This window comes from Mustela putorius, unplaced genomic scaffold, assembly GCF_011764305.1.
Source record: "Mustela putorius furo isolate JIRA1106 unplaced genomic scaffold, ASM1176430v1.1 tig00000508_pilon_pilon_pilon, whole genome shotgun sequence".
Lineage (NCBI taxonomy): Eukaryota > Metazoa > Chordata > Mammalia > Carnivora > Mustelidae > Mustela > Mustela putorius.
This window is the reverse complement of record NW_025421402.1, coordinates 19927083-20071261: the sequence shown is the minus strand read 5'-3', so window position 1 is coordinate 20071261 and position 144179 is coordinate 19927083. Positions and strand designations below refer to the sequence as shown.

At 43.0% G+C, this 144179-nt stretch overlaps 1 protein-coding gene across 1 annotated transcript; it reads left to right on the top strand.

Annotated features, from left to right (window-relative positions):
• The first annotated feature begins 49290 nt into the window (after positions 1 to 49290).
• Positions 49291 to 87723, top strand: DUSP10 (dual specificity phosphatase 10). Its single transcript, XM_004751453.3, has 4 exons — positions 49291 to 49426; positions 51642 to 52495; positions 83332 to 83703; positions 86963 to 87723. The coding sequence occupies exons 2-4, from the start codon at positions 51685 to 51687 to the stop codon at positions 87226 to 87228; spliced, it is 1449 nt and encodes a 482-aa protein (XP_004751510.1). The 5' UTR covers positions 49291 to 49426; positions 51642 to 51684; the 3' UTR covers positions 87229 to 87723.
• The last annotated feature ends 56456 nt before the right edge of the window (positions 87724 to 144179 follow it).

Sequence of the window (144179 nt, the reverse complement as noted above, 5' to 3'; positions counted from 1 at the left end):
AAAGTTAGATGGGCAGGAGTATCAGGCTGGATTCAAAAAAAAAAGGTCACCGAGAATAATTCAACATGAAACATGTTGAAAGAACAGCTAATGATCCTCTGTGGCCAGAATATAGGCTTGTGGACCAGAGTGACAGTGTGACCAGTGTGGACAGGTCACACTGTGGACAGTGACAGAGTGACTAGTGTAGACAGAGGGACAGGAAATGTGGAAAGATGGGGTAGAGGTTGACTGTCGGGAGTCATGGACGCCGACAGGAATGGAATGAGCTCTGTTCTGCCAGTGAGTGCAGGGATTATATGATGATATGATTTTTCCTTACGACAATCAACCTGCCTTTAGCCCACAATGAGGATTGGAAAGGAGCGCTCCAGGTGGGGGAGAATCTATTTGGAACACAGCACTGGGGTTAGGGGTGCTGACAGTCTCATAAGATGAAAAGCCACATGTTGCTCTCGGACTCCCCCAAAACTTCACTCCTAATAGCTTACTGTTGACCAGAAACTTCTTGACGACAGAAACTGTTGATGAACACATATTCTGTAGGTTATATGCATTCCATACTGTTTTCATACAATAAAGTAAGCCAGAGAAAGGAAATGTTTTTAAGAAGCTCATAAGGAAGAGAAAATACACGTACACCATTGTATAGCATTTATTGAAAAAAATTGGGGCAAAAGTGGAGTTTTACCATTCAAACCCATGTTGTTCAAAGGTTGGCTGCACTATGGAGATAGTCTCTCATTTAGGCAGTGGGAGCAGGACCAAGGCACCAGCAATGACACGGAAAGGAAACGAAGGGATGGATGATTTCAGATGCCGCTGCAGATGGACCAGCGGAATTCAGCAACTGCCTTGTTTGGCAGAATGTGTGTTTGTGTCATCCGTCCAAGACATCCACGAGCTTCCAGCTCACGTCCCTTCTCTAGCCCGTCACTACTGGGGGAGCCTCAGTGTGAGTCATCCTCTCTGTCCCCACACATGTAAGTATATGCAACAAAAACTTGCCACTTGATGTGACATGGTTAGCCCACAGCTTGTGGGTTATTCCTCCGCCACTAGCATGACATCAGACTTCTCTGAACTTTATTGTGATAGTTTGGAACTCCCCACAGAGGACTCCTGTTAAATACCCTGAACCCTGGTATGGTTTCCTGGAGCCAGGAGCCTAAAGCCTAATGAGTGCTGTCAAAGGAGAGGGTTTGAACTGATGGGCATGCTTCCTGTCCTTTCTGCAGCTGTTGGGGTGTGTGTGTGTGTGTGTGTGTGCGTGCGCGCGTGCGTGTGAATGACCTTCCCCGAATAAATCCTGGTCACTTTTCCTAGGAGCAGGGGAGATCCCACACTCCAATCTAGCACATTTGGGGAACTGGTTGATGGTGCATAATAGAAAGTAGCCTCTTCTCACTGTCCTGGATTGGAGCTCTCCCAGCGGGAGGCACAGATTCTGTGTGGGTTAACACTGAAGGCACAGAAAATGGGGCAAAAAGGACAAAAAGAGAAGAAAAGAAGGATGGAGGCCTGAGGGGCCCAGGAGGAGGGATTGAGGAAGAGAGTGGGGAGGGGAGAAATGCAGAGGAAGAAAAGGCAGAAAATGCCGGCGTGACCAGTGGAGGGGCCGACCATGTTTGAAGGAGAGAGAAGCCGTTTAGGAAGGGAAGACCTGAGACCTTAGACCTGACCTTGGAGGTGACTGTTTCCTGTCACCCCTGCACCCTGGGTGATGTGCCTTTGACTTCCGCTGTGTTTCTCCTCCATGACTGCTCTGTCCCCTTCTTACCGTTCCCTGTTCTCTTTGCTCTCTTCCGTTCTTTCTTTTTACCCATGACTTCATCCTATGAAATCCAGGCCTTTTCTGCTTCATCTATGACTTGAGCTTTGAAATAAAATTATTTCTGGACAACGAACTGATCATGTGGCTAAAGAGCCTGCCCATTAGCCTGTGACACACACACACTCACACACACACACACGTGCGCGCGCCCACCCTGAACCACGTTTGGTACACTTGTCCTGGTCCCTGCCCTGGGAGGTAACACTTGTCAGCAGAGTTGCCTTGACCTCACTAAGCACACTGTCACCTGCCTCTGACCTTCCCCCTGATCACTTCCCCTGACACATCCTAATATGGTCTGTCACTTCTAGACCTCCTTCTGGTGTAGCAACCAGTCTCTCAGGAGAAACACAATTCTTCTGTTATCTTTATACGTCAGGCTTAAGAAGTTGCAGACTCATGTTGGTGAGCTGAGGGAGCAAACAGCGTGCTTCGGGTGCATAACTTTCACTCATTTCCACATTTATTGTGAAGACCATGTTTGCCCCACATAGAAAGGTTTCCTGTCAGGTAGTGTTAGCGGGAGTGAGGAGGTGGGGGGGCTTGATGTCAGGGAGGAAACTGCTTTACTTATGGAAACACCAACTGATACACGCCCTTATGGCTCTTTTACTTGTCAAACACCCAGTGAGTAGCTGCTCTGTACCAGCTTATATGCCAGGCCTGGTGAATATAAAAAGAAACTGAGCACCTGGGTGGTACAATTGGTCAAGCATCCAACTCTTGGTTTCTGCTCAGGTCGCGATCTCATGATGCTGAGTCAGTCTCCATGCTCAGCGCAGAGTCTGCTTGGGGTTCTCACTCTCCCCTCCCTCTGCCCCCCCGCTCATGCTCCCTCTGTGTCTCTCTAAGATAAATAAATAAATCTAAAAAAAAAAAAAAAGAGCGAGAACTCGATATAGACCCTGGCTGCCCTCAAGAAACGTACAGCCACGAGAAACAGAAGTGAACTAACTAAAACACGATGTAGGAAAAGGGACAGCTGGGAAGCCTAAAATATACAGGGATAAACAGGGGTTGGGTCTTGGAGGAAGAATGGCTCCTCACCTGGTGCGAAGAAGGGGATTCCAGGCAAAGAAAAGAACAGTACCATGCAGCGGTGCATGAAAGTGCCCAGTCTGTTTACAGATGAAGGATGAAGTCACCAGCGTTCTGTCACAGGGGTGTGTGTGTGTGTGTGTGTGTGTGTGTGTGTGTGTGTGTGTAGGATGGGTGGGAAAGAGTCAAGAGAGAGATCGAGTTAGGGGCCAAGTTATGAAAGTTGCTGCATGTCCTGGGATGTGGACAGAAGAAGAATGACTGGGAGTCACTGGAGAATTAAGAAATACTCGGTTGTAACATAAGCAAATCTCAAATCTGGAAATCACAACGGAAGGAAAACTGTTTCTTTACTCCAACTTTCCTGACACCTAAGGTTGGGGAGCTTTGTTCCCCACATTAACATTTTTCTGAGCCTCCAGACTCTGACAGGGTGTCTTATCAATTAGCCCAGTTCTGATAACTACCAGCATCAGCAACAGGCTTCACAAGTTTAAGGACTCAGTCCCCTAAGGCCACCCTCCATTCAGATGCCAGTCACAAGTAATGGGTCCCCAGGCTACCTGCACATCTGTTCAACTTGGCTACAAAGTAAAGAGCTTGTGTATCTCCCAACCCCTTTAGATAATTTGCTCAGGTGGCTCACAGACTTTGGGAAACATTTGCTTTTGTTTAATAGTTTATAGAGGCTATTATAAAGGATATAGATGAATCCCCAGATGAAAAGGTACATAAGGTGAGATCCAGAAGGGTCTCCCATGTGGAAACTTCTGTCCCCGTGAAGTCAGGTTATGCCAAAGTCCCAGAACATGGATGTGTTCACCAACCTAGAAGCTCTGAACCCAGTACTTGAGGGATTTTTATGGAGGCTTCACCACGTAGACATGATCAATTAACTTCATCACCAGCCCCTCTTCTCTTAATGAAGGATGGGAGGTGGAGACACATGTTCCAAGCTTCTAATCACAGCTTGGTCTTTCTGGTAATCTATGCCCATCCTGAAGCTCTCTAGAAGCCCACGAAGCATTTCTTCATTAGAACAAAAGATGTTCTTATTATTCAGAAAATTACAAGGGTTTTAGGGAGGCTCTGTGTCAGGAACTGGGGACAGAGACCAAATACACGTTTCTCATAATGTCACCAAAAAAATTCAAGCAACAGAAATGGAAAAGTAAGTTTACAGCTGGAATTGGCAAACTGTTTCTGTAAAAGCCCAGATCACAAAAATCCTAGGCTTTGTGGACCATTTAGTGTTTGTAATAATTACTCATCTCTGCTATCATAGTGTGAAGGCAACCAGAGACACACGCATCAACAAATGAACACGGTTCCAATAAAACTTTATTTACAAAAGCACATTATGGGCTGGATTTCACTCTGAGTTAGAGAAACATTTCAGAACAAGAATTATAAAGACTTACAGGTTTTCCCCTGTGTATGTAAAGATACACAGTGTTTAGAGCTCTTTCTCCAACCTGGAAAGGAGATTGTGCTATTGTCCCGGCCCTGCAGGACTTTCTGAGTTCCTGGCTTCCTCAGGGCTGCCTGAGTGAGGCCAGCCCCAGTGCTGATGGGAGCAGACTTTTGACACCTGTGGCTGTTGAAGGGTATCCTCCCAAAGTTGAAACCAGGGGGGCACAAGCTTGTAGTGGTGAATAGCACAGATCCTGTCTTGGATCTGATGCAAATTTAGGGGAGTTACTCAGCCTTTCTGACTTTCAGGTGTTTCATTTATAAGTTGAGGATTTTTGGGGACCTTCCTCATGTGGTGTAAAGATTAAATGAGGTAACTTGAAAAACCTCTAACACTGAATCCAGCTTAAATTAAGTGCTCCATAAACATGAGTAATTGGCATTACTTTTTACTAGCTTAGGAGATCCCAGGTTCATGGAGGTAAATGGGGTTCTGGTACTCTCAGAAACCATGAATAGGTCCGGAGAGATGCGACTTAGAACTCATACGGCCTGATATCAATCTCAGGAAACCATCTGATCCTGTCCCTCTGGGGGCTAGGTGCTTTATATGCTCTCCCTCACTTCATATTCAACAAGGTCCTAGGGAAAAAGGGTTTTTTCCCCCTCTATTTTTACTTACGGGAACCCAAAGCTGCACTGTACTGGGGAAACTGCTGGGGTTCCTGGCTTCTTCGTGGCTACCCTGTGGCCCCAGCCCATGTCTGCTGCACGGACTAAGTTCACTCTCTGTTTCTGTCTCATCATGTAGCTGTCATTATTTATGCACAGAACACAGCACCACTGTGTCCTGTTGGTACAAGTCACTCCTTACAGCCTATAAAGATACTAGAAGGCTGTGACCCTGTAAACATTTCTGTGTCCCTCATAAAACCAGTAGAGCACCTTGTGTGTGGTAGAGATTCTTGTAGTTTTTTGAATGAATGAATCTGTGCTCTGCCCATTCTTCCTTGGATTCTGCCTCCCTCCACACACAGTCACTCCACCACTGTGGGATCCTGAAGAGACCCAGGGTAAGCTGAGGCGCAAAAGCTGTAGCCTCAGTGAGTCTACAGGTAGCGAGGAGGAGATCCTGTATGATGGGGGATCTAGAACTGGAGCCCAGGTCTCAACCTCTACCTCTGTACCTGCCTTGCTGGGGAAGCATATGTGAGTACCCACTCTTTCCTCTTCCATTGCTCTACTTTTGGGGAGAAAGGCTTTCTGAAATCACCAGAAATCCTTTTGCTCTAATTCTCTGGCCTAACATGAAGTGGGTGAATGACTATCACTGAGGAAAAATTGTATTTGTAACCATGAGTGTCTGATGCTTTGTTCTCGTGAGATCCCCTAATTGGATTTCTTGATTAGGTCATCTGAGAAAATTTAGATGAACTCTCAACATTTTTGCGTGTTTATCCAGACCTCTGAACTATTAGATCTTCTTTCACTGTAACTTACCACGAAGGAAGAAATATATGACTGTATAAGGAAGGTATTTTGACTGAGAAAATGAAGTTCAGTGAAATGGCCATGATTTCCCTGAGCTCAGCTTCTATTTTAAAACAAACTGTCTTCGGTTGAATAACAAGAAAATCATGCTTAGATTTAACTCACCCCTCCTCCCCCGCCTCTTCCTTTGGTCACATTGGTTTAGCTACCACCCAAGTGGCCTGGGCAGAGCTTGAAAGCCCAAGGATGAATGCATCCAAATGATTCCCTCTGTAGTTTATCTGAGGCTGTGATGAGGCCCCTTCACAGCAAAGGAGGTGCACAGGTTATTTGCAGAGACTTTGAAGACAATGCCTTCAACTCTGAGTTTATAACTAGGGCCCATTATAGTTAGTGTTTGAAGGTGCTCTTGGGTTTCCTTTGCATACTCTGTGAGCAATCAGGGAGGCCAGAAAGCAGTACAGAGCTACACAGGAGTGAGGAAGCACTGAGCTTCTGGTGGGACCTCCTGCAAACAGGTTAAGAGTCATTGGTGAAGTATGGCACTCCAAGGTACTCTTCTGCACAAATGGACCAATGGGGAAAGTTTGCACAACAGTTAACATTTTAACATGGGTAAGTTTGGGGTTTTATTTGTGTTTTAGAGGTGCTGGGGGATGGGTTGGGTCAGAGGGACAGCAGATAGAAAGGGTAATGGACGGGTTTGAGGGCAAAGGTAAGCTATACATCCTGGTCTGGGGGATCTTCAATTTTCTCAACATGTAGACAATGCACAGAAAGCCATTTTACCATCATTCCTATTCTGCTGTTGTTTGCTGACTTGTCAACTTTTAGAGGCTCTTGTGTGGACTGGATCTTGATTTCCAGACCTCCATATACAGGAAAGAAAATGGCCACTCCTTCTGAGCTCTTTGTATGTGCATAGATCCTTATAAATAAGTCTCAATTAAGCACCATTCCTGTGACCTACAGGAAGCCCCTGATGATCCTGAGTCTGTTAATAGAGTGTGTGTCTGCGCTGGAAGTAATTAAATGGGCTGAGTGCAACTGTCAGAGCTCCAAGGGCCGAAATGCTATCTTTTTCCAGGGCAAGAGTAATAGCTCCTTTGTTGGGAACATAATGAAAGAGACAAGTGGGAAGAAAATCCATTGTCAGCAGCACAGATAACTTTGGTGTACCTGGGATTTGCCATAAATGTATTTTGATGACTTATTATGTCAGGAAGGATGTTGCCTTATCTTTAGGGCTATTCAGCAGAACAGAGGAAATAATCCCAGTGTGACAATTATTTATCTAGATATGAGTCCCTAATAGGAAGGATGGGAGTTCCATGCATACCACAGTTTTTCATTTACACAATTTTCTTCATTAGCTTTCTGGTCTTGCTGAACAGCCTATGTGAGTGGCTAGATGAGGCTGGTCCCTACTGGATATCTTGCAGAAAGGCATACCTGGGGACTGTCATCCAATACTGATCCCTTTCAATTCTGAAACTTTTCAAATGACATTTTATTACAAAAAACAGGGACACCTCCCTGAACACTTTCCACTTGAGATGCAGTGGTGGGTAATGGGAAAATAATCCCCATGAGGAAAGAAATTCTAGGGTTTTTTTTTTTTCATAATTAAAAAAAAAAGATTGTATTAATTTGAGAGAGAGAAAGAGAATGAGCAGAGGCAGGGGGGCAGAGCGGCGGGAGAGGAACAGGGAGAGAGAATCCTCAAGCAGACTCCCCACTCAATTCAGAGTCCCATGTGGGGCTTGATCCTAGGACCCTGAGATCATGACCTAACCTGAAATCAAGAGCAGCCTGCTAAATGGAGTGAGTCACTCAGGGACCCCAAAGAAACTCTAGGTTTAATGAAGCCGAGAAGGCTTCTTTACTCTGAACCAGCTCAGAGCTCTGATATCTGATGTGTGCTGTCACTCTGCAAGCACCCAGAGCATGGATGTGAGGGCCTTTCCTAAACTTATATGACTAGGAGCCCTTTTTAAGGATGGAGCTCTGGCAAGACTAGTGTCTCTTGGGATATACTTTGAGAAATGAGGCTTGATACTTATCTATTTTTTCCCCATTGGTCTTTGCAGATTTTTCTCAAAGCTGAACTTTTACTTTGGCCACTTTTCTCTAAAAGTGAATTTTTAGAACTATCCAGAGACAGCCATGTGGGTTACACACCGAGGTCTTGAAAGATTCTACCCTCACTTTTGGCTAAAGACTAATCATGGTTCCTATCATCACTGGTCTCATTTTCCTGTTCCTACTATCCTCTCGGGCTATCGGATGACAAACCTGGCTTCTTCAGATGTATGTCATCTTAGTGGGGCACTGGGGTCTTGATGGTTCTTGTCATCACCATCCTCAGAAGCTGAGAAGTGCTCTTTATCATGCTGCTGTGGTTCTAGTTAGGAAAATAAGACACTTGGGGGAACAAACCAGGAAACAACTAGTCCATTCATTTTATTCTATTCCAATTAATTTTTTCTCCTTCCCTCTCTTTACATCAGGCTAAGTGTCATACTTAATATACAAAACTGTTGCCTACATTCTAATTAATGCAGCTCCAGGAGAAATGTTCTCTTTAGCAATTCTGACTTCTTGAATTCTCTCCTGCTCACTGGATCCATGTGGCTTACATTTACATACAATGTAAAAGACGATGGTTTGCCCAATGAAATGAGTTTCTAGTGATGGTGTATTATAAACAGTGACATCTGGTTAAGAGAGTCTTGGAGAAAATTCCTGTCTTCTGAACATTCCTCAGTACAGATGCTGTGGGCACTTTCTTATCTATGGTGAAGGCTAACCCCTCATGTTAAATATCTCTGGGCATTGGAAGTACCTGCTCAACTATTTATGGCTCGTTAACAAACTACTCCAAAATTAGTGGCTTCAAATGATAGTTATTTATTGTTTCTTATGATTCTGGGGGTTGACTGTGCTCAGCTGGACAGCTCTTCTGCCCTGTGTGATGCTGGCTGGGACACTCATGTTACTGTATTTAGGCATGCAATTGGCTTGGTCTAGGACATCCAAGATGGCCTCATCTACATGTCTTCTGTTGATGCTGGCCATTAACTGAGGTGCTACAATTCACCCTTCGATAGCCTTTCTTCCTCTAGTAATCTAGATTGACTTCCTAAGAGCATGAATCCAAGAGAGCAAAAATTTATTGCTTCCACCATATTTAATTGGTGAAACAATTGATGAAGCCAGCCCAGATGCAAAGGGAGAAGAAATATTCCACCCCTCAATGAGAAGAGCAACATAGCCAGAGGAATTGTTGATGGCATCTTTGAAGACACCAGCACAATGCCTAGCTACAGATACTTGAGATAACTCAGTAACTGGTTCATCAGAACAGCTCTCGTCTACCTCCAACTTTGCTGTTGTCTGCTCCAACTTTGCTGAATTCCAGGGAAATGACTCCAGAGGTCAGACCCACAATTTTATTTTTCTATGAGGTCCTAGCCTGTAGATGTCTCTGAATGGGGTTGAAAATGCTCTTAGTTTCATTTCTCAAAGAATGAGGTAGAAGATCTCTGAATTAGGGGTAGATCCACAGTACAATATCCCCAAAGTTTTGTCTTGCCAGAGGAAGATGTGGCAACAAGTTTTGGTGCCCAACATCACAACATCTTGTAACATCAATGTTGACAGTTTTCCTCACTCTCCAGATGTTTGGAACACAGTAAGTCTCAACACAAAGCTCTTATTTGCACCTGTGGACAGACTTAGAAATCCCCTTAGTGCTTCCCTGGAGCACTGGAACCTGGAGCTCAGATGAGTCAAAGATGAAAGGTTATGGCTAAAGATGTTTGAAAACAGACTTTCTTCTGCCAGAGACTCCTCAGCTCGGGTGCCGCTGTTTTATAGACAGACCATTGGAGTTTAAAAGTGACACTTTGAGTAAAAAAAAATATATGCCCATATCAGTACCCCTCCCATTCCTTTTGTATATCAGATGTTCAGAAGTGAAGAATTGCTGTGAGCCACTAATGCTGTTGCATGAACTAAATAAGGAGCAAAATCTACCCCTATTATTGAAAAGGGGATTTCAAGTAAATAAACAGGAAGAAGATGCAGCTGTTAAACTTAGGGACTGATAACAAAGAACTACTTGGCATTTAGCAGTTTTAAGAATATAGGAAGTGATAGTTAACCTATGTTGACTTGGTTGACAGTCTGGTGGAAGTCAGAGGGAAGTATTTGCTGACCTTCTTAAATCGTGGTCAGTTTCTGCTTATACTTAGTACATGTTTTCCTCCTGCAACTTTCCTTAATCTATGAGATACGAAGATATTCATATTTATTTGCATTTAAATTGCTTTCCCTTTTGAGTCTCTGTGACACCTGGGGCTCTATTAGTGAGCTCATTAGGAGAGGCTTACATGTGGAGGGGAGGCTGGAATGAGAGGCAGGTCAGTCTGTACACACTCAAAGCCTGCCCAAACCTGAACTGGAAAGAGAGGACAGGCTGGAGAGTCTGGGTGGCTTTCTTCCCAAGAGTTTTCTCAGAGATAAACCTGTGTCTCAAGCAATACTTCTGGGCAGGACCATAAAGACAGACCCAGGGTTGAATGAATATATTCAAAAAAGAAGAACATTCTGAGTGCTGAGTTCACCAGATTAAGAAAGCTTGCTTGCAAATGAAAGCTGGGCTTCCACTTTTTTGGACCAATTTAATCAAAATCGTTCCACTCACTTCCGCTTAATGATTTGGCTTGCACGATGTCAGTTGTAAAGCGTGAATGGGTTTTCCAGTCCACCATTTTAGTCATGGTTGATGGCTGATAAAGTCTATGAGTGGTTTGATTTGGATGACTCACTTGTCATTGGGATTTTAGAATACCTACTATTACTACCTAGTGGAGGACACCTGGATTTATTAGTGTCTGGTCACTCTATTCTGGGTCCAGGCTCCTACAGGATCAGTGATGCCTCTGGGATTCTGAACAATGTTCACAGTCACTGCAGGGCCATGACATTCACAAAGGAATCTCTCTACTCAGCTTAGGTCACAGCAGCCCAAGGGAGAGCCACTCCAGGCTTGCCACTGTTGCTCAGCATAATAAAGTGTCTAGCACATTACTTCCCGGGTCTCGGTGAGCCAGACAGGGTTACCCACGTAGTTCTGAATTTTCCATGTAAAATAAATCCACTTCCCTCTCGGACTCTTCCATCTGCCTCTCCTTCTTCCAACCTGTGTGACCAATTTCTCAAATTCCCTTTGTTTTAAATATTTGGAGTGGGTTCTGTTTCCCTGGTTGGACCCCAGCTGAGACAGATACCCTGGAAAACACATGACCTGGACCCCATTCCTGCTCCATGCTGGGGATGGCTTTGTGCAGAATGCTCAGGTGGAGTCTGGATGGCTCCTCTCACCCAGCCCCAGAAGCAGCATGACCAATTAAGCCATCTGGAACTTAGAAAGCCTGGCATTTATCTATCTAAGTCCATTTTTCATCCTAGATTGGATAATTCTGTCATTCATTCGTTCAGCATATTTTAGAGACTCCTTCTGTCTGCAGAAAACATTTCCAGAGACCCAATTAGGGGGAAGCAGGATGTGGGCTATGAAAAGCACAGAAGCCTCCTCAGAGTCTCATGTCAAAATTTCCCACCCCAGCTGTGTGGAGAAGCGTGAGGTCTGAAGGCGATCTGAAGTAGTAGGGGCTCTTACTGCCCCTAGGTAGGTGACTACAAGTAGTCAATTGCTCTGCTAGGGGCTCTGGTAAATTGTTAAAAATGCACTCCAGCACAGGACTGGGAGGCAAAAAAATAGCATTCCACATTTGTCGGCTGCAAAGTGATTCTGCCCCATTATCAAGTCAGATGTGGCCTCTCCAGTCAATCAGCTATGACCTCTCCAGCCCTCAGCATATCATGGGCAGATGGCAAGTCAATTGTGGCGCACAAAAAAAAGATTTTACAAATTCCTATTTCTGAAAATTAAATGGTGGAGTAGGGGGCAGGAAATGCACACTTCCCCCAGAACAGAAATCCTCTTTATTTACAACCCAGTAGTTACTGCTAGCTATCAGGCATCTGTCATGAGGCCAGTGCCTGTGCTGGAGCTTCACACATGAGGTCTCATCATGTCCCTGCAACTCTACAAGATCAACTTTTGTTGATCCCCAATATACAGATGAGGAGTCTAAAGCAAGGTAATTTTCTGTAATTTGACCCAGGATGTGCAGCTTCTGCGTGGCAGAGCTCTGAGCCACACTGAAGCCCATCAGATTCTCTAGCTCGGGGCTGCCTTTCTGCAAATGTTGAATTTTCATGTCAGCATCCTGAGTGTCTGGGTCGCTCATCCGCATGGTAGGAGGATGTGCCAGAGCCCAAACACACAAGGAAAGAGAATACCACTGCTGGAGAAAATCCACCAGTAACAGGACAATGCCATGGGGTCCTCAGTGGCTTTGGGGCCCCCTGACTCTGCCCCTTCCTTTGTAGGGACAGTTATGAGTTCATGCTGTGCCCGAGGGGAGCAGCAGGAGATAGGAGTGGACTGTGTAGCACCTCAACGTTCTCCTTTGTGGAGCTCCACGTGCCTGGTGAGCCTGTGCTGCTAGGAACCCCCGTGATGGTGGGGAGTGTGGACTCAAGCTGAACACTGGCTCGGATGCTTGCCAGCTGTGTGACATCAGGCAAGCTACTGAACTCTCTGAGCCCCTGCATCCAGCCTGCAAATAAGGATCTCAGTAATTCTCCCATCATAGATCTATTGCGAGGCAGTGTTTGGGTGGTGTTGGCCCCAATAAGGCTAGTTAAGGGTTAGCAACTAGTCTTATTGGTTCTTCTTTTGCTCTCAGGGGCCAGGGAACAGAGACCATCCCCCTCATAGACAAGATGTGGGTCCTTCAAACATGATAATGAAGCCACAGTGACCGATGTGGCCGGGGCATGCTGGGCTCTCACCATGGTGCAGGATTTCAACTAACATCGGCCCTTCAGGAGGAAATGCTCCCAAAGCTGGGCAGTCTTTAGGCCCAGCACCACGATAGGGAACTGGATGCTCCCAGGGCAGCTTCTGACTTTGCACTCCACAGTGATGTCCATATATTCTTGAAATTTCCTGGTGTGGGTGCACTTCACACCCCCAACTTTCTCATTCAAACCGTGGGGAGAAAGGAAATCCAGTTCCTGGAAAAGAAACCAGGGGCAGGGGTGGGTACAGGTGGAGTGAGAATTTACTGATCTCCTCACCACTTTCCTCTTGTCCCCGCCCTGGGGACAGGCCCTGCCACACACACAGGCACCCCTAAGCTCACTCATTCCTCCCACCAACAATCATTTTCACTCCCTTGTGTGACTTGCCATCTTTTTGCCACATTAGGCTGTCTCCAGACATTTCACAGCTTCAATTTTCCTCCTGCCTTGCTATTATTTAACTATAGATTAGAGGCAGTTGAAGAGAGCATTTGGATGGGATAGGGGGCGGGGGCGGGGGGGGGGCGTCTGGGTGGAGAAGGCACCAGAATGAGAAAAATGTCTTGACACCAAATACATTTTTCCGTAACGTTTGGGGCTTTGGAGTTTCCAGTTCAGGTGGATTTTTTAAACTGTGCCTATGAGAACACCAGTGAGGAAATTAATGATGACATTGCATTTCTGAAGCCCTTTCACAAGACGACTGAGGACATAATTCATCATATTTATTTGTTCCAGTGTGGCCGCTGATGCCGGGGCCTGTGTCAGGGCACACACTCGGGTGCTTGGCTCTGGTTTTGAGGCCTCTGCCTCGATTGCCTTTACCCCTGGCTCCTCCCTCTGTCCCAGGGCCTCTGCATCAGGTGACAATCCCTCTGAGACCAAAAAACCATGAGGGACGGGTGGACTGTAGCTGGGCAGCGGCCAGATGACATCATGCAGTTTCACTTCACTGTTTCCCCAAAGTGAATTGGGTCAAGTGTATCGAGGCAAAAAGGCCACGTATGGCTCAATACCAGCTGTGGCCCTTGAAGCAGAAAGTATGACCCAAGAGCAGGTCAGTCAGCCAAAAGGCTGAGCCCTTCCATATACCAAGCCCAGGAGGTGCTCCCTGGTCCACTGTGAGAGAAAACTGCATAAGGGTATGAATGCCAGGAAGGGGACCAAGGACCACCGTGGAAGGTGGCTGCCACACCTGGGGGAAGTGTTATTTGGAAATTTCAAATGGCCCTGAGAATAGGAGAGGCAGGCAAAGGACAAAAAAGACGAGACAGATAGTAGAATAAAAACTTGGGGATGAGGAGCTCAAGTCACAGGTCAGCTTCTTCCAAATGGTGCATAGAGTATGAATCCATGCTGAGGAGACCTGTCACCATGGGATGCCTACAAGGGAGCTGGTATGACAGGTCGCAGCACTGGCTGGAGGCTGGTTAGGTTAGCTGTGGGGGCTTTTGTGAGCCCAGCAAGGCCTCCGTGTTTGTCTCTGGGCTTGGCTTCTACAGGAAGATGTGGAAGGATTGTGGCTCACTACAGAGCCCAAGGACAGGGCTGGAGCTCCCCCTCCTCAGGTCAGGAGTGGTCTTGAAGTAGAGTGGGCATCATCCAAGGAGGAGGAAGAGTACAGAGGCTCAGAAGGGGAGAAGCTGGCTGGGAAGTGGCATAGGAACTGAGTGGAGAGTTCTGCCTCAAGTCCTGAGGGAACACAGGACTACGAATGACCAGCTTTGGTTTTTACCTATGAACAGACACATCACTCCAGAGGGAGAACACTGAGGGTATGCAAAGCAAGCTCAGAACCAGTCACCCAATATACGCTTTTATGTGCCTCTCTCTCTCAGCACACGGAATTAGTCTTAAAAATCGCCCTCCTTCTTACATTTCTACCCAAATCTCAAGTTTTTCTAAAATTCTTCCAACATTACTTCCTTTGATCATCAGAGCACAAGCCAAGGGTAGAGATGGGCTGGCATACTTAACATGACTGAACAGATGAGAAAACAGAGGCAAGAAGAATAGCCCAGAATCACCCGGCCAACCTCAACACTCTGCCCTTTTTCCATGCATGCTTTGAACATTAGGAGTCCCCCGAAGTGCTGTGTGCCATGTGCCCCTGGAAAGAAGGGTCAACCTGGGACCTCAAACAATGGGAAAAGACCCCAACTCTTGCAAAGCAGCCATAAGGACTTCCCACCCTAGGTGTGCACACTTCTATGATTATTCAAAATGCACCTCACCATCCCTTTCTTAGCACACATCCTACACACAAGCTCACTCTGCTCCTGGCTCTGAACACTGAGGGTCTCTGAGGGGGTTCCCGTTTAGTCTCCTAAATGGATCATTCCTTCCTACCAGATTAATTGTCTGCCATCTGCACTTGACTTTTCTAGCAGTCACAAATGCAGACTGGGCCATTCATTGGATCTTAGGTGTCTTATTAGCCAAGGTCCTTTTTGGCCCAAGCTATTGAACAAACCAGATCACTACCCAGGCAGGCACCCTGGTTAGGGCTTAGTGTAGGCAAAACTGTTAGTAGAAATGCATGCATTTCTGGGGCCCCTGCAAAATAGCACCAGACTTCTCTCTGGGATGTGAAATTTGGGAGTAGACAGAGGAGGTGAGTGCTATCAAGTTGGACTGGTTTCTCCACCCTCGCAACGAGGACTGGAGAGCAATAACTCTCTGGTAATTACTTTCCATGCAAGCATCTTGGGTTTCCTGGGTACCTTCTGGCCTGGTTGCAGGGGAAATCATCTCATGGGTGAGGGAAGTATTAGCCTTCTTAGAATGCCTACTGGGTGGCAGGCATGAAAGCAGGTGCTCCTTTCAGACCACTTCTGTGCAGTGGACTCTTAGCACTGTGTACAGATGAGGGGACAAAATCTCCTGGAGGTAAAGTCATTCATTTGTTCAGGACCCCACCACTCACTAGCCACTGAAATGGGATTTGTACACAAGTCTCTGTGATAGCCCGGTTCACTTTCTCCTACCATGCTATGACTTTGGGAAAGAGATCCGAAGTCTCTAAATGAAAGGATGGCTTCCTCCATGTAGAAATCAATATAACAGTGTAGCAATGGAATGCTCTGGAAAGGATATTTTGTCTCACCACGTTGCCTAATGCCTAGAGTGGGAGAGGAGGGGTCTCCTGGAGGTCATGGCCTTATAGCAACAAGGGACAATGTTTGCTTAAGGCACCAGCCCCTCAAGGTGGTCTAGTACTTCTCAGAGAGTGGTCTGAGAGTTGGCCTTTGTGGTGTGTGTGGATGTTTTAAATTACGAAAATATGAGTATGTCTGGTTTCAGACTTAGTAATTTGCTTATATAACCTCTGAGTCTCTTCTCGGTGGCCCAAAGGGCCCAGATTAAGAGTTTTATGAACATCCTGCTGTGTTTAGTCTGTTATACGTGAGAGTATCTATTTCACCAACCCAGATGGTGCCGTTACCACACGTATATCCTGGAATGGCAGGGAATTGCATTAAGCATAACCAGTAAAACCACAGCATTCTGCTGTAGCAAAGGGGACTAGAACAGGAAGCAGGTAAATCCCCTCCTGCCCACACACCTACTCTCCTCTCCTCTGCTCTATGAAGTTAGTCTCAGACTTTATGGCCATTGCATCTCTCCCTGCCTCTGGGGGACAAGTTGGGTTTTGGGGGAAACCACAGGCCTCATATTTACCTCAAAACACCCCTGGGCTCTCTGTGGGCTCCATCACTTCCTTGATGGCAGAAGCAGCCATAATTGTTCACTTCTCTCCTCTCTCCATTCTTCTCTTCCGTTTCTTTGCTGCTTCCCTCTCTTCTTCAGAGGATCATAGTTTCCCTGGGCCACTCTTTCTAAGTGGGCTTCTAATGGCCATTTCTGGAATTGGTCATAACTAGAACTATGATATGTTTCTGATAGTCACTACAAGAGCTTATGTGGTCCATTGGCTTCCCTGAGGCCAGCATACTATTTTCAGTTTTTCCGTACTTCTGGCTCACATTCCACCACCTTCCATAAGCACGCAGTTCCCTCCTGAGTACATTACAATCACTGAAAACTAATTGAATAACACTTGTTTTTATTTTATTTTTATTTTATTTTTCTAGATGAAGCCATTGTGGGCAAGGTGTTTCTTTTCCCCCCAAAAGTTGTGTGTTGACAGAAAAATGTACATAAGCACAACTTCAGAAAGTCCCAGTGGGCTCACATCACTCCTTCATGGGGGATCCTTTTAGGCACCAGAGAGGGAGGCCTACCATATGGTTCTCCTCTCCATGCTCTGAGTGAAGATGTTGTTAGCTCACTAGCCACTGGTTGTCAAGGATGCCAGACGAATGGTGATAATAAAACAAGGGCAATCAGACTCTTGAGACTACTTTATGTTTATGTACTCTTTTACAGTTAAAGATGGTTTCATGTTTATTATCTTATTTGGCATTCACACACACACATCAAAAAACAAACAAACAAACAAACAAACCCAAAACCCTGTGGAATTGATGTGGTGAACATTTTTGCTCCTTTTTACAAATGTAATTCTGAGATCTTTGGTGATTTGCTAAAGGTTGAACAGGTAAGGCAGTGCTGGTAGATCTGGGTCTGGTTCCAGAGTTTCTTCTTCAGTAAGTGGATATTCATTCCAGGAGTCTTGCCTATCTTCCTTTCTTTTATTGGAAGCCACATCAGCCACTTGTTTGACGGTCAAAAATGGCTCTAGTGAAAATTCTGTCCATGACACAACACAACACAACACAACACAGCACAACAAAATAACAACCTGCAAATGAACATCCATAGCATCTTTATCCATAATAACTGAAAATAAGAAACAACCCAAATGCCCATCCACAGACAAATGGATAAACAAAATGTGATACATCATTATTTGGCCATGAAAAGGAAAGAAGTGGTGATACATGTTAAAAAGGGATGAATTCTGGACCTGAGCATGGATACGCCTACTTAGGATTCTCTTTCTCCATCTCCCTCTGCCCCTTCCCCCTGCACATGCTCTAGTTCTCTCTCTAAAAATAAATAAATCAGTAAATAAATAAATAAATAAATAGATAAATAAGGTATAAGCCCTGAAAACATTATGCTCAGTGAAAGAAACCAGTCACAAAAGGCCACATATTACATGATGCCCTTGACTTGAAAGATCAGAATGGACAAATTCATAGAGATGGAAAACAGATTAGTGTTTGCCTGGGACTGGAGGTTGGGAGGGGGCTATTGAAAGGCATCTGCTAATGGGTACAGCATTTTTTTTCAGGAAAGATGATAATGTCTTAGAATTAATTGGGTGGTCGTCACACATCTCTTGGAATATATAGAATCTATTGAATCATACACTTTAAAAGGGTGAATTGGAGGGTCTGTAAACGATGTTTCAGTAATTTGTTATTATAAAATAATAAAAAAATGGTTCTAGGCACTGACTAACCTAACCTTCTCTGACCATGTCTTCCTCTAGGACCCCAAAGCTGGAAACTGCCCAATATTGGCTACTCTGACTTTGTTGTTGGGTAAGAAATTCCTCTAACTGCCTGCTCCAAGTGGTGGGGGATATCCGGTACCTCCATATTCCCAAAAACAAACAGCTAGAAGTGAAGCGCTATGCTTCTCAAACATGAACATATATTTGGATTACCTGTCAGTCTTACTAAAATGCAGGATTTGATCAGGAGATCCAGGACCCAGCCTGAGAATCTGCATTTCTAACCAGGTCCCATGGGGTGTCCATGCTATTCCTTTGACTACACTTCGGGAAACAAGGGTGTAGACCACATAACCAGTCAGTGGAACTGTCTACTTTCAGCTCATGGTTTTTACACATGAGGAAGCAGCCTTTGACTCCAAAATGCCAGCCTGTGTATTTGAATCAAATGCCAGGATTTTTTAAGCATATACCCTCAAATGTATTTTCCCTAATGTCCATCAAATTGTTAGGGGTTAATAATGGAAGATTAAGAACACTGCTATCATCCAACTTGATGTAATCCTTCGGTGCATATTAATTTTTGTGGAAAGTGCTTAACAGCTTGTTTGAATATCTTTTCTTTGAACTAACTGGATTGGCCATCTGTTTTTACAACATAGGGAAGACCTGGAGTTGTCCCAAGTCTGTACCTTTTTAATCATGACTCTGTATTTTTAAAATGCAAGATTAATTTCTTCAGAACACCAAAGGAAGTTCAGAAACCCTCCTCAGATGGAAATAAAAAGCCAGAGTATTGTGAACCTTTCAGTGCGTTGGGATCGATTTATGCACAGAGCTTAATTTTTGACTACTAAGACTCCATGATGTGGCTGTAACGTAAAACGCACAATACCTGTCCCTCTGTAAGGAAGTATATAAAGATGAAGAGGATAGGGTGCCCTCAGAGGGGACAGCATCCTACGGGGAAATGGAGAAGCTCAAGAAAAGCAAGAAATGAAAGGGATGGAAAGTGGCATTTGGGGCAGAGAGAACATTTTCCACCTGCTCTTACTGCTTGATTGGTTTCCAGTCAATCTTCTCTCCAGATTTTGCTGATGTTGCTAGAACACTCAAGAATCCTGGACACTCTCCTTCGCCCAAATAAAACTTTCATTTAGAGAGGATTTGCTAAAGGAATACAAGGGAAGTGGTAGCCTTAGCATTGAGCTCACACAGCAGTTCTTAAAAGTAGCCCTTCATGGCTGCTGGGCAGGCTCAGCTCTTCAGCTACATGGCCAGTAGGTAGGTTTGGTGACTGCGTTCTCAGAAGAACATTGCACAAGTACAAGAAATTTAGGCTCCTCTTCCATTTCTGCCAAGGTCTGGATGTCTAGGCAGTCTTGATTTTCACATGCGCTGGGCCTCATTTTTTTCACCTCTAATATCAGGAAGATTATTCTACTTTCTTCCCCAGGATGAAGCCAGGAGGGAAGAAGCTGTAGTACAGAGAGGGCCTTTGTGAACCGTGCTGCACTCCAGGCTGTAAGAGATAAGGACTATTTTTCTTACCCACGTACTCCAGGTCTCCCTTCTGGTCTCTTCACTCTCATCCAGCCATCGCTTCAGTGCCTGCTCAGGAGGCTGTTGGACACACTAATGTGGGGTCTTCCTGAAGGCATTGCATCGTGATCCTGATCAGAAGGAGACCGGATTCCAAGCCCTTCGGGAATTCTCTGGGAATCCATTTCTGTAGCTCCAAAGTCAAGTTTTGGAGTTCTCTCTGTCGTAGAAATTCCCGTGCCACAGCAGGCAATATTTGGGCACTCTATCTATCTTCCATTTGGAGAAGACTCTGCGGTTCAGACTTTTCTTCCCTGTGCTTTAAGTGTCCGTCCGCATTTCCCACTAGTGGGGAAATCAAAAGCATTCAAACAGGATGGTAACTCCTCTTGGTTAAATGTCATCCTCTTTACCTCATCTCCACTGAGCACTTGAGTCTGAACCTACTGCCGAGGCTACTCCAACCTTCGCTTCCTAAGACAAGGAGGGTCATCAGCCCCAGCTTTGGGGCTTTTCAAGCAATGTCTTTTTTTTTTTTTTTTAAACTTAACTTAACTTTATTTATTTAGAGAGAGAAAGAGGGAGAGCATGTTCACATGTGGGGGGATGGGCAAAGGGAGGGCAAAGGGCAAAGGGAGGGGGAGAGAGAGAATCTCAAGCAGATTCCATACTGAGTTCAGAGCCCAACCCGGGGCTCAATCAATCGAGGTGTGTGTGTGTGTGTGTGTGTGTGTGTGTCTGTGTCTGTGTGCATGTGTGCATGTGTTTAAACTCCACCGTAATTAATTCCCAAACTTGATATATAAATTCTCACCTCCAGAAGGTTGGACACGTATACATTAAAAGATATGCATGCATATATATGTGCGAGATCAAGTCTTTCCAGCTCTCATTTGAAGAATGTAGGTTATAAATCCATACTCAGGATGACCAAGGTATTAATAATTACTTCTGTAATGTTTGATATTTGCAGAGTGACTTGCTGTTATTTATTACATGATTGCTTTATATAGAACAGTATTTTTTCCTTGCTCAAAAGAGCAGGAAATGAAGAATGGGCTTTTATAAAGGTTTAGAATGATGTCTTTGCCATCTTCTGTCGTGCGGCCGTTGTGGAGCTCTCTCTGAAAGAGACAGGGTGTAAAGCCACATTCCTTTGTGTGTCACTGACCAAGAACTCATAAAGTAAGTAGGACAAACTACTGCTCAGTTTTCACTGCATAACTATGAGCAAGGTTTTCTTTCTTGACATAAGGCTGTAATCATTCCACAGACTCCTTTTCTATAAGGATATCCTTAATTTATTGGAAGGTACAAATTTGGATTTGAAGATATCTACTCTATACACATCTTGTGGCTCTACTGTCTTACTAACTTGATCTTAGTCAAACCATTTTGCTATTCTTGGTCTCTGAGTTCTTCATTTGTCACATTGGAATGACAACATCTAATGCATAGGGTAGAACAAGGTTTGCTGGGAGAATAAAATAATGGGTACAAAGCACTTTGAAAATATCAGAAGTCCATTAGGAGGTGTTATTATTACTATTCTTCAAACCAAGGTTTCTTTCTATCCCACCCTATCTGGAAACTGAAATTCCTGGCTCAGCCTCCCTGATCTAAATTTTAATTATGTATTTTGTCTTACTACACTGTTTACAGATTTCAACTTCTTTTGCCTTATACTGGTAGGCAAAATAGCATAGGGTTGAGACGACTAATTCTGGATTCAGATAGACAAAGATTTAAGTCCAAGGATTTGATTTAATCAAGACATCTAACTCTGGCCAGTAACCATTACTAGACCAGTCTTCTCCCCATAAATAAATATTAAGCAGGACAAAATATGTGAGACTTTTTTTTTTCAGCCATCAAGCAGTAGACAACATCAGTCTATGATCCCCGAGAAAGGGAAAACTCACGAGATCCCATTTGTGGAAAATGTCTCCAATGCAGCACAGAGACCTGGAGTAAAAGCTGACTGCACAGGAGTCCTTCAGCGAAGGAGCAACATCTGAAGCCATTAAAGGGGTTAGAATCTGTGAGACAGGGCACAAGAAAGAAAACTGTGAAAAGAGGGTCATACTCTATTAGGGGGGTTTCCCATGAGTTCTTGAGTGGAGAATGGGCTGCACTTCCACAGAAAGAGACCAAAGGAGACTTACCAGATAGTAACTGATGTAGGACTGTAAGCAGAACAGGCATTCTTGCGGTCTAGTAGTGCTGGTAGGTAGCAGAGTACCAGCTTAGGTCTTGAGAACTTCCCTAGACACCTAGCTGAAATACTAAGAAAAAGATATTGGAGGTAAGGAACATACCCTAGACTAAGTCCTACCCTATATCACTCACACATATCTTAAAACCAAGCTTTGACAAGATTTTCACGAGAAACAGAGTGAGCGTTTTGAAATGCACCAAACCAAAAAAGCTTGGGAAACATCTTGATCTCTCCACAGACCTTCCATAACAAAGCCTAAAATAAAGCCTAAACAAGTTCAAAGTGATTACCTCATGACTAAATGCTTGCCAGAAAAAAGTTCAACATTTTGGAGAATAAAAGAATCCAGCATCTCTCAATAGATAATTAACAATGTCTGGTAGACAATAAAAAGCCCTAAACATGAAAGGAAACAGGAAAATCTAATCTATGGTCAAGAAAAGAAGTCAGTAGAAAACTGACATCAGGATGGCCCAGATGTTGGATTTGCCCAAATATTTTAATGTTTTTACTTAAAACATATCAAGGATGAAAGGAAAGTATGTCTTAATGAGTAAATAAAAAATATTAGCAAAGGAAAGCACTATGAAATAAAAAAAAAAAACAGATTCATTTAGAGCTGAAAATAAATTAATTGTAATAAAAAATTATCTAACGTTCTTAACAGGAGATTACAGATAACAGAAAAAAGGGACTGACTTGAAGAAATATAGATAGAAATTATTCAGTCAGCATAACAAAAGGGGAGAAACAGTGAAAGAATGAACAGAGTCTAGACCCCATAAGACAGCATCAAATACTATAAAAGACACATAATTGCAGTTTCAGAAGGAGAAAGGAGTGATAAAGAAGTAGAAAAAGCATATTTTAAGAAACAGTGGCTGGAAAATGGGTAAATTTGAAGAAAGATATAACTTAGAAATCTTAGAAGTTTGAGAAAACTTGGGTGCCTGGGTTAAGTCTCTGCTTTTGACTCAGGTCATGATCTCAGGGTCTTGGGATCCAGGCCTGCATCAGGCTCTCTGCTCAGCAGGGAGTCTGCTCCCCGCCCTGCTTCCCCACCCCCCGCCTGCCTCTCTGCCTACTTGTGACCTCTCTCTCTCTGTCAAATAAATAAATAAAATCTTAAAAAGAAAGAAAAAAAAGCTTGAGAAAACTTAAGCCCAATTAATACAAAGAAAGTCACATCCAGGTACATCATAGTCATCCTGCTGCAAAGCCAAAACTAAAGAGAAAAACTTCAAAGTAGACAGAAAAAAGAAAATAGAGCTATCAAGCTCTGAAAAGATATGGTAGAAACTTAAATGCATATTGCTTTAAGAAATCAGTCTGAAAAGGCTGCATACTATAGGATTGTCCTGAAAAAGGTAAAACTATAGAGACAATAAAACAGATGAGGGATTGTCAAGGGTTTGAGGGGTGACAAGAAAGGACAGATGGGTGGAACACGGGATTTTTAAGGCAGTGAACCTATTCTCTATGATGCTGTAACAGAGGATGTAAGACATCCTGCATTTGTCAAAACACATGGAATATACAACACAAAGAGTGAACTCTAATGTCAACTATGGACTTAAGTTAATAATAATGTGTCAGCATTGATTCATCAACTGTAGTAAATGTGTCATACCAACCTAAGATATCAGTAAGGGGGAAACTGTGAGCAGGGGAGGGAAGGAGTTAGGGAAACTCTCTGTACTATCTGCTCGTTTTTCTGTGAACCAAAAACCACTCTAAAAATTAAAGTCCATTAGATAAAAAAAAAAAAGAAGGCATGTTTTATACAAGGGCATGTTCTTATATAAGAACATACCAGAAGGCATGTTCTTATACAAAATAAGAAATTGAGACTACTTCTCATTAGAAACAATGGGAGCCAGAAGCCACTGGAATAGTGCCTTTAAATTGCTACAACGACGATAAAAAGCCTGTCAACTAAGGTTTCTATATCCCGAAGAAAAATATCATTCAAAAAGGAGGGTGAAAAAATGAGGATATTTTATTCAAATAAACAAAAGCTGACACATATGCTAAGAAGTTAATGTAAGAAATGAAATAGAGTACTGAAATTACTCAATTAATCCAAAACAAGTTTAAAAATTAGAGAAACAGAGGAATAAAAAACAGCAGGAAAAATGGAAATCAAATAGCAAAATGGTAGATTAAACTCAACCATATCAATAATTTCATTCAATGTAAATGAGTCGAACACTCCTATTAAAAGAGAGTTATTTCCAGACTGAATAAAAAAAGCAATACCCACTTATATGCTATTTAAATGCAAAGAAGTATACAATACAAACAGAATGCATAAAAAATTGTGTGTCTGTATGAATAACCGGGCAGAGTAGATTTCAGACCAACTACTAATGTTAAAGGGAAAGATTGCACAATAATGAAAGGGAAATTCATCAGGAAGTGGTAACAATTTAAATATGAATGTAACTAAGAGCTGTGAAAGGTATATGAAGCACAATGATAGAATTAAAGGAAAAAATAGAAAAATCCATCACACTAGAGATTTTAACACGCACTACATCAGCCAGGAATCTTTAAAGAAACAGATGTGTGTATGCAAGCATGTGTATAAAGAGATTTATTTCAAGAAATTGGCTGGTGCAGCTGTGGGGGCTGGAAAATCTGAAATCTATAGGGCAGGCCTGTAGATTCGAAACTCAAGCAGGACTTGATGTTGGAATCTTGCTCTTGAAGCTTTTCAACTGGCTGACTGGGCTCCACCCTATTATCGAGGATAATCTCTTTTTTACTTAAAGTCAAATAAGCATAGGGGTTAACCCCATCTACAAAACATCTTCACAGCAACATCTAGATTACTGTGTGATTAAATAGTGGGGATCCTGGAGTCTAACCAAGTTTGACACATAAAGCAGGTAGTTACAGTAATTGATAGACTATGCACATAGAAATTCAGTAATGATATGGAAGATATGAAAAGTAACATCAACTAACTTGACCTAATTGACAGGATAGAACACGACAGCCAACATCTTCAGAATACACATACTCTTCAGGTACCGTTGGAACACTTACCAAGACAGACCCTATGCTGGGCCATAAAATAAGTCTCCATACATTTCGAGACTAAATGCTTGATCCCATAATGGTTTAACCACTTCCTGTGTCTGTAATTCCATTTTCCTCCTCTGTAACATGCTCACGGCATAGACGCTGCCATTATGGTTGGGCTATTATGAAGTTTATGAGGATTCATTGAGCTAATTTATGAAAAGCCTTTTGCAACAGCTCTAGAAAATGCTTAATAAATAATAGTATTAAAATGGCAATGATGGGACACCTGGGTGGCTCAGTTGGTGGGACGACTGCTTTCAGCTCAGGTCCTGATCCCGGAGTCCCGGGATCGAGTCCCGCATCGGGCTCCCAGCTCCATGGGGAGTCTGCTTCTCTCTCTGACCTTCTCCTTGTTAATGCTCTCTCTCTCAAGTAAATAAATAAAATCTTTAAAAAAAAATAAAATAAAATGGCAATGATGATGAACTGACTGAAATTAAACAAAAAATCTAACAAAAGCCAGCGCACAATCTGTTACTAGTTATAGTAACAATTCATTTAATCAGAAAATACTCTTGAAGTTTTAGGATATGCCAAGATCTCTGCAAGAGAAAAACAATGATGGTAAAAAGAAGTCCCTGTCCCTGCTTTCTTGAAATGTATTGTCTGGTGAGAGAAATAAATACTAATCAAGTAGTCACTTTGAGATGAGTGATGTGAATAAAAGGTTAAAATCTAATGCAAAACAAAGGAACTTAACATCACTGGGGAGAAGACAGTTGCAGAAAGAGAACTGAATGTGTGAAGGCTCATCTTAATGGTGAGAGAAGCCCCGCGTGGCTGGAGTGAGCAGAGTCAAGGACACCTATGTGTGATGAGGTCACCACGCATGGCAAGGCCACCATGCATGGACCCCAGACTCCCTGCTGGGGAGCTTGCATCCTCCCATCCACTCTGAGTAAACAATTGAGTGAAACGACTGGTTTGACCATTTTCAGGAATAGTTAATAATTTCCCTATAGCTCGGTTTAATTAATCAGGACATTTTTGTTCCTGTTGCCCAGTAACACATCAGGAATCACAGAGGGAGAGTGATTTGGCCAAAAACCAAAACTAAACAAGACAAAACTTTAACAGAATATTTGATAGTTGAACATCCCTGCTGATGTTCCCCCGTGAAAACATCGGTTTCATTTGTTCGCATCTGCTGGAACTTCAGGGTCTGCAAACAATGCTTCCACCCGAGGAGCAGCACCCCAAAATGCAACACAACCCCCCTTTCACCTTAGGAAAATCTTCCACTGTCCTCCCAGGACAACTGTATTCGCTTCTATCCTCATGAGCCACGCAGAAAAAGGAAATGGACGTTTCTTTTGGGGATGATGTGGAAAGCACTGTGAGTTTGCACAGAAACACACACACACACATACACACACATTTCTACCAAGTGAAATGAAAGGTTAAGAACCATGACATGGATTAAAAAAACAAGCAGTAAAACATGTGCAAATCTGTAAATGTGAGTGTTGTAAAGTGGAGGCAGTGATATGGCTACGAATTAGAAGTCAGAGGTTATAGTATCAAATATCAGATTTCCATGATACTATCTGCTCCATGCTGTCTCCCTCAGTGAGGACATGTGACGACTAGGGGATCAACAGGAAGAGCTGCCAAAGGGACATCAACCAGAGGGGCAGAGAGTGGCTGATGCCATATGCTTTGAGAAGGCATATCTATTTTCATTTCTTCAAATCTTTTAGGAGGATGAGAAAATGACATTTAAAACTACTTTGGAGAACCTAATTTATTCCCAAAGGAAGAATATGATAACAGATGAAATGATGGAACTTGTGTAGAAAGTAGTCCTGGCAAATCACCTGGGTGGCTCAGTTGGTTAAACATCTGCCTTTGGCTCAGGTCATAATCTCAGGGTCCTGGGATGGAGTTCCATATCTGGTTCCCTGCTCAGCCAGGAGACAGCTTTTCCCTCCGCTCCTCCCCCCTCCTCATGCTTTCTTTCAAATAAATAAATAAATAAATAAATAATCTTTAAAAATAAAAAAAGAGACCCCTGATTGTTGACAATACAGTAGAGTCCTGGTGAAAAGAAACAGGTGCTAGGTAGTTGGAGAAGCAAACCGCACTCCGAGGGTAGGACAGAGCAGGAGCTGTTACAGTGGTAATGTCAGGGGTGGGAGGTGCAGGATCAGGGTGTCTGGATGGAGAGGATCCCATAGAAGCTACACAGGAGCAGGGGAGGTGACATTGCTGCAGGTTTTCCAAGATCAGTTCTGGAGGTCTTCTCTGCAGCATAGTGTCTATAGCTAGTTATACTTGATTGCATACTGGGAAATTTCTAAGAGGGTAGATCTTATGTTGTGCTCTTTTCACACACACACACACACACACACACACAAACACACACACACATGAAAAATAATAATAAAGTGGGTAAGGAAACTTTGGGAGGTAATGGATATTTCTACAGCTGTGATGGGGTTGATGGTTTCATGAATGGATATGTATCCTTAAATTCATTGAGTTTTATGCATTAAGTAAGTCCAACCTTTTGTCCCTCAAATTTATCTGAATACAATGGTTAAGAAAAGAAGAAGGAGGAGGAGGAGGAGGAGAAGAAGAAGGAGAAGGAGAAGAAGAAGAAGGAGAAAGCATGGTGATTTAAAAAAAAAGAACAATGCAGTCTGGTATAAAAGAAGAATGCCTGTGTGGTATGGGAAATACTATGTAGTAGCAGTAAACAATTACCAAAAGATGGTTAAATGAAGAGTTGCCAACAGGTGGAGATGGGAAATTCTAGAAGGCAAAGAGGTGGTTGGCAAGTGAGAGGTTTGGTCAGTCCTCAAACACCTGGGCTAAGACTATAGGCAGGCCAACTGTCCCAAAATAAGGGTCTGCAGCAACAGCTTGGAGTCAGGCAGGGCACTTCCAGGGGAAGCTTGTGGGACTTGAAGCTTATACAATTTGGGGATCCAATTTAAGAAAAACAGTACAAAATTGAACACGCAAAGTTAAATACACAAGTGACTTCATTTAGAATGAGAAAACCACAATGCATTACGTAACTGGAAAAGTTGGTAGTTCACCAGTTTTACAAAATACAGAAAAATAATGCAATTTCACAATGGAACTTAACTCAACTCTATGACTGCAAAAGCAAACTGCCTGATACATCTCTAAAATGCTTGCTTTTTATGTTTAGACTACATATTCCTTGATCACCTTTCATGTTACAATGATTTTGTTATATTATTATTATTATTATATTATTTTTATAGAGTGGAGAGATAATTCAGTCTTTCCTCTAATATGTCTGAATTTTTAAGTAAACTTTCTTTATTAAAACAGCTTTAGATTTGCAAAAAAATTGTAAAGACAGTCTAGCTCCCATACACATCATACCCAGTTGCCCCTCTTACTAGCCTTTGACTTTAATATGGTACATTTGCTACAATTAATGAAGGGATATTGATATATTATTGTTAACTGAAGTCAGTATGATACTCAGATGTCTTTAGTTTTTGCCAAGTATTTTTTTTCTGTTCCAGGATCTCATCCAGGACACCACATTGCCCTTGGTGGTCAGGTCTCCTTAGGTTCCTCTTGGCTGTGAGTGTCTCAGACTTTCTTTGTGTTTGAAGACCAGTTTTGAAGGGGACTGGTAAGGGGTTTTGTAGAATGTCCTCTCATTGGGTTTTACCTAATGTTTGTCTCGTGATTAGACTGAGGTTATAGATTTCGGGGAAGAAAGCCACAGAGAAAAAGTGTCATTTCATCATGTATTGTCAAATGTATGTATCATTCCTCTCCTCATTCTGTTCTCTTTGAAAGAAAATCACTATTTGTGGCCCCCACTTAAGAAGATTTAGGGAGTTATGGGGCACCTGCGTGGCTCAGTCGATTAACCATCTGACTCTTAATTTCGGCTCAAGTCTTGATTTCAGGGTCATGAGTTAAAGCCCCAAACTGGGCTCCATGCTTGGTGTGGAACTTATTTAAAAAAAAAAAGACCGGGGGCACCTGGGTGGCTCAGTGTGTTAAAGCTTCTGCCTTTGGCTCAGGTCATGATCTCAGGGCTCTGGGATAGAGCCCTGAATCTTTGCTCAGCAGGGAGCCTGCTTCCCATCTCTCTATCTGCCTACCTCTCTGCTTACTTGTGATCTCTGTCTGTCAAATAAATAAATAAAATCTTTAAAAAAATAAATAAAATAAAATAAATAAAAATAAATAAATAAACAGAGAGAGAGAGAGATAGAGAAGAAGAAGCAGGGAGTTTCCTTCCTCCTTGAGGGCAGAACATCTACATAAATTATTTTGAAATCTTTAGCATGAAAAATGTATCTCTTCTCCCTCACTGATGTATTTATTCAATCATCTATTCATATCATTATAAATATGTGGTATTTATTTCAGACTTTGGATTATAATCCAATACTATTTTATTTATATTGTTGCTGCAATTGTTTCTACTTGAACCATCAGAAGCTCTTTCAGTCAGCTCCTGTGCCTCTTTGAAATACTCCTGTCATTATGATTATAATTATAATTAAATACTTTGTTATTTTCTGGCACTACAGGATGCTCCAGGATCCTCTTGTATATTTCATTCCCCAGTCCTAGACGGAGTTCTGGCTCCTTTGTTTGGAGAATGGTATTAGAAACCAAGATGGTAAGCATCACGCATGTTCATTGCTACTATCCTGCAGGTGCTCCAGGCTCTCAGCTGACAAAACAAGGAAACAGATGTACACACTAGCCTATATATATGGATATTTTTGCATGTAACCATCTGTGTCTGTATTAAGTCAAACATCGGTTTATACTGAAGACATGCACTCTAGCATATATATACACATATGTATGAATATTTCTGTATTTAACCATCTATCTCTATATTAAGCAGACCATAGGCTTGTACTGATGTCTCCAACACTAGACTGTTGTCTCACAGATCATCATTCTAGTCTCTTCTCCATGTCCATCTGTGACCTCCCACATCGACAATGAGGAAGATGACACCCACTGTCCACCATCTTTTCCTTACCTAACCAATTCCAGGTAGACATGTACAGCAGTGTAAGAATTGTTAACACTTTGCCCCGTGGGATACAACTTTGTCAACTAGAATCTAGTGCCGATGCAGGGCTTGATTTGGTCATGATTCCCGCAGACTCCAGTAATTTCCAAAGTTACTTAGGTCAGCACCTTTTTGCCCCGTCCCTTTCAGAACATTTGTTTCACATATTTTTTTTAATGCAGTTGGATTATTTCGTCATGTCCTGCATTCCATCCTAAGATCTCCTGACCTCCTAAATGGTTTTTTAAAAGTGTGTGTGCATTAAAGTTCACTCTGTGCTGTAAAATGCATAGTGTCAAGGGTCCCTGATTCTGGGAAGTTTGTTTTCTCCTCATGGTGGTTCAGAGATGTTTCTTTAGGATGTGTCACTCATTCTCAGCAACATCAAATACGTTTTTAGGATCATTATCAAAATTGGGAAAACTCTACTGAAGTTTCATAAATGAGCTGTAAGATTTGGAAGAACTTTCCACAGACTTCCATCTGGTGCCATGCATTTCAAGCCTGGCTTCTTCACACCCACATATTTGTGATGCCATAGCCCTGCCTATTTGTGTCACAACAGCAAGAGCGCTCACATACCGGGCAGTGGAAGTATTCCTGGAAATCAGTCTTGCTTTGGAACAGCTAGTAGTGTCTAGTAGTGTCTTAACTACGTGGAAGTATTTGTAACCACAGAAAACACCTTACTGGTTTTAAATAATTGTAGCTTCAATATATCACTTTTGCAAATTTTTTAAAAAATACGAGACCATATGGACATAATCCTATGACCCCATAGGAAATGAGGGACCCCAAAGATTTATTGGCTTCATGGCAAATCTACTTCTGAGTCAGACAGACCAGTCAGTCATTCAACAAATATTGACCGGGCACCTGATATGTAAAGAGCTGTGTGTTCAATAATAAATGAGACACAGTTCTGCCCTCAGGCCCTCACCAAAACCCCATGCCGGTAGCAAGATACAGTGCTACCGTTGGGAGCAAAGCACAGCATAGTGCGAGGAGAGAACTGGGAGTTGACAGAACAAGGACTGAGAGATAAGGGGCCAGAGCTGTTGAAGGAATGCAGCCTCCGTGGGGCAAGGGCTGAGGGGGAGGGCTGGACCCACGTTCTGAGCAGCGCTGGTGATCCTGCGCTTGAGGTACTGGAGATAGTACCTCTAGCTCACGGTCAGAATGATGCAGGGAACCAGGCTCACAGCAGCATGGCAGACGGCCCAGTGGTTGAGTGGGGAGGGTGCTGCAGCAAGAAACTGCCTGCCCTCCGTCTGCCCAGGGAGTCCCCTGCTAAGATGCACTCCATGTGGGACACCAAAGAGTGACCGGAACTTAGAGACTTGAGAGGGCCCGTCTCAGCCTTCACTCTTGTCCCATTTTCTCTTGCTAAGCCAGGCACACCATCAAGATGACAAATGAACTGGAGGCTAACACCCAAAATGAACTGAAGTTGAGGAAAATAAACATTTAACTTTTATTTATTTCTATTGCTGTTGTGTTCACAGCAAGGGTAGCAAGGGAAGGAAGGAACCACTTGAACCTCTTCAATAATCATCCCAAGTCAGGGATTTGCAGCCCCATCTTAGGCAGAAGATGTTAAGAGAGCCTGGCCAGCTTTACCTGCTGTCAGGTGTCCCTTCTGGGAGGGGCTGTGCCAGACACTGAGATACATCAAGGAGCAAGGCGGTAGAATAGTTAGCATCACAGAGTTTCCAACCCAGTGGTGATAAATTCTAAAATTACAAAATACGAGAGAGGCTGTATGTTCTCATAGTCTGAGGCACATACCCTTGTCTGGGGGATGAGGAGGGCTGGTCATGAAAGTTGCTTAAGACATACAGACTTCCCCAAAGTTCACTTTCCTGAGAAGCTTAGAGGACACTCTCCTTTTCCGCTCTAATTGGTCACCCTCTACCCTCTACCTCCTCCTCTACCCCTCCAAACCTGGCCAAACTCTCTGTCCTCCCTTGGCCTCCCTCTTGTCCATTTCAGCTCCATCCCGAACCTATCCCTAGAGCTGGTTTCCTTCTCACATGGAGTATCTGACCCTCCTTCAACTTTTCCAATTTGCATCACCATCTTCTGGAAATAACACAATTTGTTTTGTCCCCTCTCGAACAATTAAAAAATGTATTGAGCATTTATAATACATACCAGGCATTGAACAATGTTTCACATTTACTTTTCACTTCTACCTTATGAGATATGTTCTGGTATTTTCCTGCTTTGACCAATAAGAAAACTTGTCAGGAAATCGTAACTTGCCCCAGTTTACACAGGAAGTAGAAGTTGCCAGACTTGACATGGAATCGGTTGATTCCCAAGGCCACGTTCTTAACTATTATGCCAAACTATCTCCACAAGGGATTGTGATACGCCCTGAAACTCTGGATGACCTTCCCATGGGGAGAAGGTTTTTCTGACTTTACAGGGGCCACAAGACACTGAGTTGCACCTTCCCATAGTGGGCAGTTCTGTTCCTCCCCCACCGAAGGGGTGCCTCGACTCCTTAGTGGTGGGTGTGGACATTCGCTTCAAGATGAGAGATGGGCCTTTGCAGGGTGCCTTACAAGCAGAAAGAAGAACACACTCAAAGAAGACCTAGAAGATGGTCCGAGGAGCTGGGACCCATGCCTCAGACCCGCTGAGCTGTGGGCTGCTTGCTCAAGACAGGAGATGAGAAGCAAAGCCAGCTTGTCTGAGGAGCCGGGAGAGCAGGGCTGTGGTGGTATACTTGCCTCCTCCCAGTAGGAGGAGCATCTGTGGAGGGGGATATCGTGGGGAGGTGAGCCAGGACTAGAAATCCCCTTTCTGAAAATTAATTTTTTTATTCAGTCATCAGACCCATGTGGTGACCCTCCTGTGTAAGTCCTGGGCATCGGGGACCAGACAAAACAGACAAATGTCCCTGCCCTGGAGAGGTTTCATTTGGGGGCCTCTGGCAGCAAAGTGAATGAATCAGTGACCAAAATGCACCTGATCATGCTGGTGATAATGGAACCCCACCCCTGAAGAACAGCACGGTCAGCGTTGTCGAACTAATGGCTTGGGCGGCAAATATTCACTGTAAGAAGCTGCTTTGCTTCAGAGCCAAAGTTCACTCTGGAGACCCCTCAAAGAGGCACCAGAGAGAGATCCCTGAGTATGGGCAAAATAGGGTCTAAATAATCAAAAGTGTACTTATGCCCAACTTCTCCGAGATTCACCTCATAGAGAGAGCAGGATGTTCCAGGGAGCGGGTGTGAATAAGGTGGCCTAATTTCCGTGACTCGCGCTCTAATACCTAGTGGAGTTGCTGGCTCCATGAGTTGTTTGATAGTAAGGCTATTACAAACACTGCAATTAATGAACGTCTAGTCAAGACAACCAGAAATGATGTTCCTTAATATTAATTTGCACTTCACTTCTTTGGCGACCTTGAATAAGTCATCTCACTTTTGTAAATTTCATGTTCCTTTTCGGAAAAAAAAAAAAAAAAAAAGGAGGGGTGCGCTAAATAATTCCTAAGTTTCCTTCGCACCCTTACAGAGTATTTCTGTAACGTTTCATGAAAGAAGTCATTCCAGGGGATGAGTATGAGTGGAATGCTGCTCAAATGCGTGCCAGATGCAGAAGGCAAGCAGCACATCGGCCAGAGGGTCCGCTTTGAGAGCCCGGATCTGCAGGTCCTCCTGTATTGGGAGCCCTGGACAAGCCATCGTGTAGACTGTAGGCATCACTCACTCAGGAGCTGTTTTGTTTTCCCTCCCCTTGGTTGACTGCCATGCTGTTCTGACCATTTCTATCAATGCCTGAGGGGCTCTCAAAGCAGCTGCACACATCTGGGGCCCTTGGAGAAGGAGGTACTCTGCGTGAGAGAGGTCCCAGAAAACCAAAGCTTATTTCTGCAGGTGTCAATGCTCTCCTTCAACATCTAACCTCTTTCCCTCTGGGTTGGGAAGAGGAACACCTGCTACAGTTCTGTGTGGAGCTGCTGAATCTCCTGCGCAGGGCTGGGGCTGGTCCCCAGATAAATGGGCACTTTTTTTTTTTTTTTTTTTAATGTTTAAGATTCTTGTGTTTTTGTTTCTTGCCTGCTTATTTGGTTTTGTTCTTTCCTCCGCAATCCACTCTCTCATCCCCCTCGCTTTTTGATTCTGTTTTGCATCTGTTTGTTTATTTAACATGTAACTACTTAGTTGAGGTCCCTGAAAGCCGTCTGTGCTTCCCGAATGTGTGTGACCTGAGGTTTGTGGCAGCGTGTTTCTCAGAATAAGGACATTTTATTTATTTATTTTGTAAGACTTTATTGGTTTGAGAGAGAAAGACTGCACACAGAGGGAGAGGGAGAAGCAGACTCCCCGCTGAGCAGGAAGCCCGGCACGGGACTCGATCCCAGGACCCCAAGACCATGACCAGAACTGAAGGCAGATGTTTAACTCACTGAGCCACTCACGTGCCTCAGAATGAGGCTTTTTAAGCTTTCTATCAGGATGCTTTCAAAGCTGATTTTCTTGTGATTATTGAGTATAAAAATCTGTATTTAGAAATCAAGAGATAATTTATGAAATAAATAATTGCCTGCTTTCATGAATCTGTTTTAAGTAGGGAGGCCATGGGCGCTGGGGGTAAGAATAGGAGGAAAACTAAGATGTTGTCGAGCCAGAAGGAGCTGTTGCTCTGTGAAATGTGAAAGGCTGCCTCCTTCCTCGGACTTTACGCTTTCTTATCTGCAAAAGGAGAATAGGAACATATACCTCTGAGCTGTTGTGAAGTTCAAAATGTGATACAGTGTCTGAAATCACGTTGTAAAGGACAACACGTAATAAAATCATAACCGCTATTAGGAGACAGCCTCTCGCTGTAAGTTACCCGTGGGCGTATCTCATCCTGTAAACTATAAGCTATTTTAGGATGGAAAGTTTGCCTTATATCCAAGGGTGACATTCAAAATATTTAACAACTGGTAGGGCATCAGCCAACTAGATTCTGGCCAAAAAGAGCCAGGATGCCTAGGCTAATGTTTGGACCAGTCCTTGTCACATGCAGGGCAATCCCAGGAAGGGTCTGGTATGACGCCTTGACATAAGGTACGCTCAGTGAATGGATTTAACGTATTATTTGCTTTGTGAAACCTCTGTCTCCGCATCCACATGACTTCTTAGGCGCGTGTGATCTATCCCTGCCCTACTTGACTCACCAACAGAATTTTTTTTTTTCCCAAGTTCAGTCCCAGTATTAATCCCTGAACACCTGAAGCCTCTTTTCTTTTACCTGAGTTACAGATTCATTAACCCAGACTTTTTAGAAATGTTATTATTAGAACTTTAATCACCCATGTCCTCCTTTTAAGGTCTTTCTAAAATTACTTTCTGGCAATAATAATTATGTCAATCAGGGGCCATCCAAATATAGCTGTGGCCCTTGAGCCAAATCAAGACGGGAGTTTCCAGCTATCATCTATTATTTGGCTCCAAATGGTTGTGCTAGTTTCCCCCACGCCTTTTCTGTCCTACCTATCTTTCTTTTTGCATCAAGTGACAACACCACACATAGTAAGGGGAGTCCTACAGGCCAGGATAGACTGTCAGACCTGGGTCTTTCTTTCCATCTATTGCTGTGTTGGAATCTGGGGCCAGACTGTCCAAGTCTTATGTTACAGGAATGTGAAGGGAAGTACGAGATTTTAAGTAACAGGGCCTAAGCCAAGGGAAGAAGTCAAAATGGTAGTGGGGGGGAGGGGTTGGGAGGATAGTGGCATTTGTGTTGGAGGATTGTGGAAACCAGGAAGCCTAGAAATGAAAAGTAGCTGACAACATGCGCAGGGGTAGGAGTTTCAATGTGACAGATGGTCTTGACTGAAGCTGCTTTTGATAGGATGCAGGAGACCTTCTGTTGATGTAACCAGATTTAGTGAGAGAAGCCACAGTCAGTGGAAGCTTTTCAGGAATGGCCTGACTGGTTCCAGCCCCCACCTCTATTGCTGGAGTTCTGTGACTGCATCTACAGGCTTCGTTAGTTCAGTCTGGGCTCTGAGACCACCTTGAACGTAGTCGGGCGGCAGTTCATGACCCCATGTCCATCACCTCTGCTCAGGACGTGGTCAGCTAAGTTGTCCCTTTCTGCCTTGACAGTCCTCAAGCGAGAATGAGGATAGAAAGAGGGTGGACTTGAGAGTTACGTGTGTGTTTGGGGGGGGGGGGTAGCCACAGGGCTGATGAATGACTGGTTAAGGTTGGAGAGGGGAGTGTGAGATAAAATAACCCCTGATGTTTCAGGCTTGGAGACCTGGTTGGAGGGAGACACCAACTCACTGAGGAAGACAGCAGAGGAGCTGGAGCAAGTTGGGGAGCTAAGGCGCTGAATTCAGTCTTGTAAGAGATGTCTGTGGGGTTATTTGGGCTGAATTGTCAGTAGGAGACTGTACAGACCAGTGTGACCCAGAAGTGCCTTCTCTGTGCACTGTGATGAGAAAAGGAGCCCGACCGGAAGGTAAATTAATGCTCTGCTCCTTTCAGACAGAGGAAAACATTCAGTTGAACCAAACAGTGTATTTAGCAATGTTGTTTATTTACATTCGGGCACCAAACTCTTTCTCTGAATTTAGACCAGCAACAAACAGTGTGTGGTCCGGCACTAGTCACAGACTAGACTTCGAGAAGCCTGGGTCTGGACTGTCAATTCGGGAGAGTCTGAGCTGGAAGTCTGGGCAGAACCTCAGCGTGTGCTGCTCTTCCCTCTCCCAGCGCGCCCTCCCCTCCTCTCTCCGTACTGAATGTTTATCACATTCCCTGCTCATCTCAGAAACCAAGGCGACCCCTTACTTTCTAAGGCTGCTGATAGCCCCCGTTCTGCCGACGCATTCACATCCTCCTGCCTGGGCTTCGTGGTCACAGCAGCTCTTTCTCTCTTGTATCCTCTATACCTCATTCCAACCAGCAGCTCAGGTCAGCTTCTACTATGCTCACCTCTTCTGTTCTAAAACAAAACAGAAAGCCCCCCCCCACGACCCCCCATGCTGGTGCTTTGTCTATGGAGCTCCTGGCTCCCTCCTTTTCTTAATCACCAAACCTCCTGAAACTGGAATCTTTGACATAGTGTCCACTTCCCCCCTTCCCTCCCTGCCTCTCTGCAACATGCTCCCCTCTGTCTTCTTTCTTCCAAGTGCCCCTTCTCTTCTCCAGCTGCCCTTCCGCAAACTGTTCTCCGTCCACAGGTGCCTAGCAGATAAGACCAGTGTCTTCTTTTCCAGAGGGATTACCAAAAGTGTGTTCCTGGGTAAGCTGCATCAACTGGCTTCTAGCATCTGCTGCAAATGAGGAGGTTTGTGCTAGGGCTCTCGCAAGGAGTCTCGCAAGTAGTTTGATTCCAGAAATGTTTATTGAATGTTTCCTATGTGCCAAGAATTGATTGAGGACATGTCAAGAAGTTTGAGTTGAGTTCCCCTACCAGCTGCCATGTGAGAGCAGCCTAACCGGTTACCGCAAATGCTTTGTGCGACAAGGCAGTGTGCCAGCCGGGGCTCTCCAGAGACACAGAACCGATGGGACATATTTAGATATATTGAAGAGGAGATTTATTATAGGAATTGGATCACAACATTAAGGAGGCTGAGCAGCTGGGGAACCAGGAAAGCTCATGATATAATACAATTCAGTCCAAGTTCAAAAGCCTGAGAACCCACCTCGTGGTGGGGTGGGGTTGTGGGGGGTGGTCATTGGTGTAAGTCCTGGAGACTGAGGCCAGACAACCAGAAGCGCTGACATCCATGAGGTGGGGAAGAGAGAAATTAGCTCTTTTTGACTTTTTAATTCCATTTGGACCCTCAATGGATTGGATGATGGGTATTATCCTGAGGTCATGGACTATCTTCTTTTCTATCTGCTGGTTCCAATGTTAATTTCTTCTGGAAACATCAGTACAAACCACACCCAGAAATGATGTTTATCAGCTATCGGGGCGCACCACATCCCAGTCAAGTTGATACATAAACTTACCCACTACAGGGCAGCATATAAATAAGCCAACAAATAAATATGATCCGGGCTGCTCATTTTTATTTAGCCAGAGCGGGCAGCTGGTCACTGAGCACCCACTCTGTGTCGGGCACGTTGCTAGCTGCACAGATGTCATCGCTGTTTCTAATCCTCACAAACCCCTGGGAGCGGGTGCTTTTATCCCCATTCCAAAAACCAAACCAAGGCTCAGAAGGAATAATGAAGGTTCACATATGAAAACAAGAGACTCTGGCATTGTATTTTGTGGTCTATTTATTCATATACTTTCTGGCTTAATGCCTGTTTTCTCTTCTAAACTTTAAGCTCTGCAGGGCAGAGAAGGTGTTACTTTTGTTCACCATGAATCCCTAGCACCTAAAAGGCCCAGAGTCGCTTATTGGCTTAACTAATTAATAAGGTGATCAGATTAAATTCCAGCGTCTCTTGGTTTTAAAGTCTGTGCTCTTTTTGCCGAGAGACTTGGTTCCTTATAAAGTGCCTGTGTATGTCACAGACTTTGGGGAGGAATATGAGAGCCCCATTAGTGATTTTTCGAGGGTGTTTCTGTGTCATTTGGGGCTAGGTCTTGCCAGAGAGTACACACCCTGATTGATAGGACCTAAGATAGCCATGCAGTCAGATGAGCCATCTTCAGAAGGGGTGGGGAGAGGGATGCCAGGACACGTACCACAACATCAGATCTGAGAGCCACGAGATGGATCAAGAGACGGATTTGGGGGAGCCTCGGTGCCTCAGTCGGTTGAATGTCTAACTCTTGATTTTGGCTCAATTTGTGAACTTGGGGTCCTGCAATCAAGGCCCCTGTTGGACTCCACACTGAGGTTGGATACTGCTTGGGATTCTCTCTTTCTCTCTGCAACCCGCACCCCCACCCCCGACAAACACTCTCTCAAAAAATTAAAAGAGATGAATTCAGTGCCTGTTGAAAAGGAACCAAAAGAGTAGGGAATTCACTGCCTTACAAAAATGTCTAGGGCCAGCTCTGTTGATCTGGAACACAACTCTCCAACAGACATTTAATACAAGCCACAAATGAAAACAATCTATGTAACTGAAAAATTTCTAGTAATTCCATTTTTAAAAAGTCACTGCAAGTGAAGAAAGTGAAAGTAATTATATTTTATTGAACCTCATTTTTTTTAAAGATTTTTATTTATTTATTTGAGAGAGAGAGCACGCGCTAGAGCAAGAGAGAGCATGACCTGGGGGAGAGGCAGAGGGAGGGGGAGAAGCAGACTCCCCGCTAAGCAGAGATCGCTATGTGGGGCTCTATCCCAGGATCCTGAGATCATGACCCGAGTCCAAGACACACGCTTAACCAGCTGAGCCACCCAGGTGTCCCTAAACCCGTATTTCTAGAATATTATTTCCACATGTAATCAAGATGAAATTATTAATGAGATATTTTGTTCTTCTGACTGACTCTTTAAAACCTGGTATGTATTTTACACTTACAGTGTTAATGTAGATTAACCCCAAACCAAATGCTCAAAGAGCCACATGTGGCTGGTGGCTACTGAATTGGATGGTCTGAGTCCAGGCGTGTAATCTGTAGACCAGCTCCTTCAAAACCATGGGGAAGTGCATTAGGAAATGTAGAATCTTGGATCCCACCACTGACTTACTGAATCAGAGCCAGCATTTTTATAAGACACCCTGGTGATCTGTGTGAACCTAGAGGTGGAGAAGCTCTGGTCTAGAGAACAGGCTTCCGGTCTGCCAGAAACTGGGGAGGATGAAGCAGAGCTGTAGATTTGCAGTCAAGCTCCTCACACATTCCTGAGAAAGAGCCAGGGAATCTGTGCAGCTGCAGAAACAGAGGACACTTTCGTCTCCTATGTGGTTTCGTGAACTGTGGCCTCCTCATTTTGAGAAGTCCACACAAGGCTCCTATGCTGAGATCTTTTAATGATCCAACTGCATGTTGATTACCTTGGAAAAGCAAAAGTAAACAAGAATTAAGTAACTGCAACATTAGTTCTGTGTTTCAAAATGTCTCTCAATAGGTGATATAAAATTGGGAAAGCAATCTATACTTACTATGGAAACTCCCCACAAGCTCCAGTTTCAAGATGTTTAGGTAAAGATTAAATATGCATTTGGGGGAAAACAAACATATTCATATCTTTCTTCCTTCAGGCTAAATGGACACAAATAAGGGTCTCAGGAACATAACTTATTTTTATCTTTCCAATCTCTCGATTGCTTTAGAATCCAAAGCCAGAAGCCTCACTGGGATTTTCTGAGTTTTTCTAATAAATTGTAGGGGGTGGGGCAGGGTAGGGTTGGACGTTTGTTTTCCTTCTGTATCAGAGATCCTACCTTAGATTAAAATTTTTTAAAAGATTTCCTATCTTAGATTTATTGAGTGTATCCTTATCACCCTTTCACTAGCTTTAAACTCTTGGACATGAAGACACTCAGATGAAGAGTCACTCAGTTGAGTGTGTCTTTAGTAATTCAGGACAGGAAAGGAGATGTGTCAACATGTGACACAATGTGCATCTCCCAGGCTTTCCTCTGCTTTGTCCATAAAAGGAAAGAAAGGTATATATTGGTCAGGGTTGTCCAGGGAAACAGAATCAAAGGGTGTATGTATACATACATAGGGAGATTTATTTTAAGGAATTGACCCATTTGATTGAGAAGGCTAGTAAGTCCAAAATCTGCAAGATGGGCTGGCAGACTAGAGACCTAGGAAGAGACCATGTTTCAGTTTAAGCGCAAAGGCCAGCTGCTGGCAGGATTCTCTCTTCCCTGGGGGAGATTGATCTTTGTTCTCTTGATGCTTTCAACTGATTAGATGAGGTCCACCCACCCACATTATGGAGAATAATCTGCTTCACTCAAAGTCCATCAGTTGAAGTGTCAGTCTTATCCAAAAGACAACCCTCACAGAAATATCCAGAATAATGTTTGACCAGCTATCTTGGCACTGTAGTGCAGTTGAGTTGACACATGAAATTAATCACCAGAGGCGAAGATCACAGTAGCTTAAACACACAGAGAGAAAAGCTCTGCACCTTCAGAGGAGAGAGGCACAATCTGCTCCTCATACTGTGGGATCAGAGAAACTTGCCCTGGGTTCCAATACAGTGGCTCTGGGCATGCAGTTAAACATACCACAATGTCCCCTGGTTCAGCTTTCCCAGAAGGTGAGGACTAGATGCTTTCATCCTCGAGGCCCCATAGCTAGGCACAGGAGCAGACCATTGCTGCCGGAGTCAGAGCTGCCTCCCAGAGTCTACATGCATCAAGACCAACATTCCTATGGCTTCCTTCCCATCCCAGGTGCAGGGGCCCAGTATCTGCTGGGGACCGCTAGGCTCAGCGTCAGGGCCACCATGAGTTTCAGCAGCCAAGCATTCAAAACAGCTTGCTGTGGCCAGATTCTGTTCCCATCTGCCTTGCTCATGAAAACAAAAATGTCTGGAATCAGCAACATTTCCTCTACTTGTCCACTCTTTGCTCACTCTCTGCCCAAGTATACACTTTGCAACTCTGCAGTCAAAAGTACAAGCAAAAAAAATTATAAACAGAACAAAAATTCCCAGCTATTTCTGTCTTCCTTTTGCCTTCTCTCCTTCCTTCTTTTGGTCCTTTCTTCTTCCTTCCACAACTAATTTTGATGATTGAAAGGCAGAAAGTGGGGAAGCAAAAGTTTGAGCTTCTGGAAAGTAGTCCCAAGTACTAGATGGGCTGGAAGGAGCCATTGGTGGGATATGCTGGCTGATCTTGATGAGCAAAATGTCTAAGTGTCCAACTTCTTATCCACATTCTGGAAAATTCATGTACTACACAAGGATTGGGATGATGCATGGAAAAGGGACTCAAAATCCGCTATGAAGAATATAAAGAAAACACTTCAGTGGATTGGTTGTTGTTATGAATCCAATTTAAAGTTTAGTGTAGCAATTTATCCAATAGTATCTCTTTTGCTAGTTCCTAGGAATTGGAGTTGCAAAAGGCAGCATTGGAGATGGCTAAGAATTCCCTGTGAATCATACATCTTAATGTGTCCCCCACACACCCCTGTCCCCGGCTCCATGCTTTGGCAGATAAACGATGCACAGCGCCAGCTCTGTGTGGCCACCTTCTGATCTGATCTATTTATTTTCTTTGAATTCTGAATTTCTTGTGAACTGGAAGTGTATGGCATCAATAACATTTTCTTCTTCTCTCAGATTCCTACTTGAACTACAAGTCTAGTCAACTTCAACAGGAATTTTACTCTTGTGAATAACTTGCATTGACAGGACCTGACCTGACCTGCATTCATTTGAGCATCTATGATGTGCCTGGGTGTTCCTGTGGGCTCAGTACTCAGAAATTCACCCAGAAATGGACTCCTCTGCCACATTTGCACATTCTTAGTGCTTGCAGGCCGAGAATGTCATTCTGAAGTGGTTGCTTTATCCACTGCATAAATCGGGGGCAACAATGAACACCGTATGCTGCGTGCCTAAGGGGATGTGGGCCATCTTCACCGAACACTAGAAACAGGACTTCTCAGGTCATAGCTCCCTGTCTAGTCCAGAACTGGAACAGCATGTTTTTAAGAGCCCATTACCCACTCCCAGGAGGACGAAGAACTTACGGGCTTCCAGGCACCGGTCTGGGTGAAATGCCTCTTTCTGAAAAAAGCTATTCATCGGCATCAGTCACATGCTGGAAAACAAACACTGGCCGAGCTGCCTGGCTGGGAGAGGAGCACATGGAAACAGATGTCTTTGAACGCTCCATAAGGGAAGATGTTGAAAGAGAAAAGGAGCATGCCTGCCTTCTGCTGAAACTCAGTGAACAAGAAGGGCGAAATTTTCCTGAGCACGGAAGACGATCACAGTGCAGAGTGCTGACAGATGCAAACTTGAGTAGGATACGGATCATGAGGAGATGGATGGTAATGAGAAAGCTGTTGATATTTGTGTAGAAGCCAGGAGAAACAGAAATTGAAGTTAAGATATACAGGGGGAGAATCTGGTGGGCAAACAGAAGAAGCAATGGGGCTCCATGGGGACGGATCTTTGATTGATATCTGCATAAGTAATTTATAAGAAGGCTGGACTTAGGGACTTCGGAGGTGCCTTAACTTCTTGCTATGGCAGAAGGTCCAGATCAGTAGCTTCAAAGGCATCAGATGAGCCAGGTGTGCATCTAGGGAAAAACGGTGCAAGGGTATGGTAAGAAAAATGCTCCGTTCATTCATCCGCTCGTTTCTTCATTTCCTGGGAACTTCCTGAGCTCACACTCCACTCTGTGCCAGCTCTGGTGCCTGGCTCGGGGATGGGACGGTGAACTAGTCCAGGTCTGGGTAATAGATCTGTCCTAGGCTTTCCCCTGCTGCCTGCAGCAGCGACCAAAAGCGCTGACCAAGTTTAGAGCGCTATTCAGGAGGATTCTGGAACCAAAGCGGAGTTTTTGATGCCATCCAGAACATGGAGGATCCAGCAGTGAGAAAGACCATGCGAGGACAGAAGGGACTCCAAGCGGTTCAGGAGAAAGCAGAGGGAAAAACAGTGCATTCTCACAAAGAGGCAATTAAAAAAATACGCTGGAAGTTGGGAGGTGGAGGGGGATACGAAAGAAGTTTATAAAATCACAGAGAGAGTGAATTAAATCACACGTAATGGTTAAAAGCAGATGTTCTGGCGCCAGATCGTCTGGGTTCCAGTGCTGCCTCTGCTGCTTTGTAGCTGTGTGACCCAGGGCAGATTCTTCACCCGTCTGTATTTCTGTGTCCTCATCTTTTAATTAGGGCTAATAAAAGTAGTACCTACTTATAGCCCTGATGTGAATGTGAAGCTTTAAGAGAGTTAATGCTTGCCAGTCACATGCAGCAGTGCTGGGCACATAGCGGAATGAGACTCCATACCGATTACTATTATTTTTCCAAATGCCAGATCTTTAAAGCCGGTTCAGTCCCTGTTTAATTTGTAAAGATCAGTAAGGCACAGTATGACACACTGGGCCATGTGAAGGAACTCGTTCTGTCTGGAAGCCATACAGCCGTAAGCCACTAAAAGATGCTCACAGAATGTTAGAGTAATTCCTTTGCATTAGACCTGACCCAGGTGGCAGGGGCTTTGGAAATGCTTAGAGGGTGTGTTTACCTCTGCTTGTCTAGGCATCCCAGGAGGTCCCTTCACAGTACTCAGTCACAACCTCCTGGGGTTGAGCGGCTGTGGGTCTGACGGCATTTTCTAATGAGAAAATGATTGCTCAGCCTGGCAGAGGGGAGAATGTGAAGTCTTTGATGTAGCAACACATAATAATAATAGGCCATCCATCCCAGAGCAACGCATTGCTGGAAACCAACCGCCAGTGAGTTCTTTGTTTGGCATTTTCATAAAGAAAAGAAGTTTGTGTCAATGATCCACACATGCGGGCCTGGCCAGAATTCTTTTTTGACAAACAGCAGGAGGCATTTCTGAGGTCACAAATGGAAGGATGAGTGGGGAGGAACAGCTAAGTGCTTGGAGAGGGACCAGTTTGCCTTAGTTGAAACAGGGAGTTTATTAATTCCCCAGGAGGTCAGTCACTTCCTCTACTGTAGAGGCCATGCTGGACCTTGAGATGAAGTTGAGGTCAAGTCCTAAGGTCAAGGATGGCTTCGGTCAAGTCATCTCCATTCCCTGGGCCTCCAGTTGCCTTACAAGTAAAATGATGGGCCAGGATTAAAACAAAGCACCACACCACACCACACCACACCAAAATACCAAGCAGAGTCCTTTCTTCAGTGAACTCTCACTTCGGAGTCTCAGGAATAGAAGAATACATCTCAAGGCTGGGTTGGGGGTTGGTAGCATGGTCTCAGAGCTCCTCCAGCTCACCCCCCAAGCTCTGACTTTACCCTACCCCTGGCTTTGGTGTCTCCGCTCCCTGTGGCTCATCCTAGCACAGCTTGAAAACGACAGGCCTAGATAAGCTCTAAGTCCATTTCGACTCTAACATTCTGTGGTTCTGGTGCCTTTGGCACCAAAATGACCTCAAATCAAAGGCAGGATTATAGGCTCTAGAACAGCACTGCACACAAAAAGATGTAGTGTGTAAGTCTTTTCCAATTTCCTAGTAGTCATATTCTAAGAAGTAAAAAGAAACAGGTTAAATTAATTTCATTAACATATTTTATTGAGGGGCACCTGAGTGGCTCAGTCAGTTAAATGTCTGTCTTCCGCTTAGGTCATGATTTTAGGGTCCTCAGCAGGGAGTCTGCTCTTCCTTCTGTCCCTTTCCACACCTTGCCCCTGGTCATGTTCTCTCTCTTGCTCTCAAATAAAAAAATAAAATCTTTAAAATTGTTTTATATTAACCTCATATATCCAAAGAGTTCAACATGTAGTTGACATAAAAATAATTGAGATATTTTAGATTTTTTAACATGGAGTTTTCAAAATCCCACATGTATGTTAAACTTACAACACAGTTAAGTTCATATTTGCCACATTGCAAGTGTTCAGTAGTCACTTGTGGCAAATGGCTACCGTACTGAAAAATGCAGATCTAGAACCTTCCATGGCTCAGAGCCTTTTCCAGAGTCACAGGTGCAACCTACTCATGACTTTAGTGAGAAAGATCTGCAGGCATCCTTGTGTCCAAACTCATGGAGAATGAGACCAGCAGAGGGCCCGGCTTCTGTTTCCATCACCCCACAAACACAGTAGCGGCCACCTCTTCCAGTAGATCCTTCTCACCAGCCTTTCTGTGGCCCTGGAACGTGTTTCAGGATGTTTTCCAAGGCTGGCCTCAATGACCTCAGCTCCTTGGACACCTCATCTTTCTATCCCTCAGCTCTTTCCCCACTTCTTGGTAATTTACTAACACCTTTGCCCTGTGATGAATTATTTCTAAGTTTTCTTTAAGTTTTTCTCTGCCTTAATTTTAGTACCTCTAGGAATCCACCTTGACCTTGAGGATTATTTTGAAAACCCAGCTCTCACATCCACCCCTACCTTCTGCCATCATCCCACACACTTACCCATTTGAGAGCACATCAAGGAAGTCATTTAATTAATACATTCTTTTTTCAAATGATCCATATTATATCTATATGTTGACTTGAGTTATTTTCATCTTTTGGCTTTAACATATAGTGCTTTCCACCAAAACAGTATTTTCCTCATGTTGTTTGTTGGAACAAAGATGTGGTTCAGCATAATCATATTAGAACACTCAAATGCAGTGAAGATGCTTTGCTGTTTCTTTGGGACTAAAATTGAACATTAAGGCTTTGCTGGCAATTTGTATACAGATCAGGTTCATAGCCATTGGCTGGCTGGTATTACAAATTTAAATCTAAGGGCAGTACTTCAGATAGTGTTTTCACATTTATGACTGAAAACAAAATGAAAAACAAAATCACCTCTTTTTGTGCAAAAGAAGTTCAAAAGTATAATGACTGTGAAAATAGCCATCTGTGATCTATTCTCTACCACTCTATAATTTGAACATAAGCTATACCTTTAGAAATGCTTAATTAAAAAAATAATTACATGTTTGCATATGTTAATGATCTGGTAATTCTTCCATGTTTCAAGTTTGATAAATGGTGAGGAATTTTGCCATTTTTCCTAATTTTTCAGCTTGGATGGCTTCGACTCTTAGTCAACTAAATTATAATAATCCACTAGTTTGAAACTATAATAAAATAATTATCTCATTAAATGAGTTAAATTTGTTTTTGAAGTGACATTCCCCTTCTGGGTCTCTGGGAAAAGCTGTTATAAACTATTCTGCAATTGTATAAATCCCTACTTTGTTGGGCTTAGATAGTGAGGTATTAGCAATGAATTCATAATCTACAGATCACAAGTGCTTTTAAACAGAGGCACCCAGTTTCTGCAAGCAAAGACAATGCTTTTTTTTTTTTTTTTTTTTTTTTTTACTGAATGCCTTTTATCAGCAGAGTCATCAGAGTGTCCCCTCTTGTGCAAACCCCCGCCCCCAGCACTCCCACCAGGACTTTTCCCTTTTCCTTCTGGGCTGCGATGTTACCGTCTTGCAGATAAATGAGCTCAGTGAGTCTGGATGAACACACACTACAGATGAGAGTCAGAATCAGGACTTACACCCAGAACTTTCTGACCCTAAATTAATGAACATTTTTTCAATAACTGTCTATGGTTAGGGAAAGGCAAGCTATTACAGCTCCAAATAGATCCATGTAGACCCTCTGGGAACTTCCATTCTGATTTCTATGAAATTAACCAGAACCAATTCCTTGGCCAGGACCTGCTGATCCCCAAGGTGTAAGGACCAAAAGGTGTGCTCTAAGTACTCATTAGTTATCATTAAGGGGGTGAACGTGTATGTGTTTTGGTGTATGAATGCAAAAAGGGCTACACAGAACCCTTTTCTTTTAAAGATGATTGTATGCATTTATTGCACGTGGAAACATGGGTGTGAAAGCTGGACTGCATATGTGTATACACATACATTAAAAACTATACAGATATCCCCCTCCCCCATCCCCAAGGAATCCAAGAGGATTGATTTCTCTTTAGCAGCTCGCGGAGTGTGTTGCGGGCCATCCTTTGGCAACTTCTGATTTCAAATCTGCACTTAAATGAATTATATGAATACGTCGCTGCCACTGAGTTTACTTAATAGGCCTGGAGCCTTAAGTATGTCTCCAAACACCTTCAATCTAGTAAGAGAGAAAACTCATAGCCAAATATTCTAGTGTTCCTAATGTAATGTATTCCATTGTCATTATTAAACTCCTTCGCTTGTCTCTCTGAGACAGGAGACGGAAAAGGAAAAGCTCTATTTCTTTACGGTTCTGTGATGCCGGCTTTCCGCAGTTCATCTTGTCATCTCCACTCCTTTGCGTACCCCATCACAACTTTCCTGGCAGTTTCCCTGCTATTTTCGTGCCCAGACGCAAGCCAGCCTGCCTCGCCCCCCACTCTTTTCCTCTGGATGGGTACCTCGGCTGGCCACCCCACGGGCGACAAAAAAAAAAAAAAAAAAAAAAAGAGTTTGGAAAACCCAGGGGTCGGCATCGCCTCCTCGACGCTCCGCTGGCTACACTGGATCTGGCTATTTACACCCAGCTCCAGCTCCTTGCCGCCCGCGGAGGTGTTCCAGAAACGTCGGGCTGGCTGTCCTCGCCTCGCCTGGGGCCTTTCGGGGTGGCGGGGCGGCTGGCGACGGCGCGGGGAAGGCGGGCGGAAGGCCGGGCCCGGGGACCCTGCGCGGTAGGCGGGAGACAGGGCCCCGGGGGTGTGGCAAGCGCATGGCAAGCACCACGACGCCCGGCCTAGTGGGCTCGCTCCCCGCCGATTCTGGAACCGCCTCTGAGCAGCCCTCCACAGCGCCGCCTCGGTGCTCCCGGCCGAGCCCAGGGAAGCGGGGGGCGGACAGCGGGGGACAGAGGGGGCGTGACCGGGGCGCAGATGCAAGCGAGCCTGAGGGCGCCGCGCCACGGCCGCGTCGGGTAGCAGTAGGGCAGCCGGAGGGGCAGCGACATCTGCGGGCTGGCGGCCGACGCTTCCAGGCGGCGCGGAGCCGAGCGGGGCGGCCCGAAGACACCCGGCGCAGCTTGGCTGGGCGGGCCTCGCATTCCGGGTCCCGCCGGCCGACTCCCCAGCTGCGCCCGGGTCCCGGGCCCCAGCGCGTGGCGGGTGCTCGAGGGCCGGTGCAGAAGCGACTCCTCTGGCTGCGCGCTCACGTCTGTGCCACCGCAGGAGGCTCGGCGACGTTTGTGAATCTCGGGTTAGGGTTTGTCAAAATACCTCTAGCGACTCGGAGAACCCGGTTTCCCCACTGGGGACGGCGATCGTTCTTGTTTCTTGCCTTTAGAAAGTTACTTCGACACTTTTGATCTTCCGTCCCGAGTAAGAAGGAAAAAGAAAGCGCGATCTGCCCCCGGGCTAGGGGGACTCAGGAGGCTCCGGGAAAGGGACAGAGCCAGTTTTAAGCCAGAGCGGCGAGCTTGGCCCATTGACACTTCAGCCCCAGAAAGGGTTAACTGCATCCAGCCCGTTCGGTTTACATGTAAATAGAGAGCAGCTGCTTCGCGCGGGCCCCGGCTGGCCCTTTTAAGTTTTTGATTGGTTGCCAATGACATCACCGCCCGTGTTATAACACTGTGGACCCGGAGCGGCGTCGGATAAACCCTCCTTAAAGAGACGAGGCCACGCCCCCGGCTCCTCCCCCCAGGCTGTCCATTGGCCGCGGGCCGCTGTGAGGTAGCGGTCGGCTTTGTCCGGATTTCTATTGGCCCAACGTGCCGTCGGTCGGCAGCCGGCCCGCCCCCTCAGAATCTTACATTTACAGTGTAGCAAAAGAGAAAGTAACTATGTTGCTGCTGGAGATCAATGAAGCCAAGTGAATGGGGGCTGAATGGGCGAATCCTTAGCTGAAGCGGAGCGCCAGATGGTGGAGGGCTACACTTATTTATGAAGTAAGTGGAAGTCACCGCGGCTACTCCTGAGAGCCCCGGAGTGTAAGGCAGTGAGAGTGTGAGTGTGAGTGAGTGTGTGTGTGTGTGTGTGTGTGTGATGCGATGCTCACGGGGGAGCCACAGCAGGTGAGGTTATAGGGTTCCGGCTGATGGCTCACGCTATCCAGTGCGTTTACTCTCCTTGCAGTCTACTTGGATTTGGGGAGAAGAAAAAAAATGAGGGTTGTTGGGATGCTTTGCGGCAGTTTTAAATGCCAGGGGCTTGTTAGTGCGTTGTGTTGCGAAGGGGAATAAGCGCCCAGAAGTGGGGAAGTAGCATTCTCTAACGACTTAATTTTCTCCCCAGCCCTTGCCTAGAGGTGGAAGGACGACTAGAAAGGGAGAGGGGGTAGCATAGTGTTTCTCTGTTTCTCTGGGAGGTTTCCTGGGCCAGTCTGGATGCTTTCACGGGCAACATATACGCCCGACCCTCTGCTGCAGGGATGCAGATCTCTTTATACACTCGGGGCGTGTGTGTGTGTGTGTGTGTGTGTGTTGTGTGTGTGTGTGTGTGTGAGAGAGAGAGAGAGAGAGAGAGAGAGAAAGCCAGCCGCGCACTCCGTGTGGAGGTGGGGGTCCCAGCCTGTGTCTCCGCGAGCACGCTTATGCGTCCCTCGCAAAGGAAATGGGCTGTTGATCCTGGGACGTACCCTACCTGATAACACAATAGCAAAGACTTTCACCGCTTGCTCCAGCTGGGAAACAGTTATAGCTTCTGGAATAGTACTTGCTCTTCAAAAAAATACTACGCAAGGGAGGGAGGGAGGAGGGGCGGGGAGGGGAGAGGTGAGAGGACAGGAGGGAGGAACGGGGCTGAATCCTTCTCTCCCATCCAAAGGTGGGTGAGAGAAACGTGAGTCGGTGGGGATCTGTGGACCTGTCGGGTGCGTGTCTCTGAGTGTATGAGTGTGCGCGCGTGTGTGGATTCTGCCTGTGACACTTTGGCTCTGTGTCAGAGAGTGGTGCGGTCGTGTGTAGACGGATGATAGATGACATTTTCCCAGACATCTCTTAAAGTTCGTTTAGGTGAGGACTCTTGCATGGGGTTTGGTTTCTTTTCTCTGAGTATGTCTAATAGCAGAAGAGCCCGTAGGGTCGGGTTGTCGAGTGCCCCTGTGCCTATGGGAAGGAAGGAACTGTATTCCTTTGCAGGCGTCCTCTCAGGTGACAGGAGGTGGACCCAGTGGGCAACACCTCACGGCCCCCATTAACAGGGCAAGCCCTTTCTATGGAATTCATCCTCTTCAAGGGGCAGGAGTCTTTCTGTGGGGGATTGAAATATTATACACAGTGGCTCCCTCCCTCACGTTGAGAGAAGCTCTGGGTTGCATAGTCTGTGCCACTAGGGAACTGAAGGAGTGTGGGCGGGGAAAAGGGGGATTGAGGTGGGCAGCAGAGGAGCAAAGGGTGATGGGTCTGCCAGGCTTGGGGGGTTACCAGACCTGGCTTCTTGACCTGAGTCTTTGTTTCAGGACAGTTCCTTTGTAACAAAAGGGGAAATGCAGATTAATTTATAAGAGACTAACAGGAAACACAGGAGGTTTTAATATGACTGTGTTGTGCTTTTCAAAGGGATGCAAAGCAAGAATAGCTCCTAGTTAAAGAGATTCACTTGGGGGATACTTTCATTCTGATTCGCAGAAAGTTGCCATCCACCCCTGATGTATATTTAGCTGCTGTATATTTCGGTGAGCCGTGCCAGAGCTCGTGGTCATTCCCTCGCCTTTGCAGTGGGTGAAGGAATTAAATGGAAAATATGCAAGGGAGGACAAATGGGTCTTTCTCATATGGTTGCGCTATGCTTCTGCCCAGGAGATGGGGCCCGGAATAGATGCCTCTTAAGAGCCTTCCCTTCTGTCTTTGGCTTTTCTGACTCTCTGTACTTGTACTTTCTCCGAGGCTGAACTTCGATGTAGGTCCATGAGAGGTTGTTCATCAACATTTGTGTAGACCGTCCGTGGAACCTAAGACTTAGTCACCAAATAGGTGGGGGCCCTCAGGTTGACATCGTCTTCGAATCTCTAAAAATGAGTTTCGGGCTTGGAGAGTGGCATGATAAAGGGCCCATAGGACAACTTCACTCAGAGGGATGCACAGGCCTTTCCTAGGGTTTGGATCAGACTGCCTTTTGTGTCACGTGACTTTATTCTTTCTTTCCCCCTCCCCTTCTTTACAGACTGTCTTGAGTTCTTCTTCAATTGCCAGTTTTCAGCCTCCTCATGCCTCCGTCTCCTTTAGACGACAGGGTAGTAGTGGCACTGTCTAGGCCCGTCCGACCTCAGGATCTCAACCTTTGTTTAGACTCTAGCTACCTTGGCTCTGCCGCCCCAGGCAGTAACAGCCACCCTCCAGTCATTGCCGCCACCGTCGTATCCCTCAAGGCTGCGAATCTGACGTATATGCCCTCATCCAGCGGCTCTGCCCGCTCCCTGAATTGTGGATGCAGCAGTGCCAGCTGCTGCACTGTGGCAACCTACGACAAGGACAATCAGGCCCAAACCCAAGCCATCGCTGCCGGCACCGCCACCACCACCATCGGAACCTCTACCACCTACCCTGCCAACCAGATGGTCAACAACAATGAGAATGCAGGCTCTCTAAGTCCGTCAGGTGGGGTGGGCAGCCCCGTGTCAGGGACCCCCAAGCAGTTGGCCAGCATCAAAATAATCTACCCCAATGACTTGGCGAAGAAGATGACCAAATGCAGCAAGAGTCACCTGCCAAGCCAGGGCCCTGTCATCATTGACTGCAGGCCCTTCATGGAGTACAACAAAAGTCACATCCAAGGAGCTGTCCACATTAACTGTGCCGATAAGATCAGCCGGCGGAGACTGCAGCAGGGCAAGATCACGGTCTTAGACTTGATTTCCTGTAGGGAAGGCAAGGACTCTTTCAAGAGGATCTTTTCCAAAGAAATTATAGTTTATGATGAGAATACCAATGAGCCGAGCCGAGTGATGCCCTCCCAGCCACTTCACATAGTCCTCGAGTCCCTGAAGAGAGAAGGCAAAGAACCTCTCGTGTTGAAAGGTAATGCCCCTGTCCCCCTCCCAAGCACAGTCCTGGTTAGCCTGGGTTCACTTTGGGTTTGTCTTAGAAGTGCCAGGATTCTCCTTACCATGGCTACGTGAGACCAAAATAGCCTTCCTTCTTCTTGTCTTCCCTTCTTTGCCCTTAACTATTTTGCTGTAGTGAGAAAAACCAGTCACATGGAACCAGAAGCCAGAAGACCCAGGTGCTAGCCTCCGCACAGCTTCTCATTTGTACTGTGCGAGCATTTCACCTCTCTGAGACTGTTCTCTCACCTTTTAGTGGGGCTGTGGACCACCAGATGGTATCTCAAGTCATAGCTAGTCCAGTAGCTCTATTCCAGTCAAAAACCAGTTGGAAAGTTACAGTCTCTCAGATTTAACCAAAGTTGATGGACCAGAGGAAGCAGAAGCTATGGTGAACTATCAGTAAACCTTCAGGTACCAGTGTTTTTTATAGGAAATCTTCTTTCTCACCTCTGACTAGCTTGGCTTTTCTATGGATTATAAAGTGACCTTCAAGAAGGGCAGAGGTCTTTCCTGTAAGCACCCGCCAGCCCCCCAGCACCAAAGCGTAAGTGTCCCAACGACATCCATTCTTCTGCCAAAGCTCCAAGGGGACAGAGACATTTTTATGAAATATTCCTCAACCCTTTGTTCTTTCTGGCCTCATCTGACAAACATTGGCATCATGGCTCCTTCCAGGATGGGGTGGTCGGTCACTTGGCCCCTTACACTGAATGCAGAATAACTCTGACATCAGTGTTGCTGAGCCTGGGCAGGAAGAAATAATTACCCACTGTTTTCTGAGCTTCTTCCACACAGTGTTGCCTAACATAGCAGGGGAACCTTCATCTCGTGTCTGTCTGACTCGCTGCTCTTTGCCCTCAGATGTTGTCATTTGGGGCACTACACACCACTCTTTTTCTTTGGTGTCTTCTGTCCTTTGAGGGCGCTGAGAGATGGTCATCTTCTCTCTTTTCTTCTCTTGTGTTTTGAGCTAAGGTACACAGTTTCTGGGCCACATCACTACCAAGTCTCCTGAAGTGTGTTGACCAGAGGTACTGCTCTGTTCTTTTGAACACCTTGCATATTAAATGCAATAGGCCATTGGGATGAGTAAGTCACTTATTTATTTTATCTTTGTGTGACAGCTCTGCCATTCTCCTTCTTGTCTTCTCGATCATGCACTCTGCCTTTTGTTAAGTAGCATTATTGGAAATATGGTTCTGAATTATGTTGACAAATCCCCTACCCCCCACGACTTCCATCCCATCCCCTCCAAGCTCTTCTTGAGCTTGCTGTCATTGGGCTCAACTGCTACAAAGGCATAACTTTTCTTAGGGTTGAAAGGCTCTGGTGGGAAGGAGAACATGATGGAGGTCATATCCAGAGAATTTCAGCAGGGCCCAGGCATTTTTGTTGTGGTTGATGAATTTTCTTAGGATTACAGACACATTCAGATTTCCTTTGTGTAGCTCTGTATTTTATTGTTTTCATTCTTGTTTGGTTGACTTTGAGTGATTCCCAGTTGGCATACCCAGCTAGTGTTCTCTCACCATGATCTTGGCTTGTTTTGTCTTTTTTGGATGAGAAAATACAGTCCACAAATTTCTCATTTGTAATAGTTTATCTTGGGGAACAAAGAGAGGGGTAGCCAGTGGTCTTGTAGGTCATCTCTTTGCTCATGTAGTGTCGATGTTAGGAAAAAGCAGACCTTTTGTGTCTATGTGATTTGAGGACAGACATCGAACAATACAAATTAAGGTGACTCTGGACTTGAACATGTGGATGACTAGGCGGAATTGGAGATCTTACCCTCTTGTTTGCAGTGGACATTATTGTGTTTAGGGGTGGCCTGTCAAATGCTTGGAAATGAACCTCCCCGGTGTTACCGAAGAAAGTGGGGTTCCTTCCCCGTGGATGTAGCTGAGAGTCCGGGCAGCCTGGGCTTGCTCCTCAGTGTCAGTGAAGTTAAGATTGCCTCAGTGGGGCGGGGCCGGACATGCTGCTGACCTCACCACTGGGCACCCCAGGCGGCCGCGGTGAGGGCTCATCATTTTCGGGTTGGTGAGACACAGCGGCGGTCGACCTGGAAGACGCACTGGTGGTAGAGGTTGGATTATTTGTAGTTTTGGGTGCTTTTCCTTCAAATATCTGGGAATTTGATTGAAAATAGTTTAGGAGCAAAAGGGTTGGTAATTTAATTTATTTATTATTGTCATCATTATTATGTTGGTCTCTTTGGGGGGAATGGCTTAAAATTGGGACCAAGATGGGAAAGAAAGGAGAGTGATCATAATTATGATACCTGTAGCTACCCTTTCATCTGGGTATACCAAAGCTTAATACCATAGCACCGTGGAGGTAAAGAATGGGGTGGGCATCTCTCAGAAGACATGGTCAGCGACTTCTCCCAAGTTCTTGAGTGGGTCAAGCAGACCATTCTGGTCTGGCTTCTCTGCTGAGGTTTATTTTACTAATCCCCTCCCTAGGTGATGCAAGATTTTATTTTAGTGAAATGGTAACGGTACCATTTTGGAATGAGTGATTTTTTTTTTTTTTTTTTTTGCAGGGAAACTATGGTGGTGAAGGTAGTTAGAATGAAAGGTAGAAACTTTGAAGTCCTCATTAATTTATTTTGAGAGATTTCAGTACAATCTTGGGTAATTTATGGCTGGCCCAACTGATTCTCTGGTTTATGTTTGTAAACTTGTAAACACTGGTTGCTACCCTCCCCTGTCCAAGTTTTCTGTCCCCCTGTTTCAATGCCATGTTCTCCATTTTTGGTACTGCTTTGTCAAGTAGAGCGGCTGCTCAGTTACCATTTTAGTAATGCTGTGTCAGGTTGGGAAGAAACTGATCAGAGCCGCAGAAGCCCCGGGATTAAGTTACTGTTCTAATTTACAGTCCCCTCCCTGTTGTGACCTGTGTCTGAATCCATGTTTTATTCTCATCTTCTGAAGAATAAATGGCATCAGACCAGTGCTTCTATTCCTTGTGGTGAAAATGATCCAAATGCATAAATATTTAGGGATTTGCAAAATTTTTGAAATCAACCCCAAGTTGATTTTCAGTATGATTTTTAACCAAACTGAATAAGAAGGCTAGATGGTTCTGGACCTCCCAGAAGGAGAGCCACCATCTTTGTTTTGATGTTTATAAGGTACCCTTCCTTTTCAGGAAAGCTGGATTCAGGAAAATCATCGTTTACCTGTGTTGAAAAGGATAATCTACTACCACCTGCCTCCTCCTTAAAGACCTCTGTGCCTTTAAAACTTTTATTATAAGAATTTTCAGATATGCAGAAAAATAAGAAAGGGGATCGAGAGCACCGTATATCTACCCCGCAGATTAAACCATTGTTCTTAATTGCCTTATTGGCTTTCTCTTCCTTTTTCGGTTGTTGAAATATTTTATAGTACAGGTAACATTTTAATATAGCCAGATATGTTTCAGGTTTAAAGTTACTGCTCTAGAATTAATAAGGCTGCAGCTATTGTATAGTACCGTGCAGACAACATTTTCACTCCTGAATACTTCAGTGTCTTACGCCCACTTTTTCAAACTTAAATTTCCACCGTGACTAGCTAGCTCTCGGGTCTGTGGAGAAGCCTTTCTCCCTCGGAGTGGGAGGGCTCTGGGCGCCTCCTTGGGGGGCTGTAGCTCTCCCTTCCACGTGGATGTGTCAGGCCCGTGCCTGTTCTTGCTCTGGGCTGTCAGGAAACAAAGACTGACCGACAGACACCCCCCCCCCCCCGCGGACCTGCTGCTGCACCAGCAGTGTTCAGTGGGGAGCAGTGGAGGGAGGGACAATCTCTTCAGGAGGCTGATCCATAGGGAGTTCAATTTGTAGACTATAAAACCTTCCATCATAATTCCTGAGGGATAAAGCACGCAGAGTACACGTTCTTCCATAATCACAAACGCTTCTGAAGTAACACTTACAGGCGGTACTGAGTTGGACGACCAAGTGTGAAAGGCTATGCTCAGTAATCAGAGACCCCAGGAAAATAGTCTTTTTTTTGTGTTGTTTGTCGTGGGGGAACAACAGTCTTCCTCTTGTCTCTCTGGATGTCGGGAGGAACTTTTTAAAAGATACGTGAAATAAAGACGTACCTCCTGTAGGCACAAACTTCGTGTTGTTATTCTGAGCCCCCGCTTAACATCCAAACATGCCCGACATTCGCCTTGTTGCAAATGGTGGGGAAATTCAGGCAGGATTTTGGATCCAGTCTGTCTGATTCTAGCCTTGGTCCCTTTGTACTAGCCATGAACCCCTGGGCAAATTGCTTCATCCCTTACTTCCTTAATTTACTCCTTTATAAAAGAGGATGTAAAAGCAGCTATGTTACAATGTTAGTCTAGGAGTCGAAAGAAGTCATGTGTACAGAGGGCCCAGACCAGTTTTCATACATGGTGAGTGCTCCCTAACTGAAGCTTCATACTGTTATTACCATTGGTTGAAAAGAAATGATGGCATCAGTATAAAGACAATCTGGGCTCCCCTTCCAAAGGAGTGTAAGTGACAAGCGAGGTATAACGGAGAGTGTGTGTGTGTGTGTGTGTGTGTGTTGCTATGGCCTAAAAATAACTTGTTGACTGTTCCCTGATTTAAGTAGCATACAGTTGGAGTGCCAAGTAATTATAAAAACATGTTGAGCCAAGACGCCAGAGTTATTTGGGCATATCCTAGAATTATTTATTTGTAGGGGAAATTTGTAAAAATATGATGATAAGTCTGTCCAACTAGTGTCCCATAATGAAAGTGGAAAACTATTAAGCTTCGTTTTTTCTGGCCTCTCATCAGGCTGATTTATTTTTGGAATAAGGATTGTAGTCTGACTATAAAAGGGTAGGTGGAAGGAGGGGGGAGTGTGCTTCATTTTCAAAAGTTCTCGAAGCTTTGAGTTGTGTCGATACGGCGTGTGAAGGAAAAAGGAGGGAACCGTGGGAAAGCCTGCTCGTTTCTGTAAGTGAGACGCGATCCTTTTCTCTGAACTGGTTCACAGTGGCCTGTACTCTGAGCTTTTGGATATACTACCCTGCCTCCTAATTAGAATGTAAGTGGAAAGATGTAAGTGAGCTGTCTCCCTCCTCCCTGTCCTTGCTCGATCTGTTCCTCGTTCACTGTGTGCTCAGCAAAGTGGGGTTTAGCCCATTTGCTCTTGAGTTCAAATCTAGGCTTTTCTATTGACCAACTGTAGGTGCCCTTAGGGAGCTCAGGTCACCTCCCAAAGCCCCACTTCTTTCTCCACTGTCAAAGAGGCATACTTCCCCCATCATAGGACGGCTTGAGACAACGGAAATCAGGTACCTGGGCACATAAATAGCTCTCGGTCTGGGCCCGGTTCCACCACCCTCGTGCCCTTTCAGATCCTCTTACGTTAGACGCTGGTCAGAGGAGAAGATGGCAGGTTGTTCCAAGCATAGTACTACGGGAGCCTGTTAATATCAACCCCTTGTCCTTGCTAACTCAGATCAGTTAAGTTAACCATCTGGCTTGTCAAGGACAAGTTCAATAAACTCCTTTCCTGGCAGTGGCAGATAATGATGTTAGATTAGTAAAAGGAGAGTGAGGGCAGAGAGGGTTGACAAAATCCTGGGAGCAGAGAAACTCTCTGTATAGCCTGCGGTGCACGTACCCTCAGAAGCTAAGGGTGGGCCTTTGACCAGAAACCAAGCCAGCCCTGCTTCCTAAGACTCGGTGTTGGCCGCAGCCAGGCTCCCGGACCCAGCCTGGGGGAGCAGTTTGGGCATAAAAATGGGTCAGTTTGCAGTGCCTAGGCAATTGACTTCAAGTAGATAGACAAGGATACACTGGGCAGTAGGAATGGAAATTCTGATCCCAGAGGAGGTCTTCTCACATTCTTTGAACTCAAGCATCCCACTTTTTAGAATAAGAAGGAACTTTAGAGGCCCCCTAGTCCCAAAGTTGTCCCTGCAGGCTGCCTACTGGAGTCCCTTGGGGTGATTTAAAACCTACAATGCTCAGTTTCCACCTCTGGACAGTTTGATTAAATTGGTCTGGGGGTACAGCTTGTGCATCAAGAATTTGAAGAGCTTCCCCGGTGGTTCTGACATGCCGCAAAGTTTGAATACCATTGATCTAGTCCTGTTTTTTCATTATGCAGTTACTGAAATGGACCTAGAGAGATTTAACTTGCCCAAGGTCACATGCATGATTAATTTTAGAGCCTGGGTCCTTAGTGCTAAAATAGGTCTTGCCAGGTTGGTAGGTGTGTGTGTGTGTGTGTGTGTGTGTGTGTGATTATCTAATGATAACAGTATCTAATGTGAGCATACAAATATGAAATAATATACTTAATTAATAATTTTTAGTATTAATACCCTTTTTTGTTGAATTTTGAGATTTCAGTCCAGAACTATAGGGACCTAAGTCTAAGCTCTTTTGGAAGCAGCAGCTCATGGTCCTGATACTTGCCTGGGTCCTGGAAATACAGGACAAATATTAACATAGATTTAAACTTGTCTTCTGGGAAACTCAGTGGTTTAATAACGAGCTGGAACACACGTATCAAAGTGCACCCTTGTACCAGAGAATCTCAGGGTTCTAGAGACTTTTTGATATGTTGGTCTCCACGGAGGTACAGCCTGTGCATGGAGTAAGCTCATTCATTTGTTCAGCAAATACTACTGAATGCCTTCTGCATGCTGGGCTTTTGTTTTCAGGCTGGGGACTCTGCCCCCAAAACCCTTACAATCTTAATGCTTTGGTGAGAGAATACCCAGACCGGGCCGGTATTCCAGATCTTTCTACCTTGAAGATCATGTACCTGTTTGTATTCTTTGTCCTACACAACCTTATTTAGGGAGGAGTTCATCTTCAGGGCTGTCATTCTCCTGGGAAGTACAGGTTTGTGAGACATTTGGCATTCCTTTCTTTGTCCCTTGCAGGATAAAGTCTGGCTTTTTCTAAGCACATCTTCATGGGCCAATAGAATTTATTCCCAAAGACTTGATCCAAAGAGAAATGATTTTTTTTTTTTTTTTGGTTAAATTGTAGGTTTTTAATGGAAAAGAGTATACACGTTCTCTCTCTGCTTTAGAAGCTCGGGGCTGACAGGCCTTCTTCGTGCATTAGAGTGGAACTTTGTAATTTGGACCTCACTAATTTTGGACATGTTGCTAATAGGAACATAGCTGGTGTTTATTTTTTCCTGAATGCTATCTATGAAAAGAGGGCATGCTAAGCAAATAAGCATTGTAAATGATATTTCAAAGACAAGGTTTTAGCCTGCTCAGGAAAAAGAGAAATAAAAAGTTTGCAAGTACGATTAAAAACCATGCTAGGAGACCGGGCTGGGATAAAAACACAAAGTCTGTCATCTCAAAGCCTGCGTTATTTCCCCTGAACCGTGTGGGTCCCTCTTGGGCCAAGTTTCACTGGCTGCATTTCCATATACTCTAGACTCTACTACACTCATATTATATAACCCTTACTAATTCAGAAAAATTGGAGGGAAGAGAAAATGATGAGTGTGAATCAAAACATGAATTTTACCATACATTTAGAAATACACACTTTATGTTGACATTGACGTGTATTTTCTAATTATGAAGTCTGGCTCTGAGATGTGTTCATCCATCAGCCCAAGAGGAAGATAGTAGCATCCTGTTTCTTCCTAGCTTGTGTCTGTTTCATCTGTTATTGCTTAAAGGTGTGGGGATATATATATGTGTGTGTGTGTAATTACACACACATATACATATCTCTACTCCACTACCCCAGCAAGACCCGTTTTTCATGTGTAATGGGAAGGGAAGGGAACCTGGAGCTTCTGCTCTTGGGTCAGGAAATGAGCCCTGCAGCCCAGTACTTTCATAGAAGATAAAGGACGTTACCCCAGGCCCTGCTTCTGGCCAAGTGGAAGATCACTAACAGGGACCAAAGGATCCCTCAAATTATCTGTATTGCCTTTAAGGTTTTACTTTCAGTGAAGACCTCATCATCTTTTTTCCACCTTCTAAGGCTGGAGTTTCATGGCAAAACAAGGCCAAACTTTCTCAGGGCTCCACCAGAGGGTTTCAGTTTCTTTGTCTCGCCTTCCAGATGGGACCCCTGTTGGGCATCTGTTGCCCAGTTTCTCAACGAGAGACATAAATAAAAAGGCCTGACCCAGGGGTTGTCCCTGGCCGGTGTCCCTTTTGCGGTGCATAAACCCTTGCCGATCTTAGCTGGTGTCTACAGGTGACGAGGCAGTCACCGCTTTTGGCAGGGCGTCACTCTCCAGTTTCCTTTATAGTTCTTCTATGGAAGGACTCATCCCACCAGTTTGAATCACGGCCCCAAGGTCCACAACCCCCGGGCTAAACGTTGCCAGCTGTTGCTGCTGGCAAGTGGCAAGAACACCAGGTTGGGGGGGTAAGGGGAGGGGCAGTGGAGTAGCGGGAACAGAACAGGGTGACAATGGCGGAGCCCCTCGGGGTGGCAGGGCCTTCTGGGTCCTGGCCCTGGTCCTGGGTTCTAAAGTTCAAGACAGTGAGTTACTGTCATTAGCTATCGGAGCGTCTGCTTCCCTCTTAAAATAGTTAAGTCTAGACACAGATTTCTAAGGGGGGCTTCCATGAAGGGCTAGGGGGCATTTTCTCGGGTCTTATATTTCTAGTCTTACGAAAATAGCACATTTTTATGATAAGACTTTATAAGAAGGGTTTTATGGTTCTCATGAAGTGATATTTTCATCTGACAGCAGAACACCATTTAATCACACATAACTACTCTGGGTCTGGCCAACCTGTCATCCCTGAAATTAAAAAAAATTATTTCCCAGATAGTTTGGGAAGTTGGGCATCAGACTGTCATAATCTGTGTCTTATTTTGTTCTCAGTGCAGCTTTGTGAGAGAGGCTGTAGATCTCGGGTTTCACGGATGCAGAATTTGAGGAACAGATTCAATATTTTCTTCCATGTTATTAACCAGTGAGTTGGTGAATGAGAATGGAACCCCAGTGCTTAGGATGTTGAGGCCCAAGTTCCTTCCAAGCTGGCTGCATGCTTATTCATAAATAAGTGAGCTCTAGATCTCGTTTCTTATGGTTGCTTTAAGTGTGCTTTATCTCTGAGGTGCCCTAAGTTATATCATTTCCCCCAGCCCCTCCGTTTTCTTGTTTCCCCCTCCACTGGGAATGCCACTGCTTCGAAAATTGGCCCACTCTGTGTCCTCAGAGAAGAGCAGTCTTCCCGTGACCTCGCTCTGAATTATATCTCAGCTTTTGGCAACTTCAAACTTTGGTGATGGCAGAGGCTTTTAAGGAGTAACAGATTGAATAAAGAAACTTTGAAGACTGCAGTAATTATCTCTAACATTTACGAAATGTTTATTATATATACCAGACTCGATGCTCGGAGCTTTCTATCTCATGATAACACTCTAGCTTATACGGGAGTGACTGAGACTCCAAGAGGTTCAGGCCCTTGTCCAAGGTCATTCAGCCATTGGAGCCTGGGCCCAGCACTGTTACGCTTCTGCTGGGTGCGTTTTCAATATAAGAGAAACTTTGGATGCATTCTCCTAGTAGCCTGTGGATATGGGGATGATGTTCCTTCTGCACATATTAATATATTTACTTTCTAGAGGGGGAATTAGACGAGCCAGAAAAAAAAGATAAGTACAAAGTTAGACGAAGAAAGTATGATGGAATATGTGATATGATGTATGGTGAGATGATACATGATGACCTTCCGCAGACTCCAATACTCAAAGACGTTTGATTGCTTCGTAGTCATCATCCATTCTGTTAGTGTGGATAATAACGTTCACTATAGATCCCCACCAACCCAAATTGTGTGAGGAAGGAATTTCTAATAGGGTATCATTATCCTTTGAGAGAGTCAATTCTCTGGGATAGGTGAACAGAGATCTTAAACCATTTACTCTTTATTATTTTTCTCTTCTTTCTTTTCCTTTCTTATCTTTCTTCTTCCCTTCTATAGCCTAAGCCTGCATGTACAGCTCAGATCATCAGGGCGCATGGCAGGGATGGACCCTAGAAAACACCTAACTGACACCCTCGAAGGCTAGCAGAACAGACCCCTGGGAACCTGGGCCAGAAGCAGCAGAATTATTGAGTATGTGTTCCGAGAGTCCCATTTTACGGATGTGCACACTGACGCCTTACTCAAAAGCATCGAAGTAGCGGGGAGCAGAACTAGCACAGGATTCACGTTTCCTTACTCTTGGTTCAAGAATTTGTTTTAACCCCAGTGGGAGTGTGATCCTTCAGTGTGTATCTGAATTGTTATCAAATAAGAGACTCTTAGGGGTCCACATGTTTGGCCGGATCGCTCCACATTTTTATTCCCTTTTTCTTTGTAGCGAGCTTCGTATGTGATTTCTCAATGAAGCGGTCTGCGGATTTGTGTTTGTCATCACTCTTCTTCAGAATTTAAATCTCTCCCAGCACACCAAGTATAGCAGGGAGGTTAACCACACATTCTAGAGCCAGACTGCTGAGTTTGAATTCTGAGTTTGCTGCTTATTAGAAGCATGAACTTGAGCGCACTAAATTGGGTGTACCTCGTTTTTCTTATCCATGAAATGGGGAAGATAAGGATACTTTCCTCATGGAATTAATTGAGGATTAAATGAGATAACACCTGCACAAATGCTTTGAACAACGCCAGACACACAACGAGTAGCATTTATTAAAAATGTCCCATAATTATAATCTGAAAGAGCCACAAGAATAATTCATCGTTGTCTATTTATGTCCAGGGGATACATGAGTGATCTAATTCAGAAAAATGAATTGACATTGCCCCTGGTACAATCTAAATAGAAACAACTCCTTGACGCTTGGTAGATTTGGGTTTAAAGGTTTGGAAAAACCCAGTGGGGTGGATAGCTAAGTACATCCGTACTTTTTTCTGAATCAGTGCCATACTGGAAAATTATAGACTATTTCTCTGTGTGGAAATCTTATAAAATTAAGTCTCAGCAAAGACTCAATTCCATACCCATTGTTGGAATATCAAGAAAATTTTAGAAAGGAGAAAACAGATGATATACTCATCCCCCTGCCTGGCCTGGTTTCAGTTTTACATATTCTCTTCATTCTTTACCCATATATGTGCATAATTTGCAGAGTTTCTCATATGGAAACTGAAATTCATTTTCACTTTACATTGCATATAGTTTTGCTTCCCTCATCACCAGCAGATTTTATTTAAATGTTATGACATGTCTTATTTTGTGGGTTCCTCACATTTTACTTGACGAATCTTCCTATCAATGACATCAAGATTATTTCCAAGTTTTTGATTGTATAAGAGAAGCCTCTTCAGGGAGTACCTTCCCGAATCTTCCTCACCACCCTCCCCATCCCCACCCCTACCTCCACCTTAAGGAATAGAGGGTAGGGCCAGCTACCTTGGTTTTATATTGTGCATTCCTACCTTTCTCTCCAGAATACAAGAACCAACTACCCAGGAAAGTTACTAATTTTTAGGGAAGTCTTTGTCCTCAAGCGTAGGTCTCCACAGGCATCTCAGCTGTGTGTGCAGCACACATCCCTGAATAAAGCATGCGTTGGTAAGTCTTGGGCTTCTGCTTTGGTGGGCAGAGTGAGGAAGTGTGGAGATACCACTCAGCACTATTAAGAAACAGAAGCCATTGTGGAAGTGGACAGTCTAGCAGGGTCAATACCCCCTCGTTTTGTAAATATGAGTCACCCCCAGTTTCATGCTGCTGATAAGATACTCCAGAAGGGACGTCATTACAATAACAGCAGAAAGAACTGGACTTTGTGAGATGCTGACTAATATGTGTTTCTGGGTCCCCCCTGCCCCGTCCCTCCTTAAACCCTGGGGTTTTAGGGCAGTGTTGAAGTCTTCTGAGTGTTTAAGCAAGTGCAGTCAAAAGAATACATCAGATCGGAGACAATTCCCATTAGTTCTTTTTGCCAAATTGAGGTAAAATGCCCTTTAAATAGGAGCTAATTCTCTGACAGATAATTAGCTTGTCTTCCTTGATAAGGTATGTGAATTGGATTGCATTTATTATAATTAATCTTGCATATTATGTAAAAATGCATTCGTCTGCCCTTATTAGGTGGATCTCTTTATTCTTACCTTGAGGGTGGCTGGCACTCGCCCCATCCCAACTCCAATGAGAATTGAATGAATTAGATGAATGTCAGGGTGTTGGGCAGCTCTCCCTTGCAAAAGTTGGGACCCACAGCCGAATGTGGGGCGCCACCATTAAAAGAGACAGCACTTCCATATTAATATCTGCAAAGTTTAAAAAAAAAGAACCTTTGAGAATGTTCTGGGACCTGAGAATCAGAACCTACAAAGCTGCCTAAACAATTACCTTGAAATCTGTCCCCTACTAGTGATATTTTTTGAATTTATAGTGCAGAACTTTTTCCAGGGAGTGCAGGGTAGGTGACTGGTTTGGTATACTAGCTGGTGGCTGGGCAGTGACTCTGGGGGGTGGGGGGGCTCCTCAGTGAGTCAAGGAGCTAAACTCCTCCCTCTGGTTTCCTCCCACCCTCTCCCCTCCCCCTCTCCCCCAGCCATTCACAGCTACTTACTTGCAGCTCTGTGCTTTGGGGCATCTTTTCCCATTGAAAGCTATTGCCTGTTGTCCCTTGATTTTGCCAGTTTGAAATCTATGTCAGGGAGATGTGGGAGCATGGGAATAAAAAAGCATGCTGTGGATTAACTATCCAAGAGCCTCTCTACACCAAGTTGAAGTGGTTCTTTTCCTGAGAAGAGGGGGGCTATTTTACATTCTGTGGAGCTGACAGGCATAGCGCGGCGTGGGTTTTAGTCATTTGCCACTGCCTCTGTGCACATACATATTTCAGTTCACATTTTTAAACAGGGTTGGTACAGCACTGAGCTCCAACCCATTTAGTGGAAATAACAGCCCTCGATCTAAGCTCTCCAGTGATCTCTATCTGAACACTATCCAGTGTGGTAGGTAGCCAGGACTCACAGGGGGCCCCTGAGCCTTTGAAATGGGACTAGTCTGAACAGAAACATGTCACATTTGTAAAATACATGCTAGATTTTAAAGACTTTGTGTAAAAGAAGAATGTAATATATTTCATTGGTAATTGTTTTAACATGGGTGTGCCTGGGTGGCTCACTTGGTAAGTGTCTGACTCTTAATTTTGGCTCAGGGTCATGATCTCAGAGTTGTGAGATTGAGTCCTATGTGGGGCTCTGTGCCCATGGAGCTTGCTTAAAGTTCTCTCTCTCCTTCTCCCTCTACCCCTCCCCCCTACCTCTCTCTCTCCATCGCTCTAAATAAATAAATAAATAAATAAATAAATAAAAGAAATGTTTTAACATTGATTGCATGTTGAAATGATACTATTTGGGGCATGTTGAGGTAAGTAAAATATATTATTAATGTTAATTTTATCAGTTGCTTTTTACTTTTATAAATGCAGCTACTAGAAAAATAATTTTGTTACATGGTGCTGATCTATGTATAGTAATAACAGTATTATTATCCGGATCTACTTTTTAGATGAGGACACGGAAGCTGAGACAGGTTTGGTAAATTGCCCAAAGTCACACAGCAGAAAGCCAAATTCGGAGCCACCTGACTCTGGAGCTCATACCCTTCCCCACTGCTGAACTGTATGATAGAGAATTTGTCTAGCTTTTGTCCTTGGTTCCTGGGTCATAACCTGTAATCACACCCAAGCTTATGCTAATGAGATAGCTTAGGCTAATAAGATAGTTTAGGCTAATGAGATGTTTCAGAATAAGGGTGGGCCATCAGGAGGACAAACAATGTGATTAGAGGATGGGGGACTCGCTATTATCCAGACCTCCTCCTGGTAAGAAAGAAGGGCTGGATATTGAGTTCAGTCACATGACCAAATGGTTCACTGGACCATGCCTCTGTGATGAAACCCCAGGAAAAACTCTGAACATGAGAGCTCAGCTCAGCTTCCTGATTAATGAATGCATTGATGTGCTAGGAGGGTGATAGGGGTCTTCGAGGCAAGGAAACTCTGTGTTTAGGACCTTCCCAGACCTCCCTCTCTTGGTCTCCTCATTTGCCTGGTTCTGATTTGTATCCTTTGTAATAAAACTAAGAGTAAGTATGACATTTTCCTGAATTTAAGAGTCATTGTAGTGAATTATCCAAACTGAGGGGGTGTGGGAATCCCAGAATTTTAGTCTACTGGTCAGAAGCGTGGATGGCCTGGGACTCCTGAACTTGGCGTTGGTATCTGAAGTGAGGGGACTGTGGCCTTCGCTTGTGGAGTCTGTGCTGACTCCACATTGTTAGGGTCAGGATTGTACTGCAGCCTTACAGGAGAACATACCTTTCATCTGGATATATATTTTAGGGGCACGGTAATTGGGAAAATGAAGGACTTGCTTGTTTCCCTAACCCCATATCATGGGCGACAATGGCTAGTTCCATTCTAGACGTGTAAAATGACTCAGCCTTTGAGTCATTAACCACCAGTCAATGCTTTTGACCACTAGGCTCAGCCTGGAGATGGGGAAGTCTCTGATGCCACCACAGCCAGTAGCTCCTGGCCCGCAACACTTAGGGTCTGCTCTGTGTCTTCATTCCGCAGACAGCCCTACGTGATGGTGATGGCATACAGAGATGACGTGCCGGCACCTCATTCGTGCCAGAGATTCTTAAATATTGATTTGGGATGGAGTTCCTTATAGGAAACTGATCAAGGGTGATGCTGTGGGTAAGGAGCATTTTTGTAGGTTATTTTTTAATAGTTTTCATTGCGATAACCATACTTTTTTTTGTGGTTAAGATTTTATTCATTTATTTGAGATTGAGAGAAAGAGAGAGAGAGAGCAAAAGCAGGGTGAGGGGCAGAGGGAGAAGCAGACTCCCTGCAGAGCAGGGAGTGACCTGAGCTGAAGGCAGACACTTAACTGACTGAGCCACCCAGGTGCCTCTAGAACCATACTTTTGTGGTTCCATTACATCTCATAAACACTGTGTTCAAATCAATTGTTGTCTTTTCTTTGGAGGCTTTCGTTTGCATTTTTAAACCATGATCCTGTGTCCTTTATTGATTTATTTTTGTTTGGTTTCTCCTTCCTTGCTTAAAATAGACACTGTCTCTTGCCTGTGGTTCTAACTATCGTCCTTCTGTTCCTACTCAGGCCTGGCCCTTGTCCTGCAAGGCCTCTTAGGTCACCAACTCCTAGAAAGTGGAGTCCTGAAAGGGCGTCTTGGGGCGGCCCTTGAAGGCACGTTTCTAAGAAAAGACAAACTTAAACTCTGTGGTGATTACGAGGGAAAATTCCTTTACCAGTGAAAGCTAGGAGTAAAACCAAAAGGGTTCTAGAGGTATAAAAGAGGTCTTTTGAAATACTGAAGATGACTTGATTTCTCTCCGACTTGGGCCATCCCTGGGTGCTCGTCATTCTGTCCCTATGGGAGGCTCGCTCTTCAGAGCTGGTCACTTTCAAGGTGTAGGGGACTGTAACCCCTTGAGCATCTCTCCCTGCTACTGTCAGTGACTGTGGAACGTCAGTCAGTCCCAGTTTCTAAGAGGGAAGTTGGATCATCGGAAACAACTAAAGGGGTACAGAGGCATTCCGTTCTCACCCCGACCCTTGAGCCTCTCCCCTTCCGGAGGACCAGAGTTCCCGAGGCCCCTTGTCTGCCTATGAGCGGACTGTAGTGTTACAGAAACGTTGCTACGGAGACATGTACAATGGAACAGAGTAACGTGTAACGATGTTACAGAGACATGAGCAGACATAATGTTACTCCCGTGAGAGAGCGAGGGTTGAGGGTTGTCCCGGCCCCTCGCTCATACTGAGTGCTTCATAAATGTGTGAGAAGAGGAAGCTCATGTTTGAAGAAAAAGTTCTGAAGATGTGATCATGCTTTAAAGTGACCTTAAGATTAAGTAACTTGCCCAAAGAAGCAGGACCAATGAGAGGGGTGAGAGGAACCCAGAATGCCTGATTTTTAGATCCCGCATTGTGTTTCTTCAACGGGAGGCAGAAGAAACAGCCGCTGATGTGGTGCAGACCTTGTCCCCAAATCGTCTATCTGTTCCTGCTCACCGTGCCCAGGGCGGGGGTCAGTGAGCTCAAAGAGGCTGAGCCAGAGCTCGTTGGGATTTGTACACACAGTCCCGGGCCCCCCAGCTCATACTGAGTGCTTCATAAATGTGTGTAGAACTGAACTGCCACCCCCTCAAAAGTCCCTGAGATCTCTCAGGCCAGGCGTGCCCTCCAGGGCCTTTTTTTTTCTTCCCTCATGGCTGCTTTCCATCCATCTCCCCGTCTCACCACTCATCTAGAATGTCCAAGGGGGAGGTCTGGGGAAGGAAGAAAGCACTGGAAGCCACCGGGTGCACATTGTCTCCGGCTGCAGCCATGACAAGCTATGACCCAAGTCATAGCTACTTGTCACATGCAGGTCTGGGTCCTTGCGCAGGCTGCCACTTTCCCGGGAGCCTTGTCGTTCCTCCTTCCCAGCCGCAGAGGGCCAGGATCTCTGTGTCCTTGTACTGACCTCACCTGTCCGGTCCGGCACCTGCCTTCTGTGAGTCACAGTTGGACAGTTCTTTTTTTTTTTAATTAAAAAATATTATTAAAAAAATTTTTTTTAAGATTTTATTTATTTGACAGACAGAGATCACAAGCAGTCAGAGAGGCAGGCAGAGAGAGAGGGGGAAGCAGGCTTCCTGCTAAGCAGAGAGCCCGATGCAGAGCTTGATCCCAGGACCCTGAGATCATGACCTGAGCCGAAGGCAGCGGCTTAACCCACTGAGCAACCCAGGAGCCCCTATTTAAAAATTTTTTTTAAAGATTTTATTTATTTATTTGAGAGAGAGAGGGAGCACGAGCAGGGGGAAGGGCAGAGGGAGAGGAAGAAGCAGACCCCCCACCCCCACCCCCCCGGAGCAGGGAGCCCAAGGTGGAGCTCGATCCCAGGACCCTGGGATCATGACTTGAGCTGAAGGCAGATGCTTAACTGACTGTGCCACCCAGGTGCCCCCTTGGTAGGTTCTTTAAAGATTTATGCCAGTCCTTTTGTTAAGCTTCCTCCAATGTACCTTAATCCTTCCTTCTGTCTCATTAGATTTATCCTCAGAGAATATATGAATATATACATATATGTATATATATATTTTTTTTAATCTCTCAAATCCCTAACATTATGCTGAACCACGCATAATAGGTGTTTGTCAACTAACTGGCGTTTCCCCATCTCATTGCAAAGGTCACATAATCTAGAAATATTTCATGAGCCCCTGTACAAATTGGGTATTACTCTGGGTGCCGGACAGTAAATACCTTTATAATTTCTGTTAATAACTACCAGCATTAGCTCACTCAGTTCTTGCAGTAACTCTTGTTGCCTATGGTACTTTGTCCCATTTTACAAATGAGGAAACTACAGTACAGGAGGGTTAAGCAGCCTGGCCAAGATCCCACTGCTAGAACGTCCTGGAGAGAGCTCAGGCCTCAGCATGGTGAACTGCTGGGCTCCATTTCCCCAAAGACGAACAGCATATGGACATTCTTGGGTGGGGTTGGGAGGGCGGTGGGGGGGTGGGGTGGGGCTCAGCAGTTGAATAATCACAATACACAAGTAAAGAAATGACAAGTAATTTCCGATTGTGGTAACCGCCCTAAAGACAATAAACTCTGAGGACTTGATGATACAAAACGAAGGAGTGACCAGAGCGGGTTCACTGTAGACTGGGTGTCGGGCAGACCTTTGGGAGGAGACTGCGTCTAATCCTAGGTCTGAACCACCCACGTGATGAACGAGAGGGAGATGGTTCCAGGAAGAGAGAGCAGCAAGTGCTTGGGCCCCTCTAGTGGGAGGCTGACCACCCAGGCCTCAGCACCAAAAGACAGCTTCTCCCTGGTTTTTGCACCCGGAGCCGGTTTAGCGAAGCTGTGTTAAGTTACTGAGTGCTGGCATTGGGAGCGCAGAATCCCCATTTGGAGAAACTCCTGATTTCATAGAAGTGGCAGCAGAGGTCCCAGGCTAGAACCCAGGATCCCTCGATCTTGTGTTTCAGGTGCTGGCCCATTGGGACTTCTGTCACCCCAAGCAATGTGGGGCATTGGCATGGCCTTCAAGGGGATGTGTCTGGGTGGTGTGACAGTGCCAGATGTGGGGAGCATCTCAAGCCTGCTCTTCACTGCACATGTCCCAGGTTGAACTGACCATGACTTGGTTGGCCCTCCGCTTAGCCTCAACTCGAGTCCATGAGCATGGTATATCGTCCCAGCCCCCTCCTCAAAGATGCACTGGTCTCTTAGTGAGTTTCCCCTTAATTTCAGGAGGTGGTCTACAAAGTGGACCTCGACCTGCTAGCTTTTGATCTGGTGTGACCTCCTGTCTCTCGCTGTGCCCTGAGGCCTCCCCTGGCTTTGGGCCCACCCTTCTGAGCTCAGTCCTCCCTCCGGGGTCCGACTGTGTGCCACAGGCAGGCTGGGTGCCATCTGCTGTGGGGGGAGCTCACGCCTGCTCACTCTGGCCGTTGATCGTTAAGTGCTCAGTCTTGCTTCGTTTTTCTTGCCAAATATAGAATTCAGCTTGGTGACTTGAGGAACTTGTTGCTATGCTTTTCGTGAACTGAAAACATAGGTTCTGTAAAACAATTCAGATTTTGATGTTGACACTTGATCTTTTCCCCTTCCACTTCCTGAATTCCCTAAGCTACAGCTTTTGACCTCCAGGGCATATTTAAAAAACAGGGTCATAAAAGCTGTTTGTTTGGACATGGGGCTTTCATTCGAGCAGGTGAAGATGCACCCAGGATTGTTGTCCCTGTCTTCCCTTGGTGTGTGTCCCTTTGCCTTGCTTCCTGCCTCTCCTCCCCTTCTCTTGCCATGGATGTTTCTAGATGACCTTTTGTGAATGTAATTTCCAATGAGAATGTTTCACAGTAGAAATATGCTCTCCCTTGAGGCTTTGCTCCTGATATTTCTAGAGATTTATTTAATTGGACTCTACTTAAATCCCATTGGAAAACATACTTTTGCTGTGAAGTTGTGATGTGTTTAATTTGGGGTCTAAGACAAATGTCGGTCCTCGGGGGAGCTGGACTGTTAGCAGCCGTGCTCCTTTTTGTACACTGGGGTTGTTTAATGAATAGCTTCACTGGGCTTTCCTCTGTTTGTTTGTTTAGCAATGCTTCATTATTTAAACTTCTGCCCTGAAAAGCAAAGAATGTTTTCCCTCTCTTCAGAGAATTGAATAATAATGGAGAGTATCTAGTTGAGCTCTTGGGAAAAATATGGCTTTGTGTTTTATAACACTCTCCTCCTGTTAACATTCTTCCCTCTGCAGCCTTCCAGTATGATCTCATGGATTTTTTTCCCCCTCCCTTAATCCGCCTTGATGGATTAACCGGTATTGAGGTTTTTAGCGAACAGAGAAGGTGGAGCCCTACCGTGGTAGAGAGTAGCTTCCTAAATACACAGAAATTGTCCAACAAAAATGTTCTTCAGCCCAGAGAGGTGTTGCGGGGACAGCATGGGTCAAGGCTGAGCCACAAGGAGTGTATAACGAATGAATTAGGTGTCTTTGGGAATGGAGTAGGCTTCTCCGCTTGCAACGGGCTCATGGAGCTAAGATTCTGGAGGGTTCCATGGACTTGCTTCTGATGGCCATGCTGGTCCATAGGCAGCATCCTCATCCTGACTTGGAACGTCTCTGGCTTGATTTTAAGATATGGTACTGACATGGTTCGGTTCCCAGGGGCCAGATTCTCAGGTATTCCATAAGTTTGGGTGTGGTTCTTGGAAAGTAGGAATTATAATTTGTAGTTTTAACAAGTCAGCTATGGTGCTGAGAAAAGTGGTACGGTATTAATCTGCAAAATACCGTAGACTGGGTCACTTAAACAACAGAAGTTTATTTTCTCCCAATTCTGGAGGCTGGGAGTCTGAGATTTGGGGGCTGGAATGGTCAGGTTCTGGCGAATGTCCTCTTCCCAGTTTGTAGGTGGTCACCTTCTTGCTGTGTCCCTGATGGTGGACTGACAGTCACCAAGCTCTGTCTCTTCTTATGAGGACCCCACCCCATGTCCTCATCTAAACCTAATGATCTCTCAAAGACCCCCATCTCCCAATACCACAACATTTTGGAGTTGGGGGGTGTCAGGCTTCAACATGCAAATTTGGCATGGAGTGGGGGACACAGTCCCTATAGGAAAAAAAGATGTTATTTGGGGAGAGAAAGGGTGTGATTTATGCCCAGGTCTTGGAGTAGAGTTAAATCACACCATCTGGTAAATTATTTTTCCCCCCTTCTCTCTTGATCCCCTTTTCTTTTCAAACACATAATAATCCCTATTATGGACTTCTGAACATTCAAGAGCTTCCTGCTTACTGACCTTAGAATAAAATCCTCCTCACTGCTTAATGTCCCTAAGAGGCCCTCTGCAGAGTTTTTTTTTTTTTTTTTTTTTTTTTTTTTTTTTTTTTAACTCTGTTGGTCACTCCCTCCCCCTGCCTGCTCAAGGGAGTCAGCCCCATGTTTGAAGGCTTCAAACATGGGGCTGACTCGCTTGAGTCACTACAGGCATACGAGTGTCCTGCCCTTGCGAAGAGTGTGGTTCTCTCTACCTTCTACCCCTTTCCCAAACCAGCCAGTCCCTTCTCATCCCCAGGGAGGCTCTCCCTGAAACCCATCTAATTAGTGCCCTCTTCCAGACCCCAGGAACTGGAGGGCACCTCCTGTCCCTTACCATAATTAATCATTACCTTTCTCTTTGTGTGTGTATCTGTTTATCATCCATCTCCTCCCATTGGACCCTGACCTGTGGGGACGGAGCAGGGTGGAGAGACGGAGGGGACATCTTCAGCATGTCATTCAAATCCCCCCAAATTTGGGAGGGCTCATTCTTAGATGGGAGAGATTATCAAGGGGAAACATCTACAGATATCCCTGGTGTGTCTAAGAGAACCCAGAGACTCGAGCAGAGTGTTTCTGGTGCACCTTTGTCCCTGGGAGCTGCTTGGTCTGTGCTGAGACTTTGGGACAGTTTAGACGTGGAAAGCTGGAGGAATGAAAGGGAAATCCAAACTTGCAGTTTTCCAGGGACCTGGGGCTGGAACTTCCTCCGGTCCCTTCTTTTCTCTCCACACAACATTCACTCGAAAGCCATTCACTGGATTGAGTCCCAAAGCCCCATCGTGAAGAGAAAACAGTTACATCTTCTTTCTTTCACTGGCATTTTTGGTAGAGGGGCAGGGGAGCTTGTTCTAGAGGCAGGTAGACTCCCTGCGAGAAGGAGATTCCACAAGTGGGTCTGTGGATGGAGTGGGAGGCTGCAGGGGGCAACTGGACCCACCAGGGGTGGCTGCTCTGCCCATTCCAGGCCAGGCTATAGGGCGAGGGGAGCTTGTCCCAGCCTCTCAGACAGAGGGGCAGACTCCCCGGAGTCAATGATGCTCACCCCTGCCTTCCAGGTGGTTCTTGTTGAAATCTTTCTGACAGAATAGAGAGAGTGGGTATCAAGATGGGGTTTTCTGCATGAACAGGGCCTCACTATGGGCCCTGGGGAGGAGAAGGGGCCTGATCTCTTTTCCCATCCCTACCCTGCACTCTTTAAAAATGGGTTTCAGACATCATCTGCGGATTCATTGGCAGGCCAAGCATCATACCTGTTCCAGGTAGAATCTCCCCTCTCATTTTCTTCCCTGATTCTCCGTAGGGTTTCTGAGATAGACTGGGGGGGGGGGGGCAGGGAGAGGGAGGAGGACAGATGGAGCAAACCGAGGGGGGGCCAAGTGCGTCCTGCGAGAACCTGAGGGGGTTCCTGGGCCTGTGGGAACCCTGAAATCTTACGGTTCAAATCCCACTCACAGAAAAGTCATCTGCTCATTAAAATAACACGAAGCTGCTTGATTGTTGTCTTTGTGGAAAATTACATGACTGTCATCGGCTGTTGCTTCTGGCAGTGCTTTCTGTTCTAATGTAAATACATGAGGTCACAGATTTAAAGAAACAGGCTGTGTTTACCTCCTGGTGAAGAATCCTCTCCAGCCTTCCAACTCGTGCTCCCTCGACAGGCAGGAGTTACACTTGGGGAATCCTGAACCCTCCTTACCCATGAAAGCCTCAAAGTTGGGATGGTGTTGGGTGGGGGGGGGGGTCATTAGAAGTCCACCTCCCTTCGTGGGAGAAAGTGCTTTTTTTTTTTTTTTAAAGATTTTTTATTTTATTTATTTGACAGAGATCACAAGTAGGCAGAGAGGCAGGCAGAGAGAGGGGGAAGCAGGCTCCCTGATGAGCAGAGACCCCATGTGGGGCTCGATCCCAGGGTCCTGGGATCATGACCTGAGCTGAAGGCAGAGGCTTTAACCCACTGAGCCACCCAGTCCTTTTTTAGTGCACTGGAGCTCCTGCCCAAGGCTGAAGAGGGAGTCTGGGCACTGTTCTGACCTGTTCAGCAGTGAAGGTGATTGGAAGCCCAGGGAGGCAACTTCTGAGCTGGGAGGTATGTGAGGTGGTGGGGACAGAGACAGCATCTCTGGTATTTGGACAGAAACGTGCCAGCATCAGCGTTCCTTGGAAAGGCTACGATCAGAGCTTCATTTTCAACTTTTTAAAATCAGGGTTCCTGAGTTGTTGGATCCTTCTGATTCCATTTACTTTTTTGAAATAACTATTTATGCATGTATTTATATATAAAAAAATTCCCACTGAGGATACTACAAAGATTTGATCGATCAAAGAAGGAAGCAGTGTCTTTTAAAACATAAGAAAGAAGGGCCCCCAAACAAGTTAATGATTGAAAATAGTTATAAAAGCACATAGAGACAAAATTGAAGCTGAGAGCTCATTGTAAATTGTACAAAGACTGGGAACGAGCAAAGGCTGATTTTAGTTCTTGATATAGATTAAGGTCGTGTATTAGCTTCTTTTCCAGAATGCTGGATTTTATTAGTCTACCAGATTGTGGTCTGAAGAATATAAAAATGAGTAAGTTACTTGAGTTACAATGACTAGACAATAAACAAGCAATGTTTATTTGGGGTGAGCGTTAGTGGTCTAATTTATGATTTTTGTCCAGTAGAAAATCCTTTGAAAGGACTTTATTATTTAAACTCAGAATTTGAGAAAATTCTAGTGTAAACTTTTCAGGAAATTTCTTTAAAACATAACTAAATACCTCTTGGCTAGATTAAGTAATATCAAGGATAAGAACAAGAGTGACCTATATAGTCTGTTATAGGAGACAATTTTGTGAAGGGCATGATGCTATGTATATTTTTTTAAAGAATTTATTTATTTGAGAGAGAAAGTGTGCAAGACAGCACAATACTGGGGGAGAGTCAGAGGAAGAAACAGACTCTCTGCTGAGCAAGGACCTCCCCCCTAATGTGGGGCTCGAACCCAGGACTCTGGGATCATGACATGAGCCGAAGGCAGATGCTTAACAGACAGAGCCCCCTAAGGGGCATTCTTGAAATACTTCCTACCTATGATTTGTCACTAGGTAAAGTTGACACCAGAGAGAACTTTTACCTTTATCTTTTAATGTTTGTAAATTATTTCCAAAAAGGGATTGATATCTATCTCAATATCTCTTCCCTACAGTTATTGGGATCAAATATATCAAGAAACCACCTGTCTTCCTGTGACATTTGGCAAAACCCCGTGTACTGAGGGATTTAAATAAGACTATTCCTGCTCTCCAAGAACCAAAGTTCTATTAAAACGATTAATTTATATATACATAGGAAGAAAAATACCCCCCCAAAAAAGAATAAACATTAAAAGTACAGTTTTAGTTGTGAAGTGATGTTGCATGTGAGCCTATTTCGGACGCTTGAACTAAGATTTTATACGGTGACCCCAAGCAAAATTTTGAACATCTCAACTAATTGAGGAATTATAGGAATGGAAAAGTTATACATGCACACACTTTTTCTATATCTCTATTTCTAAAATTTCTAGAAATATATGTGTATTTATGTATATATATATGTGTGTGTGTGTATGTGTGTGTGTGTGTGTGTGTGTGTGTGTGTGTGTATCTCCATAAAATTTGCCAGGCATGCATTTATATGTATTGATGACCCTATATATCCTGCCTCTATTGACATCTTAGAACACAAATAACTAAATATAAGGAAGTTTCCAGGGGAGACCACCAACCAGCAGACTGAGCCCCCCTTCTGCATGCCATTTCCTCTTGCATTAGTGGAATATAAGCTGTGACCGAATTGACCGTTCCAAGAGCAGGGCTGTAGGCAGGGTGCCCTGTAGGCTCTGCTTTGATAGCCTGTCCCTTGCTTGGGACTGGTGCTAGCAGATGTTCTTTTCTTCATGTCTCTGTGTCTCTGAAACATCTGTGTCTTCTTTTGTGGCCCCACCTCTATCTAGCTCAGCCCCCAACTCTGACCCTCCAGAGTACAGCCATCCTCCAGCACCGACCACCCAGAGTGCTCCTTATCTTGGTGGCCCCAAGGACAATTCTTATGCAAATAGCTACGGGTTTGAAAAATCTTCTTAAGGATAGGAGGATGGATGTTTCACCAGTGGTTTCCATGAATGAATCATTACCTGAGACTGAGTAGTAAGTAGTATTCCCGTTTTATACTTAAGGAAAAGTAAGAAACACCCAATAATGTTCAGAAAGCCACACAGCTAGCATGGGGTCGAGCTACTATTCTGAATCAAGGCAAGGATTTCCCCCTGCTGCCTTATATATCAGAGACTGCCTTATAGAGTTGGCTTTTGAAATATATCTGTAGATAACTTGTATCTCCTATCAAAGAGACCAAAGAATTAAAAAACAAAAAACAAAACAAAACCCACGAGGTGACACAGATATATCTTCCTGGAACACTTAATATTTGTCCAAATCATCCATATGTGTTCCGTTGGATTGAAGATCCTGGCGTTGTTAAGAAGGTTAAGCTTAATGATACCTCTTTGTTTATATCTTTTCACACGTTGCACATTTCACAGGGAAGCGATGAAACAGTGTGATTGGGAGACTCCTCCCTGACTCATGGCCTCACTAACCGAACTGTGGGACCCAGCTTCCCAAGTCTCCCTCTTCCTTAGGTAACAGAAGTGTTTCTTGATCCCTTTGTTTCTTCCTATACCTACTGACACCGCGCTCTCACTGGACACAGTCTCTCTCTTTAATATAGACGCCCCACACATTGCCTGGGGACAGGGTCATAGGACAGTGTAGGGGACATCAGCAGCCATTGAACTTGAAATCATCCCTACTATAAAATACAGTCTGTGGACTCTGAAGACAATTCCATGTAAAGCAGGAACAGTATCCTGTACAGCTTTAGCTGCTATCCCAAATACTTCTCCTGTGAAGGTGGGTGGTTTTCTGCCTTGAAAAGCATGACATCACCATGGCCCTGTCTTTGAGCGTTTCAGCGCAGGAAGCCTGGCGTCCCCTCCAGTTGATCCAGGCTTTGTTTCTTCCACAAGGGTCCTTGTGTATAAGAATCTCGGGAGTCTGCTTTGATGCATTGCAATTGCCTGAAGGACCCACAAAATAGGATCCTTTAGGGCCCGTTTTACACCAGTAGCTCTCCCCTTGGTAGTAATAATATTTAACTCAGGTATCGTTTTATCCACGTTAAGAGACCTAGGAGATGGATACCAGGGTTAACTACATATTGTGGATGTGAAAACAGAGGCATAGGAACATTAAATAACTTGTGCGAGGTAACACAGCTAGTTAGTGCTGGCAGCTAGTTAGTGTAGGATTTTGAAACCAAGCCGTGTGCCTCCACAGTCTGTGTTCTTAACCACTGTCATCAAAGTACCATTTTACTTGAAAAGACTGCTCACCCAGGCTTTAGTCGGTAGAGCATCCAACTCTTGATTTGGATCGGGTCATGATCTCAGGGTTGTGAGATCAAGTCAGGTGTCAGGCTCTGCACTCAGCAGAGAGGGTCTCTCTCTTGCTCTCTCTCTGCCCCTCCCCACTGCTTGCATTCTCTCTCTCTCTGAAATAAAGAAATAAAACTTAAAAAAAAAAAACTAATAAATAAATAAACAAATAGAAGTCTAGTCTCCCCCTAAGAGAAAACAGACAACAAAAAGGGGTGGTTGGTATGCTCGCTGCAAGCTGGTAGAAGTTGCATTTTCATCCCCTTCCTTCTCTCTTTGGGTGTTAATTCCACTTGCTGGCCTTCAGCGAGAGTTGTCCTGACATTTCTGGAGAGTACTCACTTTCCGGCATCACAGGAAACCTAAAAGCGTGTGTGTGAAAGTGCTGTCCATCTTCCGAATATGGAAATCCCTTGCTTATAGCTCCTGCATTTGGACGTGGTTCTTTCTGTTGCCACCCAGAGCACCGCTTCTGAATCATATCGCAGAAGGCTCTGCTGCTTCTAGAACTGCACCATGGCCAAAACAGCAGCAGGAGCCGCAACCAAGCTACAAAGAGCTTTGCCACTAAAACCAGAGTCCGTTGCTGCTGTGGGTCTGTGGCCATGCTGTTGGAAGAAACCAGGACTTGTATTTCTACATATTTTTCTTTAGGGGTAGAATCTTCTTTGTTGTTCCCATTCAGAATCAAAGTGCTGACCATGCTCATTTTGGCAGAGAACCTAGTTTTGAGATAAGGTTGGAAATGTTTGCCCCCAGCAGTGTTGCTTGTGCCTTGAAAATATTTGCACTGTGACTGCAAGCAATTGTGTGTGTGAGAAGATGGCTCAGCCCGGTGGGGCCTAGGGCGTGGAGTAAAAGATGGGCCAAGAACACTTTTATTTAAAACATACTCCGTCACTGGAAAAAACAAATAAACAAAACCCCCAAAACCAAACTAAGCCAAAACAAAAAACAACCACACAGAAATTTAAAAAATATGCAGTTTTTATTGGGAAAGCAAGGACAAAGGAAATCAAACCTATTTGTTTAGGAAGAATAGGGAGCTGTGGCTTCTTTATGATAAAAGTATATTATTTAAATGTTAAAACCACGCAGGTCCATTAGGCCTTAGCTCTTATTTTTTTTTTTTTTTAGATTTTATTTATTTATTTGATAAAGAGAGAGAGATCACAAGTAGGCAGAGAGGCAGGCAGAGAAAGAGGGGAAAGCGGGCTCCCCACTGAGCAGAGAGCCCGATGCGGGGATTGATCCCAGGACCCCGAGATTATGATCTGAGCCGAAGGCAGAGGCTTAACCCACTGAGCCACCCAGGCGCCCCGGACTTAGCTCTTTTTAAATAAAATGTTAAAAGTAAAAACTCTGGAACATTTGCTTACTGGTCATTTAGAGTCTTTATATTAAGGAAAAGAAAAAAAAAATTTTTTTAGATCTTTAAAATAGTGGTTTCCCAAAGTAATGAAAACAAAAAAGTGCTTACCATGGATAGATGTTGTTTCAAAATACTTTATTTTTACTAACCAGTCTAATCCTCAAAACAGGAATGTGAGATAGGTATGATTATTATCCCTGTTTTATATCTGGGAAAACTGAGGAACCAGGAGGTAAGGAATTTGCTCAGGATCTGGTAGCTTGTGTCGCCAGAGCTGGGACTGAGATCCACACCATCTGGCCTGAGAACCACTGCCCAGCACTTAGGGTTCTCACGGACTGCAGTGTGGACAGATCAAAGAGAGATGAGGACACGGACAGTGATGATAGCAGAGTAAGAAGACATTATTTATCAAATGCCTGGTTATAGATCACCATGTTTTCATAGGCTGCCCCTACCACAGCTCCATGGGTAGGTGACATTATGCCCACTTTACAGATCAGTAAACCAAAGCTTAGTGAGGGACAGTGATTTGCACCATGACTCACAGCTCTCATGGGGCAGAATCAACATTGTAGCCTGGATCTGTCCGCCTCTAACATGTGCTCTTAATCACCAGCTACTTTGTCTCTACCTCACTTGTTAGTTATCCTGTTAGAATGTTCTTATGTAGTAATAAGGAACAGGACATAATCAGTCTCCTCATTAAGTGATCAGGCTGTTCAGCCGCTAGTGGGATAGGGTGGGGGAAGGTGGTTGGAGGAGAAAACCATATTAGCCTTAGTCTTTCCTGCTCTCCTTCCCCAGCTTCCAAGTCCAATCTCCTAAGAGAATAAAACCATCCTCTCTGCAGACATTTCTCTAAAAAAACACCATTGTGAGATCTGACTGGTTGGTTTGGCTTGGAGCACCCCCCTTGTCCCAGGAGAGTTGCGTGACTGCTGTGTGTGGATATGCACGGCCCTTAGTGAGAACTGATGCCTGCGCTGGTCAGCAGACTGACAAGTGAATGGGAGACTGTTTCTTCATGCCCCTCAAGGAGAATTTTCTTGTGCAACTCATGTATTTGAGTCATAACATTTCCTTTAATATCCTCTCCATCTTCAAATAGTGATGAACAGAGTTCCCACATGGCTTAAACATACCATATACATGTAGTTTTGCACATGAGCACCCCCTGGGATTCAATGCATTCTGTGTCTGTCTGTCTCAAATTCCCTTCTCCCCTCCCCCATGGGTTTTTTCCCCCCATTAGGCAAATGGAAGGCCCATGCCACCTGTTAGCATTACATCATTGGCTCCCCAGAACACAGTTGCACCAAAGGCCTTAAACAAAGTAGTTCTTCTTGTATTGTTTGTACTCAAAGAGCTGATATCATGCCAACTGATGTCATTGTATGTCTTTGTGTAACTGCTATGGCAACTGGGCAGGTGGGGAGCCTCCAGCTGATGTCATGGGGAAAGGAGGTGTAGAGACAGAATTTTAAAAAGCTGTATGCTGCTTTTTTCTGTGTGTGGGTTTTTTTGGCATGCATTTTTTTTAAAACTAGCTGCTTTTAAGACAAATTACAGCTTGAGTACCCTAAATAAGAATAGACAAAAGCCCCCCGCACCCCTTAGAGACTTCTTTTGAATTTATCTTGTTGGTCTTTCCTCTCATATGAAAAAGTGTAACCACTGCCCTTTTCTTAAGGGGAAAAAAAAAGTGAATTAGGTTCCCATCACAGCATCAGTGTGAATTGTTTACTTGGATTTTATGGAGGCAAAGCTGAGCGGATTTTTAAATAACTCTTCATAGTCTTTTTCATGGGGTTTGTAATGGTGATGGTGGGTAATTTCATTTTTTTTTCTAGAAAGTAGTCACTACTGAAGTAGTCTTTCTGGTTTTCCATTTTTTCTCTTTACTTTAAAAATAATCTCTTAGGGCACAGACAAACTTTTTACTCATGATATCATAGCAGAGTGAACTAGTAATATGTAAAGGCAGAGTTTAATTCTAGATATCCATTAAAATGAATTTGTAGCTCCTGTTTTTCTTTTCAAAAAGCAAAGATAGGTTTTGGCACTTACCGATGAATGAACTGAGTGACCATAATATTACCCTCTTTGAATGATCATTGTGCCACCACTGGACCTTAATGATAATTAATAGGACTTACTGGGTTGTCACGTCTAGCTGGCTATGTACTGGGCAAGCACAGCCTTGAGACTTGGTCTAGGTTATAGTCTGGAGCTCCTGCTATAGATACCAAAGATGAGACTTGAAATGGGAAAGGCATAAGTTACGTTCGGAAACCCCTGGACAGATAAACTTCCTGTCTATTTCAACACAACCGTGTCCTGTACCAGCTCTGTGTTTCTGGCCTAATCTCCTAAAACTCTCAGAGGGCATAAATGTTGTATTCTGGAGGCTTTCAGGTTTTAGGAGGTCTCTAACTTCCCCCTCCTTTCAAAGGGAAGACCAGGGTATGTAGTTGTTTGATAAGAATTAGAGCCCATTTGGTGAGAATAATATCAACTCAGATTTCCTGGACCTTATATGTACATTGTGTCATTTGACCCTCCTGATAATCCTTTGGGCTTCTGCATGTGTATGATACATCTAACAAATGTTAAAGGAAAAAGTTAAAGAAACTGTGATCCATAAACTTCCTACCTTAAACAAGTGCTCTTTTTTGCATGGTCTTTTAGTTCTTGATCACAAGTATGGTGAATGTTTTTGAATTGGCTTTGTTTCATTTAACATTACATGTAGAAACATTTTCTTTGTTTCCATATTCCTTTCACAACTTTTAATGGCTACATAACATTCCATTGGATGAAAATGATAACTTTTCATTTTTTAAGATTTGTTTTTGTCTTTGGCCTTTTCTGTGAAATAGATAATGCTATATAAACCTCTTTGTACATCTAGCTGGATATTTTAGTTAGATCACTTTCTTAAGCTCTATTCCTCAAAGCGCTGCTGGACTTACTCATGGGGTGGTGGTTTGCACACTGTGCCTGTATTCATTAAGTCCAGACTCCCAGTCGCACTAAAAGGTAGATGCTATTTCCCTCATTTTATAGATGGGGAACCACAAGCACAGAGAGAGAAATTAACTTGCCTAAGTCACAGAGCCAAGAAGTTGTGTTCCTGGGACTATAGCCAAGGTAATCTGGGTCTTCCAAGGTCCCTGTCCATAGCCACTCTTCCGTATTGGAAGCTGACTTGTCTTTCTGGGTGAGGTCAGCTTATGGAAGAGTGCAGGGAGTGCCTACACTGCCCACGGAGGTTGGCCATGCTTTCCCTGGCTCCCAAAGTACAAGGTTCTATGTAGGCCGCTGAGCATATGGCACCTTGAGGCAGGTCAAATCTGCTCCTGATAAAATTGCCTGGTGCTGCGAATGAACTCTTTCCAGGGGAACATGCCACGGTTTGTGTAAAGAGCCACATTGCGACAGTACCACATGCAGTGAGATCCTCTGAAGCTTGTCCTGGATCTCCAAATGGCCTTGCATTTTTATTCTGATCTCATTTTTTTAAAAGTGTGCCTCTGCAAGAATGCACTTAACGTCTCTGGGGACAGTGGCATTTTCTGCAACTCTGAAGTTCCAGGGATGGTCATTGTCACTTTCTGTGTGTTTGCTCCAGGTGGACTTAGCAGTTTCAAGCAGAACCATGAAAACCTCTGTGACAACTCCCTCCAGCTCCAAGAGTGCCGGGAGGTGGGGGGCGGCGCATCTGCAGCCCCCAGCAAGCTACCTCAGTCCATCCCCACCACCCCTGACATCGAGAATGCGGAGCTGACGCCCATCTTGCCCTTCTTGTTCCTCGGCAATGAGCAGGACGCTCAGGACCTGGACACCATGCAGCGGCTGAACATCGGCTACATCATCAATGTCACCACTCACCTGCCCCTCTACCACTACGAGAAAGGCCTGTTCAACTACAAGAGGCTGCCGGCTACTGACAGCAACAAGCAGAACCTGAGGCAGTACTTTGAAGAGGCTTTTGAGTTCATCGGTAACTATCTCCCAAGGGGACTTCTCGTCTTCCACCTTCCTTGCCCCAAAGCTTTTGCTTTGATATCAAGCCCAAGGTTTATGCCTGCGTTGCCAAAAAGCTGCTCTGGGGTGTTTTCAGGCTTTGCCACCTGGTGTGGCCAGTGTTCTTCTCAGTCACGGCCCGTTGAACGAATGCATGGGAGCCCCTGGGATGGGTATAAAGAAACAGTGATTCCGTTTGGTGGGGAAATCCACATCCCTCTCCTTCTCAATGAAAAGATGGTAGGGATGCACACGGATATGTTCTGTCCCAGAATTTCAAAAGAAGTAATGGAGAGGAAAGCCCTGGGAGGCCAGAGCTGGCACTGTGGCTGTGGCTATCTGGTCTACCATGTCTGCCAGCGCTTTGCAAGAGGTAAAATACAGTGAAGACGATACTACTTCCAAACTTGCCCATTTTTCCCTTACCTGGGGCTGAATTCATCTGCACTTGGGATAGCTTCTTTATGCGGGGTTGAGGCAAAGGTGACATTTGCTGAAAGGCTGCTTCTGAAGAATGTTTTGCAGTAGAACAGTGCTGTCCTGAACATCTTCTACATGTCACATCAGCACAGGGGAGACAGGAGTGGAGGGCTAAGTTGTTTTTCCTTTCTACTTGCTTTGTCTCCCTTCTGAAACACTGGGTAGCAGAAGGGTGTGAATGTGAGCATTAGCGAGATGGTACTAGATTTCATAAGACTTGCCCCAAAGTCGGAAAGACCAGGTTGTGTAGCCTGAGTAGTTCCCGAGGAGTGGAATTCTAACAACAGTTGACTTTAATCTCCAGAAGGAAGTAACCACCAAGCTAACCCTAATCCTAACTTTAATTTTTGCGGCTTCTATAGCCTTGAACTGTTTTAAGGCTCAAATTATCATGTTGGGGGGACAACTGGGCACCTAGCAGAGGCTCCAGTTTTTTTTTTTTCAAGTGACTCCAACTTTCATTACCACAAAAAGGTGATCCACTACTTTTCTCAAATGTTGTAGCAGGTTGTTACTGGCCTCTGTCCCAGGAAGAATGCACTCATGTTTGGTGCTCCTTTATCAGGAAAAAAAAAAACCAAAAACAAAACCTTGGGTCTGGTGGATTTGCTATAGAGTCGGCAGTTCTGGTCTCGTCACCCAGCTGTTTTCCTGGCTAATTCTGCCTTCCATGCAGGACCATGGACTCTTCCGTCTGGAAGCATAGTCTGGGTGGTCACTGAACTCAGAAAAATAAAGTGACTTCTCCAAGATTGTAAGAATTGTAGTGTCGGAGAAGGGAGCAGAATGCAAAGCTCTTGACTCCAAGACAGGGGCCTTTCTACAATACGCTGGGGCAGTGTTCCCAATGCTGTTAGTTCCTGAATGGCAACTAACTAATTTGTGGCTGCAAAGACACCTTAGATTCTTTATTAATTATATTTGAATCAAACTTTGAGCCCTGAGGAAGAACTATTTGTCACCGAGTAGATGAGGAGCTTTCTGGTTGATATATGATGTTATGACTGCAATTTTATCTGACTTAATTCCAGCTGGGGGAAGTTAAGAGATTGTTTTCCATTTAATGAGTAGCATCAGACATGCTTGTCCCAACAGGATTTCAAGCAAGGCCTCTGCATTCCTCATACGCTATTCAGGCTTATCTGATCTTTTAAAAAAGGAAAACAAAACAAGTAACAAAGAGCATTTAACCTGAAGAACAATTTGGCATCACAGCCTGTATAGGCACAATGTTATTTTTGTTGTTATATCTTTAGATAACTGAAAGCAGCAGTTTTTGCAACCATGATGACATTTACTGAGAGTCTAATACAAACTAAGCAGAGTGTATGTTTAGGATTTAACTATGCCTATTTATTTATTCCTGAATTGGATGATATTATTCCCACATTCCCTGAGCCTTGTTACTGAGTATTCCTCCCAGTATGCAGGTGACTCACACTAGCCTGTAGTGGAACCAATGGTCAAACCTAGCACTTTGCAGCGCATAGTGGAGGTCAATGAATAGTGTGTGCTCAAGGGAAGAAATTGCAAAAGGGAAATACTTTCTTCAGATACTTTTATCTATGAGAAGTAAGCTTAATTCACAGATTTTTAAGATGGAACTTTGCATAATGTTAGTTTTCTCAGTCCGCTGCTGGGTAGTCAATAGAACTAGTTTAACTTAGGGGCAGCTGGCTGGCTCAGTTGGAAGAGCATGCAGCTCTTGATCTCTGGGTCATGAGTTCAAGCCCTGCATTGGGTGTAGAGATTACTTAAGTAAATAAATAAGCCAAAAAAAAAAAAAAAAGTGGTTTAAGTTAGATCACTCCTTCTCACTCCCCTCCCGTACTTATCATCTACTTGATATTCCTTCAGGGATGCTTTCTTTGGGACGCCTTCTGGTCTAGAAGTGTCATTAAGAATCTGTTTAGGCAGTGCCCATAAGCTATTCCTCTGAGCTTCTAATGTATCTGAAAACTTACAAAGTATTGCTACTTTCAGTTGCTCTGATTTCTGGGCCACCATTAGAATTCCTCCATCTTTGTCATCACCGCCATGTTGGAAGAGCATTCGGGGATGCAGGGGGGTTGGACAGTTCAGTGCAGGTGATGCCTTGTGCCTAAGTGCTGGAAGTCTTGAGCTACATTTGCAACAACAGGCTTTTCTGGTAAGAAGCTGAACATAGTTGCTTTCTAGTTGGGTTTCATTTCTCAAATCTCAGAGTTTAGTAAGGCTGGAATCCTTATCTATTTAATACCAGTTCCTGTACAGAACAATTCTATAATATAAAGAAAGAAATGTTTTGTTTTGTTTTCTTCCTCTATCACAGCTGGGAGAGACATTGTTAACAACACGAGTTTTGATAAACCATACAACCTAGTGATTGAAATTAACATCCTTTATCAAAAGGGTCTACTTAATCCGTGGCTTGCTTCACAAGCTAGTTAACTGTGCTGTAACTCTGGCTGCCCTAAGTGGCCACCCCCTGTGCAGCGAACTGTTTCTAGGAATGATTCCTTCCCCTCGTCTTCTCTTTAAATGGAGAAATGTAAATTCTTATTCATGCTAATATTACTTTTAGCCACTTCCGGAGGTTGCAGCATAAGTCCATACGATTAACTAGTAAATTATACTTTGTTTTAAAGCCATTTGAATTTATTTATTCTTTACTCTTTACGAAAGAGAACGTTGTCAAGTCTGGATGAAAGCTAATCTCTCTTTTTCCATATCTTTCTTCCTTCCTGCACCTCTTGGCTTTCTCTCTCCTTTCCCAGAGGAAGCTCACCAGTGCGGGAAAGGGCTTCTCATCCATTGCCAAGCCGGCGTGTCCCGTTCGGCCACCATCGTCATCGCATACTTGATGAAGCACACTCGGATGACCATGACTGATGCCTATAAATTTGTCAAAGGCAAACGACCAATTATTTCCCCAAACCTTAACTTCATGGGGCAGTTACTGGAGTTTGAGGAAGACCTAAACAATGGCGTGACACCTCGGATCCTTACACCAAAGCTGATGGGCGTGGAAACGGTCGTCTGACACAAGTCTGGACGAAAGGATGACTGGTCTCGGTTAAGAGACAGAGAGAAAGAAGGATGGATTCTTTTTTTCCCTTTTTCTTTCTTTTTCTTCTTTTTTCTTTCTTTCTTTTTTTTTTTTTTTAGATGGGGGTCAAGTTTGTGAATGGAAACAAAACTTGTTTAAAAACTTTTTATTTTTCACAAGTGTGAGAAGAAATTATCTTTTGATGCCGTTGAGATTTCCTTCCCTCGAACTGATAAAGCAGGGAGGCTAGAGCTAGAGTAATTTTTTAAAGCCAACAATAAAAATATGATAAAACTCATTTCTTCCCCCCTTTTCCTTTTAAGCTATTTGTAGAGTTGATGATTAAATAGTCTGTGCAGGTTCATAGACCGAAGATACTACAACTTAAACAAATTAAAAAGAACCAAAAGTAAGAGACAGAAAAGACATTGAATCACAAAGGCCCAAGAGCTGCCTGGGCCACCAACACAGGAAAAAAAAAAACAACCCAACCAAACCAAGCCCTGTAGTACTCACTGGTGCAAAGAGAAAATCAGGGCAGCTTAAGTGGTCTAAGAACCCTTCACATTCTTAAAGAGACAAAAGATACTGTTGATTTTGTGTGTTTCATACTCTGGATTATCCCCCCCCTTCTTTGGGTTTAAGAGATTTTTTTTTTTTTTTTTTGAAATAGCGAGGAGCTGACCATTATACCATATGCCTTCACTGGCTTCTTGTGCAATAATACGGTGTTTTGAGTGTGCAAACAAGTTAGAGCTGGCAGTCGACAATAGACAAATAGTGCAAATTTGCCAGCTTGGAGATAGAAAGGAATTCAATAAAAATCAATTACTTTCCTTCCCACCTTTTCCCTAAATTTTTTTTTTTTAATTTGATTCTGGTTACAGTGCCATAAACCTTGTTACATATGTATATCAGAATGTAAAAAAAAAAAAAAAAAAAAAAAAAAAAAAGACAAAAATTTATTTAAAAATATTTTTCGCAAAAAAAAACTTGATGTGTTTCTGTTGATTGTGTAAAAATTTATTTTCATTATATAAATGAAACTCATTTTGGGATGTGTCTTTTTTCCTCCTCTTTCACTCAACTCAGGTTCAAGCATCTCTTACCTCTGGTAACTTGTACATGTAACATACTTGGAAATACACACGTTTTTATAAGGGGAAAGTGAGATGAGGGAGGGAAAATATTTTCGGATCCCAGTGTGACACAGAGAGAATTAGCAAGGAAACCAAAGGGCTCAGGTAATCAATCTGCCTGGTTATCATCCCCCCTGTTCTCTTAGATCTCTACCCTCATCAGCAAATGCAATTTTCCGCATAGGGAAAAACCTCAGGTGAAGTCACTTAGAGGGATGAGGGGGATTCTACTCCAGCCTTTGAGTTCTGGTGACAGGTCACTGCCTGATTGATTGGTTAGAATTCTGTGACCTTTCCAGTGGCTGGCTGAGAAATATTTGTGACCATCCGCCATTTAGGGTTTAGATAGTCCCTCCCCTGCCCTCTTGCCACTCCCCTTGTCACTTGTTCACTTGACATCTTTTGGGTGACACTAACCACAGAGAGTGCAAGGCAGCAAATGGAGCTCAGCATCATGAATACAACTTTCTTATCACACTTGGTTAATACATAGATGGTGTTTCATGGGTTCCCAATGCAGAGAAAAGAGGGCATGGGGCTAGGGGAAGAGTATGATCTTAATGTTTTCTACATTTTATTAAAATACATGTCTAGAGGGACTTGGCCAAGGAGAAGATTCACAGCAAACTGAAATTTGCCTGGGGTGAGTAACAGAATTAAAGAGTCTGGGCATGTCCAGTGCTAGATGACTACGTTTGACCTATTTTTGCGAACATTGCTTAGAACTGCCATAACATAGTATTTTTTGACATTTATTTTTTAAATAGCTTTTCTACTGGAAGTGAAAAAGAAAAGTGAAGACTGAACTTAACAGGAATTAACTGAGAGCTGTTTGAATTATTTTTACGACAAAGAGTTAATCAGGTGAAAAGTAAATTTCTCTTACGGTGTTTTCTGTTCTTCAGACTAATAATTCCCTTGGTGCTACAGCATATTTAAGAAGTCAAGTTGTTATGTGATTAGTGATTTAAAATACATGGTGATTTACTAGGCATTTCTTTTCGTTTATTCTAAATCCAAATGTTAAATTTCTGATAGAGTGTAAGGTTTTTGTTTTTGTTTTTGTTTTTTCCTTTCCTTTCCTTTCTTTTCTTTTTTCTTTCTTTTTTTTTTTTTTTTTTTTTAGCAAAACAAGAAGAGAAATCAGTACAATTTCTGTTCTTTAGCTGCATGGAAATGATTTATGCTTTTTGAACTTGATGATTTTGAGAGTAAGACTGTCCCGGGGCAGACAGGAACCCTGCCAGCCTGCATACCGAGAATTCTGAGAGAGACTCCAGTCTTTTTTGCTAATCTGTTTTGAGTCACTTAGCCTCCATTTCTTCATGAGGAATTTGAACCACTTCATGAAAATAAAATGGATTAACCAAGCTATTGCTGTCAAAACCAGACTCCCCAGGTTTCTGGGCTTCACTAGGTGCCTCGGCTAACTGGGGAATAATTGAGTGTTGTCTTCGAAACAGTGTCTCTGACTGACTGAAGCATACATCATTCTCAGCATCTGGCAATGATGGTTTTGTGCTGAGTGAATTTAGTGATTCAATAGAGTAAATCTGTTACATACAGATTCAGCAGATAGAGCTGGCACTGTTACCTTAAGTTGAACAGAAAAGTAATTTCTATGTACATTTATTTCAACAGTTAACACTTTTCTAATCAGTGCATATTAACCAGGATATGATGCTCGCCTTTATGCCAGCTGCTTTTGGATCAGGACAAGTGGGCAAAAGGTGGGGCAGAAAAGCTGACAAGTAGAGAAATGTACACGGGAAAATAGCAGCAATCACACAAGGACAATACAAGAGGAAAGATGAGCTTCTGTAAAGGAAATAAAGTGTGGCAAAGAGAGAATTGGAGATTACCGTAAAACAAAAATAAAAAGCTATATTAGAATGAAGAACTGGGACCTGAGTCACACTTCAGAAGTTGATTAAGATAAAATACTGATAAATTGCTCTAACTAGATCTTCTGGATGATGAACTATCTGGTGAGCCACACAGAATAGAGATAAGCAATATGGCTTTTACCTTGCTTGTGAACAGGCTTTTGTAGATAAACCACAACATTTTGTCTTTATGTTTTAGTCCCCAAACATAAAATAGCTGATCTCAGGGAATATGGGTTGATGTTTGGTTTCAAGCTCTAATCGGACACAGTCATTATATATGGATGTGAACAGAAAATGAGTATTGAGAAGTGGGCCCCAGAAGAATGGGCAGGAATAAAGCATTTGGAAAAAAAGACATCCTGCCCCTATGGAGGTGGTAGACTGCATGACAGTTGCTTTCCATGGTTCCTGACTTCCTTTTCCGTGAGAACCTTTGTCAATGTTCAAAGGTTCTGTGAGAACCTTTGTACAATGTCAAGACACATGTATCAAGGTGTGTGTTGCATGGGAAGTGGAATCTGGAGAAAGATCTAGAACCCACATTGGCCTTTCAGCAATCTCAATGATGTGGGTTACTTTGGAGAAGGGTCTGGTGCCCTTAGCAAGGGAGCTGAATGCACACCTGGTACAGGACTTGTGAAACTGAAGGAGGAATAATGGAGTAATAACAGGTGCTGCCCCAAGCCTAGGTGAGCCAGCAGATCAGTGAAATTGTGCTGTCGACCATATTGCCTGGTGCCCTCTTCAGAGCATAGTGGCTGCTGCTTCACTTCCTCCTTCCAAATCTCATGTAGATTTCTCTGAAAGCTCACCTTAACCCAGTGTAAAACACGAAAGGGAAATGCAGTTTCTCATTTAGCTAAATTGATACTGTATGAAACCACCACATGCCATCCCTGCCAAGTTGGCATCCACCTACACTTCTTTTAACCATATACAACTTCCAGGCAAAGACACAGAAAAAATGATGTTTCTCTCTAATAAGATGCAGCTGTCACTTCTACACTTACAACCCTGTCTCCAGAAAGGATACATAGCTCCACGTATTGTGACTTAACCCATCTTTGAGTGAAGTTCACTCCTCCTCTGGTTGAGATCCACTCTGCCTTTGATAACCTGTAATTTAAATGCTGAGATAAAAGGGTATGATAAATAGAATTATGTTTGCCCAAAAGATGTGTTTTTGAAATTTTAAAAAACCCCAGACCTCTCGTAAATGATCTTATTGGAAATAAGTGATCTTATTTGGAAATAAGGTCTTTGCAGATATAATCAAATTCTTAAAGCGGTCATATTGGATTAGGCTAAATCAAGTACTGCTGTCCTCATAAAAAGAGGGAAATTTGGACATACGCAAAGGATCAAATGCCATATGATGAGGGTGGTGGAGATTGGAGAGATACATCTCAAATGCAGGAACACCAAAGGCTGCTGAATTGTCCCTCAGAGCTTCCAAATGGAGCTAACTCTACTGATACCTTGATTTGGGACATCTAGGTTCCAGACTCTAAGAGAACAGATTTCTGTTGTTTTAAGCCACTCAGTTTGTGGGACTTTGTTACAGCAGCCCAATGAAACTAAAAGAAAAGATAGCTACCTTTACCAAATTTTATTTTAGATGAGCTGGAGGAGAAAAAATTAATATATAATCAAATTTATTTTTATAAAAGTAAGAAATATTTGTAACTCTTACCACCCTACTTTCTACAGCTGATCATATGGCTATAGCTGATGTTTCTAACTGCCTTCTTTCATTAATCATTCCATAAACCCTTTGTCTTCAAGTACATCACCTGGTCATGGTTCCTTGCCTGTTGGGGTGACCTATCTCTTCACCTTTGAAGGATTGGAGCTTTTGGCAGTCCTGCCTGCATTGGGTTGTTTTCCATTTACTTTTGTGGCAGGACGTAAGAGTGTAAAATGTGCCTTTCATCCAGATATACTTCTCACTCTTATTGTCTAGTAGTGATCCAATTTCTCCCTGATGGTCATAATTACCCCCACCAGCTCAGTATCCCCATGTCTGTTTGTTGGTTCTTTAGCATGAGAAGCCTGGGGTGGCCAGCATTCCATTATCAACTTTCAGTTTAATGGAACTATTGCTGGATCTTCTAGAAGAAACACCTGTCCCTTGGGAATTCAGCCTTCTAGACCAGCAGAACCCAGAGTTGCAGGGTAGGCAGAACAAATTTTGCAAGTGGATCATGAGAGGTAATGGTGATTGAAGCTTTTTCTATTTCTATTCCTTGATTTTGGAACCCCCAATCCTGGATAAGGGAGAAACAGCAACATACATTGGTTGACAATTTCCTGCACCTTGCAGGGACATTGCCCCTATTCCAAAGAGTGTCTTTACTCACATAACACAGTAACTGAATTGTCAAAAGGACCATTCCACCTCTCCAGAGTGATGGATAACTTGGTAAGACTAGTGAATTCCATCAGTATGAACTTGTTGCTACACTTCATTTGCTGCAAAATAAGTTCCTTGGCCATAAGCAGAGAGTTATGAAATACCATGATGGGGAATAAGACATAACAATTCTATAAGTCCACAGACACTGATTTCAGCAAAATCATCTCAGGCCATCCTTCATATGGAAGGCAAATCCATATGAAGAATAAGTTTCTATGGAGTGAGAGCAAAAGATTTCCTCTTCCATGACAGAAATGGTTCAATGTAAGTAACTCACCACCAGAGGCTGGCTGATTCCCTAGAAATGATGCTATTTCAGGGGCTCAGTGTGGGGCTCTGCTTTGAGTGGGTTGGATACTCAGCAGTGGCTAGAGCTGAATCAGTCATGGTGAGTAGAAATTTGTGTTGCTGAGCACACACATGTTCTCCATCTCTGCCACCATGACTACCTTGCTCATGATCCCATTGGTCAAAGATAGTGACTACAGAAATGGACCTGACAGGTCCACAGAATGTGTCTTCTTGACCATTATTGAAATCCTTCTGTGTTGAGCCTGAGATTTGCTGAGTATTCGCATGGGACATCCTATGTCCATTGAGAGAGTCCCATCCATTTACTTCTTCCCCAGACTTTCTTATCAGCAATGTTCCAGTCATGTTTCTTCCAACTCCCTGATCATCCATCTAAACCATTAGCCACTGCCCATGAAGCAATGTAGATTCTTACCTCTGGCTATCTTTCGTTTTAGATGCAATGATCAGTCAGGGGTACTGCTAGAAGTTCTGTTCACTGAGGAAATTCTCCTTCATCCCTGTCCTGGGCCACCCCAGAGTGCGATTGTAGTGATATAATGATTCACTTTGGATGATACCAGGATTTTACACAAAACTTACCATAAACAAAGTCAAATCTTTTCCTTTGGGTCACTGGTCAGAGAACATCCCATGAGGCCACAAGTGTGAGTTCCAGCATTAAAGACCATGGGTATCTGGATCACTGGCTCATTCAACTTCTTCTACCCAATCTCATAGATCCCACATCTACTTGATAGTGAAATATTGTTATTCATGTCCAACATAGAGGTTTGGTGGGTTGACAATAGTTTTTCATGGTTAGTTCAGGTTGCATTATAACTTGATAGTCCATGACTAAGCTTCCAGTTTCAAACTGCTATTCAAAAGAAGAACAGTTTTTCTGAAGAAACTGTCACAGTTTGTCTTCAAGATCCTAAATATGTGCTCTGATTTACCTAGCAGGTGAATAGCACTATACAGGATCCCTGTCTAACACGCATAGTTCCAGCACTGTGGGATATACTGGATCTAGACAGAAGAGCAGCTTGCATGACAGCCTTGAACTACTGCAGAGACTTTTCTTGTTCAGCACCCCCCTCACAATTAGTGATCTTTTATGGCACTTGTAAGTGGATTGGACTAGCATGCTCAAGGAGGTATATGTTTCCTTCAAAATCCAAAACATCCCATTAGACATCACGCTTTTTTCTTAATGCTAGAAAGAGTCAGGTGCAGCAACTTCTTCACATTGAAGTAATACCTTGGCACACTCCAAAACACTAGACCTCTAGAAATTTCACTTGGTGAATGCCTCTGAATTTTGTGGATTTCTTGTCCTCTGATATGTAAGCATCAGGATGCCTGGGTGGCTCAGTTGATTGAGCATCTGCCTTCAGCTTGGGTCATGATCCCAGCGTCCTGGGATCAGCCTGGAGCCTGCTTCTCCCTCTGCCTTCTGCTCCCCTGCTTGTGCTCTAGCTCTCTCTCTCTCTCATTCTTTCTCTGGAAAAAAAATAAGTAAACAAAGCTTAAAAAAAAAATAGAATAGTTACCTCATCCTCATCAGCAGGTATAGTCAGCATGATATTAACATACTGTACCTACATGATGTCTTATGGAAAGGATAGTCATGTATGGCCCTTGTGGACTAAATTATGACATATTATAGTTATGGTTACTGTAGAATTACACTAAGTTTGAGCTTGGACAGTGAGAGCATATTACTGATCATGCCTGCTGAAAGCAAATTGCTTCTGATGGTCTTTACCAGGGGTTAGCAAATACTTTCATTTCATTTAAAATAAATATTTTAGGCTTTGCGGGGCATATCATTTCTGCCATGACTATTAATAACTATTCTGTTGTAGCACAAAAGGGCCAGAGACAATAAATACATGAATGAACATATAACTGTGTTCTAACAAAATCTTATTTACAAAAAAACACTGTAGCCTGGATTTTACACATGGGCTGTAATTTGCCAACTCCTGGTCTTTATTAACAAGTATAGGGAAATAAGTATCTCTCAGATCAATAATACTTTTGTGGTGTCAGGAGCTGTGTTGATTTCTCCCATCAATAAAAGCACATGTGGAATAACAGCTTTAATTAGAGCCAACCCCTGATTGAAATCTTAAAAACCTGTTACCATTCTTCAAAATTCATCTGTTTCTGCATAGGGCAACTATGAGAGATAAATGGGAAAAAAACAAGAATCACCATCCCTGCATCTTTTTTTTTTTTTTTTAAGTCCTTGTTGGCAGTCCTAATCTCCACAATCTCTTTGGAGTGCAATATTGCTTTTTGTTTACTATTTGGCATGTAAACTATTTTGCTGTAAACAAAGTGCTGAAAAACTTGGTGACTTAAAATAATAACAGTAATTTGCTTTATTCATGAAGGGGAAATTCAGCTGGGTTCAACAGAGACAGTTCATCTCTGATAAACTCACCAGGATAAGAAATGTCATCTGGGATAAAGAATCTACTCCCAAGATGTCTTGTTCAAGTACTTCTTATATTTGCCTTGGATCTCAGGCATGGTTTTCCAGGGGATATCCTGGCCCCTCATCACAATGGCCTCTCCATGGGGATGTTTGGGCTTCCTGAAAACATGGCAGCTTTTTTTCAAAAAGCCTGGTGAAAAGCTGCAAAACTTCAAAATCACCTAGATACAGAAGTCCCATTATCAAGTGAATCACTAATACGAGCCCAGATTCAAGGAGAGGGACATTATACTCCACGTCTCTATGACAAGAATGGCAAAGAATTTGTAGCCATCTGCAATCCATCACTGTTCCTTGCACAACAAAACCAATATGTAGAAAAGTAAGGAAACAGTAATGTGGGAATGATGGTAAAGAAAGGAATAATGTTAGTTTTCTGCATAAACTACCTTAAATAATGTCGTAGCTCAAGGATAACATGTGAACTCCACTCTTGACCCAAAGATTATCTTTTTCTATCCTCGAAACCCAAGTCCTAAGGAATGGAGATAAAGACACCAGAGGAGAGTTATATTGATATTATGGTTTTATGTGCATCTTGTTCCCATAGGCGTGTTGGTTTCTTAAGAACTAAATAACCCATTTTCTTATTTTATCCAGATAAGACTTCTATGACATAACAGATTTTTGGAGTGACTGCTTTGAGAGGTATTTTATATTCCATAACTCACAGCTAATTCTTTGAACTGCCTTTTCCTCCCTTTGGCTTGATATACTATAAAGACAAATCTGAATGTTCCTCAAGGGGGAAGAAAAGTCAACATAGATGTTGTATCTATGTGTGCTATTAGACAATGTCTAAAGTCTTAGTGACCAAACTACTGGCCTGTTATCAGAACCTGGAATAATCCCTTACCACTGGGAGAATGGATGCCCCACTTGGGTACACAGAGCATGAGTTTTTGGCCTTTGTGTCTTAGTTCTTGGATTCTTATTAGTCAACTGTGGGATCTGGGAAATAGTCTTTGCTTTATCTTTGTTTACTCAGAAGTAGACCATGAGGATGAATTCCAGAACAAGTAGTTGAGTAGGTGATCTCTAATAAAGCCAGTAGGGGAGAGGGGAACTGACATTGGGTAGGGAAAGAAGCCAGTGAAGAATAAGTTATCAACGGTTACCATTGTGAACTGGAGCTTACTTCCAGTGTAGAACATGAAACTCAGAATTATCCTCTCAAGAGGTGAAGGAGCCGGGGAATTTAGATGAAGGTTAATTGGGTAGGGGAGGAAGCATCAGTTCCTGGCACTTCTAGTCTTAGAGGGCAGGCAGAGTGACCAGAGAAAGTCCTTAGGAAAAAAGTCACAGTTCCTGGCACTTAAAAGTCAGGCTGACCTGTCTTCCTGGAAATGGTTGCAACAGGGAATAGGAAGAGTGCTTGACTCTATATACTCTTATTGGCCCCACAGCTGTTGGAGTAGACCAGTGGTTCCTTGGAGGTCCTCGACCTTTCAACCAGACACTGAGTCCCAATGAGAATAGATATTTAAAGAAGAATAGGACATCTCCCTGTATTCATTCAAAAACCCAGAATGTCTACTTGTCTTCTCTCTCATTCCATTCATCAATTTTATATATATATAAATGTAGTATATATAGTATATATACTACATATATATGTATAGAGATTTACCTCTATACATATGTATATATCAGATTAGGCCCTATGTCCTGCATTCTTCTAATTCTTATCTCATTTCTCTCTCATCCTTTTTACAAAGAGTTAAACTTGCTAAATCACCGTCGACTTCCAAAGGATATTTATTGGATCTATATTATTCTATTGATCATTGGCTCTGTACATATTCAGACTCAAGGCCTGGACACTTGATTTTTCTCTTTCCTTCGCCTTGCATTCAGTCAGCCCATGAACCATTCAGCACCTGTTTCCAATGTTTATTTATTCATTAATATCTGTGCCCCTTTGTCATGGAGTGCATTGTTTGGGGGAGAGGGCAATTGAGGAGATGTGGTTGAAAAGAATTCTCTAAAAGCCAGCTGTCTTTGGTGACAGGATACAGAGGAGGTGTTTATCATGAGGCTGGCTGAGCATCCCACAAACATATCTGACATATAGTTCCTTTAAGAAATGTTTAAGTGACAATTATTTCCTTCTGAATCATTTTATGAGTGGATAAATCTTGAGTTCAAAGGAGAAGAGAACACTTAAGCCATTTGCTCCTTTATCACCACTGTTTTCATTAGAAGGTAAGTGTTTTCTCTCCAGGACAAATGTCAACTGACATGTCCTAGAACATCAAACAACACATTTTTGTTCTTAAGGTTTCCTTTCGTATAATAAAAAATACGTAGGCTTAGGAGTCATAAATCCTGTGTGACATTGACCAACTCACTCAACCCCTCTGAGTCTTAGTTTCCTACTTCACATAGTTGTGAGGATTAAATGACTAAGGGTGGGCAAAGCACCCAGCATAGTGATGAATACAAAGCTAAGAGACTGATAAATGTTACTTCTTGAAGATAAGAGGTTTTGTTAGAAAATGATTCCATTTTCCCAGATCTACTAAATCACTAGGGGATCCACTCAATCATATATTTTCAAAAATTTATTTTATTGAAGTATAATTGACATACAATGTTATATTAGTTTCAGGTATATAACATAGTGATTGGATAATTTTTAAGATTGGTTGATTAATTGATTGATTTGAGGTGGGGAGGGGCAGAGGCAGAGGAGAGAGAGAGAATCCACAACCAGATCCCCCACTGAGCAAGGATCTTGTTCCGGGGCTTGATCTTATGACCCAGAAATCATGACCTGAGCCTAAATCAAGAGTCAGGAGCTTAATGGACTGAGCCACCCTGACACTGCACCATTAGATAATTCTGTACATTACTCAACACTCACCACCATAAGTGTAGTCACCTTACAATGTTATAATACTATTGACTATATTCCCTATGCTATACTTTTCATCTCTATGACTTATTTATTTTAGAACTGAAAGTTTGTACCCCTCAATCTCCTTTATTTCTTTCCTTCATCTCCTCACACCCCCCTCCCCTCTGGCAACCACCAGTTTGTTCTTTGTATTGAAGAGTCTATTTGTTTTTGTGTGTGTGTGTGTGTGTGTGTGTGTGTGTGTGTGTTTATTTGTTTTTGTTTTGTTTTGTTTTTAGATTCCATATATAGTGAACTCATATGGTATAGAGAGTCCAGAAATAAACCCACACTATTTGACCAATGAAACTATCATGAAGGGGGCAAGATATACACAGAACAATATTTTACATGTTGTAACAAATTAAGGGAATCTAGAGAGGCAGAGGCAAAGACCAAAAGAAGAGAAGAGTACCCTACTATTGGTGTGTTACCTCTTGTTCCTTCTGTCTCAGTTCCCAAGGGGTCCTCCCAGAGACATTTCCTTTTTCCTAATCTGGACATGAGCGCCTGGAATTCTCACGGCAGTGATTTTCCCCAGCTAGAAAACACTGTGCCTTAACATATATCCATGCATTTGTTCACTCAACAAACACTCACCTCATGTATAGCTTGCAGTGGCCCAAGGTATGACAAGGGCTCATCAAGGTTATACCCTTGGGAGGCCCGAAGCCCCTCCAGTAGTCTGTTCAAACTATACAGATGTCTGTTTACATGGGGCAAAGAGGCATTTGGGTTGCCCAAGACATCTAGTTCTATGTCTTCCTTATAGTAGGAGCTCAGTAAGAAATCAGAACATTTTTATCCCATTGGTTGTTTTCATCTGAAACAGTTGTCAGCTCACAAAATTTCAGAATATTCAAAAATCGGCTTTCATGAGCTGGTGTGAGCCAGAGTATTTATGTGAGATAATATTCAAAAAGCTATCCTCTACCTCATAAAGCTGTCATGGCAGGCAGCACCCCAAAGATCTATTTTTCTATCTTTAGCTAACTTATAGCTGTCTTCCCTTCTTCAGGATGGCAGGGAGAAAATTGTTGGGTAGAAGTGATAGACGGGACAATGTCAGAATCAGTGACAGACTAACATAATTATTATTATAATTGTAATGTGCTGCATATAAATGGCACTTTCTTTCCAAAGGTCTCACAACGCTTTTGTAAATATCTCTTTTAAATTCAAAAGTACTTACTGAAGAAGGCAGAGCAAAATATAATTATGTTAGAATTTTACTCTGACATACAATTCAGTTCATATAAAGTGGACTTCCTGGTAGCTGAATTATTGACATACACATATGGATATTTTTATGGCATATTTTTGACAAAGGGTGTCCCATGGTATGGATCTTTGAGGAGAGCATTAAACAGAGGTGCTAACACATTTCCACGTAATGGGGGGGACAATTGCCAGGAAGCAGATGGAGATGAAAAACAAGAACCAGCATCTCTCTACCCCCAGCCCCACATTCTTGCTAGAGGTATTTTAAACGACATGGCTCCAGAACTCTAATAAAAAACAAAATATTTTGTTTCTGGAATAGCAAGGGAGGCCAGAAGTATTTTTGTCAGATGGCAGGTATATAAGAAATATTCAATCCAAAACAAATACCTAAGACAGAAAGCAGGCAACAGGTGAGCCAGGGAGTGGCAGGTGGGGTGAAGGCATAGCCTATGGGGTCCCTTCTCCTTCCCTCTTTTGGACCACTACACAGATTATAAATAGACTTCAGGTGACTGTGAACCCTCAGAACCACATATAAACTGTGTATGCATAGAAACACATTCATTACGGTGATGGTGTCTATACTCTACATCAGAGCTTTCGGCGGTCTTTTAACCATATGAGTGAAGAACTCCCTAGAGCCTAGAGAGATGTCTTGAGGATATGGATTTGACACTGCTCCTAGACGTGACCCTCCACATGTCACCAACTTCCATATAATTTGGACATTGCCTTTCCCTCCCGGTTCTTCTCAGCCATAGGACTTGAGTAACTACATAGAGTGAAAAGATGGCACACATCTATCCCCCGGGTTTGGAGAAATGCAGCCCTTGCCCGTGTCTTAACAGTCCTTGGCAATCTGGAGAGTTCTAGACTCTCAGAGATGTCTCTATGTGTGAGTCTCTTTGCTGCTCACATGGGTGGCTTCAGATGGGTCTATGTGGTTGCAAAATTGGTGTGACAAAGTGCTCCAGGGGTTGTGGAGTCTGTCACCTTTGGGAACTCTGCAGCTAAGAGAGGGTATCACATGGGTGGTTTTGATTGCCTGGAGTTCATCAAGTAAATAAAGTCTACAAAAAAGACACCCCATAATGTTTATCAAGATGGAGAAGCTGGGCCAGACTCACTGCTGAGCTGCAGTGGCCTCAAAGCCTGTTGTCTGGCTTTGTAGTGTCTTTAAGTCCTAAGAATGACTGTTGTTGGCCCTCAAGCCCCCGAAACACCTTGATAGACAGCAATTTCTTTGCTTACCTGAGGCAGCTGACCTCTGCTGAGGCCAGCTTCCACTGAAAATGGAGTCCTGTGGGTCTGCCCAGGATAGAGCGATATCTGATACCAGGCGGGGGCTTCAGGAGGCCCGGCCAACTTGGCAGGAAGGGAAAAGGGGTTCAGTGGAGACAAGGTATGCAGCTGCGGGAACACACCAAGCTGCTTCTCTCTCTTGAAGATGCCTGTCCCTGAGCTGTAGATTAGTGGAGAATGAGTCCCTATAATATCCAGGAACTGCAAACACTATTGAATATCCTAAATCAATTAAGAGAGCGCCCCCTGCCCTCCGCATCCAGAACGAATGACTTAACCCTCTTTAGGCTTGATGGATGAACAGGACTTGGCCCAGAAACTCACACAGGACCCTCAAATGTACACATCTCAGGGCTATGCCCAGAGGTCAAGTTGCAGAAAATCAAGAACTTCCAGACTGGATATTAGATGAGCTGAGACTACAAGGACACCGTCCTGGGAGGCTGAAAAGTTGTAAAATTTCCTGATTGTCAGGCATTAGGAAATCCAAAACAAACAAACAAGCAAAGAAAAAAGGAACAAATAAACAGAAGGTTAGGGAGACAGGCATTGCAGCAAATGACCTCACAACTTCCCCAGACTGGCTGAACTTATCTGGGAAGCCTCATTCATCCACCTCCTCCTCCCCCCTGCTCCCAGATACAAGGTGGTGAGCTTTCTGGAGAATTGCTCAAGCTCTGATGTTCCTACAGATGTGCTGAGTACCTTGTGCAGAAGCAGGTACTGATTCACTGAGAGATGAAGACTGAAATCCTACATTTTTACCCCACTTCCCAGGGTTCCAGATCTGGCTTTGGGCAGCAGGCCTCTGAGGACACATTATACAAAGAGGTCATTGCCACGGAGATAAGCGGCCACAGGAGCTCAGGAAAGCTCTCTCTCTTTGGGACCTACCTTGGGGGCTCTGCGGACAGGTGTGATTTCACTCTCCACACTCCAATTCCGAGAAAATAGAAATGGTAAGAAAATCTCTGAAATGGAGCTCATGATACTTGGTCCTTCTCAGCCCTTCATCATTATCATGGGAGCAGATCTTGATGGATGCTAAAGAGTTTCAAACCCAGAGTACTCTCAGCTCCTACTTTAGAGTGCCTTTTCGCAAGGATGCGAAACTGCCTTATAATGAATGACCCCCGTACCCGCAGAGCTATTTGGAGTTGGAGGGTGTCACTATAACTGTGTGCCATGGTCTCCCTCCTCACCCTCTGTTAGTTCTTTGTTTGTTTGTTTTGTAAGTGGTTCTTGTGCAAATACAAGATTGACAGACACGCCTCCGCACTCCCTCCATGCCTTGGGTCCTCAGCTGGGCTGTCCTTTTTAATGGGCTGGTGGCAGACCTGTGGCTTGGCTAATCAGGGCTCATAAATGTCAGGATGCTTTCCTGGGGCTGATGTGGTTTTTCCCTCCTGCATTGCATCTGACAGCCCTTGTTTGGCCACAAGTCCAGGGCACTTTCAACTTGAGTTAGGCAAGGCCCAAATCTTCCAGGTCAAGTTAAATCCCCTTTCACTGCTCTCCGAGTGCGAGTGCTAGCTGAGGGCACAGCGTATTCTCAGCACCAGAGGGACCGGCACAGATGGGGATGGCTCTGGGCTGATTCTCCTATATTTAACACGGCCCTAATTACCCACAGGTCTCTGAGTGAGGAGGGCTGATGAGCAGTTCAAGTTCGCTGCATAGAAATAGCCCCAGAATAGTTCCAGTGTTGTTTCTAATTGCAATGGATGAGCAGACTGGCTCATTAATCCTCCCCTATCAGCATGCAAACTGGCTGTCCCAGAATAGCCCTGATCTCAGCCAGCCCACAGCCAGCTTGGGGGCTGGTGGTTTGGTATCTATTTGGAGCGGGAAGGATCTCCTCCCCAGGGACGGGTGTGTATTGGGGAGTGAGGAGCAGCCTATGGATTCCAGACTCGTAGGTTAATGTAGGAACAGTATATGGAAAAGTGAAGATTACCATATGGGATCTGGGCAATTCGGGTTCATAGGAGCTGTGAAAGAGCCGAAAGATGTCCTTCACACATCCTCAGCTTGCTCTGGTAGACTGACCACTCTGTTCAAGGCCCCTTGCTCTGCCCTTTTGGTCTCTGCTCAGCATAAAATCTGTTATCAGTCATATACACCTTAGTATGAATGCGTTCCTGATAGGCTCCTGTGTGTTTATAGCTTTACAATCTATGGAGGTGGTTTTCCTTCACACACCCATTAGACCTATGCAGCAATCTTGTGAGGCTGGCAACGTCAGACATTACTTTACAATTCTCACCGTTCAAAAGAGGAAATTGAGGTGTGGCAAACAGCAGTGTGTGAGGCCCTCAAATCACACAGTTAGCAAATGACAGGTCTTGGACAAGAAATCAGATCTTTTCTCTGATAGTTCCGAGAAATACTTGTTTCCTTGTGAGAGAAATAGAATGTCTTAGTCATAGTTGCGATGATATATGGAAAGAGAAGGTTCTGGAATCAGTCAGACCAGGATTTCAATCTCTGTGACTTTTGCCATGTTGTGAGGATTAAATAAGACACTGCACATAAAGAACCCTAGTCAGCAAAGTACAAGTAAAAATTCCTTAATTCCACAATAATAAGCTATCTTGTGCTTTCTCTTGAGAAGAAGGAGACGAAGTTCACAGAATACAAGTTCATAAAGTTACATGTGAACCAGTCTTCCTTCCTTCTCTTTCTCTTCCTCCTTCCCTCTCTCCCCCTTCATTTCTCTCTCTTTCTCTCTCTCTCTCCCCTTCTACCTCTACTCCCACCGTTCCCTCCACAGCCATTCGTGCGAGGCTTTGTGGGAGACAACAGTAATTTGGAAGTCAAGTTGCCCTCAAGTTCCAGACCATTAAACCCAATCAACTGTCTTTTATATCCAACTGTCCCCGTGGTCTAAAGGCAAAGGAAAAAGAGATAAACAGAAAAAAGGAGGGTGATAAGTGAAATTTTGAGCTATCAGCTATTAGGCTCCAGGCACTGTTTGATATTCAATACATACATGTTTCTAGGTATGTATGTGTGTATAAATTTAATTTTCTCACACACACACACACACACACACCCATGAGGTATTCTTCACATTGTAGAGGAAAAGCAAAATTCAGAAAGGATAAATAACTCTCTTAAAATGTTAAGTTATTGTCTCAATGTATCAACCAATATCAGGAAGGAAAAAATACAGATGAAAACCAAAAATAACAGACTGGCCCAAGAACACATGAGTTGATGTAAATGAATACGGACATGCCATCTACAACCACAGACCTTCAGGGACTTGCGAAGATGTTCTCTTCCACAGGGTCCAGGCCTTCATGGCCTTTGAGGCCCATCATTGAAGTCACTACCCTTTGGAGCCTTTCCAGAGCCTCTGCTTCTCCCCTGCTCTGTGCCCAGGTATATTCATCCTTCCCACCTTTGTGGGCCCATTGTGTGCTGCACACACAGCGGTCCTGCCCTGCACGCACAGCCGTCCTGAGCTACACACATGGCTGCCCTGCCCTATACACGCAGCCATCCTGCTGGACTGTAATTTAACAGTTCAGGTGTCTGCTATCTACCTCTTGTGAACTCCAGAGGGATGACAACTGCAATGCCTGATAAATAACTGAGAAATAGATAGAAAGAGTCTAGTTCTAGATGATAGGCGGCCCTCTGCGGTGATAGCTGGAAGCTACTAAATACTCCATCTGCCCAAACAGTGTGTCCAGTCCTTTACACACCCTGTCTCATCCAGCCCTCATCACCTCCCTGTAGTAGGCAGCTTTGTCCCATGTTTTTAATAAATGGAGGCTCTGCACAGTCCAGAACCTCACTAGGTCAGGGTTGTGGAGAGTGGTGGGGGATAGGACTGGAAGGTCCATCTGCATTTCCCAAAGCCTTGCTCTTTAAACTCAGTGCTCAGCCTTCTCCCATGTCAACAGATGTTGGCCTCCTCCACTACTTGGATAACTGAATGAATGAGTCAAAGGAGAAACCAGGGGATGGGTGATCAGTGAATAATGTGAAAATGGAGGACTGTATCAGTTACCCCAACTCTTCTATTCTCTCAGCTTAAAATCCATCAGCAGTGGTTGGTACTGATCTTCTGAGGCTTTGAACAAGTTGGGCCCTCTGGAGGACTGGTGAGGTCCATTTCAGTACTGCCCACTCTGGACTCTCTCAGAACACCACCTTCCAGGACCAGAGCACTGTGGCCTTGTGGGATGCCTAAGGTTTTATTGTCAGGACTTATCAAAGTGCAGATTTCCATGGGAGGACTGGTGAGGTCCATTTCAGTACTGCCCACTCTGGACTCTCTCAGAACACCACCTTCCAGGACCAGAGCACTGTGGCCTTGTGGGATGCCTAAGGTTTTATTGTCAGGACTTATCAAAGTGCAGATTTCCATGGGAAGAACTGTATATGTATCCATTTTTGGCCATTGATCTCAACATTCCTCCTCCACAAATGTTTAAGAAACCTGGCGATTCACAGACCTGTACCCCTGGGGATAAAAATACATGTTTATAAAAAAATAAAAAATTAAAAAAAAACTGCAAAAAAAAAAAAAAAAGAGATTAACCTTAAGAGAAAAAAAAAAAAAAAAGAAGCACTGGTTTCCTGTCATTGCTCTAGCCAATTAGTAACACTGTGGTAGCTTATTTTCTCACAGTTCTGGAGGCTAGAAATCCAAAATCAAGGACTAGGTCACTAGAGCCACATCACGAGAGTCACTAGGGTCACAGGGACTAGGTCACTAGGACCAGAAAAACTCAGAAGTCCCTTAAGGAAACTCCATCCCTTGCCTTTCCAGCCTCTGGTGGCCTTTGGTGGCTGCCAGCATTCCTTGGCTTGTGGCTATGTCACTCCCTGGTCTCCTCATCACCTTTTCCTCCATGTAAGTCTAATTTCCTTCTGCCCCTCTCTTACAGAAACACTGGTGAAAGCATTTAGGCCCACCTGGACAATCCAGAATCGTCTCCTCATCGCAAGAGACTTAATTTATTCCCATCTATCAACACTTCATGCTATGACACAACATTCACAGCTTCCAGAGGTTAGGGGCTGCTATCTATAGGGGGAGGCACCCCTCGGTCACTGTAGGACACAGCGTCCAGGAGGAGACAAGCACACAGCTCCTCCCCAGGAATGCAGTCCCACAATGACTTAGGAGGATGAACAGTCCTGTGCTTTGGGGACCACAGTCCTGGGGTTTCCTAAGCCCCAGGAAGAATGAAAAAGAATAAACACCGAAGAAGGTAAAGGGATCTTTGGGCAGATTTCCAGCCCCAGTTTCCCCTGGAGAGAGGGGCTGAGGACGAGAAGCCTCCAGGGAGAGGTGTGAAGCGGAGGACAGGACACTCAGCCTGGGAGGTTGAAGTGTTCTGTGGGACAGTAAGGGGGTAATTAAGCAAAAGCCAATTGCCTGCCCCAAGTGGATTGCCTCAGAGTTTCGATGTGTTTGTTTTATAAGGTGATGGTGAGCTGTAATCTAAGGAAAAAGACACTGGAATTCAAATCCCACCAGTTCATGTGATTTCTACCAAAGAGCATGGTCTTTCTGACTTTCTTAATTGCTAACATAGCAGGGACATTACCACCTTAGGGAGTTACTACAAAGACAAAGGGGATGATAAGTATAAAATAGTGTAGAGGGCAACTTGTTACGCGGTGGACATACAAGAGACATTGGGTTTCCCTCTGATCCTGACTAGTATGTCCCCATGAAGATCCTTATACTTGTGGGTCTAGATTTCGGGGTTAGGAACTCTGGTAATGCTGAGGTGTAGCTTTCAAAATTCCATTGTAAGTGGTCTTACACTCACCCATAATGGGAAAAACTGACTACACCTGTGTGCCTTCTGATAGGAGGCTATGAGAATAACACATCTCTTTTGTCTACCAAAAAATGTATATCTTAAATCAAACAATCAGTTCTGAAAATATCATATAGCTCCAAATTGAGGGACATCTTACAAAATAGTTATCCTGTGTGACTCCAATATATTAAGTCATAAAAGACAAAGAAAGGCTGAAAAACTCTTTCTGATTAAAGCAAACCAAGGAAATAATGACAACTAAATGCAATGTATAATCTTGGATTGGATCATTCGCTAGTCAAAAATAGCAATGAAAGCGATTTCTTGGAACAGTTGGCAAAATTTGAAAATGGACTGTGTATAAGTGTTTTGTTTTGTTTTGTTTTGTTTTTTGTAAGATTTTATTTTTAAGGAATCTCTACACCCAATGTGGGGCTCAAAACTACAAGACTGAGATCAAGAGTTTCATGTTCTACTGACCGATCCAGCCAGGTGTCCCAAGGTAAGAGTTTTTAAACAGTGTTAATTTTTAAAAAGATTTATTTACTTATTTGTGGAAGAGAGAGAGAGATGCAGAGAGAAAGCAACCTTGAGCAGGGAGAGGGGCAGACTGAGAGGGAGAGAATCTTCAAGCGGACTCCCTGTTGAGCATAGAGCCCCACACAGGGCTTGATCCCAGCAATCTGAGATCCTGTCTTGAGCTGAAATCAAGTTGGATGCTTAACTGATTGAGACAACCAGGTACCCCTAAACAATGTTAATTTTTAAAAATTTTGATAATTGCACTGTGATTGTGAATGTTGTGAGGAAATACACATGAAAGTATTTAGAGGTAAAGGGGCAGGATTGTGTAACTGACTCTCAAATGTTTCAGAGAATAATATATATACATATAGTATATATAATGATGTATATAAAATGAGAAGCAATGATATACACATGTACATGTATTATAAATACACAAAAATATAAAAATATAATATATACATTTATAGATCGTATATAAAATTACATATGCAATAATAAACTGTAGATATCGGCAAAATTTTAATAAATGGCGAATCTGGGAAAAGACATGAAAGTACTTGCAACTTTTCTGTAAAATTGAAACTATTTCACAATAAAGTTATAAAAAGTAAAAAATAAAGAAGTCTCATGTAAGGAAGAAATCTACATTTCTTTCAACAGCTCCAAGTGGTGCTTGGGTGTTGGGGAGGGTGGTGCCAGGTCATGGTGATTCTCCTGGTGTACATCCTCACTGACAGCCTTCACCTGGGCACTCCTCCCTTTCAGCTCAGGAAACACACTCATTCTAGGCCTGCAGCTCTAAGTCTGAGCTGAGAGATGATGCCAGCATTCTACTTCCCAGAGATTTAGCTAGAATCCAAATTGAATGAATGATACGTTCAAGAAAAGAGAACACTTAGAAAAATAGTGTTGTGTCATCATACCTGTGTAGCACTGATTGCCTTTAAGAAGGAGAAGGTTCCTGGGAAGGGCTAGGGGCCATGCCTGCAAACTTAGTTGGGTGCACAGTTACACATACCTGACTGTAGGTCAGGGTTTGGAAGTTTCCAAAAGGGCGGTCATTGCTGGGAACGCTGATGCCAATATTCATGATCCACTGTTTGACTTTTCCCTCTTTCTTTCTGGCTTTGTCTCCTGTCCTAACTTTCCCACTCTCACCTCTTTTCCTGTGCCACCAACACTCTTCAGAGCACACTGCATACTAGCATGAAGTTCTTTATCTTGACCCAAACTTTTCCCTCCTGTTGGAACCCTCTTCTCCATTTTCTCCTTGTCTTCCAGGTTTTAATTCAGATGTCTCTTCCTCCAGGAAGCCCTCCCTGTTATCTTGAAATCTGTAATGTATGCCTCTCTAATATCCTCACATTGTACTTAAGGCCTTATCACTCTGCTTTCTAATAGTTTCTTTGCTTATCTGTATCCCCCCGTTGGCTGTATGATCGGTAAGGCTTGTTCTCAGGTTATCCCTAGCACCTGGCACATTTCCTTGCATATAGTACATTACCCATAAATATGTCAGAATAAATTCAGTGATTAACTGGATTACTATAACCTTGAAGATAAAGAGAGGCAGTTGTCTGTGAATTCTCCTTAGAATGACCCATCACAATTAACAGAAATTTGATCACATATCTTAAGGGGACTTGCGGGTAATTAATGCAAAAGAGACACTTACAGAATCCTAGAAAATCCAAGACTGAGTTTGGGAGTGGGAAGGAGAGGGCTGGTGAATCAGAGTCCAGAATTCTCTCTGGTGACCTGGTGAGTGGAACATGTCCTCAGCTTGCCTGGTGGGAGCTGCTCCACCCAGGAGATGAAAAGGACTCTTTCTGTTGTGGAGATGGAGGGGGCAGTGGTTTGGCATTTTTCTCTACATGTGTATTTTATACTCAACAAGCCATTCAGGTGAGTACGTATGGAAAGAATGTTGAATTCCAAAAAAAAGCTTCCCAATTTTTCTCTCTTTAGAATAGTATTTAAACACTAAGGAATTTCTCCTTTTTTTGGAATGGATTAGGATTCCTACATGAGAGCTCCTTTTTCTATGATTTCTGCCCATTGGATGTCACATAAGGCTAAACCCACCTCCCTAATTATGGCTTGCTTGGTCATCTCATGCATTCATTAAATAAGTATTTAGTGGCCCCTGTATGCCGGGCACTGCTCTAAGACTAGGAAGTGACTGGGATACATTATAATGACACTTAATATGATTTATTTAAACCACTTCATTTAATTTCTTGCTTTCAATATCTTCTTGTCCCCCCTCTCCCCCCCGTCTCCATGTTCCCACACAAAGAAAATGGGAAAAACACATACAGCATGCTTGAATGCACATGATTTGATCAGGATACATTTTGAGGGCAATGGCCTCATTCACGAGAAGACTTTAATTCATTGGACAGAGAGAGATCACAAGCAGGCAGAGAGGCAGGCAGAGAGAGAGAGAGGAAGAAGCAGGCTCCCCACCAAGGAGAGAGCCCGATGCAGGGCCGAGACTTGAGCCGAAGGCAGAGGCTTTAACCCTCTGAGCCACCCAGGTGCCCCCATGCAACATCATGAGAAGACTTTAATTCAACATGGAGCTGCCTTGTGGATTCTGTGCAGGGGATGATTTAGAAAAAATGGCCTGAGCCATGTTTACTGGAGCAATTGGAGCCCGCTGTCCTCAGATGGACTCTTATATTTATAGGCAAAGAGTGGAGTCGATAAAGTCATCACAGAGAAATGCACGAAGTTGCCTGGGTCTCTGGAGAGGTTTTTGGTTGAGTCATTGATAGCATCAAATAAGACTCTGGATTTGTTTTGCATTCCTTATGTGTTGTTACTTTGAAAAGGAAGGAGAAGGCAAATGTCACTGTCACTACTGTCCTTCAGTCTCTTATCAGCCCCTCACCTTCGACCAAGTGTGCATCAGCCCTAAGAGATAACAATGAACACTTCTTACCAAGTAAGTCGAGAGTGGTTGTAAAGTTTTCTATCCTTTGGGGGTCTATACTCACCTTTGTAACAACCCTCTCAATAATACGGAATAATGGAAACAAACTATCTTTTCCTTGCAAATAAACCCAGCTTCTTCTATACAAGTGACAATGGACAGTCTTCATTGTAGCCAACCTTGAAACACTAGTGATTTTCTAGTGGTGGGATGGGGCATGGGCTGCAGAATCAGAGCAGTTACTTAATAAAGAGCATTACAGAGCTCTTCCCAACAGGAAACTAGGAAGCACAGTGCAGACAAGCATAGGAAATCCCAGACAAGGATACCACGATGCCAAAGGTTTTGAATGCAAAATTCCTTTTGCCAAAAGACCTTGAGACGTTTGGAGAGAAGGATGTCAAAGGCTGTTTGGCATTCCAAACGAAAGCTCCCCCACTTCATTTTCCCTTTAGATTTGTGTAGGGAGGATGGAATGCATTGGCTAGATGTAGACAGATTGAAAAATGGGGGATTAAGAGAAGGAAGGGACACATGATCCACCATTCTGCCTTCCAGCCAGTAGCTGTCCAAAGCATCATAATTGATTGGCATCATCTCCTCCTTTATTGCCAGTGTGCTCTTCCAGCTTAATGAGGAAAAAGAATGTGCCATCAGAGATGTAAGTATAGCCCACATGTGAATGCACAGGAAACAGTTACAGGATGAACTGCCAGGCTGCTCTAGTCTGCCAGGGGCATGTCACAGAAGGATATAGGAAATTTCTAGACCTTTGTACTTATGCACCATGGGGAGGGGGAACCCAGATTTTACCAACGAAGCTTTCTCTTCCCATCATTGAGAATGTAATAAGATATCACCACTGACCCTAGAGCTTCAAAAGGTGATTGGGGCATCCAGCTAGAAATAGCAGCATATCCCCAAAGAAAAGAGAGAAAGATAAATGTTACTCAAATAAGAGAGAAAAGGCTTTCTCTAATTTTGAGTAAGGAACTGGCAACCCATGGTTCACCAAGTTTGCTGAAGCAAACCCCAGCCTCCTTAATCGCACCTCTGATAGAGATTCTCTTTCTGTGCTGGATCAGAGTTAACTTTAGGTTTGGAGTCCAAGAGTGAGGATCAGACACAGGCAGAAAAATATTCTGAGTGCAACAGCAAAGGGAAAGACTCACAGGGGCCCCTAGGAAAGGATTAAGAAAATCTCAGTGCTGCAACATCTGGTTGAGAGCAGGAAAGAACTACCCAGCTGAACTGGCTAACGATCTGCCCAGGTTCCTTAGCTAAACACAATTGGAAATTAAGACCGAAATGGTATTTATAGTGTTATTGAGTGAATGTAATTATACTAGTTACCTGGACACAGAAGCAGCTCTAGAATTGAAATCTAGGAAGACTTAAAGTTGGCAATGTGGATGGAGATGATAGTGTGTTTTTAGTTATTTTCCTCATATCCTCCTATTGCCAGCATAAAGCCCTGAACATAAACAACCTTGGTAGGTACTGACATAGAGAGATAATTGGTCCATGTGGACCACATTGACCACTGGATTTCAGACAACAGCATCCAGTGAATGCAACCCAGATAAGTGACTTACTGACCCAATGTTGCTTTCGCAAGTCTTCTTGACACCAGGGGATGCTCTCTGTGCAAACCACAAATTCATACTGGAAAGCAGTTGTGGTCTCTTACCAGGTTGTTTTGTCTGGCCAGCTATCTGCCTTGCAATACATGCACCGTCTTCCGGGGACCGCCTCTTCCTCCAGATCACATGGTGGGAGCACTGTCTGGAGCCAGTCACTCTGGTTTGGGTCACCGGTCACTGGAAGGGGAGTGGGGAGGAGAGGAAGAGATGGGATTTCCGAATCAGATCTGTAAGCATTTAAAGCTAGGTGAGCGATGGGTGGTCCGTTCCTCTCCGGGCAGCTGGACCTGTGCTATGTGACAAGGACATATTGGCGTCTATGACATATGGGGGGGAAAGAAAATAAAAACAGGGATTCTGAAGGAATGGAGCTGAGAGGGTGAGGGAGAAGCCAGCTCCCGGTTCTCATCCCTTTCCTCAGGCCAGGTTTCTCTCTCCTTGACTTCTCTGAGATAGGAGTAAATCCTCACTACGCTAGTTTCCCCTTTTTATGGCTTAAGCTTGGCCTGAGTGGTTCCTCAAAAATGTTGCTTGTCTCAAAAATGTTGCTTGTAATTGCAGGACCCTGGAGCATGTGGCATCTGAGAAGATGGGCTGTCCTGAGAACGTTCACGTGCTTCCCCATCGAACTGTGCCAGCCTTTGTCTTTATTTTTTTTTTTTTAAGATTTTATTTATTTATTTTACAGAGAGAGAGAGAGAGAGATCACAAGTAGGCAGAGCAGCAGGCAGAGGGGGGAGCAGGCTCCCTGCCCAGTAGAAAGCCGGATGTGGGGGGCTCGATCCCAGGACCCTGAGATCGGGACCTGACCTGAAGGTAGAGGCTTAACCCACTGAGCCACCCAGGCGCCCCAGCCTTTGTCTTTAAATCTCTGTAGACTTTGTGGGTAATCATGACTTTCAGTTAAGCCCTCATTCTAGAGAGTAGATGTGGAAGGAGGACCAGACACATTATACTCAGCACTACAGGTGATTCAGCTTTGACCCTGAGTATTTGTTCAGTTATTTTGTGCCCTGAGAGACCAGAATGTTGAGGCATAACTGAACACGCATCACAGTGTTCAAAAGGGAGCTCTCGGTCTTTAGAGTGAACAAGAGAAGGCTGTTCGTGCTACTTCACTCACCTTAATTTACCCTGACATCCATCCCATGAAAGTGTTATGAGCAAGTAGTAAATTTCCCAGAGACAATGAGATCTAGAGAAGTATGTGTTTGACATTTTTTTTTTAGATCCATTAAGAGAAGAGTATATGAGGAAGCCTTTCTCTTAAGAGCCTGTGCACACCGTACACATGGCCCAGCCACCGCGTGGCTCAGCATATACTCAAAAGAATTGAAAACTTGTGTCCACAAAAACAACTTGTTCAGAAATGTTGTTCACAGCACCATTATTTTTCATGGCCCGAAAGTGTAAACAACTTAAACATTCTTCAAACGATAATGGGTAAAGAACTTTGGTATGTGATCCCACGGTCCTGGAATCGAGCCCCACATCAGGTTCTCTGCTCAGCAGGGAGCCTGCTTCCTCCTCTTTCTGCCTGCCTCTCTGCCTACTTGTGATCTCTGTTGGTCAAATAAATAAAATCTTAAAAAAAAAAAAAAGAATTTTGGTATGGCCACATCTAGGATATTACTTAGGCACAAAAAAGGAATGAAGTACTATTAAGGAAAAAATGACATTCTTGCTGTTAGAAAAAGAGCATTTTAACCTTCATGACACTGGTTAAAGCAAGAGAAGGAAGAGCTGATCCCAGGAGGAACATCATGCTGAGTATAGGGACAGTCTTGCCCTGGGCAAGAGCAATTAGATGTGACTCCCAAGACTGCATGGTCCATGCAGTCTTGGGAGTCACATTTGGAGTTTATAAGCACTTGGGCACTTGGGAGTTTATAAGCAAGGAGCTGGGTGGGGACCGGTGGAGAGAAAATTCCTGGGAAGAAACATCAGAGCTAAGGGGAAATTCTGGTTAAATGGACCCACCAGGATTCCTGCTGAAGGCAGGCTGGAGTGATCAGGTACTGCCCGGAGAACGGCTGAGAACAAGGAGGTCGATCAGATACAGAGGATGGGGTTCTTAGCAGTGTTCTTGGTAAAATCAGATGATGCTGAGACAGACACGAAGTCTGAAAGTCAAGGACCAAATGAAAAGTTCAGGGGAGGCTGAATAGAGTTAGATCAAGGAGAGACTGTCAGTACTGTTGCTGGCCACTGATGGCCAAGCCTTGAAGACAGTATACAGGTGAAGGCAGCTAGACACAAAAGGCCACAGAGAATAGGCTTCATTTCACATGAAATCCTCAGAATAGGTGAATTTGTAGAGACCGAAAGCAGCATAGCGGTTGCTAGGGCCTGGTGGGCGGGGGAATGCCTTTACTGACTGATAACAGGCTTTCTTTGGTGGTGAAGAAAAAGTTCTGAAACTAGAGCGTGGTGAGGGTTGCATGATGTTGTGACTACACTAAAAACCACTAAATGGTACACCTTCAAAAGATGAATTTTACGGTGTGTGAATTAAGTCTCATTTTTTGCAAAATGAATATCCATCCTTCTCTTGACCTGTTGGGTGAAAGAGGCTGACTTTCTCACAAGGAGCAAGAGGGAAAGCAAGGTTTCTCCCTTCCTTTTCAGTGTCCCCAGCAGGAGCCAGAGAGTAAGGAAAGAAAGTCACAGAAGCTACATTGTAGCTCACTGCCCACTGAACCTGGCAAGAATGCAGGAGAACTCACAGAGCACTTCTGCAGCGGACATCTTAAGAAAGGTAGCCCAGACCCAACACACGTCCTGGGATCTATAGGACAAGCCACTGGTCTTGCCCTTCGTAGATCACTCAGTGAGTACACCTAGTGACAGCTCTTCAACTGTACCTCGATCTTGCTAACATGCATAATCGGGCTGAGCAGGTCTGGGGAAGGGCCTGGACTCCGCATGTCTAACCTAACCTTACACCTATAGATGATGCCCACCTGACTGACCCCAAATCACACATGGAGTAGTAAGGCAACAAGTAATTCTATTTATCAGGGAAGTTTCCCTGGGGGAAGATGAATTTAGACAGATGATTTGCCAGGGAAGACAATGACATTCCAAGAGCTGGGATCATGTGGTTGAAAAGAAGAACCATGGGAAGCCAGTACAAATGAATGATGAGCAGACTAGATTGGCTCTCCTAGGGAGGGAGAGACATGTGGTGGGGGAAAAAAAAAATAGAGGATCAAGGAACTCTTTTGGCATCTGGATGTGTCATACTTAGCCAGGAATTCCAAGGCTGTATTGGCTGGCGTGTTGCTGGCCTGGGAGCCTTCAGTAGGTATTGGTCTGTGCAGTCCAGTTAGGAGAGGAAATAAAGACATTTCTTTCTTTCACTTTATTTTATTTTAAATATTTTATTTATTTATTTTACAGAGAGAGATTGAGAGAGAGAGAGAGAGTATGTGTGCAAGTGCAGGGGAGAGGCGGGCACACAGAAATGGAGAAGCAGATTGCCTGCTGAGCAGGAAGCCTGATCTGGGGCTCAATTCTGGGACTCCAGGATCATGACCCGAGCCAAAGGCAGACGCTTAACTGACTGAGCCACCCAGGTGCCCGTCTTTCACTTTATTTTAAAGATGCTTATCTTTTCTTCTCAGTGCAGGACACATGTTTCCTGATCTTTTAGAAATAGTTTGATGCCGCTGGGTATATGCCCTTTAAAAGGTGCAAATGACTTATCTCTTTTCTTACCTTTTGAAATGGTGATTTATAATCCTGACGGCACCTTTGAATGGTCTGAGGAGCTGTGTAGACTCTCAGCGCTCAAGCCTCAGCTTTATACTTTTTGATGTAGTAGGTCTAAGGTAGGGAGGGCAGAAGTAGTATTTTTAGAAAACTATCAGGTAATTCGAATGTGCAGCTACTGCTCTCTGAGATAATTCTTCTCACTTTTGAGCACCTAGCAGGGTCCACACTGAGTGTCCCTGGATCACCTGCTAATAAGAGGCTGTCCAAAGATTCCAAGGTTGGTCAATTTCATAAACGCTTTATAAAAAGTATGACCTGTGCCTGACAGATTTCATGAAAACTTGTCTGGAATCATGTAGCAATAGTTAATACTTGTCTCTACAAGCCAAAATGAAACCCATTCCTCAGAAAGAATATTAACTCAAAAAACTCACACTTTCAATTTTTCAAGATGAACATTGATGGTTTATGAGAAATGCCTAGGAGATAAATGGATCTAAAATTTTGGAGTAGTAGAGAGGATTCCCCTTTAAAAAAAAAAAAATGGATCAGTTGCTTAGAATCCATCTGGAAAGGAACTTAGCCTTAATAGTATGAGCAGTTTGGTAAGAATAGGAGAAGACCAAAAATTACAAATTGTTTTGATGGCAGAGACTTCATTTGGGGCTTTAATTTATTTGTCTATCTTAAAAATTCATTTATTTTCCTTATTCTTTTTACTTTATTGAAATATGATCTACCTGTTATAAAATAGACCCATTTTAAGAGTACAGTTTGATCAGTGTGACAAATATATACAAGTGTGTAACCACCACCCCAGTCAAGATACAGGACATTTCCATCACCCCAGAAAGTACCTTTGCGAACTTTGCAGTCAGTTTCTCCCCAGCCCTGTCATAGGTAACCAACCCCACTGGTCTGACTTTATACAAATGAAACATAAAATATGTACACTTTCATTTTTTTATTTTTTTTTTTCAGTTTTATTGTGATATACTTGACATACAGCACTGTGTAAGTTTAATGCATGCAACAGAATGGCATGATTGGAGTGCGTGACATGACTGCCCCACAAGTCTAGTTAATATCCATCATCTCATAGAGAAAACAGGGAGACAGAAACAATGTTTTTTTCCCTTGTGATGGGAATTTAGAAGATTTTCCCTCTAAACTTTCAAAAATACCACACAGCCCAGTTAACTGTAGTCATTATGTTATACATTACATCTTCAGTATTTATTTCTCTTACACCAGGAAGTTTGTACCTTTCGTCACTTTCATATATGTACACTTTTATATTTGGCCTCTTCACCCAGCTTAACATTGTTGAGACTCATCCATGTTATTGCATGAATTAGTAGCTCCTTGAAAATATACAGTCATAGGGGCACCTGGGTGGCTCAGTTGGTTAAGTGGCTGACTCTTGGTTTCAGCTCAGATGGTGGTGTTAGGGTCTTTTCTCTGCATTCAGTATGGAGTCTGCTTAAGACTCTCTCTCTCTCTCTACCCTTCTCCCCTACACTATCTCTCTCTGTCTCAAATAAACAAATCTTTATACACACCCACCCACACATACCCAACCACACACACACACAAACACATGCATATGTATTTTTGAGTGGTGTTAATAGAGAGACCAATTTTTCTTTTTTTAATCCATTTAGTTGTTGATCCACATTTGGGTTAATTCCAGTTATTATGAATAAACCTATTTAAAGATTTATTTACAAGTCTTTGTGTGACTCCATGGTGCCATTCCTTCTGTGTAAATAATTAGAAGTAAGATTGTTAAGACACAGGGTAAGTGGATCACATGGTACATTTATACTAAACCTTCAAATTGGTTTCCAAAATGGTTGCCACATTTTATATTCCCCCCAATAACGTATGAGGGTTCCAGTTGCTAAGCATTGGTGCCAACATTCGGATTGTTAGTCTCTTTAATTTGAGGCATTCTGTTGGTTTGCGGTGATAATCGCATTGTGGTGTGAACTGTGTGTGAAACTTCCATTTCCCTGATGACTAAAGATTTTAAACATCTGATGATGTTAGCCTCTACCTCAAACCACACATGAAAATTAACTAGAAATGAATTATAGCTGTAGACGTAAAAGGGAGAACTATGAGACGTTTTATAAGAAACTTAGGAGAAAATCTTTGTGACCGTGGAGGTAGCTAACAATTTCTTAGACAACTCATCGAAAGCATTTGAACATGAAAGAGAAAAATTGATCGCTCGAATTTTATCAAAATTTAGATCTTCTGTTCTTCAGATCACAGCATTAATAAAATTAAAAGGCAAGCCACAAACTGGGAGACAAGATTTTTAATAAACACATTTACTAAAGACCTTACATCCAGAATATATAAACAGCTCTCTTACAATTCACAGATGAGAAAACCAATCCACTTTAAAAGAAAGGAACAACAAATATGAGTAAACACTTTAAATTTATTGTCATTACACATAATCTTGTACAAGTGCATAAATGTGATTTTTTTTTTAAAGTACAGTCTTTATTTTTTTCATTTTTGCTTGGTTTCTATTTCCTGCTCCTTGTTTCACTCATAACAATACCCAGCCCTAATCCCCTGGGCACCCATGGTAGTGACCCAGAAGTGTTTCTCTGCTAATGTCATCATATAAACACAGACCACAGCCAAGCGCACACATACCTGCCCATGCACACACAGACACAGATTCTTCTGTTTTGTTTTGTGTCACCAAAATGGGGTCGTGTTATTTTTAGATCTCGGCATCTTGTTTCTTTACAAGTCCTCGTTATTGGCACTGATCCAAGTCACTCATCAGAACTCTCATTTTTCTATTTCCATGGCTGCATACTCTTCTGTGGTGTGCCTTTACCATGAATGATTCAGCCGTTCCCTTTGTTTCCCTTAGATCCATTCGGAAGTGTGCTGATGGAGGTCCTTGCACACATCCTTACTTTTGGTGATTTTTACTTTTAGGAGTGGAATTCCTGCCAGACTGCTTTCTATAAAAAGGCTGTGCTCTTTGCCCACACCCCAGGCAGCAAGGTGGGTATGAGGAGAGGTAATAGAACTTTGTTGTCAGGTGCAGAAAATCTGGTGCCGGACTGCCTGGGTTCCTTCCCTAGCCCTGCTACTTGTTCGCTGTGCCCCCCTGTACCTCAGTCTCCACATCTGTGAAATGGCAATAAGCACACTTACCCCACTAAGGGTGTCGTGAAGATTGGAGGGATTGCCACGGGCAGAGCAGTGAGCATCTGGCACATGGTAGGTATGGCAGAATTGTTAACTACATCATTGTGGATTTCACAACTGTCGAAGAAGGACCTAGCACTTTTTTCAGAATCTGTTTTAGATTCCAAGATACAGCAGTGAATAAAATTGACAAAAATATCACTCTCCCAATGGAGCTCCCATCTAGTGGGAGAATCTGTGACAGCATTCACAACTTTAAACTATTTTTGTTGTCCTGATAGACAGAAAGTACTCATTCCTTCCAGTTTTGCGTGTTCCTGAATGGTAAGGTGTTGGACCTTTTCACTTTTAAATCTGACACTTCTGCTTACATGTCTATGAATTGTCTTTTTATATATCTTTATATATTTTTGTCTACTTTTTACATTTTTAAAAAAGAGTTTATTTATTTATTTGAGAGAGAGAGAGCAGGAGGAGGGACAGAGGGAGAGGGAGAAGCAGACTCCCCACTGAGCAGGGAGCCCGACCCAGGACCCTGGAATCATGACCTGAACTGGAGGCAGACGCTTAACTGACTGAGCCACGTAGGCTCCCCTACTCTTTACATTTTTAATCATATTTGTTTAGTAGGCATATTTGTGCTTCTTTGTATTTCTAATTCTTTTTACCCAAATCTGTGGTGTGTCTCTTGACTCCCTATATGGCATCTCTTGATTTTATTACTTATATTATTGTTTTTAATTTTTATATAGCTAATTATTTCCCTCATCCTTTTTCAGCTTTCAGATGAAAAGAGTTGGTTAGGTTCCAATATACCTGTAGTTTATAAAATATTCCTGACAAAAGTTTTTCTGTTTTATTTTTCACATTTAAGTCTTTATCTATAATTGATTCTTAATATACAGGCTTCATGTTTTTCTTATGAACAGCCAAATATGCTGACAGATTCTTAAATATAGCGTCCTTTTTCTACAAAAATTAAAAGAAAATTTCAATCTCATATATACTGTATGTTCCCCTTCTGAATTATTTATTCTATTTACAAATCTGTTCTTCTACCAATGCCATATTAATCTGTTCACATGTACTTTTGGGGGGTGTGCTGATACCTAGTGAGGAAGACTTCCCTCACTCTTTTCAGCTGCATTGGCTCTTGGGCATTTATTCACCTATATTGACTTTAGGATGATTTTGTCTAATTTTAAAAAGGAGAAATTCTAATCCGAACTGAATTAAGTTAGTATACTTTTTTTAAGAGAATTGTTATTGTCTTTCCCTCCAAGAACACAGTAGGCCTTTCCTTTTAATTCATATCTTATTTTCACATTTTTAATAACATCTTACAGTTCTTTCCAAATGAGTGTTGTGCCTTCCTTGTTAAATTTATTCCTAAGTGTTTTATAGATTTTGCTGCCATTTCAAGTGAACTAAATGCCCTATTTCCATATGAAAGTGCTACTGTCAGAAGAAAGAAAAGTTCTTGATGTTTTTTTCTCTTGCATCCAGTTACTTTTCCAAAATTATTTCTGTAATTTTTATCAGAGTAACTGGGTTTTGACTGCAAAAAGAGATATGACTTTCTTCTTTTTATGTTTTTATACCAATTATTTCTTGTCGGTCCCTTACTGTGTGTGTTAAAACCTAAGAATGTAAAAAATTAATGATGATAACAACCTGTCATGTCCTTTTCCTCTTTTTTAATTGAAAACACTTTGCAATTTTGTTATTTTGGATAATATATTTTTTATGTATATGATACATAAATATAATATACTAATAAATAATGTTTTTGTTCTATCTTTCAAAATGTTATAATGACAATAGCTTATGCCTTTAAAATACCTTTTCACAATCATTGGGTCTGATTTTTCTACCAAAATGTATTGGTGAGTCGTTTCCATTGTAGACTTCTTGGTGTTGAAACTTCTGGTCTTACTGGTAATGCAATTCTGACTCTCCAGCCATACCCACAGGCAGGAGCTTCTTCCAGTCTTCTTTCTCTAGTTGTACTTCAAACCATTCTTGTGTTTGTTTTTTCCCCTACGCCCAACCACTAGCCAGCTATCATGCTGTTCAAAGAAATTTTTTTAAAAGATTTTATTTATTTATTTGAGAGAGAGACAGTGAGAGAGAGCATGAGTGAGGAGAAGGTCAGAGAGAGAAGCAGACTCCCCGTGGAGCTGGGAGCCCGATGCGGGACTCGATCCCTGGACTCCAGGATCATGACCTGAGCCACCCAGGTGTCCCCAAAGAAATTTTTTTTAAAAAGGTAGAAAACTATCCATGACTTTCCTAATTTGACCACATACAGATTCCTAGCCAACCCATAAGAGACGGTAGGGATATGATTCTGATTCAGTTTGTTCATAAGTTAAAAACTCAGTCAATCCAGACAGTTAATCTTCTGGGGCAACCAGTTGCATAAGATTTCCACCCAAATTAAGTAACTGAAGTCTGTAGGCCTTGGATATGTGAACACTGCTTATCCTATGCTTGTTTGACCTAGGTTTGTTCTCTTCACAGCCTAATTTCAGTGGTTGTTTGGAATCACCACCATAAAAATTCGGAAGGCAAAAGAAAATAAAGAGACAAAAATAATTAAGAATTGTGATATAATGTCCTGCCCCAGACTCCCACAAAGACATTCTTACAGAGTAACATAAGAGTAACATAAGAGTAACATAACATACTCTTGTGTTACATAAGAGTAACAGTAGTTTCCATTTACTGAATGACAACCTTGTGTCAGGTATGTTTTTTATGCCATCTTCCTAAGTATCCCATCATCTTGCAGGAAGCAAGAATTGGATTCCTTATAATTGTCCAAGAAATCAAGCCTCAGAGAATGTCAGTTCTCATAACTGCTAATAAGCAGAGTTGGACTCATATCTGTGTGTGTCTCCCTTTGAATTTCCTATGCTAATCTCTCCTTTATGGTACAATAATTCACCTTTAAAGATGAAAAAATACATAAATAACTAGAAAACAACCAACTCATGAGCCATAAAAAAATACTGTTTTATTCAAGAATAATGCCAGGCAAAGTTAATTATTGTTGTTCTTGATAGAATTTATAAGATTAATGCACAAGGGAGGCAGTGGATATAATACATCTTTATGTGGAAATGGTGCTCCCTATCATTTGTCATGTAATGAAATTCTTTCAGTTTCTCTAAACTGGCTTTTCAGCTTCTCCGAAAAGCTCGTATTACTGATGGAATGAAAATCCAATCGCCTTGAGTGTCTGTTGTAGGAAGTTAACTCCAGAAGGTGCTAGCTGTTCCCTGGGCAGGTCTGGCATTCCTTTGCCCTCTGGGCTTTGGAGAGAGAAGTCCAGAGCCAGGGAAGGGGTGTTGCACAGCCTCAGCCCTAGTGCAGCCCGTGCCCTCTTCACATGCTCATTCTTGAGGTCTGATGAATCTCCACCCTCCCCCTCCTCCCTGTGTACTTGGCTCACACTGGGTTCAAGTTTCTTTTTCTCAATAAAGTTTTGCTCAAAAAATAATCCACCCCAAGTAATCCACATTGTGTGTCCCTTTTCCAAACTATTCAACTGTGTATTACAGGAATCATTCAGTTTGGCGTTTAGTCATATGCTACCTCCTATTACTGTCCTTTGTGTCATAAATTTTTTCCTCTACAGTAGGACTTATAGGTCCTGAGGGTAAGCAGGCTTCAGAACCACACTGAGCTTGAAGAAAGGTGTTAATAAACACTAGTCCAATAACACAAGTAGACTTGACTTGAATCCCAGCCTATCCAGAAATAAATCAGGACCTAACCTGAGAAGGACTTTGAAAGTCTGAGGAACCCTCCGCCTCCATTGTCAGCTAAAATATGGTGGAGGGTTGCAGCCAAAGCACCCAGGGTACACTTTTAGTTTTTCCTGGAGCCTCATGGATATCTCAAGTTGACACTGGGTTTCAAGCCAGATCATGCATGTCCTCTGGCCTCACCTTTTGCTGAAATCTGGCTCCAGTGGAGATTATTCTACCACCATCAGAAGCACAGTTCAAATATACAGCAGCCTCTCAGTTTATAAGCCTCCATTTGCAGTGTCCAGAATATTTCCAGAGCTCTCGTTATAAAAGGATATGCCCTCTGAGAAAAGTAGAGCAGCACAATTTCCATCATGCTGTAGGGAGAGAAGAAATGGAAGCACTGTTGGACCACTGCCAGCAGCAGGTATATTACCCATCTTTCCCTCCGAGTGATACAGTGTGCCTGATGCATGCTTAGCAGAGGGCTGTCATCCCGCAGGCCCTCTGAAGCACCCTGTTCTCCTCTCTTCCTATACTTGGCATCAGGGCAAACTTCTGCAGAGTGTAGGCCATCGCAGCAGGCCATCTTCTAGCCAGAATTTGGTGCTATTTCATAGGGGGCTGTGTGATTTCTAGCCTATCATTTGGGGAATTAGCATTGAAATGTTTTAGAAGATTATGAGGGGGGGGGGAAATAAAGACCATTGTGTAGGAGGCATACTGTGCTTTGATTTCAACCTTTATAACAAAATGATTGTGTGACCTTGGTCAACTTCCCAGCCTTTTTGAGAAGGAATCCTGCCCATCGCTGCATGAACAGGGAGGTACTTAGAAGTCAGTAAGAAAAATTATGAGACCCTCTGAATTATGGTTTCCACTGGGCTCCTTATTTGGCTTCTCAGTACACCAGATACACAGGAGCTGCTCAATAAAGAATTGTTTGATTTGCTGATTGATGTTGTGGCTTATAGAATCCTATAAACAGCAGGCACTCCTCTCCACAAAGGTAAGTCAAAAACTAATGATGTACTGGATGTTGGCTAATGGAACATTATAATAATTAAAAAAATAAAAAAGTAAGTCTGGCAAATACCTGCTTGCTGAGTTTGGGACAATCTCACGGCCTGCCCAAAATAACAGAAGGAGCATGGCTGGAATGAGAACAGAACTGAGGGGGCCTGGTTCTGTGGGCACTGTCCCAGAAGGAAAATGTAGGCCTCTGGTCCACTGAGGAGGACAGGGACCCAGGTTGCTGACACAGTCCCCCTCCCTCCCATTCAGGCAGAAGTTCAGAATCCATTTCCAACCCATTCCAATCACAGAAACAGGCTGGAAACGACCAAGTGAAGTGAGATCATCAGGTCCATTGCACAGCCAACAAAGGAGGCCATCCAAAATGCAAGAACAAATAAAATAAAACCCCTGGCAGAGCTAAGAGAGAAAGGACTGCAATTCAAAAGGGAACTGAAATCACTTTTAATAGATCTTGGTAAAGCTGCCGAGAGACCTCAATCTCTCAGCTCGCCATATTATTTATTGATTGGGCTGCCATCCTCGCTGATTCATGGACGCTTTATAGAATTACACAAGCTTTGGGTTGCAGAATGCAGCCCAGGAAAGAGAAACCTTGGCTCTGGAGTGATTTCTTCTTCAGCTGTTTTTTTTTTTTTTCCCCCTCTTCATTTACTCATCTGGGAAGTGGGGAGAGGGACACAGGCATTTGTCAAGTCTTTCTCAGAACTCCTTGACTAGGCAGCCATTGGACAGTGATGAGATTTTTCATCTTTCAGATTTAACGATGAATTCGTCCAAGCCACACTTAACCTTGAGACTTTTTACTTGTAGTCCATAATTCTGTGAACCTGCTGAAAGAGAGAGGAAGACCCTAAGCATTCCTGAACTTTCCTGCACCCCAGTCTGGATGCATGGCCAATTCACATGTCTCTGATAGGTACCATTTGCAGATTGGTTGCATAAAGTCAGAACTTGAGTCCAATCCTGGCTTTGTCATCAGCTTGTTGTAAAGTCTGGAACAAGTCAATTTATTTATTTTTTCTCATCTGTAAAATGAGAAGATTGGACGAGGTACCCTTTAATATCTCTGGCAGGTCTTACGGTCTAAATTATAGTAATGAAATTTGTGATATGGCTTCTTTTCCAAGAAGCAAAAAAAAAAAAAAAAAAAGTTGGCTTTAAAGACACAGAAGAAAAATGGCATCTTTCTTTCACTCCATTAAGAATAACCCCTGTTGCCAAATTAGTGACATGGTAAATTGGGGTTACAATATTCAGTATCTCTCCTTGGCCAGCATTGGCTGGTAATCAATCCTAGCTCTGTGTCTTTAAAACAAAGACACCATCAGTAGCCTCAATAATAATGAAATCTAGAAAATATGGAAAAGGGTTTTTTTTCCCCCCTTACATTTGTGGTTAAATAAACAGGATTCTATCTGAAGCTACAGTGAAAAGGTTTTATGAAGCAGCCAATATCTGCCTGTATGTCCACCTGTCTGTCTTTATGTCTCCCCACCATCCCTCCCAGATCTGGTCATGGAGCTTCTTTATCTTTGGCAGTAGTATTTTATCTACTCAGTGTTGCATAGATTTGGGTGAAATAGCAAAGACCAGGGACAAGCAGAGGCCGAGGCAGCGTGGAATATGGAGAAGGCAGGGCATCATGAAGGGAGCTGAGGGAGTACATCTGCATGGTGGGAAAAGAAAGTAATGTGAAGAAGAAAGAAATATAGCACATATGAGTTGGCAGATAATCTTGCCAACTAAGCTCATGATAAATTTTTGGCAAACAATGCAATCACTTAATATACATAGTGAGACCTTCCACATGCTTGGCATTCTGAGGATAATGTTGAAGCTACAGAAACCATGCATGCATATTTTCAATGGAAGAATATTTCTTCAATGTCCAATAATGGACATTGGGCATAGGGGAAAGCTCTGTGATGAGCATAGGAGAGAGAAAAGAGGAATAAAATGGGACGTAGATAGCACCAACAGTGTGGTTCAGCCTGGGCCATCCCTGAAGGACTCCACTACCAGGACCTCTATGTGATCTGCAATGACTCTGCCAGTTCTAGTTCAATGGTACCACCAAACAAATGTGTCCCTTGCCATGTAGAAACTCACTTTCCAAACAGAATCTTATTTTTTTCCAAATGGGTTTATATTCCCTTGTACTTCTGTTGTGTTCTGTGTGTTTGTATAATGACTTTTCCTTCTTCATTCTCCTGGAAAACTTTTTACTTATCCTTTAAGATTCACCTGGACATCTTTTCTGATGACATTCAACCAATTCTCCATCAGTTCAACCATTGTTCACCCATTTTTCTGTGCATGCCTAGTAACATCTTTGAGGAACATCTCATTCTCAAGTGTCGTTTTGTGGTTTATTGACTAAATATTATGGCAACTTTCAACAAATAACAGTTAGGAAGAGCATTGCAAAGAAGTATTTGCTGCTTTTATATCCTGTGCTTATAAGCTTAATCTCTTATCACCTTTAACATAAAGGTTGTAGTGCAATTCAAAGGCATGGCAAAGGTTATTGGTGTTTTATGAGTATTTCTTATTTGGTCAAACTCATAGTTGTATTTTTTTCTCAGTTGAGTCATATGTAACTAGAGTTTAAGCAGCTTCTGTTCAAAATCAGCAGGAAGTCTCAGTCAAATTGATATTTGATGCTTTGATAGTAGTTCTGCATTATACATGTATGAGACATACCGTCTCTCATTGCTTTGACATTTCTTCTATTGTTCCAAGGGATTTGGTGGTTTCTACTTTCTTTAGCTGCTTTGCGTAGCATGATGGGAAATCCTTTTTTACGTATCTCAGGAACAGAATGTAACAGGTTTGTCTACTTGGGAATGTATTCAATTCTTAAATCCAGTGAAGTAGTCAGTAGCTGCTTTGCAAGAAAATATGTAGCTGTAGTTTTTTGTCTAATATCAACATATATGTTACTAATATAAATGTATGCCCTTGATATATTCCCATGCATCTCTGTATCCATAGTAACTTTATTTCATTGGCAAATGACAGGGGAAACTTTCTGGAGACATTTCACATGGCAATCACCAATAATGCTCATGTCTAAGTGAAGTAGTAAAAATACAAATGCATATGGTAAGGAGGGGCAGTGACAGCCACATCACCGCTGCTCCCAGGCCACTGTGATGGTCATGTGGCATTGATATTATAACATAAATTTCTAACTCATAGATGTGAAAATATGGAAAGAAAAAAAAAGACTGTGTGTGTTAGAATTGATGAAATGTGGTGGAGATGTGGAGTACATCTAGAGCTTTTCTTTTAAGAACATTCATAGTTCAGACACTGGCATCATGAAATAATAGAGAAGAAAGTAATGGTGAGAACTATGAAATGTGTAAGCCTGATCATTCACAGGCCTTCACCCCTGGGACAAATAATACACTGTAAGTTAACAAAAACAAACAAACAAATAAGAAAGCAAAGTGATCCACTTAAGAGATCTGAAAAAGGTAAAAATAAATTAAACTTAAGGAAAGCCGAAAGAAGATACTGAGCAAGCTGTGTGGAGAAATGAACAAATTAAAAATCTAAAGCCGTAGAATCTTTTCTAACAGTTTCCTGTTTTCTCTTCTCATTTTTGTTGTATTTCCTAGGCATGGAATAAGAACATTGATGAAGGGGTGCCTGGGTGGCTCAGTGGGTTAAGCCTCTGCCTTTGGCTCAGGTCATGATCTTAGGGTTCTGGGATCGAGCCCCACGTCGGGCTCTCTGCTCAGGGGAGCCTGCTTCCCCCACTCTGCCTGCCTCTCTGCCTATTTGTGATCTCTGTCACTCTGTCAAATAAATAGATAAAATCTTTAAAAAAAAAAAAAAAGAACATCTACGAAAAAGTATTTTCTCTCTCCTTTCAGTATCTGTGATTTATTCAGTTCTCTGTTGTTCAGTGACACTGGCTCACATGCTACTGGCTATGGGTTTGAGATGTGTGTCTTTCCATCCTGTTAGTTTACTAAGATTTTTTACTTTCTACTAAGATTTACCAAGATCATACTTGGAATAGATGGGGAACTGAGTCAGATGCCCTTTGCTGTCATCATTTGCTGAAATGATCACATCGTTCTTCTCTTTGATCTAATCATAGAGCTCATATCAACTCTCTAATGTTGTGACATCCTTGAATTCATGGGTTTACCTGCATTTGTGTTTGCTTATCAATTTAGCAAAATATGCTTGGATATATTATATTATATTATATTATATTATATTATAATTTCATAAGGCAAATATTCAACTTTAACTATATCTGAGCACATTTGACTTGGTTGTGCCTGAGGTGACTGCTGTCCTGAGTTCTGAGTTTTTACATTCTTGAACATTAACACCAACACTCCCACAGCAGAGCAGTAGTCTCACCTAGTAGAAAATATACTATAAGCTATGATATGGAAGATAGTAAGGGACTGGCAGAACACTAAACAGAGCAACAGAACAGTCTAGAAATAGATCTAAATAAATATGAGATTTTAGTATAATTGTTTTTAAAAAAATGACTATCCAAATTGGTGAAGAGGAACACATTTTTAATTTTTTATCCAAAGTTGTTACATTTCCCACCCTGCTAAACTTCCCATCGACATGTCCTCTGGCCTTACTCCTAGGTGTTGGCAGCATTGCTAGCAATGGCAGGAAGGCATCCAACCTGGGATGTGGAAATTTGCAGAATAAGAGAAACAAGATCCTTTACCCTGTCGTACACATCAATCTCCGTTGTTACAGAAAACTCTTAGGGGACATCTCTTTTGGGGGAACATTATGACAATATCATATAATATCATTTCTTTCTTTTCATGAGAAATGGAAAAGGATTATAGATTATGGTCACTTGTTTATTGTCTCAGGCAATTACCTATGTTCCTTCCCAGGATATAAATTATGTATTTGCAAAAAAGCATAAAAAATATGTAATAACTGCAAAGTCTCTCTGAAGTATTTCTTTTATTTAGAATGTTTACTGTTTGTAATGTTTTAAGAATTTTTAGACTTCATTGGGTGCCTGGGTGGCTCAGTCTAAGCCCTCATCGGGCTCTCTGCGCAGTGGGAAACCTGCTTCTCCCTCTCCCACTCTCCCTGCTTGTGTTCCCCGTCTCACGGTGTCTCTTTCTGTCAAATAAATAAATAAAACCTTAAAAAAATAATTTTTAGAAGTCCTTACCCTTCAGAGTTTCAAATGAAAAAGGGAAGTTGTGGCTGAACATCCCGTGACTTAGTATCTATCCTAAGTAAACTGATAAAAACTTCTGGAAACTCTTGTCATGGTGGCAGGGACTTTGCTGCAGGTGACAGTCACCTCTCTGTGTTATTTATCCTTAAAGATAAAGTACACTGTTCCACCTCTGGGTCCTAAACTCTTCGGATAATTTGGTCCCCCTCTTCAGGCAATTATAAGAGCAGGTCAACTAATGCCAGGGTAGTTCCTGGCCCTGGAAAGAAAGGGCCATAAGAACCTTTGGGCATGTGTTGATTTGTTGGTACTTGAAATTCCCATTTCATGCAAAGGAGGACCAGTGTAAGATCTGTTCAGAAAGAGGAGGCATTCCTAATTTTGGAATAATCTAAAATGCCATGGTGGTGAGAGATGGAACCAACCTGATGAGCACCAAGCTGGGTGGTGACTGGAGAGACACATTTGACATAGCCTGAAGAGATGGTGACTGGAGCTGTCATTCCCAAGGGATGTGGTGGGATGTTGGAGGTCAAGATTTATCTGACCCAGCACTGTCTCTGGGCTCACACACCTACTTTTTCAGAGAAGATCCATCAGAACAGCTCCAACATGTCATTTTCTGAGACAGATCATGTTCATTGTTATATTAGAGTAGACTTTTTATATGGACAAGTTCCCTGGAGAAATAGTAGGAAATGGATATAAAGTCATTTCAGTTCTAGGTCATAGAAGAAGGGAAATTTCACAAAGAAGATACAGTGTCCAGCTTTCCAGAGGACGGTAATTCTTGGTTAAAAATCCTGGTTGTCAGTTCAGTCTTCAGGATCCCAGACCCTGTGTCATTGTCTTTCTCCATGATTGGATTGCCTCTGGCCAAGGTTTTGCTGTGTTGCCCTTTAAGAAATCTGGGAATGCATACCATGGTTAGCGATGGGACATCTGGGCCAGGTGGTAGCCAGGGCAGTGGGTCAGAACACATAGAATCATGTGAACTTGTTCTCCATTCCAACTCTGCCTGGTCCCTGGCACTTGTCTAAACAGACACATAAACCTGAAAGTCAGACAGGCGGCTCAATGCTGCTATCAGTTCCTTGGGTAAACATGTCTTCTGAGCAATTACAAACAAATTACTTCATCTGTAACACACAAAGCCACTGTGGTCTGAAGTTATATAATCTCCTTCCCTCACTTTTGCTTCTCTTCCAATCTCTCTCTGTCTCTCTCTCTCACACACACATACACACACACACTCTTTCTAATGCCCAAATAACACTTTTTTTCTGTCTAAACTGGAAGAGTTTAGTAATAATTTTCAGCGGGGTACAAAGCTTAAGTGCTTAAATGTACAGTCACAGACTTTTGATTCTTAGTTTAGTGAAAGACACTTGGAATTACGAAAAATGAAAGTCATCCAACCTCCTCTGGGATGATTCCTGTTTTGCAGGACCTAGGATTGTTCAGACTGGAAGATAAGCAGTTTGATATGAGAAGAAAGACATTGAATTTGTGAGAGGTGGAGGAGTGGGGGGGTGAGAAGTGTGCCAAACCTGCCGCACCCCCACCCACTTACGGGCTTTGCACTCACTGCACAGGGACTGGACCCTTCTCCCTGTTCCCCATCCTTGCATGATTTGCTCCTTCATTCAGGTCTCTGCTCAAATGCCTCCTCAACCAGTTAGTCTCATTTGCAAACAGGAGGGAGGGGCAGAGGGGGAGGGAGAAACAAGTTCTCCATGGAGCAGGAGCCCAACAGATGCGGAGCTCCGTCCCAGGACCCTGGGATCATGACCTGAGCCAAAGGCAGACGCTTAACCCACTGAGCCACCTGGGTGCTCCCAAAAGAATTCTTACCACCTGACTTGACAAATGTATTTGTTTGCCAATTAATTCTCCATATCCCCTTGATGATGTCACTCTAGGAAGGCAAGGCTCTTGCCTGTCTCCTGTGCTGTTCTCTCCTGGCAGCTCCTGTCATGTAGTGGATGCTGAAGACACAGGCTTTGACAGAGAGGGGTGAAGGACACGGACCAAAATGCTTCACTAATTGCTGACATCACTCACAGAGTTTAAGTCCTCCATATTCTTGTCACCCCGAGAACTATTTGAAGGCCAGTGTATCGTGCACTTAGCAGAGGATCGTCTGCATCAATCTGACTCTCCAGAGAGAAAGGCCCACCACCAAACAATTCTTTCTACTGTGCACCTCCCCTGGCCACCCTCCCCCCAGGCTGCTGCTGCTTCTCCATCTCTCTCTAATCTCCTCAAGCCCTGATCATATCTCACAAAGATTATTCTAATGGACTCCTCCTAGGTAGCTCCCTGCTTTTTTTCTTGTCTTTGACCATTCTATTTTCTCCATGGTGACCAGAACAATGTTTTAGAAAAAACACATCTGATCACATTGTGGTCAAGCTCCTTCTACAGCATGTGACTTGTCTGAGTCATCTCCACACTGTTCTACCCATACTGGCCTTCTGATGTTCTCAGTGTCATTCAATTCCGTCCTGCCTCAGGGCCCTTGCACTTGTGCTCCCTGTAGCTGGGATGTGCTTCCTGTGATTTATTGGATGGCTAACACTATCTTTTTCATCATTCTCAATGTAAATTTTCCCTTCTCTTTGATCACAGCTTCTCCTATTATTTTCTAGAACAACCCTCTGTTTATTATCTTTTTAGCTACCAAGGGTTGTAGCTCTTAAATTTACATGTTTCCCCATTTCACTGTCAGTCCCATGAGGGTTGGGGTTATGTTTATCACAATCTCTATTGTTTCCCTGATGCCTAACACAGTGTCTGGCACATAGTAGGTGTTCAGTAACAAAAACTGTTAGATGAATGAAAAATACTGTTGACTGAATACATCTTAATTCCAGTGAAAGTCAGGGTTCCAGTTAAAAAGAGATTGCTCCAAGACGGTATGGTACTGGCACAAAAACAGACACATAGTTCAGTAGAATGGAATAGAGAACCCAGAAATGAATCCACAATTATATGGCCAACAAAGCAGGAAAGAATATTCAGGAAAGAATATCCAATGGAAAAAAAAAAGAGTTTCTTTAGCAAACAGTTGTGGGAAAACAGGACAACAACATGCAAAAGAATGAAACTGGATCACTTTCTTACACCGTACACAAAAATAAATTCAAAATGGTTGAAAGACCTAAATATGAGACAGGAAACCATCAAAATCCTAGAGGAGAACACAGGCAGTAACCTTGGCATAGCAACTTCTTACTAGATATGTCTCCTGAGGCAAAGGAAATAAAAGCAAAATTAAACTATGCCAATAAAAATAAAAATATGCCAAGTAACAAGAATGGGAGAAGATATTTGCAAATGACATATCTGATAAAGGGTTAGTATACAAAATGTATGAAGAACTTATAAAACTGATCACTCCAAAACCCAATAACCCAGTTAAAAAATGGACAGAAGACATGAATAGACATTTTTCCAAAGAAGACATACGGATGGCTAATGAGCACATGAAAAGATGTTCAACATCACTCATCATCAGGGAAATACAGATTAAAAACCACAGTGAGATATCACCTCACACCTGTAAGAATGGCTAAATCAACATAGGAAACAGCAGGTGATGTGGAGAAAGGGGAACCCTCTCTCTTACATTGTTGGTGAGAATGCAAACTGATATAGCCACTCTGGAAAAACAGTATGAGGTTCCTCAAAAAGTTAAAAATAGAGCTACCTTATGATCCAGCAATTGCACTACTGGGTATTTACTCAAAAGATACAAAAATACAGATTTGAGGGGAACATACATTCTGACGTTTATAGCAACATCATCAGCAACAGCCAAATTATGGAAAGAGCCCAGATGTCCACTGACATCTGAATGGATAAAGAAGTGAGATATATATAAAAAATTCAGCCATCAAAAAAGAATGGAATCTTGCCACTTGCAATAACAAGGAGGGAGCTAGAGAGTATTATGCTAAGTGAAATAAAGTCAGTCAGAGAAATATAAATACCATATGATTTCACTCATATGTAGAATTTACGAAACAATACAGATGAACTCTTGGGGAAAAAAGAGAGAGAGAGAGCGAGAGCAGCAACCAAGAAACAGACCTCTTAACTCCAGAGAACAAACTGAGGGTGTGTTTGCTGGAGGAGAGGTGGGTGAGAGGTTGGGTTAAAGAGTTGATGGGTATTGGGGCGTCTGGGTGGCTCAGTGGGTTAAAGCCTCTGCCTTTGGCTTAGGTCCTGATCCCAGGGTCCTGGGATTAAGCCCCACATCGGGCTCTCTGCTCAGCCAGGAGCCTGTTCCTCCTCTCTCTCTGCCTGCCACTCTGCCTACTTGTGATCTCTGTCTGTCAAATAAATAAATAAAATCTTAAAAAAAATTAAAATTAAAAAAACAAAAAAGAGTTGATGGGTATTAAGGAGGGCAGTTGTGATGAGCACCAGGTGTTGATGGACATGATGAATCATTAAATTCTGTATCTGAAACTAATATTACACTCTATATTAACTAACTAACTGGAATTTAAATAAAAACTTGAAAAACAAAACAAAACAGGAGAAACTGAAAAAAGAAAAAAAAAGAAAGGTCATCCCTCTAAGAAATCTTACTGAATAAATTTCAACTGGATCCTAATAAAAGACTCTGTCCTTTGATCAAACCTGAGTCAGCCTCCTCCGAGCCCTCTTCTCCGAGGGCCCTGAACTTGGGCTCTGTCTTTGTTTGGTCTGCCTAGTCCAGTTTTAGCCAGAATTTTGCTGAGTCAGTTTAGCCTAAGTCCCCCCACCCTTGATATCTGACCTCTCTTCATATCTGACTAAGTTCCTTTTCCCACCATTGGTATCTTATCCCTAGCGTGCTTTCAACAAGAGTCCTGTTATATCTGGTCTAGCAACAATCTCCCTAGCTTCTACGTTTCCTCTTAGTAATTTTCTTTTTTTTTTTTTTTAAAGATTTTATTTATTTATTTGACAGACAGAGATCACAAGCAGGCAGAGAGGCAGGCAGAGAGAGAGGAGGAAGCAGGCTCCCTGCTGAGCAGAGATCCCAGGACCCCGGGATCACGACCTGAGCTGAAGGCAGCGGCTTAACCCACTGAGCCACCCAGGCGCCCCAATACCCATCAACTCTTTAACCCTCCTCTTAGTAATTTTCTATGAACTGACCTCCACCTTGAATCTTGGCTGTAAATCTTGGGTTGCCCAGACCCAGTTTGGAGTTGATCCCAATCTCCCCTACTGCAAAACCCCATGGCGGTAGTACCTCTTGCATAAACTCTTCCTTACCAACTTTAACAAGTGTCACGAACAGTTTTTCGTTATCATGTCCTCCCCTCTACCATCTATCCATGAGCAACCCCATGAGCAACCCCATAACTGGCAAACCTATGTCCTCTCCCCATGAGCAACCCCATAACTGGCAAACCTATGTCCTCTCCCCATGAGCAACCCCATAACTGGCAAACCTATGTCCTCTCCCCATGAGCAACCCCATAACTGGCAAACCTATGTCCTCTCCCCATGAGCAACCCCATAACTGGCAAACCTATGTCCTCTCCCCATGAGCAACCCCATAACTGGCAAACCTATGTCCTCTCCCCATGAGCAACCCCATAACTGGCAAACCTATGTCCTCTCCCCATGAGCAACCCCATAACTGGCAAACCTATGCCCAAGATCCTTAACAATTTGTAGCTGTGATAAATGGACCCTCAGTGCGTCTGATCATCTGTCACAAATTCAGAATTCTGCCCTCAGCCTTTATGTTCTTAATACAAATACGAAGCAGCAGGGGTGCCTTGGTTTAGGTCATGACAACACAATCACACACCCTTCCCTCAGGAGCTACGTTGCCAGAAATTTATTACTATTATCATTAGTGGGCTAAAAGAATTTTAGGGGTACTCAAAAGTTGATGTCTTGGGGTGCCTGGGTGACTCAGTAGGTTAAAGCCTCTGCCTTCGGCTCAGGTCATGATCCCAGGGTCCTGGGATCGAGGCCTGCTTCAGGCTCTCTGCTCAGCGGGAAGCCTGCTTCTCTTCCTTTCTCTCTCTGCCAGCCTTTCTGCCTACTTGTGATCTCTGGCTGTCAAATAAATAAATAAAATCTTAAAAAAAAAAAAAAAAGTTGATGTCTTAGGGTACCCAATAAATGCTATCTTTTTTTTCCTGCTCTACTTATGAAGAAATGAAGAGAAAAGATTGGGCGGTGGAGGCCAAAATGTCCCTTTAATGAGCAAGAGACAGGACAGGAATCATGGCTTTAGAGCTTCTGGCCAAGCAGCCTTCTCATGTTGGTCCCCAGAACTGGGTGAAGGTGCTCACCAAGTAGAGTCAAGCCTGGTCTCATTGGAGCTGGTTTGGGGGCTGTCACTGGGCATACAAATGGGCCTACTGCCAAGAACAGAGTCGACTTAGAAGGGCCTCTTCTTCCCCAGCTTGCCAGCAAGCTACCCATCCCATTCCATTCCATTTCCCCAGGGCCAAGACAGTAAAGGATTGAAAAAATGCAAGATATGCATTTTTAAGAAGTCCCTTCCTTCTAATGTCAGAGTCAATCACCTTGCAGAAAGCATGAAGTCAGTATATTGGTCCCCTAATGGATCAGGTGTATAAACTGGCTCAGTAACATTCCAAACCTGCCAGACTCACTTTCTTTTTTTTTTTTTTTAAATGAAGGGATTCATGAGGCCTAATATCTCTTTGTTAAAAAGAAGCAACAGGTCAAAAATAGAGTCAATTGTGCTAAGTTTTACTAAGACTTAAAGTCTAAACTAAAGGCAGTTTCAGCCTCTCCCATGAGTGGAATTTTAAACTAATTAAGCTGGAATTTGTGATCAGCACTAATAAGGTCATCTGTCTGATAAGACCCTCTTCCCCACTTGGGGAAGGTGACCTTGCCTGAAACAATCTCTCCTTTCTTCCTTCCTTTCTTTCTTCCTTTTTTCTTTCGTTCTTTCCTTTCTTTTTTTTTCTTTTCTTTCTTTCCTTTTTTTTTTTTTTTTTGCTAATACCATCTTTGTCCAACCCTGTTTCTACTTATAAAATCCTATTATTTTTATAGTTCCTAGGAGCTCCTCTCTTCTTGTTAGATGGGATGTTGCTTGATTCATGAATTATTGACTAAAGCCAATTAGAACTTCAGATTTACTCAGTTGAATTTTGTTTTTGAACACCTTTAATTGCCAAGATTCTGTGAGAGTTTCTCCCCACTGGAAATGGCATTTTACTGTGAAAATTTGAGCTTGAAAACAGCATTTATCAGAAAGAAAAGACATGTTTTTCACGAATGAGCTATCATTTTCCGGATGTGTGCTCCCCTATGCTTTCTCTGTTTGTAGATAGATTGGGGGAGATGTCAGAAGCGGTATCTGTTCACATTGGAAATGACATCTCAAGCAAGGTCATTACCAGAGAAGGACAGTAAATAACAGAAAATTGTCTATTTTCTGAGTTTTGGGCATAAAAAGGAGGATGAATAAAATAAGTCTATGTTTAGCTCCCTACCAATCACAACAGTAGCTTTTTTTTTTTTTTTTTTTTTGATTAACTGTTGAATCTTATCTCAAAACCAAAACAAGTTTATGGGTTTTTGTTTTGTTTTGTTTTTAAAAAGCAGATCTGATTTTTTTTTTCTTTTCAGATACTCAAATTTGATCAAAGTGCATACAAGGAGTAAAATGGTTAAAAGTCAAATAAATGAAGGTGGAAAAGAGGGAGAAAAGTTCACTGATCATCTAGAAATGAAGGAAACATTCTTGGATAATGGGTTGGCTGCACAGTGGTGGTCCAAGAGGTAGAGAAGAGAGTGTGTAGGTTTCCATTGGGACATTGTAACTTGGCATAATTATTTATGGTTGTTAGAGGCTTTTACAGAAGTAAGATTTAAAGATTCCATTGACATAGAGCACAAATTTTGTCAGAAATCACAGACCTAGAAGTGATAGTTGCATTCACAGATATCTCATTTCTACCAAAACCCTGTCAGGGGCTTTATATGCTTTATTGTCTTTAGTTCTTGTAGCCCATTACCTAAGATAGGATTAGTACCTTCATCGCACACAGGAGATAATGAGGTTTAGGGAGCTTATGTCAATTGTTCAAGGTCATACAACTGATGTGTAATAGAGGTTGTCCTTGAACTTATGTCTATCTTGTTGAAAAACTGGTGTTCTTAACCTCAATGGCATACCATATAGATAACAGTTGGTAAGAAGAGTGTCTTACTTGGTTTTATCTTCCCTAAACCTCAGTTGTTATTCTGTGGTGGCAGATGTCATGTCCATCTTCCTCCTTTTTATGTCCCCCTATCCTCAGTATAGTGCCCAACACATAAAAGGAACTTGACAAATATTTGTTGAACAGATCAATGAAATGTGAGATTTGTTGCTAATTAATATCCATCCCATTTATAAATACAGATATAGGAATTCTTAGGGAGGATCTTAATTTTGGAAGTTGAAGAGATAGAGGAAAGATTCATTGAGAATTATTATATATTAAATGATGCTCTGAAATGCAAACACTATCTTATGTATAGTTACATACCTACAGATATAAAAAGACTATAAAAGATATAAAAAAACTATGAACTTTGCCAAATACACACATGTGCATGCATGCGCATGCACACACACACACACGCACTATCTAGATACTTTGTATAGAAAACCATGAGAGTCTATCTCTACTCTAGCCAATGTTGCTCAGAGTCTGCAGACATTACTCTGCTGGAGAGAGGACATTAAAATTCTGTTAAACAGTACAGCCTCTGAAACTGTGTTGTCTAGGTTTAGGGCTTTAAATCTTATTTCATCACTTACCAACTGTGTTTGTTCAAGTCTTTTGAGTCACAGCCATCAAGTCTACAGTAGAGAGGAGGAAACAGTAGCATGCAGGGTGAAATTCAGATCAGAATGCAGGTGTCACACATGGGAAAGGAAGGGAAGCAAAGAGATAGGATTGGAGACTTTCAATTATAGTGTACTTCTGAGGAAGTCATCGGGCATGCTGAGGAGGAGACCATAAGCCATAGTCACCTGTTCTGGGAAACCTGCTCCTGCCATGCTCCCTCATTGTCTAGGAGCAAGCTGGAGACAAGCTTGGTCTTGCTACAAATGGGATAGTAGATCGAGAAGGACAGCAGGAGAGTCTACTCATCATCTATGTTCCTGGTATTAGAGATCTAAGTGATGCGATTTCTGGAACTCCACATCAACTATCACCCGGGACAAAGAACTAATTTCTCTAATTGTTTTCCCACTAAAACTCTTCAAAGGGGTGCACATACTCTCTACCTCTGATTTCTGTTCTGTTGTGCATCCCTGACCATTTACATAAGACATTTTCCTCTACCAGTGAACACTTTCTCAAGGTGACCAGTGACCTTCTCAGTGACCTATTCAATGGATTAGTCTTCTAGATTATTCTAGATTCAGAGGATCTATTAACAGCATTGGATAGGGCTGGTCAGTCCATCTTGAGATACTTCCTTGCCTTGGCTTCTGGGTCTCAGTCTTCTGACTTCAGTGCTCACTCTTCAGGTTCTCTTGCTGGTTTGTTCCCATCCCTCTGATCTCTGAAATGCTGACCTGACCCAGGATGGGGTCCTTAGATCTCTTCTCTACCTACAATGACATTTTAAGTAATCTTATCTAACTTCATGATTTTAGTTGGAGTCTAAATTTCATCATATCACATCTCCTATCTAGTATGGGTCTTTCTGCTCAACTCCAAAGGCTTCTCTGGCCTTGTGTGTTCCTTGATTCTTTTTTCTCATAGCCAATATTGAATCTATTAGAATTTCTATCATCTTTGCCTTTGAATACATGTAGAGTCCACCCAGTTTTCACTTTTTCCAGTGTTGTTGCTCTGGGCTAAGCCTTTGTTATTTCTCCTCTGTTATTGCAGGAATTTCCTTGTGTTCGCCTTACTTCAGCTCTTTGTAGTGTACAGTATATTCTGAAGCTTAAGCAACCAAAATGAATTTTTAAGTTACACTAGGTCTTCCATCTTAACGACCTTTGGTGGCTCTCCATCACACTCAGCCAACTTCTGATAATTGTCCACAAGCACCATTTCTTAATTTCATAATCTTCTCTTCTGCCACGCTTTCCCTTTTTGCTCTATTCCAGCAACACTGGTTTAGTTGTTCCTTGAACGCCAAGCATCTCCTTGCTACAGGATGTTTGCACTTGCTCTTCCCTTGACCAGGAACATTCTTCTCCCATATATTTACATTTCTTCCTCCCTCATTTCTTTTGAGCCTTTTTTCAAATGCCACCTGAATAGTGAGAGCTTCCATAATCCATAATCACTGTCTATAAAATAGAAACTGTCTCCCTCAGTACTTCCTGACCTTCTCACCCTGACTATTGTTTCCCTCCAGCACATAATACCACTTGGCATGTTTTGTATTTATCCACTTATTTACATATGTTCTCTCTCTTTTTAGCATTCACACTAAAAAACCAGGCTCCATAAGAGCGAAGATTTCATCTCTTTTATTCATACCGTATTCCCGAATGATAGAGTACACTGTTCTATGTCCTATATTGTGTATGTCAGATTCCGATTTGTGTAAGATGTTGCTTTTGAAAATCAAAGCCCTTATTCTTTATATAGAAATTTATTCAAAGTTTATTCTAATAGAGTCTATGCCACTCTATTACCAAGGAGTGTTTCTTTGTCCACTACACTCTGAGCGTGTTGGTTTATCTATCAGACTTCTCCCTCTTTGGCCCATGATACTTTGTTCCCGTCTGGGTTCTCTGTGTCTTTTTCCCTTGCTTTGTTTTTGCTGCCACCCTGCAGTGAAGGAGAGAGAATTTTGGGAACTATAGTGTTACTCTCTGTTCCATGCATGTAATAGAGTACAGTGAACATTTTCAGAATTGATTTGACTTGACTTCAGTTTATACCTTTAAAGATTCCCTGGGGTATCCCATTTTGGAGTCTATGTACTTGCTTAACCAGTTCAAGCCTAGTCATAGTGGCTCACATGTGTGCCATGTTTCTCCCTTCTTTTCCTCTCTAACCCTATGACAACAAATAAAGCAGTAAAATTGAAAGTAGAGATTTGAGACAACCATAATACTGTCTTGCTTCTTAATTAGAAATTTATGCTAGAATCCCCTCCCCTAATTATTACTATTCTTTTGCAAATGTGATTGAAGTTTAGCATATGTACAGAAAATTGAGCAAATAATAAGTTCGAGGTTGACAAAATCTTATGATGTGACCATACCCATGGTCAGCAAAGGGGTCACCTCTTCCCAGATCAGCACTCGAACTAGAAACAAACTTACAAGCTTCTCAGAAGGCCTGTCGTGTCCCTCAGGGTCATTAGACCCAGCAAGAGCAACTATTCCCCATTTCCCAGACTCCTAGTAACAAGGGTTGGTTTTGCCTGTTTTTAAACTATTATATAAAAGGAATGGTGCAGTATGTATTCTTTTTGTGTCTGACATCCTTTGATCAGCATTGTATTTGGGATATTTACTTATGCTTTGAGGGTTATAGTTCAGAACCCTTCTCATTTTGTCTATTTGGCAAGACCCAGACCCCTGCTTTGTTACCCTTAGATCCTCATGTGGGTGACTTTGAGCCAGGGAGACACATCTTCTCAAATTGACTCTTGTGTTGCTAAGAACTCTCAATTGGAAACCAATGAAGCCTTTTTAAATCTGCATTTCAAATTTCAGGTACTGCAAACTAACATGGAAAACTGAGAAGCTTCAAGAATGGTGGTCTGGTTTATTGGCCAATAATTAGATGTGCAATCAGTGAAGTCAGGCTCACAAAACTAGTTACTGAATTTTCCAGGAGAGGAGCCAATGCTTTGAGCCTCCTCTGCAACAGCTATGATGAATAAGTTAAAGGTATTCTTTAATTCACGGCATTTTCCCAGCCACCATGATAGTTCCTGGCCCACCCATACTCTTGGAAAAAACTGCCAGGATTTTTGTCTAGCTAGGCTAGTTGAGAATGGAAATGCTGTCATTCGGAACAAGTTGATATTGTGGTATTTGATGGATAAAAGTTAAGCAAAAGTTACTCTAAGAGCACTGAGTTCCCTCCAGCTGCATCACTGATTAACTTTGGAGAGATGGCATAACGGCAAGGGGGTCTGGGACCCTGAGTTCTTGTCCTAGTTTTGTCCCTAACTCATGGTGAAAATGTCACCAAAATATTTGGATGTTAGTTTCCTCCTGGGGGGGAAAAATCAGAATGTCTCTGAAGCCTCTGTTATTCCTTGTGTGGCTGCTAAGCCCCACTTTTGTGCTTTTCTTGGTCTTGTTCCTGCTTTCTGGATGATAACGTCTGTCTGTCAACTTGTCTGCAAAGTCTCTCTTCTACCAAGCCTTTCAGAATTAGCCTCCCTCTGTGCTGCTCTCTCTCATACTAGAAGCTGTCAGCATCAATGTGGGATGCTGCTTCTCCCTTTGTTAATCGTGTTTCTTTCTTCCTACACTTGGGGTTTATCACTGTCCACTCTCAAGGACTTAAGAGTCCATCCAGAGATACTTCTGCAGTCATTCGTAGTATTTTATCTCATGTGCTGAACAGAAAGACTCCATGAGGTTTGTATTTTTGATCTCAAAATCTTTAAAGAAGAGATTATGATTCATTCTATCTTATCCTGAAATACAGTTCTACCCCTCCACCTCCCAAACCCAAAGGTGACAATCATCAACAATGTGAGATCCTTCTGCTGAGATGAACATGAACAATGGGCAGAGTGGGTAGCAGAGAAGATAGGGAATGTGGAGCCAGGAAAAAGATAAACCATAATCACCCAGTCTTTAAAACTACAACTATTTAACAAATAAAAACAGGTCATTACTTCTTTAATCTGATAAATAAAACATTTATTTAAAAATTTCAGCAACAATTAAAATTAACAGCTCAGGAAACAACAGATGTTGGAGAGGATGCGGAGAAAGGGGAGCTCTCTTACACTGTTGGTGGGAATGCAAACTGGTGGGGCCACTCTGCAAAAACAGTATGGGGGTTCCTCAAAAAGTTAAAAATAGAGCTACCCTATGACCCAGTAATTGCCCTACTGAATATTTATCCCAAAGATAAAAATACAGTGATCTGAAGGGGCACCTGCACCCCAATGTTTATAGCAGCTATGTCCATAATAGCCAAAATATGGAAAGAGCTCACATGTCCACTGACAGACGAATGGATAAGGAGGACATGGTAGGTATGTGTGTATATATATATATATATATATATATATATATAACTCAGGAGGACATGGTAGGTATATATATATATATATATATATATATATATATATATAACTCAGCCATCAAAAAGAATGAAATCTTGTCATTAGCTACAACATGGGTGGAACTAGAGGGTACTATGTTGAGTGAAATAAGTCAATCAGAGAAAGACAAATACCATATGATTTCACTCATATGTGGAATTTTTTTTAAAGATTTTATTTATGTATTTGAGAGACAGACAGTGAGAGAGAGCATGAGCAAGGAGAAGGTCAGAGGGAGAAGCAGACTCCCCATGGAGCTGGGAGCCCGATGCGGGACTCGATCCCGGGATTCCGCGATCATGACCTGAGCCGAAGGCAGTCATCCAACCAACTGAGCCACCCAGGCATCCCTCATATGTGGAATTTAAGAAACTAAATGGATGGACATAGGGGAAAGGAAGGAAAATGAAATAAGATAGAAATTGAGAGGGAGATAAAATGTAAGAGATGGTGAGCTCCAGGAAACTGAGGGTTGCTGGAGGGGAGGAACATGGGGGGATGGGGTAAATCGGGTGGTAGGCACTAAGGAGGGCATTGGATGTAATGCGCACTGGGTGTTATATGCAGCTGATAAATCACTAAATTCTATCTCTGAAACTACAAAAAAAAAAATCCTACTTTAGTGAATGTGTTTGATTTCCAATTATGTTGCTTCTTGCTTTAGAAAAAAAAACTTTTTCAGCAAACATCCCTAATAGAGAAATGTTAAGAACACCCCCTTTAAAATCAGGAACATGGTAAGAATTTTCAGTATTACCATTTCTAATATTGTTTAGGAGATCCTAGCCAGAGACATAAGACAAGCAAATATATAAATAAACACATACACACAACACCAAAAAAAGGGAAAAAAGAATGGAATAAGAAGGAAAAAAAAACCTTTATTGATTGATTAATAATTGTTTACATAGAAAATCTAAAACATGTTATAGGTATGGTATTAGAATTAATAAGAGAATTTAGTAATATTGCAGAGTATAAAGTTGATATATAGAAGTCATCTGCATTTCTATATACCAGAAACCAAGGGTTAGAAATCTACAAGTATAAAAATATAGAGCACATAAATATCAAACTATGAAATTCCTAGTCATCTTTATGGAAAAATCTAAAATACACTTGAGAGATATTAATGGAAACAAAAGGAGAGATAGATTAAATTCATGTGATAGAAAAAATTTAATATTGGAAATGTGATAATTCCTGCCAAAGTGATTTACAGATTCAAACAAAATTCAATAAAAATAATCTCAATAAGTTTTTCTATAGAACTATGTAAGGTTTTAGGATAGGCTGGCCCTAAAATATTTAATGAAGACAATCAGGACCAAGAACATTCATGACAATTTGGAGAGAAAAGATGATCCACAGTGGGTACCTACCCTACCTGCTATACAGGGTTTTTGTAGAACCACAACAATTAAGCCAATGTAGACTGGCATCAGAATAGGTATGTTTAACCCAACAGGGAGCACAGAAACAGATCCATATGAAGACTAAAACTTGATACTTAACAGAGTTGACATTGCAGAATAAAAGGAATGGGAGGTTATTCAATTAGTCAGACAACTCTCTGAAACAAGTGTTTGAAGTCCCAATGTAAGCTTTGTCCTCAGCACCCATGTGACCATAAGTCCTTCCACTTGGACTCCCCAAAGGAGGAGACTTATGGAGCATCAGGGGCCAAACACCTGGAAAAATGCCATTGGCAGTGTGCACAGGGCCAGTGAGAGCTGCCTGCCTAGAGGCAGGCTATCAGGGGAGACATCATCTATAGAAAATAACAAAACAATAAAAAAACTGGCTAAATATTGAACTGAGAGTGGGCAATTCTTAAAAAAAAAAAAATGTCCTTGATGAAATGATGGTGTATTCCCTGAAAAGTATTTTCCCCCCTAGGTTCTAAGTAATTGCAACAGTTGCTGTTTTGTTTTAATAGCATATATGTAAGCTTCAATATATGTTACCTCATTTTTCTTATGTTTTTATAAACATTATATTCTTCTCTAGTCATTCTACTGTATTGCACAGTACTATGGAAGTGACTTTAGAGAACTCTCCTGTATGTATAGTTAGTGTCCTGCCATGCGGGGACCCAGAGATAGGCATCTGTTTTGAAAGTAAGTTTGTGATGGTTCAGAGTCTTTGAAACTCCCTTCCAGTGATGCTTCTGTTGAGCTGCCTGTTACTAAACCAAACAACTGTGGCACAGTAAT

Bases quoted from the DNA above. Each gene is read 5' to 3' on its own strand.
- DUSP10 (XM_004751453.3), top strand. From the start codon at position 51,685: ATGCCTCCGTCTCCTTTAGACGACAGGGTAGTAGTGGCACTGTCTAGG. The intron at 52,496-83,331 runs GTAATGCCCCTG...TGTTTGCTCCAG, and splicing joins AGAACCTCTCGTGTTGAAAG to GTGGACTTAGCAGTTTCAAG. The intron at 83,704-86,962 runs GTAACTATCTCC...CTCCTTTCCCAG, and splicing joins AGAGGCTTTTGAGTTCATCG to AGGAAGCTCACCAGTGCGGG.